Source organism: Elephas maximus, chromosome 15 (assembly GCF_024166365.1).
Source record: "Elephas maximus indicus isolate mEleMax1 chromosome 15, mEleMax1 primary haplotype, whole genome shotgun sequence".
Taxonomy (NCBI): domain Eukaryota; kingdom Metazoa; phylum Chordata; class Mammalia; order Proboscidea; family Elephantidae; genus Elephas; species Elephas maximus.
In genome coordinates this window covers 2,224,941-2,365,202 of record NC_064833.1, presented here as the reverse complement: position 1 = coordinate 2,365,202, position 140,262 = coordinate 2,224,941, and the positions used below count along the sequence as shown (strand labels likewise).

At 60.3% G+C, this 140,262-nt stretch overlaps 2 protein-coding genes across 4 annotated transcripts; both read left to right on the top strand.

Annotated features, from left to right (window-relative positions):
- The first annotated feature begins 19,367 nt into the window (after positions 1-19,367).
- On the top strand, positions 19,368-110,805 carry ADGRB1 (adhesion G protein-coupled receptor B1). 3 transcript variants are annotated; one of them, XM_049854096.1, is made up of 32 exons: positions 19,368-19,453; positions 34,926-35,917; positions 47,360-47,521; positions 48,602-48,712; positions 49,047-49,211; positions 49,338-49,502; positions 49,850-50,014; positions 50,382-50,546; positions 50,763-50,864; positions 52,659-52,765; positions 53,024-53,218; positions 53,579-53,647; positions 54,294-54,402; positions 56,047-56,190; positions 56,832-56,907; positions 57,075-57,177; positions 58,847-58,890; positions 78,438-78,579; positions 85,071-85,174; positions 86,925-87,027; positions 88,063-88,213; positions 89,095-89,164; positions 90,426-90,492; positions 91,813-91,898; positions 94,021-94,119; positions 99,591-99,762; positions 104,236-104,331; positions 106,328-106,382; positions 107,205-107,905; positions 108,946-108,981; positions 109,192-109,296; positions 110,100-110,805. In XM_049854096.1, the coding sequence occupies exons 2-32, from the start codon at positions 35,152-35,154 to the stop codon at positions 110,295-110,297; spliced, it is 4,833 nt and encodes a 1,610-aa protein (XP_049710053.1). In that variant the 5' UTR covers positions 19,368-19,453; positions 34,926-35,151; the 3' UTR covers positions 110,298-110,805. The 3 variants fall into 3 exon arrangements, with proteins under 3 accessions (XP_049710053.1, XP_049710055.1, XP_049710054.1); XM_049854098.1 differs by lacking the exon at positions 94,021-94,119 and having other exon boundaries at positions 106,328-106,367; XM_049854097.1 differs by lacking the exon at positions 94,021-94,119.
- A 19,760-nt stretch (positions 110,806-130,565) lies between these two features.
- LOC126059078 (basic proline-rich protein-like) lies at positions 130,566-132,122 on the top strand. Its single transcript, XM_049854613.1, has one exon. It carries the CDS (start codon positions 130,566-130,568, stop codon positions 132,120-132,122), a length of 1,557 nt encoding a protein of 518 aa, XP_049710570.1.
- The last annotated feature ends 8,140 nt before the right edge of the window (positions 132,123-140,262 follow it).

Sequence of the window (140,262 nt, the reverse complement as noted above, 5' to 3'; positions counted from 1 at the left end):
GGGGACTGGTTTGGATCTGAGCCCTTCTGGGGTAGGGGGCCAGGGCTCAAGAGCCTCGTCTCACCATGGCTTCATGTGTAACAGTCAAAATGGGTTGTGCTAATTAATTAAACAACACTTCGGCTCCCCACCTGGCCAGTGAGTGAGAATGGCCCCCATGGGTCGAGGGCGCGGGATCTGGGGCGAGGCAATGAGGGCAGGAGGCAGTGGTGGGGGCGGGGGGCCAGGCTTGCTGGGTGGGGCAGGGGTGCGAGGACCCGGCCCTCTCTGCCAGCCATGTGGACACTTGCAAAGCTTCCTTGTCCCCTCCAGCCCGTGAATGCCAAGACGCCAGGTAGGGCACAGGCCACAGGGACCCTCTGCCCTTCTGCACGGACTGGCCACTCCCTTCACTCCACGGCAAGCGAACCGCCTCCCCTTCTGCAGAACCGGGCAGTAATGCCGCCGGCCAGACAGTCTTCCATGGGGTCTTCTCCATCCAGCCTGCCTGCCTCTCCCGCCCAGAGCAACCAGAGCGATTCCTTGACTTCAACATTTTGTCTGATCGTCTCTGCCCCTCACTGCTGCCTGACCTGGTCCAAGCCTTGCCTTCTCCACCAGGCTGTGAACTGGCCACAGGTAGGACAGTGCCCTATCATCCCCAAGTCCATGGGGCCTGGCACGGGGGCGGCTCTGCTTGGTTACAGGGCCCTGACTGCCAAGGTCAGGCCCTGCATGGGGTGGCTTAGCCTCTGCTTCCCTCCTAACCGTCCAAACCCTCCCCAGGGAGCAGGTGTCTATGGCAGGACCTGCCGGCGGTCCCCATTGCCCAATGCCCCTGTAGCTGGGTAAGGAGCTGCCAGAATAACGACTTCACTTCCCAGGTTCCCAAGGAGCTAGGTGACCAAGCTCTGATCAAGGGGACCTGTGGGAAGTAATGTGTGCAACTTCCAGGAAGTTCCCTTAAAGAGCAGGCCGGCCCTTCTTCTCTCCTTCTTCCTGCTAACCAAATAGCAATGTGACAGGTAGAGCTCAAGCAGCCACCTTAGACCATGAGGTACAAGACATGTGATGAGGATGGACTGTGCGAGGTGCAAGCAAGGCCTGAGATGCTGAAGTCACTCTGCCCCCATGAAGGAAGTTATCCTGAAGACAAAGCTAACATGTGAAGATGAGGCCAAGCAAGGAGAGTCATAGAAGAGCTGAGCTGGAACCCTGATGGCACTGGACCTGAAACTCACAATAAAAAAAAACAAAAAAACAAACCCGTTGCTGTTGAATCGATTCCAACTCATAGTGACCCTATATGACAAAGTAGAACTGTCCCATAGGGTTTCCAAGGAATAGCTGGTGGATTCGAACTGCCAATTTTTTGGTTAGCAGCCATAGCTCTTAACTACTGTGCCACCAGGGCTCTGAAACCCTCAACAGCCCTGGACTTTACATTTACATTACACAATCCATTCCCTGCACAGTTTAAGCTGCTTGAGTTGGGTTTTCCGTTACAGGTACTGAAAGCTTCTCAAAAGATGCTGTGGGGAAAACTTGTGCTAAGACACAGGTGTGTGGCTCAGGCTCCTGTAGAGTGAGGGTCCTGAGGAAGGAAAGAAGCCCGAGGCTACAGGGAAGGCTTCCTGGAGGAGGCACACAGGAGGGGAGGAGAGTAAGTGTATGCCATGCAGTGGGGCAAGAACACAATGCTGGGACCTGGGCATGGTGCCAGGCACTTTCTCAGGTGGTATGGAGGTGTCCCTGGACAGAGCCGGCACAGGGCCGAGAACCAGGAAGCCCTAGTGGCCAAGCCCAGGGCACTTTGCCAGCCTCTAGTTGGCCCAATTTAAATTTCTCAGGTAGCACTTCACACCTTCCTTGGAAGTGTGAAAAGCACAGCATGACCTTTATATAAGGCACAAGGTTTATTTATCACGTACCCAGATTCCCCAGGGCAGAGATATGCCGCTCCTCCTCCCTCCAGGCACATGCATGCATTGCACATGTACACATGCACACACACGTGCATGCATCTACATAGTGTGCAAAACACATGCACATGCACATGTACACATGAGGACTGTGCAACTGTGTGCTGCGTGCATGCCATGTGTATACATCATTGCACAAGGGCACCCCATTGTACACACATCTGCATGCCATGTGTACACGTCATTGCACATGTGCACCCCGTTGTACACACATCTGCATGCCATGGGTATATGGGCACATACTCATGCCCACATACACGTGGTACATGTATATGTACATTTAGATGCATGGGGTGCAAACCCATGTGCACAGTACACACCTGGGGTTCACCTACACATGCATATGAATGTGTTGCAGAGTAGAACTGCTCCATGGGGTTTTCAAGGCTGTGTCTTTTCAGAAGCAGACAGCCAGAACTGTCTTCCAAGGTACCTCTAGGTGGGTTCAAACTTAAGGTTAGCAGTCCAGGACTTAATTGATTGCTCCACCAAGGGACTCCAAGTGTACACAGAGGGTGTATAAATGTGCATATCTGTGTATGCACATAAGCTGTGTGTGCATATGTGTACCCCAAGTGTATATGTTGAGTGCATGTATACACACACGGTTGCATGTTCATGTACACATGCACATATACACGTGGGGTGCACGCACAGTGCACCTGAATGTGTACAAACAGGGTGCACTCCTATGCACATGTATGTCTATGCAGGAGACAGTTGTATATGTGAATATAAACATGGTCACACATACACACAGAGTGCACACAAGTACACGTATGTGGAGCACAAGCACGTGTACAGAGTGAACGCACATGCACATGCGTGTAGACACAGGAGGTGCGTGCCTGCACACACGGAGGTACATGCCAGTCCACCCTGCCCTCCCTACAGATCCGGGGGGACTGACACATTGAAGGTAGGCACACGTTAGGACCCGGGGGACACTGACCAACACCACTGGGGAGGGGGTGCCCCCACCTGTGACGACTGAGGAGTTCAGGGCATCTCTGAAGGGAGGGAGGGTTGAGCTGTGGCCAGCGCTGGGGGCTGGCGATTCAGCAGTTGGTGCAGCTTCTCTCGCCGCCTGGACCAGAACTCAGACCACCAGGGAGACCGTCACCCTTTGCTCTCCATCTGCAAAATGGGGACAAGCCTCCTCACAGGACCCTCACAAAGCAGAACGGCACGCCACAAGGAGTGAGGCCCACATGGCACACCCTTCCTCGGAGCGCCAGCCTGCCTCGCCTGTGCTCTGGGACCATACCTTCTGGCCACTCCTTGAGTTCTGAGGCTCGGCTCCTGCAGGCATGGAGGTTCGTATGTCTGTCCCAGGTGAGTGAGGATTTAGAGGGTCCTGGGAGCCTATCGGCACCCTCCATTCTCATCCTGGGAGCCGAAAGGGACCCCGACGTGTCCCCCCCTTACCCCCTCCAGGCCGAGCAGACATGCACCCTCTCCCTCAGTGAAGCTGAGATTGGGGTCGGGCCAGGGGTCCAGGCCAGGAGCTGTATCGGGGTGGTGGGCGTGATGTCCTGCAGAGGCCGTGGTGAGAGGTGGGAAGAAGCCCTCTCTAAGGGACCCGCTCACTGGCCTCTGTCCTGCTAATTGTCCTCCGTGGTCTGACCCAGGGCCACATGGGTGGGAGAAGTCCCGGTGTCTTTTTCTCCTTTTTTTTTTTTTTTTTTTTTTTCTGTGAAGCCACCTTATCAGGGTTTGGGAGACAGATGTTCTTCACGCCCCCCAAATCCAGGGCCACCAGGTCATTGGCAGCTGCAGGCATGAAGGAGGTCAGCCCAGGCGGGACGAGTTACACAAGCCGCAGCCCTGTTGGTGACCCACATCTGCTGGCCACAGCTCCAGCCCTGCAGAGAGCACACCTGGGGTGTGATGCTGGTGTGGGTGTGTGCGTGGGCCAGGGTGCAGGCTGAGACTGCCACCTCCTTACACACACACACCCTGTCCCCATAGGTGCCCTTGGTGGTATGCCCTAGCCTCCCTCTTCCTCTCCTGGCCCCATCTAAGAAGCTGGGCTCAGGGCTGTGAACCAGGCCATGGGCAGGAGCCAGAATGCACAGCCCCTTACCCCAGGCCCCCCAGGGACCTGGACACAGTTCAAGGTCTTCCTGGTGATCCTTACCTCCTTCACCTTTACTCGGTCAGCCCCACCCTGTCACTGCCCCAGGTAGCCTGGTCCCTGAGTCTGCACCATACTCTCCCACCCCTGGCCTTGGATTCTTCCCCACCTGGGGACACTGACCACACATGTGACCTTGAAGGCCACAGAGGCGCAGGGTTGCTGTGGCAGGTGCCCACAGCCCCACAACTTTTCGGGTTAGAGCGGAGACTTGAACCTGCCCTCACAGCAGGTGTGCCCACTCATCCCATAGCTTTGTGCTCCCGACACCCCCCACCCACTGCAACCACCTGCCCACCCTCAATGTCTTCCTTTCTCTTTATTGCGGTAAAATACGTTGTTGGGTGCTGTAGAGTCAGTTCTGACTCATGGTGACCCCATGAGTGCAGAGTAGAACTGGGCTCCATCGGGGTTTTTCAAGGCCTGATTTTTCAGAAGTAGATCATCAAGTCTTTCTTCTGAGGCACGTCTGGGTAGCCTCGGACCTCCAACCTTTCAGATAGTAGTTGAGCGCTTAGCCATTTGCACCCCCAGGAATTCCCGGTGGCAAGATACACACAACGTAAATTTGCCACTTTTAACTGTTTTCAAGTTGGCCATGTTGTGCAGGGCATCACCACTGTCTAGTTCCAGAACTTTCTCATCACCCATCATGCCCCTTACACACTGACTCTCTGTTGTCCCCTCTCCCCAGCCCACAAAAACCAAAAAAAAAAAAAAAAAAAACCGTTGCCATCAAGTCAATTCTGACTCGTAGAGACCCTATAGGACAGAGTAGAACTGCCCCATAGGGTTTCCAAGGAGCAGCTCGTGTATTTGAACTGCCGACCTTTTGGTTAGCAGCTGAGCTCTTTACCGCTGTGCCACAGCAGCCCACAGTGACCACGCATCTGCTTTCTGTCACTATGCACTTGGCAGCTCTCGACATTCCATGTAAGCGGGGCAGCACAGCACTGGTCCTCTCACCATCTTCTTAACAGGACCCATCAGCTGACCCATTTCCTTGCCACCACAGTTGCCATATTTCTGAACCCCATCTTTGCTGCCTGGACCCTGCATCCCTGTCACCGGCAGGAGGACCACCACCGTCAATGCCCCCACCAGCTCCAGCACCTCCGCCATCACTGTTTCACCAATACCACCATCTTTGTTTCCATTACCACCAGCCATCACAACTGGCACCACACAGAATGGCGTATTTCTCATGGCCAGCTCTACATTGATCAGACACCAGCCACACCTGTGAAACATTGTCATCCCCATGGCTGCACTCATCGTCAACGTCACCTGGGTCCTTCAGAGGTGTCCTGTGACGACATCAACCACGCCCACTCTGGGGGGTGGCAAGGGGCCAGACACTGCGCCCAGTACTGGGGAGGCACCCACAGCAACAGGCTCCATACCATCCTCCTGCAGCCCCCCACCCAGGGCCCAGTCCCACAGGCCTGGATGTGCCCAGAGCGGCGTGGTCTCTGCTGGCCTCCCTCCCAGCCCCTGCTGGCCTGGGCTGAAGCCCTGGCCCCGCTCCGCTCCCGCTGTCCCCCCAGCTGCCTCCCTCAGTGAGCGCTAATGGAGTCCTCCTGGCCTGCCCAGCTGGGGCTTTGTTGCCTGCTTGTTTATTTCTTCCTTTTTGCTTCTAACCCATTTTCCTCCCCTCCAAACTGGCGCGGCATGGGAATTCGCAGTTCACCCTCCTGGCTCCCATTCCGGCAGGCTCTCCTCTCTGCTTCCCTAATTATCTAATTTGTAATATTTAATTTCCCCTCCCTTTCTTCTCCCTCCCAACACTCCCACTGGTCAAAATAAATATGTGTTTTAAATTTTGAGGCGCCTAGTTTGATCTGGCAGGCAGCGTTCTGCCATTCATCTGTACTAGCCTCACCCATGTCACCTTGCAGGCCACCAGGCACATGGTCCCCCGTGTCCCGCCCACAGGCAGGGCTGGGGAAAGGGCTCAGGTTGCAGCCCCAGGCCAGCTAGGTCAGCGGACAGGGTGCCTCTGGCCACAGCAGGTCCCCTTCCTGAAGACAACACAAGACCGGGTGCTATGGATTGAATGGTGTCGCCCCAAAAATACGTGTGGAAGTCTGGCCCCTGTATCTGAGGAAGTGACCCTGTTTGGAAACAGGACTTTTCTTTTGTTATGTTAATGAGGCCATACTGGAGTAGGCTGGGTCCCAAACCTAACCTCTTCTGAGTATACCTTATAAAAAGAGCAGACCAGCCACTGAGACAAACGGGAAGACAGACTCCAGGGGACGCCCAGGGCTACCCTCGCCTAGAGCTCATGCCCTCATTTGGACTTGAGCCCCAGAACCAAGACAACACCTTCCTGTTCTTTAAAGCCGCCCGCTGTGGCATGTCTGTAACAGCAGCACTGGAGACTCAGGGCACACACACCGCAAGCCCTCGGAGGTTCCTGGCCCTGAGCGTGAGGACAGGACCATAGGGTACCTCAGCAGCCTCACCGCTCCTCTCCAGGGCCTGGGTCAGTGCCTAGGGAGTGATGATGTCTCTCAGGCCACACCGTGCCAGTCCCTAGCCCCCTTTGCTGGGCTTGGGCAACAGTGTGGACTCCCCCTCCGATGTTCTCAGACCATCATCTCCATCCCAGAGATCTGGGGGGTTCCCCCCAAGACCACACTCCTCTGTAGAGTTCTCCTGGAGGCCACACCCCTCTGCGGGATCCTCACCGGAGGCCAGGCCACCTGCGGAATCCTTCCTGGAGGCCACGCCCCTCTACAGTTCCTCCCCAGGCCATGCCCCTCCTTGGTTGCCCACAGAACATGCCCCTAAGGGGTGAAACCGGCCCATCTGTGTCACCATCCTTGCACCTATCCTGGGCCTCCAGCCCCTGTACTCCCCTGCCTACCAGGCTCCAGGCCCTGAGCACTACCTTCACACAGGGCTGGAGAGTTGACAGGTGAGGGGCTGCACCTTGCCTGTCACCTGCCCAGCTTGGGGACAAGGGTACCAAAAGGAACGGGAAGTAGGAGCCCAGCCTGTGTGTGCTGGCCAGGCCTGGCTCTGAGGGGGCTGGGGACACATCCAGGGAGACTTCAGGACCCATACTCCTGAAGACCTGTGGGACCCATCCCCACTGGCCTGCGGGTCAGCAAATCTCTTCACTGTAAGTGAAGCCTCTCATGACCTGTTTGCTGGTTCATTCATTCACTTGGTCATCCATGCATTCATTTATTCCAAATGTGTCTGGCCAAGTGAGAGGTGCTCTGGCCCGTTCAGAAGTAAGATGTGTGAGAAGATGGGATTCCCCGTGCTGGGGAGCCCCAGTGTGCTGGGAGCTGGGGAGAGCCCCCACACACGGTTCTATTCTGGCTGGTGCTCGTGCCCCAAACTCGACTACACCCAGACCAGGACCCACTGCAGGGGCCTCCGGGCAGCCGCCCGCAGGTCTCTGCCAGCCCTTTCCACTGACCAGTTCCAGCTCACCCGCCCTCCTCCATTTCCTCTCAGCTTCCAAGGCCACCAGGAGTACCTGAGGACCGGGGAGTGTACAAGCTCAAGGTTGTACAAGGTTGGGTGGCATGGGTCAGGGATCCCTGCAGGGGCTCAGGGTGGCTTTTGAGGCCCTGTGGGGTTGTTTACACACATATGTGAGTGTATGAGTGAGTGGTGACTGCATTTTTGTGTGCTGGTTTGTGTGTGTACACATGCATGCACTCCCCAGGGCTGAGACCATGTGGTGTTCACAGCCCAGCCGTGAACCTGGGACAGACCGAGGCCCTGAGGCCCTGCAGAGCTGAGCTCAGCTCCCTGGGCCAGGCTCTGAGGTAAGGCAGGGAGGAGCAGAAGGAGAGGCCTGCCTGGTCTGGGAGGTAGTGGGTGTAGGGGTAGGGATGAAGGCTACAGAGAGAGGGAGGGCCTTGGGGGGGTAAGGGATCTGCTCCCTTGTCTGGCTATCACCCCCACCGTCTGGACTCAGTCATGTATCACTCATCAAACAGTGGCCAAGCCAAGCAGACCCTGGGCCCAGCCCTATTCTGGGGGCTGGGATAGGTGCAAAAATAAGGATGTCTAGGCCCCATCACCCTAGCCTGTGGGAGAGACAGACAGTGCAGACAGCAGTGGGTGGCCTGGGAGAGAGGCGTGAGTAGAATGTGGGGGAACACTGCGGAGAAGGCTCCCCCCAATCTCCCAGCTCCAGGCTGAAGAAGGAGATGTGGACTAACAAAAGGCAGAGCGAGATAGGCATTAAGTAAACCAGTCTCTGGCTCTAGAATTATTGAGGAATGAGCCAGACAGGTTCCTATTCTTGGGTTGCTGAAGCATCCAAACCAGGCAGGTCCATTCCCTTCAACATCATCAAAATCACCATCGCCATTACCATCCCCAGCAGCACCACCACCACCGTCATCACCACCATCGCCACCACCATCACCGCCACCGTCATCACCACCACCGTCATCACCACCATCGCCACCACCATCACCACCACCGTCGCCACCACCATCACCACCATCGCCACCTCCATCAGCACCACCACCGTCACCACCACCGTCATCACCACCATTGCCACCACCATCACCACCATCGTCATCACCACCATCGCCACCACCATCACCACCACCATCATCACCACCACAACCATCACCACCACCATCATCACCACCACAACCATCACCACCACCACCATCACCACCACCACCATCACCACCATCGCCACCACCATCACCACCACCATCATCACCACAACCATCACCACCACAACCATCACCACCACCACCATCACTACCACCGTCATCACCACCATCGCCACCACCATCACCACCACCGTCATCACCACCATCGCCACCACCATCACCACCACCGTCATCACCACCACCGTCATCACCACCATCGCCACCTCCATCAGCACCACCACCGTCACCACCACCGTCATCACCACCATTGCCACCACCATCGCCACCACCATCACCACCACCATCATCACCACCACAACCATCACCACCACCATCATCACCACCACAACCATCACCACCACCACCATCACCACCACCACCATCACCACCATCGCCACCACCATCACCACCACCATCATCACCACAACCATCACCACCACAACCATCACCATCACCACCATCACTACCACCGTCATCACCACCATCGCCACCACCATCACCACCACCACAACCATCACCACCACCACCATCACTACCACCGTCATCACCACCATCGCCACCACCATCACCACCACCGTCATCACCACCATCGCCACCACCATCACCACCACCGTCATCACCACCACCGTCATCACCACCATCGCCACCACCATCACCACCACCATCATCACCACCACAACCATCACCACCACCACCATCACCACCACAACCATCACCACCACCATCGCCACCACTGTCACCACCACCATCACCGCCACCATCATCACCACCATCGCCACCACCATCACCACCACCACAACCGTCACCACCACCATCACCACCATCGCCACCACCACCACCACCACCATCGCCACCATCACCATCACCACCACCGTCATCACCACCATCATCATCTTCCATTATTAGGTTCTGGACAAAGGACTGTAATCAAGTTGGAGGCAACGAGCTATACGGCAAAGCCTACTAGGCAGGTTCGCTTAAAAGAGTGCAAATGGATTTGCAAGTCCCAGATCTTGTTGGGCTACTTCTTTGTCATCTGACCTTGTACAGTTGACTTGTTGTCTCTGAGCCTCAGTCTCCCTGCCTTTAAGAGGGGAGCCATCCTTACTGTCCTCTACTTTTCACTGTTGTTTTGAAAGGGAAATAATGTGAACTCTTTGAAAGTGGGATGTGCCTTGCACAAAAAAATGTCCTGCCTTATTGTCATCATGTGAAGTCCATTCCCAGTAGTGGCCGCCTCAGGCCCCCTCCCAGCAACCACACGCTTGCCAGGTCTTGGGAGGGCCTGTAGTTCCAGGAACGAGCCCTAGGAGCTGGAAGATTGATTCCCCCTTTGACTGGAATGCAAACAATATGCAGATGAACATGCAAATGGCCTGGCTCCTTTGGGAGATCCCAGCCTGGTCCTCTGGGGTGGGCTGTCCTACCTGTGGCTCAGAGCTGGAGGTGGGGGGATGAGGGACAAGGATCAGAGAAGGGAGAAAAGAGCTTTGAAACATTGCGATTGATTGAAGACTAACGGGCCGTCCTGTTCACTAGGTGTCTGTTCCACCAAGTATCAACAGGTCTTTGCAGAGGTGAGAGCGTCCCTTCATTGTCACTAATGCTGCATGCTCCCCACCATCTCCTGGCCCTTCGCCTCCCCTCACCATCGTCTAACTTTCCCTGAGGCACTCCAGGCCAATAGGAGAGGCAGCTGACCACCCCATGGTCCCCACTTCCCTAGGCCAAGTGTTTCAATACACAGAGTGCTATGGGTCATCTTCACCCCAGGGAAGATGTGGTCCAGGGGTTCTTTAAGAGAGTGTCACGGTTGGGAGGGTGAGAGGGAGAGGATGTCCCAAACAGCGGGTCCAGCAAGAACAAGGCATAGGAGGCCAGAAAGTAGCTGCCAGGTGGGCGGGATGGCCAGGCAGTGCTGGGGAAGATGGCAGGAGGCATGGCCAGGGACCAGGACCTGCCTCTTGAGCCAGAGAAGGGCTGTGCTTCATTGGGAGGCAATGGGGAGCCAGGGAAGGCTTCCAAGCCCAGCAGTATGAGGCCATGTTGCCCTTCAGAAAGCCCTCTCCAGCCAGGGTGGAGGGCGGGCTGGAGGGAAAGAAGATGTGCCCACCATGACACCCCTGAGGAAGCACCCCAACCTTCTTAGGGCCCCCTCCCTTGGGCTACAGCAAGTCCTGTGGGCTGGATAAGACAATGTGCACACATGCACATGTACACACACACTCACATGCGTGCACACTCATACAGATATGCACACTTATATGCACACGTTCACACACTCACGTATACACACATGTTCACACACTCATATACACACGTACACACACTGAAGTGCACAGACACACATGCACACGTTCACACACTCACGTATACACACATGTTCACACACTCATGTACACACATACACAGAGCGAAGTGCACACACACACATGCACACGTTCACACACTCACGTATACACACATGTTCACACACTCACGTACACACATACAGTGAAGTGCACACACACACGCACACGTTCACACACTCACATATACACACATGTTCACACACTCATGTACACACGTACACACAGTGAAGTGCACACACACACATGCACACATACACTTATACACACTCACACACACATGCTCACATGCACTCTAACAAGCACAACACAGGTGTACAACAGCTCACACACTGTGGATGTTTCCCGGTCAGGGCCTGTGCCGCAGGGTGGTAGAGGATCACCGTCATACAGGGACCCAGAGGTCCAGCCCCCTCAGTGGCTGTACCCTTGCCAAGCAGTTGGCCGCGTGACCCACTTCAGGCCAATGACACTCAAGAGGAAGACTCTGAGTGCAGAGACCAGTGTGTGACCAGGGATCAGGACTCTGTCTCTGAGGACAGGGTCCGGCCCATGAATGTGACAAGGACTGGAGTTCGTGCTTCTGAAGTGCCTAGTGCAGTTCATGGAGCAGGGCGGTGGCTGCACAGAACAGTTCCCCCTTATTCCCTACCTTTCCCTGACCCCCTCAAAGAACAAGTCCACAGCTCTGGTTCCAGTCTGGTCAGGGCTGCAGGCTTTGGTCAGTCCAGGTCCCTGGTTGTGCGACCTTGGGCCAGTCGCAGCCCCTCTCTGAGCCCTGTTTTCCCAGGGATGGCATGGGGCTGCGCGTGCCCTGCCTGCTGCAGGTGGGGTAAAGTCATTGTGGCCAGCACCGGGTTGCAGGAGCCTCATGGGCCCCAAGGACCCCAGTTCCAGGGAGCCCCCAGCCCCCAGGAGCCCCTCAGGCACACGGGGGCCTGGCAGATTCTCCTGTGATACTCCCTGACCTGCATTCCTTTGACAAGGCCAGGCCCCGGGGGGGTGTTAGGAAAACCCGCAGATTGCTCCCGCTTCTCACATGAAGAGCTGTGAGAACCAGTGGCTGGAAATAGCCTGAAAGTACACCCCAGCCAGCTCTCCTCCCCCAGTGGGCAGGGTGGCCCAGGGAGGCTCCTGGGGAGCGTGCAGCCTTTTCTATTACACAGCTCGCCAGGCCAGCCTCCTCCGTCACCCAAAAAACTCAGAAGGTCATTCTGCAGGGCTGAGAGCCCAGGGCAGTGCCTCCTCAGCCCTGCTGCCCAGGTCCCAGGAGTGGAAGGCAGCTCAGACCTTGGACACCAGAGAAACTTATGGAAGCCCTTGGTCTGGAACCCCCAGCAAGTGCTGAACTGTGTTCCTCCCCTTTATCCTGGTGGCAGTAAGCGTGTATCCTAGCAGACAGGGACCTGCTGTGTGGGATGCCCCTACCCAGCCCCACAGGGGCAGATGCGGGGTCAGCAGAATCCAAGGTAGGGCTGGTCACTGCCCAACCTGCCCGCCAATCACTCAGGCCCCCTGCTCCACCCTGGCCCCTTCCCTGCTCTGTCCTGGCCCCATCCGTCTCCCAGCATGCTGGGGTTCACCCTTAAGAGGCAAGTCTGGCTCGTGGGTGCCCAGGCCCCAGATACCCCCATGGGCTCTGGCGCCATCCACAGGAAGCCAGCCACCCACCTGAATTTTGGGGTCTTCAATCCTTCCAGGCTGGATGTCCCCCAAAGTGAGGATGTCAATCTGGGATGTGAGGTGACTGCCCCAGGATTTCTGGACAGGCAGGGCTGGCGTTCTCCAGGGCCATACACAGAGGGGATGACAATGGAACTGATAGAGAGCCTTGGCCGAGGCTACAGCAGGAAGGCTTAATGCCAGGTATAGAGAAGAACTAACGGGCAAGGGTGTAATAAGCCGGAACGGAAAGAGGATGTCTTCCTTCGATCTCCTGCCCTGCCAGGGGGCTGGGGAGATCTCTTCTCGCCCAGCCAGTCCACAGCCTCCTGCAGGGGTGGGTGGTGGTGGGTGGACCAGTGGCTGGAGTGGGACACAATGAGGGTATCACAGTGGGTCACAGGAAGCTCATTCCGTAGCACTGGGTGGGGTCAGGGAGCTCGTGGCATGGGGGCCAGAACCAGTACGAGGGCATGGGTGGCCGAACCTCCGTCTGCCACTGTCACACCTGCCCCACCCAGTGGGGCCAGGAGCAGGGCCTGTCCTGTGGGCTGGGCTGAGTCAGTGTCAGCAGGCAGGCTGAGCCGGGAGCAGGGCCTGGGCAGGGTGGATTGGCAGAAGTGAATGAGCGAAAAGGTCGGGCTCTGAGCTGGGGCAGCAGTCTCAGCGGTGACACTGCTTTGTGCCAGGCCCATCTATTTACTCACGTGACCCTTGCAAAGGCTTCGCAGGCAGGCATCACTTGTTCCCATTTGACAGAGGCTGCAGGTAAGGCCCAGAAGGGTCGAGGACCTGCCTGAGCTCACATAGCTGGGAAATGGTGGAGGCGGGACACCACCCTTACCATCCGGCGGTGGCAGCAGCAGCAACATCGCTCTGCCCAGAAGTGTCCCCGTGCCCTTGCTGGAGCCAGCGACGTGAAGAGGTGGAGCGTGCTGGGTGTCTCACCTGGCCTGTGGCTGGCCTGGAGACCACAGAACATGTGCTCTGTAGAGTCAGGTTAAGACATGCCTGGGGCACCTTCGGCCGCAACATTCCACGTGGCGGGACCAGACCCTGGCTGGAAGGCCCATCCAGAGCTCCACTCTCCACTGCAGCAGCCACCAGCCACCAGCCACACGTGACATTTAAATTTCAGTTAATTAGAATTAAATCCAACGTAAAGTTCAGTTCCTCAGCCCTGTAACCACAGTTCAAGGGCTTGCGAGCCACATGTGGCCAGGGGCTCCTGCATCAAACAGCACAGACTTGGTGCTCCGCTGGTCTTGCAGACACTCTATTGAACTACCAAACCAAGCCCATTGCCATGAACTCGATTCCGACTCATAGCAACCTATAGGCCAGAGTAGAACTGCCCCATAGGGTTTCCAAGGAGCACCTGTTGGATCTGAACTGCCAACGTTTTGGTTAGCAACTGTAGCTCTTAACAACTTCGCCACCAGGGTTTCCATTGGACAGCACCCCAATGACTCCAAGGGTTATTTCTCAGAAGCCAAAGGCAAAAGGAGAAACCCTCGTGGCAGAGTGGTTAAAGGACTTGGCTGCTAATTGAAGGGTTGGCAGTTTGAACCCGCCAGCCACTCCTGAGGCGAAAACTGTGGCAGTCTGCTTCTGGAAAGATTGCAGCCTTGGAAACCCTATGGGGCAGCTCTACTCTGTTCTTCAGGGTTGCTGTGAACCAGAATCCACTCGACAGAAATGGATTTGGTTTTGGGAAGGACAAAGGCTACCTTACTCAGAGTAGAACTGGGTCCTTTAGCCCACGGGGCCATGCCTGAGTTGCCGCCACTTGTCCAGACCTGGGCAGGTGCAAGTTGACGGTCAGTGAGGCCCTTGAAACCTCACAGACTCAAAGCTGACAGAGTATCTGCCCAGAACCATCGTGTGCTCCCGTCATCCTGAGCCCTGGGCAGCCCTGGGGGCAGGGCCCTTAGTGGAGCTCTGGTCACTGTCCCCTCTAGACTGAGGGGCCAGGAAGGGTCCCCGAGTGCATGACTGTGCCAATGGTGGGCAGAGACACAGGCACCAACAATGAGCCTGGGATGCAGGAAGGGATTGTGTCAGCCAGCGAGGACATCGGGGGAGGCTTCCTGGAGGAGGCGCTGTCTGGGCCTCGCCCTGAGAACCTCATGGTTAGCAGGAGAGAGCTCCTCGGGGGGCCTCTGCCACATCCTCGGCAGTTCCCTCCTCTTTCCCTTCCCTCCTCCCAGGCACTTTTACAGCCTACTCTGGCAGGATGAGCCAGGGGAGTGTGGGAATGGGGCAAGCGGAGCAGAGGGCTGAGCTGGCCCAGGGCGGGGCTAAGTGCTGACACGCCTCCACCCTGTATGTCCTGACTGGGAGGCTAATTGTGGCATGTCGCAACCACAGTTAATTACCGTTCATGTGAATCAGCTAATTACCCACCGTTCTCAGCCCCTCCCACCCTCTGCCGCTGACTGGCAAAGTTCACCTAGTGGCTGGAGAGGACCCCGGGAGCCTTGCTACCTTCTTCCTACCCACCCCACGTGACCTGAGGTCACATGCCTTGTGGGTCCCTGAAGGCAAGGAGGGAGGCTGTGAGCCTGAGTCAGGGAGTAGGTTCTAGACTGCCCTCTGGGTCCCCATGTGAACTCAAACAACCCTGAGTCTTCATGTCCTCTGAGGACTTTGAGGTGAGCTTCCTGCTGCCCCACCCTGGGCCCTCCCACAGGAATGCAATTGAGCCCCATATCTAGGCCCCATCACTGCTCCTCCAGGCCCTATCCCTCAGGAATGACTTAGAGTCTCCACTCAGCTTTGGGACCAAAGGCCTGGATGTATAAAACTGTGATGGGGTCAGGCTCAGACTGTGACCAGGGTCAGGGCTCAGCCTGTGGCCAAGATCAGGGCTCAGCATGTGACCAGGATCAGGGCTCAGCCTATGACCAAGATCAAGGCTCAGCCTGTGACTGGGATCAGGGCTCCACCTGTGACCAGGGTCAGGGCTCAGCGTGTGACCAGAGTCAGGGCTCAGCCTGTGACCAGGATTAGGCCTCAGTCTATGACCAGGGTCAGGGCTCAGCCTGTGACCAGGATTAGGCCTTGGCCTGTGACCAAGGTTGAGGCTCAGCCTGTGACCAGGGTCAGGACTGAGCCTGTGACCAGGATCAGGGCTCAGCCCATGACCTGGGTCAGTGGTCAATGAGTTCAGTGTCATCAGGGGTCATGGCTGAGCCTATGACCATGGTCGGAGGTTGGCTATGGCTAAACACTTTGTTTAGAAGGTGCCAAAGGTCATGATGTCCAGGTCCACACTACAAAGGGTCAGCTGTCTCTGAGACTAGGTGAAGAGGTCCTCGGACCTATGTCCTGCTGGATAGGGCTGGCCCAGCAGAAAACCACATGGAGGCCACCCTGGGTTTCTTCAGGCTGTGACCAGGCCCCCAGAAGGAACCTGATTTGGGTGTGCAATGGTGCAGTGGTGAGAGTCAGGGGTTCGGGCAGTTCTGGGGGAGAGGTGCTGGATATAAGTTGGGTACGAATCCTGTGAAAACTGGTCACTGGCTTAGAGGTCTAGAATTCTGCAGTTATCTGGGCTGGAGGAAACTTTCAAAACCATTAAGTCAAGGTCCTCAGTAACAATAGGGAAACTGAGGCTGTGGGAAGGACAGGGTGGCAGAATCCCCAAATCCAGGTGGGTCTTCTGGCCGAGCTGACTTCTACCTCCTTGGGGGATGGGGGTAGGTGAGGTGAAGCTCTTCTGCTCTTGGGGGGCGGGGGAACTACACAGATTCAGGGTGTGGAAGTGGGGTACAGGGGCAATTTTCTAAAAGGGGCCAGTCTTAGGCCAAGGGCAAAGGCCCAGCCCTCGGAGAGGCCCCAGTTTGAGAAGGGAGACCGCCTTGCCCTGAAGGCCTAGGCCAGGTGGCTTGGGGGTGGCCAAAGTGACCAACCAGAGCCCGCTGCTACCCTCCCCCACCAGCGCGAAGGGGAGTTGGCGACACAGCCGCTGAAATCCTGACTCAGAGCTGCCTCCCTGAGCGGCTGCCTCTTGGCCTAATATCAGAGGCCCCCTGGTGGCCACAGGCCGCTGGTGCAGTGTGGAGGCGGGAGCAAGGGCAGCTGCAAGGAGGGAGGAAGCGAGAGGGCTGAGGCCCACCCTGGGCAGAGCGGGGCGGGCAGCTCAGCGGCGGGTCCTCAGAGGCAGCACGGGGGCAGTGTGTCAAAGGCTGAAGGAAGAGGCCCCTTTACTAGGAGGGCGAGGGAGGGCTGGGGCTGCCCAGGAGGCTGGACTGGGGAAGGGGGCTCTCCCCTGCCATACCTGTGTGCTCCCAGGTCTGCGTCTTCTCAGGACACTGCTCTGGCCTTGGGGATGGGTGCCAAGGGGTGCCCATGTAGACTGGCTGAAGCAGGGCTTAGTCTGGGGAGTGCCTGGGCCTCAGTGGACTTGAGCCGCTCTCCTGCCCTGGCGACTGGTGCCGGTGATGGAGGTGCCAGCAGGGACCAGTGTTGCTCTTGATGGTGACCATGATAGTGATGGAGGCAGCATTGGCTGGGGGTTATGGTGACGGTCGAAGGGACAGTGTGGGGTGGGCGCTTACATCCAGATTGAGAGTGGTGACAGTGATTGTGAATTAATGTTGTTGGTGACGGTGATGATACCCTGATGGTGACTCCTGCTGAGCTGTTGAGAAAAGCAGACACCTGAACCTAATGCTGGGCTTGGGCAGCAAAGCCATCAGTGGCCCACTTAAGATGACAAGTGTGTAAAGTACTGGGTATTAAGGCAGAGCCAAAGAAGATCTTGCATTCAGAGTGGACCACAAGTTGTGAAAAGGCAGCGGGGTTGGGGGGGGGGGTGGGATGGGAGGCAGAAGCATCCTAGCATAGAAAGACTCTGAGTAATTTCCTTGGGGCCATTCCTCCAAGACTCTGGTTTTCATTCTACAGAGGCGCCCTTGGAGTACCTGGCCAAAAGTCTCAAGAGAAGAGGGACTATGGCAGATGGAGCCATTAAATGGGCACAACTCCATCAGCTTATGGGAGACAAATCCAAATAGGGGGCTGGGATGTCCCCGCAGTCTCCAAGGCAAAGGAGGATTGATGGAGGATGAGCATGGCGATTGATGGGGACAGCCACACAGGGTCAGTGGTGGGCTAGGCCTCACCTTCAAAGCCATCTCCTTGTCCATCCCCCCCCCCCCCAGCATCTCTCAGAATAAGTGTCTCCATGAGGAGGAAAGACAGGGCAAAACCAGCCTGGGCAGTTCGAGTCAGTCCTTCACATCCCCACCAACCTCTGATCTTAATGGGGTCCAGAGTCTGTGCTGCTGACTCCATCTCCTGCCCATCATCTGTTCGGCCTTCCCTCCAAGCTGCTCACTCACTCGCTCATCCATCGACCTCTGCATCACCCTTCCATCTGTACAGTCCACCCATCTACTCAGCCCTCCACTCATATGCCAGGGTATCCATTCACCCATCCACCTGTCTGTGCCTCCTTCCATCTTAACCCTCCTGCCCACCCAGCCCCTCATCCATCTCCCCAAAGGCCCACCTACTCATCCACTTACCCACCCACCCATCTTGTCCATCCACACCCACCTTCTTCCTCCATCCAACCAACCCCATCCTTCTACCCACCTCCCATCTTTCCATCCATCCCACCCACCCACCTCACCATCCACACCAATGTTGCCTATGCACAGCCCCTTCCTTCCTTCCTTCCTTCCTTCCTTCCTTCCTTCCTTCCTTCCTTCCTTCCTTCCTTCCTTCCTTCCTTCCTTCCTTCCTTCCTTCCTTCCTTCCTTCCTTCCTTCCTTCCTTCCTTCCTTCCTTCCTTCCTTCCTTCCTTCCTTCCTTCCATCCATCCATCCATCCATCCATCCATCCATCCATCCATCCATCCATCCAGCAGCCACTCCCCAGCTCCTAGATGCGATGGAGCACAGAGACCCAAGTCTTGGCCCTCCTGCTGGCTGGGGCAGCAGCGGGCTTTCCTCGGCGTGCGCGCGTGTGTGCATTTTATCTGCCCCCCCCAGCCCGTTATCTCGCGCCCCTCCCCCCGCCCCCGCCCCCTGTTCGCTCTCCCCTCTAATGTGTGATCTGGAAGCTCTATAAGCCTGATGTAATCCGTAATGCAGTCTCTGGCTCCCGATTCGGGATCCAGTTTCAGAGAGCGAGAGATTGGGGAGCGCCGGCAGCCGGGTGGGGGGAGCTCTTGCGCTCTCCTCCTTCTCCTCGGCCTCGGCCTCCTCCTCCTCCTTCCCGCGCCGCCCCGCCCCCGGCTCGGCTCCGCTCGCCCCCCCGCCCCCCAGGAAGGGGAAAAAAGGCGAGAAGAGCGGGGCCGGCGAGAGGAGCGGCGGCGGCCGGAGAGGGAGCGGCGGGCGCAGGGCGGCGGGCGCGACGTTGGCGGCGGCCCCGGGGAGCGAGCGAGCGGCGAGCCGAACACAGGCGGCCGCGCCGCGTCCTGGCCGGCGGGCCCGCGCCCGCATCACCCGCAGTAGGGGCTTCGGAGCCTCCCGGCGCTCGGGGGGCGCCAGTGGGCGGGGGAGGGGAGGACGCTGCGGGCGCCAGGGTGCGCTCCGGGGGCGGCCCGGCCAGGCCCGAGTGGGCCGGGGGCGGCTACGGCAGGGAGCCCCCTCCGGTCGGGCGCCAGGTTCGGCCGCCGGCGACGCAGGCGCCCCGGGGATTTGCAAGTCTCCGGATCAAGTCTCCGCCGGCGGGGCCGCTGCTGCCGGGAAGGTAAGGAGGCTCCAGCGGGCGGGGGCGCGAGGGCGGCCGGGGGCCAGGGGGCGGGAGTCCGGACTTCCGAACTTCGCCGTTTGGGGCTTAGCGGCTCCGCGGTCTGCGCTCGGGGCTCGGGAGTTGGGACCCCCCCCCCCAGTCCCCTGCCTCCTTCGGCGGCTGCGGCGGCCGGTCCCCGCGCGCCTGCAGCCGGTGGGCAGAGGAGGGGGCGACCCTGGGCGTGGGAGAGGCTTCTCAGCGGTCCCCCCCACCACATTCCACCCGTACACAGAGCAGGACCGGGAAGGCGCCCCCCTCCCCATCTTATGCACAGACCAGGGCAAGCTGGGGAAGGCGGTCCCCAACACAAGACCCTGGCAGGGGTCGAGGGGAGCCTCAGATGGGCCCCCCTCAGGCACACTACAGCCGAGCAAGGTAGGGAGAGACACCCCGAGTGTGCCCGCCTTTCCCTAATCACACCAAGAACCCCTCACAGACGTTGTAGACACCCCAAACGTCTTCCCCCCACGCACGGAGCCCCAGGGCAGGCACCAGAAGCCCCCAGAACCCTCTCACCCACAAACGCGGCAGAGGCAGTGGAGACTCCGCCATGCCCGCCTCATCTGGGCGCGGGGCTACCTACCCTAGCTGCTCCACAACCACCACACACGCGCCCTGGCTCCTTCTCCCCGCCTCTTCCTTTCCCACTCGGCCCGACAGGCCGCGCGGATAAGCCGCATCGAACTTTGGGTTGGCCCTGCGCCCTCTCGGGGCGAAGCTGCGGGGCCGGCACTCCCGGGTCGGCGTCCCCACGACTAAGGCCGCCCGACCCTCGGCGGCCACCCCGCGGAGCTGTCTGGAGGAATGAGCGCGGTCCCCGTCCCTCCCGAGAGGCTGGGGACTCGGCCCGGCCGGGCGCCCTCTCCTCTGGTCCCCGCGGCCCCCTGGGCAGAGTGCGCCCTGGCGTCGGGAGGAGCGACGAGCTGAGAATCACAGCGAAGCGAGGCGCCCGAGAGGGCTCGTGGGAGGCTGCGACTCCGAGCCCGGCTCCCTCGGCCGGGCCGCACCGGCCCCTGCAGCCACTTCCGAGGCTGCCCGAAGGGAGCGCCCATCCTGGCACCCGGACTCCGGCCCGCTGGGCACCTTCCCCTGCTCACTTGTAATCTGGGCTTCCAAGTTTCTTGAGCGCGAGCACTCGGGCTGGGAGCCGGAGGAGCCCTCACCCACCTCCCTCCAGCACCAGTCCCTGCAGCCGCTCCCCTCTCGGCCGGCTCCCCACGGGTCGGGGGCGCAGATTCCTTCGCTGCAACTCCAGAGGAGCCGAATGGCGTGAAGGCGTGGGGGGGGGGGTGGCGGGGAGCGGAGCCCTCTACCGGAGCCGTTTGGTGTTTGTGTTGGGGATGGGGCTGGCAGGTCCACGCTCGCGCCCCAGCCTGGGGACCCAAGGAGACCTGGGTGCCCTCCCCACCGACGCAAACACACGCCCCCTCTCGGAGCAGGAGCCGCCGCGGGGAAGACCAGCGGTCGCTTGGCGGGGGTGGGGGGCGGTGGAGCAGGGGCGAGAGTCCCCTTTCTTATCCGGAGGTGGTACTGAGTTCGGGGTTTGGGGAAGCGGCCACCGCGTCTCCCAGAACCCTGGAGCCTTCCGTTCTCTGCGACGCCCGCAGCTGAGGAGGCAGCGATGGAGGGTCGAGGAGGGCGCCGCTCCCTCCGCGGCCCCGGGCGGCCGCCAAAGTCTGCGCCCGGACGCCCGGGTGTCGGCGGGTCCGGCTCTGTGTACCCGAGCAAGGTCAAGGCAGTAAGGAGGGGGTGGGGGCTCCCGGACGCGCCCCGACCGCAGAGGCGGCGGCCTCGGGAGGGGGTGTGAACCGCCAAGGGCTCGGGCGGCCGCGGAGCCAGCCCCGCGCGCCGCCGCCCGCGCCGGTCCCTGGAGGCGGCGGTGCGCGCGTTCCGGACTCCCGGAGCGCCCGGCCCTCGGTCCGCCCTGGCGACTCGCTGGCGGTTTCTCAAGGCGCTGCTTTGCGACTTGTTGCGCCTCGATCTGGGGGCGGGGGGCTGGGCCGGGAGCTCCGAGCCCCGGCTGAGGAGGCCGATCCCGAGGCCCGCGGGAGTGCGACCGGCGTGGCGTGGTGCTTGAGCGAGGAGTTTGCCACCTCCGACCCCGGAGACTGGCGCTTGGCCCTCCGCGGCCCGCGCGGGGACGGGGAGCAGGCGAGGCCGCCACGCTCGCCCCTGGCAGCTCTGCACCGGCCCCTGACGGGGGGGGGGGGGGCGCAGCCAAGTTGCCGAGCCCTCCAAGCCCTGCGTCTCCCCGACTCGGTTGCGGCGTCTGTAAACTGGGGGAGCAGCGTGTGCTCTGGGAAGGCCTTTCGGACCCCACCTTCCCCGAGCGTCTACAGATGCCCGCGGGCCGGGTCTGCAGAAGGCTCGGTCTGCGGCCACCGAGCCGGTCCCTAGGCAGCTCGGCGCCTGCGGACGCACAGCGCGGGCCCGGACAGGCGGGCCTCGGGCAGCCTCCCCGGCACTCGCCCTGCCGGTCCGCCCTGCGCCGTCTCCGGAGCTGGTAGTGCGAGGCCCGGAGCCCGACACCGGGGACGCGCGGGGCTCCAGGCCGCGGCGGCGGCGCGGAGCTGCGGTGGCGGAGGGCGGAGGGGCGGTGCGCTGCCCCGGGCGGCCGAGAGAGGGCGCCCGCGCCGCGCCCGGCCGCCCTCCGCCCCTTCCGTCTCCCCCGCGGCCGCCCCGCCGTCCGGCCCCTCGCGGGCGCCCGCCGCCCCTACTGCTTGCGCACCTCTCCCGCGCACCCTGCCGCCTCGCGTAGGGGGCTGGGGGTGCTTCGCGACTCAGCCGGGCCACCATAATACCTGCCTTCGCCAAAGCTCGGCTCATCCCGATCCGGTGCCCTGGGTACGGCGTTAGGAGCGCGTCTGCACTGGGTGTCCGCCCACGGCGGGTGGCTTGTGTGTGCGGGCATGCAGACTGCCACACGTGTGCGCGGGGCGTGGGTGCGTGTGTCCGTGTGTCCGTGAGTGTGCGTCCTGGCTGTGGCATTTGGTGGCGACCGCGTTTGACCCGCTGGCCGTGCAGACCGTGTGTGGGCCGTGTGCCAGCGATGGGGGCAGAGGAGCTCTAATTGCCACACACCCTCTCACGAAGACCTCAGACCTGGAGGCTTGTGTTACCCCCAGTTCCCCCAGCCAGGTCCTCTAAATCCTCGGTGCTTGTGGCACGGCTGGCTTCAGCTGCTCCATCGGGCAGTGGTGTCTCAGGGTGAACTTGCCGGGCCCCCCAGAAGCCCTGGACGCAGCCCAGGTACACAGTGAAGGCACACGGGCCAATATTTACACACTCACAATGGAGGTGCAGCCTCCAGGTTGCCCAAGTGGGGGAAAGACAAGGAGGAATTGGACGTGGATATTCCTGAGTGGACCCAGCTCAGGATGGGGAGCAGAAGGCAGAGGCCTGCAGAGCCCAGAGGCGGGGTGCCCCCAAGAGGCTTCCAGAAGGAACTGATAGCCAAACTGTAACCCAGGAAGGGGTGGGTGGTGGTCGTAAACAGGGTGAGAAGGTTTTCAGCAGAAATAAAGCCTGTGCAAAGGCCCTGAGGCAGGAGAGAGAGAATTGCTTGAAGAATAGACTGGGGAAGAGGGTGAGTGGCCAGAGAAGGACTTCAGAGGGAAGTGGGGCCAGGCTCAGAGGCCTGTATCACCACCCCGAACCCCCTACACACACATGCACACCTGTGTACTGGGAGCCGTGGGAGGGTTTCAGCCAGGTTTCGTGACTTGGTCTGGACCTGCCTATAGGATGATTGGTGCTCCTGGGAGCAGCAGGGTCATGGGGAGAGCAGCCAGGGGGACAGATACACACTCAGGTGCCCGGGGCTCCCAGGTGTACACAACACACATGCATGTGCACACTTTCATCACAGAATCACCCCACGCCCTGCCACAAACCAAGACCTACACATACACACTTTTCACCGTGCAACATAAACACGCACAGTACAGATACGTGGATTCCTACAAAGAAAAGGAACACACAGGACTCAGAGATGCCTGCTACCCCTACACCCTGCACTCAGCTGTAGGCTCACGTGACACATGCCAACACCAGCAATGCCAACCACAAATGCAAGTGCACACGCTGCTCCATGCCCCTGTGTGCATACCCACATGTCTGCGCAGATATGAACGCCCGGGCACACGCCCAGGGTCACAGACTCAGTTACGTCCGGGAGTATGGCGTCGCACCCAGAACATATGGGCTAGAAGGGCAATAGGAGAGCCCCTGATCCTGCCGGCCCGCATTTCACAGTCAGGAAGAGTGAGTCCTATAGAGGGAAGAGCTTCTCACAGAACTCTGTGTCTGGGCCCACCGCAATTTCCTCCTCTCATGGGGCTAAGGTGTGGATTGGCCTTGAGAGATAAAGTTCATGGCCCGCTGAGGGGGGCCCTTGTGTCCCACTCATCTTTGTTCTCTCTCCCTCCTCTCTCTCCACGTTAACTAATTTTTCTCTGTTGAAAAAGTGAGCAACCATGCGAGCAGTACATAGGGCATTGAACGCAAGGAAGCCTCCTTCCCACCCCAGACTCTGGTCCTCCCACCCTGTGTAACCTTTGTTAATGGTTTCCTGTGGTCCTTCCAGAATGTTCTGTGCCTCCACAAGCTTAAGAGTGTGCTGATCCTGTAAATGGTTTAAGTAAATGGAAGTGTTCTGTATATGTCAGGGGGCACCTGTCTCATCCCCAGTGCCCTCAACAATAGGCTCAGGGTCAGGCTTGTCCAAAGGGGTCCATTCCTGGCCCTGGCTCTGCCAAGACCCCTGTGTCTACTTCTGATTGCCTCCCTCCTTTCTTCTCTGCACAGTGGCTGGGAAGGGCCCCCTTCCCTCAGTCCTGGTGTTCATCATCATCATCATCACCATCATCCGCACCAACCACCGTCACCATCATCATCATTACCACCATCACCACCATCCCCATCACCATCACCATCATCCCCACCACCATCCCCACCACCATCCCCATCACCATCACCATCCCACCATTGCCATGCCCACCATCACCACCATCACCACCACCATCACATCACCATCATCACCACCACCATCACCATCCCACCATTGCCATGCCCACCATCACCACCATCACCACCATCACCATCACCATCCCACCATTGTCATGCCCACCATCACCATCATCACCACCACCACCATCCCCATCACCACCATCCCCACCACCATCCCCACCACCATCACCATCCCACCATTGCCATGCCCACCATCACCACCATCACCACCATCCCCACCACCATCACCATCACCATCCCACCATTGCCATGCCCACCATCACCACCATCACCGTCACCATCATCCCAACCATTGTCACCATCATCACTGTCACCATCCCCACCATCCCCACCACTATCGTCCCCCTACCACCATCACCCCCCACCATAGCCGTTACTCCCTCCCACCATCCCCCCACCTTAGCCATCAGCAGTGTCTTTGGCCCCATTGCCATCCTTGGAGGTGCTGAGAGGTGGGGAGCTCTGGGGGGCTCTGCAGGGGCAATGTGGAGGAGCCCAGATGTGAGGTTGGCCCTGCCCACCCCCACAGGCAGATAGTTGAGTCTCCCTCCCCTTGTGTGTGCAGTGACTTTGGACAAGTCTGTTCTCTGGAAGGAAGGTAGCACTGCAGTGACACGAGGGTCGGGTACTAGCCCAGGAGGGCCTGAGCATCCCGTGTAAATTGTAAAGCACTGCATCCCAGGAGGGGTGGGGCTGAGGTGTCCCCAAAGGCCCCACCTGCCCCAGGTGGGTGAGGCCCTGTCCCTGGAAGAGTGCATTTTGAAAGGACACACAGCCCAGATGGACAGGGATGCTGCTCAGTGCAGGAGAGGGAGCCCCCACCATCCCACCCTGCTCAGGTGGCCTTTCCCACCCACCCGCCTGCCCCACCCTGGGTCCAGGTCTCACAGATGGCTCCAGGGGGCCTGCTGCTGACAATGGCACATTGCAGGTGCACACAGTCCACACCCTCAGCCCACGTACACACACATGTTCCCTCACGTGCATGTGCACACACATGCACACACCCCACGCCCAGAGGTCCCTCACACACACACATGCACACACCCCACGCACAGAGGTCCTTCACACACACACATGCACACACCCCACACACAGAGGTCCCTCACACACACACATGCACACACCCCACACACAGCGGTCCCTCACACACATGCACACACCCCACACACAGCGGTCTCTCACACACACACGCACACACCCCACACACAGCGGTCCCTCACACACACACATGCACACACCCCACACACAGCGGTCCCTCACACACATGCACACACCCCACACACAGCGGTCCCTCACACACATGCACACACCCCACACACAGAGGTCCCTCACACACACATGCACACACCCCACACACAGCGGTCCCTCACACACATGCACACACCCCACACACAGTGGTCCCTCACACACACACGCACACACCCCACACACAGAGGTCCCTCACACACATGCACACACCCCACACACAGAGGTCCCTCACACACATGCACACACCCCACACACAGAGGTCCCTCACACACACATGCACACACCCCACACACAGAGGTCCCTCACACACATGCACACACCCCACACACAGCGGTCCCTCACACACATGCACACACCCCACACACAGAGGTCCCTCACACACACACGCACACACCCCACACACAGCGGTCCCTCACACACATGCACACACCCCACACACAGCGGTCCCTCACACACACACGCACACACCCCACACACAGCGGTCCCTCACACACACACATGCACACACCCCACACACAGCGGTCCCTCACACACATGCACACACCCCACACACAGCGGTCCCTCACACACACACGCACACACCCCACACACAGAGGTCCCTCAAACACACACACGCACACACCCTGGGAGCCCCTCAGTGTTTGGCTGTCCTGCCCGTGAGACCCTGCACCCTGTCTGAGGCCTGGCTTCTGTTGCTGGCTCTGCAGCTCCACACAGTCGCTGCCCAAGGCACAGGTCACCCTCCCGCGCCCAGTGCAGCGCACAGTGGGTGCTCAGGAAGTGACCTGTAGCAGTCTGAGCCTCGAGCCCCACCCACATCCTCTCTGCAGACCCCTCCCTCACCTCCAGACAGAGAGGCCACCCCACACACACACACCTGGGGTCAGTAGGCCTAGGTGGGGCCCATTCCCAGGGTGCAGCCTCTCTGGGGCCTCTGTTCCCGCCTGAGCCATTGGACAGGGAGGGCCTGCCCTGCCTATTGGGGCAAATAAGTGCCAAGTCCTGCCCACCACAATGGGCCTCCCTGTGGAGGTGGGGACAGGGCCTGGGGGAGCTGGGCACCAGGAGACCTGGGCTCCGTGGGGTACGCCTAGACTGGCTCCATAGTTAACCCCATCAACATGCAACCAGGGCAGCCCTGACCTCCTAGAACAGCTCTGGCTGTGACCTTGGCTGTCTGCACTCAGGTGTACACCTGCTGGGCCACCCCTGGGACCTCCAAGCCACCCGCCCCCAGGCCCAGGGCAGGCCTGGAGCTCCTCCAACTGTGCTGTCTTCCCCACCCTCCTGGCGTGACCTTGGCCAAGTGACCTTGGTTGAGCCTTTCTCCCAGGGACCTCAGGAGCACAGATCCTGCATGGGGAGGGGAGGGACACAGGTCCCCCCACCTCAGATGACCACGCTGGGCGCCTGGCTCACTCCAGTGTTGAGCGAGGGACACAAAGAGAACACCGAAGTTCCTCACCCCCAGATCCCAGACACACCCCTCCCTCGTGACCTTGCCACCCCCCTGGAGGGGCTCTGGTGGACCGCCAGGACCTCCCCCAGGCCTCGGCCCCATAGGGCATTCTCAGGGCACAGGGCCCATTGCAGGGGGGTTTGGCAGTGGCGGGGGCAGGGTGAGCAGTTGGCACAGCCTTCTCCTCCCCTCACTCCTGTCCCAGAGCTGGCACTGAGGGGGGCAGGGCCACATTTGATCCTTGCTGGTGGACTCCCCAAGGAGTGATGTGGGGTGCCTTTGGCAGTGGGTGCACACCGGCTGCTACCCACCCCCTGCAGTCAGCTTCCCCCCAGTACAGGTCCCAAGTCTGGCTCTGAACCTGGAGCCCTCCCAGGGTGCCTTTACCCCCAGCCCTGCTGCCCGAGCCCTGGAGGTTCAGAAGGGGCAGGGTGAGGTCCCCTGCCACCTGGGCGTGCCCAGGGTCTGACCCACAGCATACCTTGGCCCCCAGGCGCTGCTTTCTGCCCAAATGTGCCCCACAGGTGCTCCTGCTGTCACTTTCTTCCCTGCTCTTTTGGGGCCTCGACCTCTGACTAGGTGGTCCACAAATCCTCGCCGGGCCTGGCAGGGGGGCAGCTGGTAGGCAGCATCACCATCCAAAGTGCATGCGTGGGAGTACTAGGGCTTTTGTGTGTGCTTGTGTGTGCGTGCCTGTGCTTGTGTGTGTGCATGTGTGTGTGCTTGTGTGCATGGATGTGTGTGCTTGTGTGTGCTTGCATGTGTGCATGGATGTGTGTGCTTGTGTGTGCGTGCGTGTGCTCGTGTGTGCATGCACATGTGTGCTCTGTGTGCATGCATGTGTGTGCATGCATGTGCGTGCATGTGTGTGCATGCATGTGTGCATGCATGTGTGTGCATGCACATGTGTGCGTGCATTGTGCGTGTGTGTGCATGCACGTGTGTGTGCTCGTGTGTGCATGCCTGTGTGTGCTCATGTGTGCATGCATGTGTGTGCTTGTGTGTGCGTGCACGTGTGTGTGCATGGATGTGTATGCCTATGTGTGCGTGCATGTGTGTGTGCTTGCGTGTGTGTGCGTGTGCATGGATGTGTGCTTGTGTGTGCATGCACATGTGTGTGCTCGTGTGTGCGTGCATGTGTGTGCTCGTGTGTGCGTGCATGTGTGTGTGCTTGTGTGTGCTTGTGTGTGCATGCATGTGTGCATGGATGTGTATGCTTGTGTGTGCGTGCATGTGTGTGCTCGTGTGTGCGTGCTTATGTGTGTGCTTGTGTGTGCATGCATGTGTGTGTGCTCGTGCACATGTGGAAGGTGCGAGGGTGTGGATGCAGAAGCTGCGTGTGTGTGTATGTATGCACACACAAGTTGGGGTGCAGGACACCCTGGGAGCTCAAGGGAGGAGGGAACACCCCTTCTCAGGAGCCGTGGTGAGCTCAGGCAGGCTCTCTGGCGCAGCACCTCTGCCCTGCGCCCTAAGAGGTGAGTAGGTGGTGCCCCACGTCAGCAGGAGGAGGGCAGCACAGGTGAGGCCCGCGTACCAAAGGCCAGGCCCTGCAGTGGCTGGGCGCTGGGGTCTTGGATAGGCGGGGGCTGTGGCAGCAGAGGGGGTGGCACAAGGCACCAGGCTTCAAGGGCTTCCAGACAGCTGGCCCCTAACCCTGGGCCTCCACAATGGCTGGGGGTGGGACAGGGTAAGGGGCAACCTAGCCAGTCTCTGGGACTCTCTGGGCCTCAGCTTTCTTGTCTGTGAAGTGGGTAGGAGGATGGCCCTGCCCTCCTGGGTGTCCAGGACTAGATAAGAGCATCCTGGGAGGGGCATGGGGTGGGCAGACATGGCGCAGCATGACCCCACCCCCAGAGGCAGATCCTGAGGCTGGGCACTGCCTCTGCTCCCAGCACCACTGGCTGGCTTCCTTTGAATTCCTCAGGGCAGCCCCCAGGCCCAGGTGACCAGGGAAGGCTAGACTCCCCTGAGCTGGGCCCAGCAAGCGTGGTGAACACGGGGTTCCCACGTCCTGTCTGGTGGCCCAACCCTCACACCTGGGCCTACTCCCAGCTCCGCAGGCGTGCCTCACTTGGCTGCCCACTGTCCCCAGCCCCATCCCCACCTGGTGTGGGTGTAAATGACCCAGGGCTCCTGGTAGGTCCCGCTCAGGGTGCTTTGCCAGTTTTCAGTGGGGCATGGCAGCTGAGTCACCCAGGGGCAGGGGGGCAGTGGGCAGGTAGGCGGCCTCTCCTCACACCCTTGCTCTGCCTGGTGCTTAAGTGGGATCTGTCCCAAAGCCCCGGCCTGGACCAGACCCCCTTGGTTCCACAGGTGGACAATGGTGGCTCTGGGTGGCCAGCCACAGCCCAGGCTGCCCTGCTGGCCCGGGAGGGATCTGTGGGAACCGTGGGGACCCTGAGTGGCGAGGGTGGGCTGGCTGTGGGGGGGCCTCTCCAGGGCTGCTGTCAAGACTGGCCCCGGGCAAGCCTTGGTGCGAGGCGCCCCTGCCCCTCCCCCCGTACAGACTTCCCGGGACACACAGGCGGCACTGTTCAGAAGCCCCGGCGATAACAGAGCTCCTGTTGTGGCTGCTGTCTGGGCCGCCATTGGCAGCCTGGCTGGGTGGGGAGGGGATGCTGGGAGGCTGGGGCCTGGGGTCCAGCCCATCGGTGTGGACAGGGCCTAGGGCGAGGGGGAGTGCTGAGCCCTTGGGGGAAGGGCCAGCATGGACTGAGGCTGGAGAACCACAGAGCCTGAGTAGCCAGCCCAGCTCCTTGGTATATGGTGGGGAAACTGAGGCGCAGAGCTCAAAGGAACACAGGTCTGTTGGTTGCTGGGGCAGGTGCGTGTGCGTGTGTGTGTGCGTATGTGAGCAATGTGGAGAAACTGAGGCACAGAGCTTGATCGGAGCCCAGGTCTTCTGGTCACAGGGCAGCTGTGTATGTGTGTATACGTGTGCACATGTGTGTGTGCACATGTGTGTGCACATACACGTGCATTTGTGTGTGTACCGCTCATCCACAGTCCCAGGATGGTAGGGGGGCTGGCATGGTCCCCATCTGACGGTGACCCTATCTGTGATGTGGACTGCTGTGAGGGTTACTCCAGGGGTCTGTGGGAGACCCAGCCTGGCTCTGGCTTCCAGGCAGCACTCAGTGGATGTCAACCATTGTACCCCTTCCTCTTTGCCCCTGACGCCTAGCTCTCCACCCCATGTGGCAAGCCTTGCTGCCCAGCCTCCCTGTGTCCCCACCTGCCATCACCCCATCTCCTGCCGCCCCTGCTCACAGACCTCCAAGGCCCTGAGCCACGACTCTAGGCTCTGGGTGTCCGCATGGCAGCAGAGCCAGGGAAAGGCACTCTGTCCTCCACAGGGCTGGCCAGCCTTCCCTGTAGCAGGAGGAATGGCGGCTAGACACCAGGAAGAACTTCCAGGCAGCAAGGGCAGTGTGGCTCTGGGAAAACGATGAGGGGGTGCCGTGGGGACTTGAGTGCTAATTGGCAGCCGTCCTTGGAAACCCAAGAGGGGCAGCAGGTGATGGCAGTTGATTGCCTGGGGTGGGCGTGGAGGGGCCAGTGGCCATGCAAGCAGCTTGTGGTTGGAACCAGGGCAGTCACCATGTCCTTGAGAGGCAGAGAGTTGGGGCTTAATTAAGCCGTGGACACTCAACGAGATGAGAAACCAGGAACCAGGCTGGACTCCCCACCCAGCACAAGGAGCCTCTTCCAGCCCAGTGCTGTCAGCTGGGGCCTCGTGGGGTTCCTGTCTCCTGGCAGGGTCTGGGAGAGGTGGGCATGGGCAGTCAGCAGGCCTGGGCTGGCCGTGTGTCAGAGATGAGATACTCCACATCTCTGGCCTTGAGGGCCCCAGGAGCATCCCTTTGGGGGCTGAGGTTGGGTCCAGCCCTGCCGGGGAGATCAAGACACTACGTCAGAAAGCACAGGTTTGGGGAGCTCAGAGTCCCTGGTGTGACCCTCCAGGGACCTCGGCACCCCACCTCACTGTGGGGCCCTGGGTGCAGATGTGGCCAAGGGGAGGGTATGTGCCTGTGGCCCCCAGCTCACTGAAGCCAGAGCCCAGGGTGCCCTCAGGGCATGTGGGACATCCCTACCTGGTCTCCAGCACCTGGGTGAGGTGCTCTTTCTCTGAGGCCCCTGACATGGTGGGCCCCAGGCCTCTGGCCCCACCACTTGGGCTCTCATAAACACACGCACCTTTCGGGCAGGTGTCTTTCTCCCAGTCCTCGTCTCTGGCTGCACAGCCCAGTGAAGGCAGCACTGAGCCCACGCTTGCCTCCTGCCGTGGAACTGTGTGCAAGAGTCCTCTCCATGCATGTGTGTCCACACACACACGCACAGATACACACTCACACCACACTCACACACATACACAGATACACACTCACACCACACACACACAGATACACACACCACACTCACACACACATACACATGCTACATATAAGATACAGTCATACCACACACACAGATAAACACACACCACACACACACAGTTACACACTCACACCACACAGATACACACTCATGCTACACACACACACACACACACCACACTCACACACAGAGACACAGGCTCATACACACACCACACTCACACAGATACACGTTCACAAATCACACTTACACATACATACAGATACATGCTGATACACAAGGCACACACACACATTCAGATACACACCACACATACAGATACACACTCACACACACCACACCCACACAGATACACACTCACACACACCACCCTTGCACACACACTCACACACAAACTCCTGTACTTCTCTGTGCAGCTACCACCCCCTACCTGCCCCTGGCCCAAGCCGGAAGCCTGGCCGGCGGCCCATACTTGGGGCTGACTTCTGGCTTGTCAGCCCCTGCCATGACCGCACGACGTGGGTCTGCTATGCCCCACTTTGGGCCTGGCACGGGGAGGGACAGAAGCCTGAGGAGGTAGGCTTGGTTGTCCTCAGGCCCTTCCTGGGGTGAGGGGGTGGAGCTGGAGGTGCCAGCCAGCCAAGGGCCTCAGAGGCATTATCGCAGCCTCGGCAGAGGGTGCTGGCAGGTATCAACAGGGGTGAGAGGCCACAGCCACTGAAGGCATCTGTGGGCTGCTGGGTGGGCAGGAGTGTGTGGGCAGGTGGTGACGTGAGTGCTCTGCCTGGTGACCCAGCCAGGAGAGGCGGGTAAGGCCAGCTCTACGGTTCTCAAACCTGAGCTAGCGGCCACAGGTTCTGGCACCCAGAACCTTCCCCTGAGCCAGTGTGGGGATCAGTTCAGGTCACAGGTGTTCTTGGTGAAGCCAGGGCACCAGGAAAGGTTCTCAGCCCTATATCCCTCTCACCCGGACTCTCTGGTGGCCTGCAGCAACCCCCTGGAGTCCCAGGGCTCTGAGGAACCCTGTCTGAGAACCCACGGTTGGACACTTCCAGGCTGACTTCTGATCCCTGGAGCCTATTGGAGGCTCGCTTGGAAGTCCCGGGTCCACAGGGCTGTGGCTTTCTGAGCGGCACTGGGCTCTGCTCCAGGCCCCTCCAACCCCTCCTGCCTGCTGGCACCTCCTTCCTCCTGCTGTCCAGGCCACAGACATCCGTCTCACATCCCCTACCCCCATGGCTGCTGGGTCTCTTCTTTTTGCTTCCTTCCCCACCACCCTCGACAGCCCCAGGTGGAGCCCCTGGGGCTGTGGTGGGGGGGTCTTTTTAGGACATCTCTGTTGGAGCCCCAACAGGTGCTCAGGAATGGGGTGACCAGTGGCGATGGTGTTAAGGTCCTGCTGGGCTTTGCAGGGGTTCACCTGGGGCCTCTAGGGGACTAAGAAGAACCCTGCAGGGCTGGGCCCATCTCTGGGGTGGTGGGTAGCTATGACAGCATGGGGCCCCAGGCTGGGATAGGGAGGGGGCAGGGCAGAGCTGTGCCATAGGGGGCGGGGTAGGTGACCACAACCAGTCCTTCCCCTTTCTAAACACCTCCCTCTACATGACTGGGTGGGTGCCAGGGATCGGGGGTCCCTGCTCCAGGCCAGTCCCCTGAGTGTGGGTAGAGGTGGAGAGGGGCGCCTTTAACCAGGCCTGCCCCCAAAAGCTGAGAATTTTGCATTGCAGATTTACTTTCTTTATCCTGCCTTTAAAAATATTTTTAATTCCCTTCTTGGGACCTGAACATTGGCCCTGGGGAGGCCCTGGAGGGCTGGTCTGGCCCCTCCACCCCTGGGCATGCCTCAGCACTGCCCCCCGCCCCCCGCATTCCTTCCCCACTTCCAGCTAAAACCCCCCAGGTCCATCTCTAACCCTCCTGCAGGGAGCAGTGAGGCACCCCGTGTGCAGATGAGGGAAACTGAGGCTCAGGGGCTAGGGTGTGCCCACAGCCACAGGGCCAGGAAGGGTGGGGCCCAAGTCCAGCCTCAGGCATCCGGCTCTGGTCCTGGAAGCCAGGAGAGGCCAGCCCTGGAGGCTGCCTGCAGGCTCCCTGCGTGCCCACGAGGCCCGTGTGGGAAGGACGCCAGGAGGGGACTGCGGAGCAGTGACCGACCTTGTGCCGCCGGCCAGCTGGGCCCAAGCAGCAGGGAGCGGCCGGCTGTGCATGGTCAGCGGGGTGGGCACCTGCACTCGGGGCAGGGCCAGGTGGGGTGGGACAGGCTGCTCGGCCAGGAGCCTTGAGGACGGTGGGGAAACTGAGGTCTGGGGTGGGAGGAACCTGTCAGCGTCCACAGCAGCTGAGAACAAGCTGGAGCCTGGCTCCCTGAGCCCCATGCCAGGAGCTGCCTCCCTCCCCCAGGGCCGAAGGGTGGCCACTGGAGCTGGGAGGTGCTCTGGTGGCACGGGTCTGTGGTCAAGCCAGGACTCCAGTCTGGGCTGTCCTGCCTGCCCACTCCCTGTGACCTTGGTGAGCCCCTTGCCCTCTGAGCCTCTGTCTGCCCCTCAAAGTGGCAATGACAGCGGCCTCTCGAGCAGGGAGGCAGGGGTCAGTGCAGGCCTGAGGGGCGAGCGGATCCCTGCACAGGACATGTGTGGGCAGGCTCAGAGGGCAGTCCTGGCAGGGGCATGCAGGGAAGTGGGCAGTGGAGGGAATACAGTAGGCAAGAGGGGCTGGGGTGAGCAGGGATGGGCGGAGCCAAGGGACCCATGTCAACTGCCAGAAGGGAGCGGAGGCAGGGAAAACAAGGAGGCAGGTTGGGGTGAGGCTCTGTACCCCACCCCAGGCTCTGGGGGTGGGGCTCAGAGAGGGTACTGCAGGGAGGCCAGGGAACGGCCAAAATGACCCACTCTCTTCCTGTCCCACTTGTGGTCATGTTTATGATTCTTCCCAGAAAGGCAGGAGGTGGGGACGGTGAGGGGAAGGGGCAGAAGGGGCAGGGGACCTGGGAGAGGCAAGGGAGACAGAGGCTGAGAGGGGCCCTCCATGTGGCAGGGGGTGGGCAAGGAGGAGGAGCCCTCAGGAGCCATGTTGGATGGGCCACCTGTGGGTAGAGGAGGTCCTCTGTACCTGGGCTAGAACTGTCTCTGCAGCGGATGCACTGGCGGACAGTGGGCAGACAGGTGGCAGACAGCGCCTGGGTCTGGAGGCCCCACCCGCTGGGTAGGGCCTGGGCTGAGCCGCCCTCCTACAGGAGCCCTGTGTGGTGGGTGCTGCCCCGTGTCCCCGAGCCTGCCTGGGGCCTCACACTGCCCGCTGCTCTTTCTCTTCCAGGCTTCGCCGGTGGCCATAGGCGGGCGTCCGGGCCCCCAGCATTAGAAACTGCTCTCCGTGTCATCTGAAGCTGTGCCTGGTCTGCCCTCTGGCCTTCGCCTGGCTTCCTGGCCCTCTGCCCGGTCACCCCGCCCCTGCCCCGCCCGCTGCCAGACCCTGGCATGTCAAGGCCTGGCCAACGCCGGCCTGCCCAGCCCGTGGAACCCCAGTGGCCCCGCGAGCTAGGATGAGGGGCCAGGCCGCCGCCCCAGGCGCCCTGTGGATACTGGCACCGATGCTGCTGCTGCTGGGGTGCCGGGCGCGCGCGGCCACAGGGCTGGACACAGGGCCTGGGCCCGAGCCGTGCGCCACGCTGGTGCAGGGCAAGTTCTTCGGGTACTTCTCGGCGGCCGCTGTGTTCCCCGCCAACGCCTCGCGCTGCTCCTGGACGCTGCGCAATCCGGACCCACGGCGCTACACGCTCTACATGAAGGTGGCCAAGGCTCCCGTGCCCTGTGACGGCCCTGGCCGCGTCCACACCTACCAGTTCGACTCTTTCCTGGAGTCCACACGCACCTACCTAGGCCTGGAGAGTTTCGACGAGGTGCTGCGTCTGTGTGACCCCTCGGCGCCCCTGGCTTTCCTGCAGGCCGGCAAGCAGTTCCTTCAGATACAGAGGCAGCGGCCGCCCCTGGACGGCGTGCCCAGCAGGCCCCCAGGCCCCGGCGATGACTTCTCCGTGGAGTACCTGGTCGTGGGCAACCGCAGCCCCAGCCGGGCTGCCTGCCAGATGCTGTGCCGCTGGCTGGACGCCTGTCTGGCCGGCAGCCGCAGCTCGCACCCCTGTGGCATCATGCAGACCCCCTGTGCCTGCCTGGGTGGGGACGTTGGTCCCCCTGTCGCCGGCCCCCCGGCTCCCCGAGGTGATGTCTGCCTGCAGGACGGTGTGGCCGGCGGCCCTGAGAACTGCCTCACTAGCCTGACCCAGGACCGGGGTGGTGACAGCTCTGCAGGTGAGTGGCTGGCAGTATGTCCAAAGGGGGGCTTTTTAGGCAGGGAGCGACGGGGAGCAAGGGCCTCCCCTTCAGGGCTGCTCTGGCACCAAGGTAGTCGGGGGGGACCAGCTGTGGTGTTTCCTGAATGACTTAATGAACGAACCAACAGTGGCCTGAACTGCAACCAGGCCCACAGAGTTCCAGGCTCAGCTCCAGAGTGCCAGAGGTTTGCGTTCTGGCTGGGGAGTGGGCCTTCCATTTTCTCAGGCAGGATTCTAGTAGACCAGAGGGCCCTCAGTGTCCGGGACCTGGCGGACAGGGTGAGCTGGGCCTATTGAGGTAGCTGGCCATCCAGGCTAGGGGACAGGGTAAGAGGGGCCTATTGAGGTGGCTGACCATCCAGGCTAGGGGACAGGGTGAGAGGGGCCTACTGAGGTGGCTGACCATTCAGGTTAGGGTACAGGGTCAGCAAGGCCTATTGGGGTGGTTAACCACCCAAGCTAGGGGACAGGGTGAGTGGGGCCTATTGGGGTGGTTGACCATCCAGGTTAGGGGACAGGGCGAGTGGGGCCTATTGGGGTGGCTGACCATCCAGGCTAGGGGACAGGGTGAGAGGGGCCTATTGAGGTGGCTGACCATCCAGGCTAGGGGACAGGGTGAGTGAGGCCTATTGGGGTGGCTGACTATCCAGGTTAGGGGACAGGGTCAGCAGGGCCTATGAGGTGGCTGACCATCCAGGTTAGGGGACAGAGTCAGCAGGGCCTACTGGGGTGGCTGACCATCCAGGCCGGGGGCCAGAGTCTGTGGGGCCTATTGAGGTGGCTGACCATGTGGGCCGGGGGCCGGGGGCCATGGGGCCTCGCAGGGTGGGTGACTGGGGCGGGGCAGGGCCTCCATGTAGAAGCGTTATCTGGAGATGAGGTCAGGAGTTGAGATTCTGGCCTTGTTTCTGTGCAGTGGCTGCTGAGTGCTATGGGCGTGCAGACATCTCTGGTGCTGGGGTACAGCTGTAAACCCCCAGCCTGCTGTTGGTGCAGCCTTGGAAGGAGAGAAGGAAGGAGGGACAGAGGGAGAGAAGACACAGTGAACACACAGTCATCTCTGTTGGGTGGCAGGGGAGCAGCCACAGTGGTGGGCCATGATTTTCCTCTGCGGGGGGCTGCCTCAGACCCACCTGGCATTCTAGGAGCAAAGAGGGGTGAGCCCTGTGGACTCGGGGACTTTGCTCCAGGCAGGGGCACAGCCAGGGCAAGGCCTGCAGCTGGAGGGGTCATCAGCCACAGGAAGCAGCTTGGTGGGTGTTCTGCCCCAGGAGGCTGTGGCCAGGCTCAGCCAGGCCTTGTGTGTGTGGAGGGCAAGGCTGGCAGGGCTTGGAGGGGGCGGCGGGCTCTGCGTCCTCTGGGAAGGTGGAGTCCCCTTGCTGACCTCCAGGTCCAAGGCCAGGAGGACCCCCCAGGGTTTGGCCCAAGGGCCTGGGAGGCTGGGACGCCACCAACATGGGGCGGGGGCAGCTTGAGGAGGGAGCTGAGGGTTCCAGATTGCTCTGTGGGGTCTCCTTGCACAGATGGGAGCTGAGCAGGCAAGGCTGCAACGGGGTGAGGCCAGGTTGGGGAGATGAGAGCTGTGGGGGTCCTTGGCCTACCAGGCTGGCAGCCCCGTTGGCACCCAGCGAGTCCATGGACTCCTGCTCAGAATGTCTTCAAAGGCATAAAATGAGCTCCATAGGTTACAGAGGAAACCAGCCAGCCTGGGACATGGCTCTGCTCAGGGGACCTGTGGACCCAGATGAGACCCAGCCAAGCAGTGCGTGTAGCTAGAGAAGGAGGGGGCCTGGGACCCCTGTGTTAGGAGGCAGGGGGCTGTGCCAAGCCCACAGGGACCTGAGGAAGAGGAGGCAGAGTCCCTGGGGGCGGGGGCAGTAGGGGCATCTCCAAAAACCCTGCACTGTGTCAAGGGCTGCTGAACGCCAGGTCGGGGGACTGAGGACTGACCTTCAGGCTGGGCCGCACGAAGGTCACTGTGACCTTGGCAAGGGAAACTTCTCTGAGGGGGACGGAGAGGTGGGGTGGAGGCTGGAGGCTGATGTGGAGGCAATGGACACAGGAACCCAACCCCCCAGCGAGCCTCTGCCCCCTTCTGAGCCTCAGTTCTGTATCTGCAAAATGCTGGCTGCTTGGCAAGGTTGTTCGGTCACGTTGGATACAGTGGGCCTCAGGGACTGACCCCGTCACCCCCAGTCTACGAAAGCTGCTCTTTATAACGTCGGGGGGCAGCACGTATGCCCACGCAGTGGGGGTGCTGGAGGGCTGACTGTGCTGGGTGTGGGAGGAAGGGCTAGTACATGGGTGGCGGGTGGAGGGCGTCCGAGTGTGTGGCCCCACGGGACACTGGTGCTGGGGGAGACCGCTCACTTGGACCCCTGACCTGTGGGCCTGGGCCAGGAGGTGCAGGGTGCTGGCAAACGGAGGCCCCCAGTGGGGCTCCCACATAGAGAAGAGAGGGGTCAGGGGAGGGTTTTAACCGAAGTAACATGCTCTGATGTTGCTCGGGCTGTGTAGCAGACTATGTCAGCTCTGAGGGGACGCTGGGCCAAGGAGTCGGGCAGGGCACAGGGATGGGGCTGACAGACTTGCAGATGGGGAGGGTGGGGCAGAAGGACAGAGACATCTCAACTACTCCTGAGCCTCTAGCCTGGGATGGGGACATCGACCCAGGTGGGGTGGCAGAGGGAGGAGCGGGCTGGGGAGGAGGATCCAGAGGTCAGAGTGGGACTGAGCAAAATGCATGTAGGGCATCCAGATGGGGTGTCATGTGAGCTCAGGGGCCTAGAACACTGGGACAGGGCTGATTGGGGTGATGGGTGCTTGGAGGTGGCACCTGAGCCATGTTGACAAAGCTCCCAGCCTGGGCTCAAACCCCAGCCCAACTCCGTCTCATCCTGTGTCCCCAGACCATCCCCTCAGGCTCCTCATTGTTCAGTGGGAAGAGTAAAAATACCCACTTTCCTAGACTGTCGTGAGGAAGGAGGCTGGGGTGAAGTTGGTTCTAAGCCAAGGCCCAGGGAGTGCTGAAATACCTGTCCGCAGGTGTTGTTAGGAGGGAGCCTCAGGAGGGCTTGGAGAACAAAGAGGCAGATGGAGAAGGGGGGCGTGGAGCGTGGGCTCCAGAGATCTGGGGTGTGCGTGCGTGCAGACCCTGAGAAAGGGGATGTTTGGAGGCGGTGCTCAGGAGGTGGGAAGGTGTGTGTGTGCATGTGTGCACATGTGTGCAAGTGGGTGAGTACTATATTGCACAGGTGTGTGCATATTTGTGCATGCATGCAAATACATGTGTGCATGTGTGCTGTGCATTGTGGGCATATCATGTGTGCAGGTGTGCAAGCATTGCGTGTGTCTGTGTGTGTGTGCCGAGGCTGGGCTCTGCAGGGGCTTCTTCAGAGGTTTTGGCTCAGAGCCACGTAGACTGCACTGCAGAGCCTGGGGTCTCGTGGGGAGAAGGTCTGGAGAAAGCCTGCGATGTGAAGGTGGGGAGCTCTCTGCACGGGCAGCATGGGGTGGACAGGGGTCACCCAGGCCCAGATGCAGAGGTGTGGCGGCCCAGCCCTCTGTGCCTGACTCCAGAAGGCCTGGATGCTTCAGGGACCTTGGGAGTAAGGATGGTCTTAGCGGTAATACAGCGGCCGTTTACTGCCGACTCTGTGCAAGCAGCGTCCACTCGCTAGTTCACTCTTCACGGCAGCCCAAGGGCTTGTCCTCCAGGAGGCACGCGCCTGCCTTAGGGCCTTTGCAGAGGTGGTGCCCTCTGCCTGGACACCTGCAGGCCTGGCCCCCTGGCGCCCTTGCTCACTCGTCACCTTTGTGGTGGCAGGGCCCTGGCATGCTGTGTAAATGGCAGCATTCCCTACCCCAGCTCTCTGCCCCCATGCCCTGTCTTTCTCTCTCCACGGCACATGTCATCCTTGAGCACAGTGTGGCTGCCCTTACCTGCTGTGTCTGCTGCGTGTTGTCTGTCTGTGCCTGCTAGGATAGAAGTGCCACAGCCAGGGTGCTTGCCCCGTTCACTCATGACCCCCAATGCCTAGACCAATACTTGGAACACAGCAACAAATGCCTGTTCAGTTGAACATAGCAGGTACTCAATAAATGCTGGCTGAGTGGAAGGAGGCACAGAGACGTTAAGACGCCTGGCTGAGGTCACGGAGTCCTAAGTGGCAGTTGACAGCAGGGCCGGCTTTTTTTATCACCTAATGTGTGTGTATAGTGTGTATGCGTGCATGTGTGTGCACTCATGTGTATGTGTGATTGTGTTGTGGCTAGGGTGGTGCAAGGACCAGAGAGGTGGAGGACCATTCAGAAGGCGCACAGCTCAGCTGGGTGGCAGAGAATGCCAGAATCTTGTCTGCTGAGATCTGTATCAGGGAGCCCCCAACCTGTGCGTTCAGGGAAGGCTGGGACAGTCGAGTCCCACCATCCCATCCCAAGCAGGCGTGCATGACTGAGCAGGGAGCAGGCAGGCAGCCGCAGCCAGCCTGTGGCCCATTTTCAGTCCCTGCCCCCGCCGGCCTGCCCAAATGCCACATGGCCACATCACGCGCCAGGCGCTGCAAACCCTGGTCAGGCCAGAGCAACTGTCCCCCCCGCCCCCCGCCCCGCTGCCCATCTGACAACCTCTTTCTGGGACCGCCAGACTCCCCCACCTCAGGTCTCTCAGCACATCTCTCTGTCTCTCCCCGGCGGTCTCTGCATTTTCTGCCTCTGGCGAGATGGGCCATTTCTCTCAAGGGTTGTTTTAAATATTCATGTTTTAATTAAACAATTTTATTGCAGAAGCGACACGTGAGGTAATGAAAAAGCAGCGTCCTCGGGGATGGGAGTGAGTGTGTGTGTGTGTGTGTTCCTGTGTGCATGTTTGGGGTATGTGTGTGCACACGTGTGTTCCTGTGTGCATGTGTCTGAGTGTGGGGTATGTGTGTCCCTGTGTGCATGTACGTGTGTGTTTGCTGTGCACACGTGTGTGTGTCCGTATGTGTGTGCATGCCTGCAGTGGGGTGGGGTGTCAGGCTGTGCTGGCACCTGAGTGTGAGAGGCACACGGGATGTGGTGAGGTTTGGACTAGAGGAGCTGGGTCTCTGCAAGACCACCCAGCCAGCAGGTGCCTCCCACCACCCTGTCACCATGCAGCCCCAGACACCCCTGAGACCCCCCCGCATTGAGTGCTGGACCACTACGGGGGTCTTTGGAGACAGTCAGAAATGGGCTGGGGCTTGGCCCAAAGAGCCCCCAACTCATGTGGTCCCCTAGGTGTCTAAAGCCCTCTCTGGGTCTCCAGGGCACAGGGAGTGGGGAGGAGCAGAGTGGAGGGAGGGGGAGCTCCAGGTGGGAAGATGGGGCCACCGCAGAGCTGAGTATCTGGAGTTTGGGGAGCCATGGGGAGACTGTGGGGTGGGACGTGAGGCAGGATCAGGCCTCCACTGCTGGGGACCATTTTGTCATCTCGGCCAGAGCCCACTCCTCTGCCCAAGGGCCGATTTTGGAAAGTTTAGCAAACAAGAAGGCTCTCAGTGCCCAGAAAAGTCGACGCCCATTCCCTATGGAAATAGCCAGACGTCACTGTGAAGATTATAATGTCCCATCGGCCACTCCCCTGGGGCAGCGACGTGCAGGCTGGCCGCTTATGGCCTCTCCTCCCCCCACTATCCATCTGCACACCAGCCGGAGAAGTGACAGCCAGGCAAGGACACGCTGCCCACTGCGGTCGGCCACAGCCCTCTGCCCTGACCTAGAGGCCGGAGCTCAGGCCCCTGCAGAGGTTACCATCCTTGTTCCGGTCCCTAGAAAGGGTGGGAGACCGACACTGGGGCCAGCGGCTGGCAGCCCTGCCACACCATCTTATAGCCGAGGAGCGGGCCTGGGGAGGGGAAGTGACTTGTCCGTGGTCCTTGGCCCACGAGGGTGGAGGCAGGATGGGACCTGAGTGGCCAGAATTGTGGAGCCTGGGCTTGTAAACACCGCACTTTATTTGGGCAGAGAGCACCTCCCTGGCCAAGAAAAGAGGCCTGGGGAAACCACACATTCCGTTCCACCCCTGCCGGCCTGGGCAGGTGTGTCAACTCCCTGAGCCTCGGGCTCCCTTCTGTGAAATGGGGACCGGCAGGACCCGCTTGTAGGGCTTGTGTGAGGCTTACAGGAGGGATCCAGGCTTACAAAGGGGTGGCATTGCTCTCAGAAGCGGGCCCCACCAGCCCAGGCGGTTCCTCTTCCCTCCCAGGGTACCGGAGAAGCTGCTCCCTGAGGCCGGCGGCGCCTGCGCCTCTGCCCCGGGAGCTGCGGCCGCGGGGACGTGGGCGAAGGCAGGACCGCCGGGCCAGGGCTGGGGCAGGCTGAGCTGGGCAGGGGCTCCCCGGGCGCCCCGCGAGGGGCTCTGGTCCAGCCCCCAGGGCAGGACTCAGGATGCTCCAGACCACCCCAACATGGTGGGCTGCGGAGGGGACGACGCAGGGGGTGCCTGGAACTCGGGCCTGGGACCGGGCGGGCCGTGCTGGCGCTCCCCCTGCCCCCCCGCCAGCCCCCGTGCGGCCGACCGGTGGACTAGGGCGCCCTCTGCTGGAGAAGAGGGGAGGCGCACCAGCTCCTCCTCCGGGGATCCCGGAAGCCTAGCAGGAGGGCGGGGCGCCCCCAGAAGGTCCCGTGGAGCCCACCCGCGCCCCCATCCCAGCCGGCGTGGGCGCAGGGACCAGGGAGCCCGTGTCTCCAGGCGGGGGTGCCAGGCGGGCGGGTCGACCAGGAACCCTCTCTCCTGGGTGGCCTGGCTGCCCCGCGGAGCCATTAATTGGCTCCATTCATCCCCTTAATTAGATGGAAATGAGGCTGCTGGACAGAGGGGGCATTGAGTCGGGGAAGAATGGCGGCTTCTTTCCGGGCCTGGAGGGGCAGCCCACCCCCAGGCCTGCCCACTCTCCGCTGCGCCCTCGCAGCCCACCCAGCCCAGCCCACCTCAGCACCCAGCAGTGCCCCTTTGCCCAGCCCTGCCAGGCCCCAGACCCCCATCCTTTGCCCCCGAAGCCTCCCTCCGTCATTTATGCACTCTCTCCACATTTACCCATCGTCAGCTGTGTGTGGGGACACACGTTAAAAATAAAAAATGATCGTAAAAATAAGAGCTACCGTTCCCTGAGTATTCATTAGTGGCTGGAGTGTGGCCAAGGGCAGAATTCACTCTGTGACTGGGATCAGGGCTCAGTATGTGATGAGGAAGAGAGAGGTCAGTCGACCATGGACACCAGGGCTCAGTGTGCAATCAGGGTCAGCAATCAGTACGTCGACTGCGATGAAGGCTCCGTTCACAGCCAGGATCAGGGCTCAGTGTGTGACCAGGGCAGAGCTAGACCTGGGGGCATTCTTGAAGCCACTGGCCTGTGCCTTGGCCTCTCCACCCTGACAGGCCCCCTCCTCTCCTCGCCCCCTCGCCCACATCCTCACCACCTGGGTCACCAAGGTAACCAGCCCCGAAATGGTGGGTGTTTTGGCAGCTGAGCCTAACCTGAGTCTATCCTGAAAGGCTGTGCTCGCTGCAGCAGTTTCCATGGGAACCGAGAAGCATCCTCTGATTAGCCTGGCTTGGACACCCTCTCTCTCCCACCCACTGCCAGCTTACCACGTCACCCAGCCTCCGCGTGGGGGCTGGGCTGGGGCAGGGGTGGGGGGGCAGGCCCGCGCTGGCCTCGTGCCAGCCCTGTGCTCTGCCCCCTCCACTCGCTGGCCCTCTTGGTCCCTGTCTCAGCATTGCGGGTTGGGGTGACATTTGAGGTGAGGTCATGTGCTCAGTCCTGTCTGTGGGGGTGGGCCAAGGCTCTGGTGTCCCATCACCCCTCTCCTGGTCAGCTGTGGATAGCGCCCTCCCTCTCCAAATCCGTCAAATGGGCCGGTTATGGGCTGGCTGGTGGGGGCTCAGTGAGGCAAGGATAAGAAGCAGCAGCAAAGCAGGGCCCATAAATGGGCAACTGTGCTGTTGTCCTGGAGGGGGGGTCCCTGCTCTGCCCAGGGTGGGGTTAATGCAAGTCTGGGCTCCTCAGGCACACACCACCCCCCCCCCACCCGCCCGCCCCTGCTGCTCAGAGGTCGTCATTTGCAATTTAAGACCGGGTGGTATTTTTTTTTGGTATTCAGTGTCCATATGTATCAGAGCCTCACCAGTGCCAGCTCTGGGACAGACCCTCCTAGGGGTCATCTCTCCCCTGGCCCTGGCTGTCTGGACCCCCTCTTTGGGCCTCAGTTTCCTCCACTGTAAATGGGGTGCAAACGTTGCCTCCAGGGTTAGACTGGGATTCAGGGCTCCTGTGTAGGGACACCCGGCACAGAGCCTGCCTCGCTGAGGGTGGTGCTTAGGATGCCCCCACAAGGGGGAGCTTGGCCTAGAGGGGAGGCAGGCAGGAAAGGTACATTTGCATTTAAATAGAGAATTCAGGATTTTCCCCTCTTCCACCTCCACCCCAGAGATTAGTGTCTGCAGCCACGGGTGGTGGTGGTAGTGACCCCTGTGGCCCAGGTTGTGGGGGGGAGTGTGGGACGCCATCCAACAGCCTGGCGTGATTCCCACGCAGCCTCCTCCTGGCTGTGTGAACACATGCACCCTTCCTTGGCCAGCTCAGTCTTCTTGTCTGAAGAATGGGAGCAGTGTGGCCTCCCTTGTGAGGACAGTGAGTGAGTGACCAGGCCTCCACAAGACTGAGGAGGGGTCTCAGAGCCAGCGCCCACCTGCTCAGCCCCACCCCCACCTGGTGACCCTGCAGGCTGCCCTCCCCCTCCACACCTCCACCGCCCGTTCGTGGTTCATGTCCCTGAGCTGGGCTTAGTGGCACCCACCTCAACCAGCAGTGGGTTACAGTGTGTGAGCAGGCTCAGGAGTGGTGACTACCAACGTCTGCACCTGCCCTCCTGCCTGGCCCGTCACCTGAGCGAGTCCGCTGCCCAGCAGCCCGCCCCTTCCACTCACTGTGTCCCATCTTGCCTGCTCCAAGGACAGCGGGCTTGGGCCATTTGCTGTGTGTCCTTGGCTGAGGGGCTCTGCCTCTCCAGGCCCAGGTGGAGGCCAGGTGGCATGGGGAGGGGATCATTGGGAGGGAGGGCTCCATGGGCTGCCCTCGCAGGCAGAAGAGGTTCCACAACAAGCGTGGGGGTGTAGAGGACTCTCCTTCCCACCCAGTCTACCCAGCAGGGAAGACGTGGACCCCCTACCCAGGATTGGCGTGGCTTCCTCAGATGCAGCCTCTCCATTAGCTCCTGGCACCCCCTGCTGGCTGTCTCTAGAACAGATGCAGGGACGATGCGGAGGGATGTTAGCCTGCCTCTCTGGTCTCCCTGGACCTACAGTGCAGGCCCAAATGACAGTGCCACACACACTGCCCTTCCAAGTCCTCCATTGCCAAGGCCCTGGGGGTGTCTCGGTTACCCTCTCTCCTTCTGTCTTGGGACATCCATCAGGCCATTATCCATTTGGAGTCCTGGGTAGTGCGAACTGTTAATGCACTTGGCTGCTAACCGAAAGGTTGGAGGTTCAAGTCCACCCAAGGCATCTCAAAGAAAGGCCTGGTGATCTACTTCTGTAAAAGCAGCCATTGAAAACTGTTTGGAGCACAGTTCTGCTCTGACACACACGGGGTTGCCGTGAGTCGGGGTCGGTGCAAGGGCAACTAGTATTACCCACTCTGCAGGCAAGGGAGGGACCCCAGTGGCGCAGTGGTGAAGTGCAGCTCAGCTGCTAACTGAAAGGTCAGTGGTTCGAACCCACAGCCGATCCTCGGGAGAAGTCTGGTTCGGTAAAGGTTACAGCCTTGGAAACCCTATGGGGCAGTTCTACTCTGTCCTATGAGGGTTTGCTCTGAGCGGGAATTGACTCAAGGGCAGTGGGTTCGGTTTGGTTTGGGTGCAGACGAGGAGGCCAAGGCCTTGACCGTGTGTGGCCTGTGGGTGATGGAGTGGGGCCTTGGATCTGGCCTGGCTTCCAGCTCCTCCCTCTCCACCCTTTTCTCCTGCCTACCCTCTGGGGTCTCCCGAAGTCCTCGTTCTCACCCCCTGCGGTGGGGCTTAGTCCAAGCCACAGATGAGAAGACTGAGGCTCCGAGAGGCACAGACCTTCTGACCTGCCCTTGGCCAGCCTGGTTCTCGGGTAGCCTCCCCTGCCTCCAGCCCTTGGCCACAGTGCCCTCCAGGGGTCCCAGCTCTGGTCTGGAGTCAGTGCAGGCTCTTGGCAGTGCCATCAGCGACCCTTCACCCCCTCATAGGGGTGTATGTCAGTGGTGCCTTCTGCTGAAGGCAGTGAATCCTGGGTGAGGATGACTGTAGTGCGGGCAGGGAGGCCTGGGCACGCGTCACGGCTGCCCCTTCCTGGGGCCCAGCTTGCAGCTCATTGGGCCAATGTCCACCCTGCAGCCCACCCACTGACCAGAGCGGCCCTGCTCTGACTGTCACCACCAAGGCTCTCCAGTACTTCAGGGCACTCCAGGCCCTCCTTACCTCCCAGTGCACTGGGGCACAGACCCTGGGGGCACAGGCTGGGTTGTGGGGGCACAGGTCAGTGAAGGCAGTGGGCACAGCCTAGGGCTGAGGTGCAGAAAGGGGTGGCTGGGGGCAGGGTGGGGCAGACAGGGGCCAGGAGGCCAGGTAGAGACCTTTGACCCCCAACGGGTAATCAGCTCTGCCAGGTCCCCCGGGAGGCCCATCTGGACTCTGATACCAGCTGTGACCCGAGTCGTCCCCTCTCTGGTGTCCCTGTTTGCAGGGATCGTAGGGGAAAGCAGTGCACAGATCAGAGGTGGGAGTGGGGGACCTCCAGGATTGTGAAGGGCAACCCTCCTCTATGTAGATACTGAAGTGGGCTCAGAGGAACGGGGCCTGGGCCAGAGCTGGACTGAGTATTTGGGGAGGGGGGCACAGGGGTCAGATGTCGCACCAAGGGTGGTGGAGGAGGGCAGGGGTCCACTCACCCCATCACTAGGACGCTGCGGGAGTGGGTGGGGGGAATCATTCATTCATTCATTCGTTCGTTCAGCAAACTGGCCCGGGACTCCTGTCCTAGAGCTCTGGGCCTGCTGGGGAGGTCCTGGCACAGGGGTGGGTAGACAGCCTGGAGCACTGTGACCTGAGCACCCAAGAGGGACCCCAAGACCCTCCACGTCCAGACCGTTTTCCCTGGGTACCGCTGTCAGCAGACCCCACCAGGGTGAGGCCAGCCTCCCTGCCACCATCGCTGTCGCAAACCCATCCTGCTCACCCCCGCCCACACTCTGGCCTCCCAGCGGTCCCGCGTGTGTGCCTGGGCGCTGCGCACCCGAGCCCTGCTGGGTAGCCCTCAAAGGTCACTGCTGGCAGACGCGGGCGGCCCGCACACCCACTTCCCGCCCTTGACCGCCCCCTTCTCTCTGCCCCGCCTGCCCCCTGACCCCGCCGTCTGGTCCCCACCCAGGCGGCTGGAAGCTGTGGTCCCTGTGGGGCGAATGCACGCGGGACTGCGGAGGAGGCCTGCAGACGCGGACGCGCACATGCCTGCCCACGCCGGGCGTCCAGGGCGGTGGATGCGAGGGCGTGCTGGAGGAGGGCCGCCTGTGCAACCGCAAGGCCTGCGGCCGTGAGTGCGGGTCCAGCCGGCGGGCAGGGCGGGGGCGGGGCCAGGGGCGGGCGGGTGGGGCGGGGCCAGGGGCGGGGCCAGGGGCGGGGCCAGGGGCGGCCCGGGGGGCAGGGGCGGGCGGGGCCAGGTGAGGGAGCGGCGGAGAGGCGGGGCCGGGGCGGGAGGGGCGGAGGGGCGGGGCCAGTGGCAGAAGGGCGGGGTCAGGGATGGGAGAGGCGGGGCCGGGGCGGGAGGGGCGGAGGGGCGGGGCCAAGTGCGGGAGGTGGGGGGTGGGAAGGGGCCCGCGGAAGGAGGAGCTTGGAGCAGGGCCAGGCGGACGGAGGGGTTAGACACGGGTCAGGTGAGGGGAGGAGGTGAGGCCGTGACAAGGGAGGGCCTGCTTGGGGCTGGAGGGAAGGGGCGGGCAGAGGGCTGCAAGTGCTAGGCCGGGACAGGGAGGGAGTAGGGCTGGGTCTTGAAGGGTGGGGCCCTAGGGAGCGGAGGCAGATAGGGGCGGGGCCTTGTAAGCTCAGGAGAGTCCGGGCCCAGGCCGGGCGGTCGGGCCCGAGGTCGGGGTCTAGAAGGCGGACTGGGACTCGGGCCGGGAGGGACCAGACGGGGCTTTCCTGCCATCGGTGGATTGGGATTTTGGGGGTGCCTCCCTCCGCCTGCCCACTCAGGGAGCCCTGGCCCGGCCGCCCGCCCCAGTCCACCCCGCCTCCAGAACTTATTTCTCTAATAAACTCTAATGACCTCATGCATTTTTTAGCTGCTCCCATAAAGCTAAATCAGGGTGTCATGAAACTGTCACTCCTCGGCGTGTTTTCCCGTGATGAACTTTCCCGGGGGGAACGGTGCGGAGGGGAGGGCAGCAGCCATTCACAGCAGGAAGTGGGGCAGGGCTGGAGAGCAGGACAGACAGGAGGGGACCCATGGTGACCAGAGGGTCGGAGGCAGGCTGGGGCGCCCATCTATCAATGGGCTGGGGGGGCCCCTGCTGCTGGTTAGCCCACCCCGCTCCGGCCAAGGACTAGGGGGACCAGGGCAGTGGGACGGGCAATGACAGGCGGCTGGGAGTCGCTGACTGCACCCCTCCTGCAGCCGCGGGGCGCACCAGTTCACGGAGCCAGTCCCTGCGGTCCACGGACGCCCGGCGGCGGGAGGAGCTGGGGGACGAGCTGCAGCAGTTTGGGTTCCCATCGCCTCAGACAGGTGAGCTTGGGGTGCGGGGCGGGGCTGGCACCTCCACACTGCGTTGTGACACCGAGTGGAGAAGGGTTGGGGTTTAGGGGAGTAGGGCCGTGAGCAAACACTATAAATTAGTAATTGTTGCTATTGATGAGTAATAACCTTAGCGATTAACCATAATTAGACTAACTTCTCAGGTGCCAAGTGAAGGCTGGGACCCAGGGACCCAGGGACCGCACGGGCCCTGCCTCCGGGGCCGGCTCCCGGCCTTACGGGGTCTGCGCCCAGCCCTAGCCCTCCACGGCGCCTCTGACGCGCCGGGTGGTGCCGGTCGGTGATGCTGGGTTTGGGCTCGCAGGTGACCCCGCGGCCGAGGAGTGGTCCCCCTGGAGTGTGTGCTCCAGCACGTGTGGCGAGGGCTGGCAGACCCGCACGCGCTTCTGCGTGTCCTCCTCCTACAGCACCCAGTGCAGCGGGCCCCTGCGGGAGCAGCGCCAGTGCAACAACTCGGCTGTGTGTCCAGGTGGGCGCGGGGGTGGGCGGGGCCGGATGAGGGACGGGGCCAGCCGGGGGCGGGGCCAGGTGAGGGGAGGGGCCTGGAAGGAAGCGTGGGGACAGCCGGCTGACAGAAGGACCCACCCCTTCTCAGTGCACGGTGCCTGGGACGAGTGGTCCCCCTGGAGCCTGTGTTCCAGCACCTGTGGCCGCGGATTCCGGGACCGCACGCGCACCTGCAGACCCCCCCAGTTTGGAGGCAACCCCTGTGAGGGCCCTGAGAAGCAAACCAAGTTCTGCAACATCGCCCTGTGCCCTGGTAGGTGAGAGGGAGGGCGGGGAAGGGGGAGATCACCACCACCCCCAGACCCACCTACCAGGCCCTGGAGCCTGGAATCTCAGACTGCACCCAGGCTGGGGCTTGGGGTGTGACCCTGGGGGTGTTCTCTCCAACGTCCCACCTGGATGTAGAGCTGCGTACACCCCCATACCAGGCTGGCTGTTGTCGTGGTGGTTCTCCAGGAGTGTCCACGCCTGGGCCCTAGGCTGGATGGTGGTGCGCTGGCCCTGGGGGTGTTCACGCCCACGTGCCAGGCTGGATGTTAGCACGCTAGCTCTGTGGTGTTCACGCCGGCTTCCTGCCCCTTCCTCCCCTGGGCCGGGCAGTGGACGGAAACTGGAACGAGTGGTCAAGCTGGAGCACCTGCTCCGCCAGCTGCTCCCAGGGCCGGCAACAGCGCACGCGCGAGTGCAATGGGCCTTCATACGGGGGCGCCGAGTGCCAGGGCCACTGGGTGGAGACGCGAGACTGCTTCCTGCAGCAGTGCCCAGGTCAGCGCACCTCCGGCCTGTGGGGACCAGCGTTGGGGGGAGGCTTGGCTCTGCATGTCTGGGGCCTGCCCGTGTCCTCACGTCCGTGAATCATGGGCTCCTGTGTCTGTGTCCCCATCTCTGGGTCTTGGGCCCCCAGTGCCTCTGTGTTCCCATCGCCTGTGTTTCTCCACTCTGGGGTCTCAGTGTCCATGTTCCTGCCTTTCTGGTCCCTCCCTGGGTGTCCATGTCCCCATGGCTCAGTCTCTGCACTCCTGTGTCTCAATGTCCCCCTCCCTGTGTTTGTTTTCTGGGCCCCGCTATTTGTGGCTCCTGGAACCTGGCTCCTCGTCTCTGCCCGTGCCCCATGCCTGGCCGTCCCCCACAGTGGACGGGAAGTGGCAGGCCTGGGCGGCATGGGGCAGCTGTAGCACCACATGCGGGGGCGGCTCACAGCGCCGTGAGCGCGCCTGCTTGGGGCCCTTCTTCGGGGGAGCAGCCTGCCAGGGCCCACAGGAGGAGTACCGGCAGTGCAGCGCCCAACGGTGTCCCGGTGAGCGCCCACTCCCCACCTCGGCTAGGGGTGGGACACCTGGGCCCCAGCATTGGGCTGAGGCCGTGGGTGGTCTCGGGCTCATTTCTGCTGGGATAAACTGCCCTGGTCGCCTAGCTTCCCTGAGGGGCTCGACCCCTCACCCTGGCCTTCCTGAGCCAGCCTGGCTCACGTCCTAAAGCCCCAGCCCCACTCACCGTGTCTGGCACTCTACAGAGCCCCACGAGATCTGTGACGAGGACAACTTTGGTGCCGTAATGTGGAAGGAGACACCAGCAGGGGAGGTGGCCGCTGTCCGGTGTCCCCGAAATGCCACAGGTGAGGCCCACAGCACAGGTGAGGTGTCGGGGGCTGCTGACCCTCCTCACAGAGAGGTATGTGAGGTACCCACTTTGTGAGGTCACTGAGATGTCCCTACAGACCCCTGCCGTTCAAAGGGCTGCTGCATGGCTGGCACAGACGCCTGTGTGCCCTGGAGCAAGCCGCAGGCCCGAGCCCAGCAGAACTTGTGGGAGCACAGCGGCCCCTGAGGCCTGACCTCTCACCAAGAGCCAGCACCCACCATGTCCCCAGCAGGTGGCCACCATCACTAGCTCATTGTCAGACAGGAAGCTGAGGTTTGGAAGGGTCACACACTCACCTGGGCTTCCCCAGCCATCATGGCGAAGTCACTCTGACCCTGGCAACCCTGATCCCTCAGCCCCTGTGTAGTGAAGCAGAGTAGGGGGTGGGGAAGGCAGAGAGTGTCTGGCCAGAAGGGCCCCTGTTATTGGAGACGTTGCAGTAGGTGGGAGACTGAGAGCCCAGCTCTGGACCCTGCTTGCTGTATGCTGTTCAGAACTGACTTCACCTCTCTGAGCCTCCGTTTTCTCCTCTGTAAATCGAGGGCTGTTGTGGGGAAGCCATGGCATAGGCCTCGGTAGGGACAGCAGGGCTTGGCCACCATTTGGCTGTGTGTTCCCAGCTGTTCCGTATTTGTTAGGTACCGGCCAGTCAGTTCTGACCCATAGCAATCCTATGTACAACAGAACGAGATACCGCCTGGTCCTGCGCCATGTTCACAGTTGTGCTTGAGCCCATTGTTGCAGGCACTGTGTCAATCCATCTTGTTGAGGGTCTTCCTCTTTTTCGCTGATCCTCTCCTTTACCAAGCAAGATGTCCTCCTCCAGGGACTGGTTCCTCCTATTTCCAGCTACCCGCCCCCTTTTTCATTTATAAAATACCACCAGTTCTTGATACTGAAGAACCAAATCCATTGCCGTCCAGTCGATTCCAACTCACAGCAACCGCGTTGGACAGGATAGAGCTGTCCCACGGGGGTTCCAAGGAGCGGCTGGTGAATTCAAACTGCTGACCTTTGGTTAGCAGCCGGATACTTAACCACGGCACCACCTGCTACAAATTAAGACAGGCAAACAAAGGAAATCAAAGCCTCTGTGGTCCTGCCCTTCTAGGTGGTGGGACCACCCGGGCAACTTGCCGCTGTGTGGCACCTGCTGTTTGTTGTGGGGTGTTTTTTTTTTCTTTATTAATTCATACTGACATGTGGTGGTATCACCAACCATTCTCCTTAACGTGCCGGGAATGTTCCCTGTGCCCCTATCGCCTGGCCCTTGCCCAGGCGCATCCCTGCCTGCCCTGTGCTTCCTGCTGGGCGATAGGGTTGTGGAGTGCTCCTGTGGTGGCTGAACACCGAGTCCCCTGACCTTTTCTGGGAGTGAAGCCTGGGGCAGCTTGCCTGCTCTGAGCTGCTGACCTGGCTCAGACCGCCCCAGGGTCACCCACAGGATGCCTGCAGGTGGGAAGGTGCCGCCCTTGTAGGTGAGGCCCCTGGAGCTCTGCGGAGAGGCCGGGCTGAAGTCCGCACCTGGCAGCACTCGATGTGCACGCTGTCAGGTCCCAGTGGCTGGGCTCCTGACAGGGCCCCAGTGCCTGGCCCAGCGTGGCTTGCAGCAGCTGCCCAGAAACATGTGGGGTGAAGGAAAATGGGGGAGGCCTGGCCCATGACTGCCCCACTCCCGGCAGTGAGTCGGCAGGGGGGAATTCTTCCTGGGAAGGGGAGGGTGGGGATGAGCTGACCCGGCTGCCGCCTGCCCCCCGCCCCCTGTCAGGCCTCATTCTGCGACGCTGTGAGCTGGACGAGGAAGGCATCGCCTACTGGGAGTCCCCCACTTACATCCGCTGCGTCTCTATCGACTACCGAAACATCCAGATGATGGTGAGTGGGGCCCCAGGGGTCCCCAGCCCCCATATCACCCCAGGGCCCTGCTTCTTCCATCTTCCATCATCGGGAGCAGCCTGTGGCCCTCAGGAGCTCAGACCCAGTGGCACACCCTTTGGACATGAATAGCCCTGGCTCCCATTGGTGCTGCAGAGGCATCTCTGAGTGTGGGGTCCCTGTTGCCTGGACTCCTCAGTCCCTGCCTTGACGTGTCCTGTGGGGCTGATCGAAACCAACCCTTTCCTGCCTCCCCAGACCCGGGAGCACCTGGCGAAGGCTCAGCGTGGGCTGCCAGGGGAAGGGGTCTCAGAGGTCATCCAGACGCTGGTGGAGATTTCCCAGGACGGGGCCAGCTACAGCGGGGACCTGCTCTCCACCATTGACGTCCTAAGGAACATGACAGAGATCTTCCGGAGGGCCTACTACAGCCCCACCCCTGGGGATGTGCAGGTGGGATCCCAGGGGGGTCCGGGTAGAGGGGTGCCTGGGCTCCCCAACCCCAGCCTGAGACTGAGGCCTGACCCTGGTCAAATCAGAAACCTGATCCTGATCACATGCTGAGTCCTGGCCCTGGTCATACACTGAGCCCTGATCCTGGTTACACAGTAAGCCCTGATTTTGGTCACACACAGACCTGACTTGGTCACACAGTGTATCCCTGATCTTAGTTACAGTGAGCCCTGACATGAGCCATGTGCTGAGCCCTGAATCTGGTCACAGCCTGAGCTCAGAGCCTAGTTACACAGTAGGCCCTGATCTGGGTGCCTTACTCTCACCTCACTGGCCCTTCTTCCTCTTCTCTCTTTCCAGAACTTTGTGCAGATTATCAGCAACCTGCTGCTGGAGGAGAACCGGGACAAGTGGGAGGAGGCCCGGCTGGTACGGACCATACGCAGAGGCCCTTGTGGTCGTCAGAGGTTGGGGCGGCCTGCCATGCCCTGTGCATGGCCCGGCCGTCTGACCTCCAAGAAGCCCGCAGCCTCCTGAGTCTCGGTTTCCTCCTCCCTTGATGATGGTGCCTTGTCTGTGGGTGCTGGTGAGGATTGTAGGAAAAGAGGCTGACACCGTGGGGCATTCTGAGGAAGCCCGCCCGCGGTGGTCTTTCTGACCTGGAAAAATGTGAGGTCAGTCTGGGAGGAAGGGAGGCTGACCGCTCCTCCAGACCAGAAAGGCCACCACGGGTGGGCTTCCTCAGTGTGTGCCACACCTGCCACCACCTGTTATCTGCAAGGTGCAACTGCTTCCTCTGCCCCAAGGAGCTGGGGCACAGCAGACCCCTGGGCCTCAGTTTTCCCATCCACGGAATGGGGGTGGACACTCAAAGATCACCAGCTCTGCTCCCGAAGTCAGGCCCCAGGGCTTTGCAGTGCTAGAAAGTGACCCGCAGGGCCAAGAAGGGAACAGTGGAAGGCAGGAGGCTGGAGGGGCAGGGGAAGGACAGGTGTGTCCCTGCTGGAGTGCAGGTGGCTTCAACAACATCTCCCTGCTGCCTCGGGGACTCCCTGACCACGCCTCTGCTCTCCAGGTGGGCCCCAACGCCAAGGAGCTGTTCCGGCTGGTGGAGGACTTCGTCGATGTCATCGGCTTTCGCATGAAGGACCTTCGAGACGCGTACCAGGTGACAGACAACCTGGGTAAGCCCACCCCTTGCTCTGTTGTCCACTCTCCCCTGCCTGGACAGGGCCCTTCTTGCCTCAGTTTCTTCATTTATACAAAGTAAGGGGAACAGAACCCTCCGGGAGGGTTTCCACAGTTTACTCTGTTCAAGCTACCAACCCCGAGTCTGCTGACAGTGGTCTGACCTAAGGCCTGGGGGCAGGTCAGCAGGAGGTGTCTCAGACCCTGACGAGGCAGAGACCTTGAACCCAGGGTCAGATCCAGGAACCCCACTCCACAGCCAGCCCTCTTGCACTCCCCCAGGGACGAGGGGCTCACTCCTCCCTGTCGCCCTCTCTGCTCTTGGAGATTTGAAGGCCAGGACTGAGCATCCGTCCACTGTCGGCCTTTGAAGCATGGGTCTCAGAGCTCAGCAGGCCCAGCCCTCCCCTCACAGGTGGGGAGCCTCAGGCCCAGAGAGGGACAGGCACTATCCAGAGGTCATGCAGCAGGTAGGGCCAGCAACACTGGCTCGGTGCTGCCTTTCCTCCCCTTCCACACCTGGCCTGTTTCCAGGCAAGGTGCAGATGGCCCAGAGAAGGGAGGCTTTGTGCAGCCGCATGGTGGGTCCAGGAAGTCCCTGGGTGGCTGGCTCCCAGGGTGTTGGCACAGCCTATGCCTCCTGCAGGCCACACGCAGACATGGCTGCAGTCCCTGCTGCCCCCCACCCCAAGAGCCACAGGCGGCCTGGGCTCCTCCCAGTCCCTGTTCATTCTGCACCTGGTCCATGCATGGTATCTGCTGCTCAACCCTTTCCTGGGCCTCTGCCTCGTCCCCTGAGACCCCAAGGACCTGTCAGTAAAATGCCTCACAGCCCAGCCTCATCCCCCACGGCCCCTTCTTCTTCCTGTTCTCTCTCCCCAGAACCCCACCTCCTGCAGCCCACTTGCGGGAGGGGGCTGGCTTTCCTCCTGCAGCCCTGCGACCCCTGCTGGGGGCGATGCCAAGGGGTGGAGTAATAGGAAGCTGGCCCCTCCCAAGGTGGCCAGGGCGCCCTCTTTGAATAAGGATGATGAAGGGCATTCGAAGGGCAGAGGCTGACCGGGGCTGGTCCTTCAGGAGACCTGCAGCTGGGCCTGGGTTAGCTGAGGTTTTTCAGGGGGCCAGACCCCAGGGACAGGGCCCCACAGGGAGTGGTCTGGAGGGAAGGCAGCGGGAATCTCTTGTCGAGGCCTGCTTCTTCCCAGACGCTATCCTTGAGACTGCCCAGGCCTGGGCCCTCTCAGGGCTAGGAGGGCCTCAGAGCCTCCCGTCCAGGCCCAAGGCCCAGCTCTCTGGGAGCTCTGACCAGACTCTCCCCAGCCCATGCCTGCTTCCCCTGTGCTGTCCCTGTTCGTGGCCTCACAGCCTCGGGGACAGCACCTGCCCTGGGAGTGGGGACCCTGTTTAGGGGCCAGTGTGGTAGGGGGAGAGGGGTCCAAGCCAGGGGCCAAGGCTGGGCTGCCGGCAGAGGCTGGGGCATCACCAAGGCCCTGGGTCTTTGGGGGAGCTGGCGCCAACTCCCACACCCCTCTGAGCCGTGTGCACCTGTGTGGCCGTGCTCCACCTCCAGGTCTGCCCCTCCAGCTCTTCATCGTGTTTCTCTGTCTGTCTGTCCGTCTACTGCCCCTCACCCACCCCAGTCCTCAGCATCCACAAGCTCCCAGCCAGCAGGGCCATGGACATCAGCTTCCCCATGAAGGGCTGGCGGGCCACGGGTGACTGGGCCAAGGTGCCTGAGGACAGGGTCACTGTCTCCAAGAGCGTCTTCTCCACAGGGCTGGCAGGTAGGAGCTCTGCTCATGGGTGGGAGGGATGGCAGGTGGGGTTCTGGCTGTGGGGGAGAGGACTGGCAGGTGGGGGCTCCAGCCACGGTGGGAGGACTGACAGATGGGGGCTCCTGCCATGGGGGAAGGGTGGCAGATGAGGTTCCCTTTGAACCTGGCTATCCCTCTAGAGCCAGGGTGTCGCCCTTTTCTTCTCTGTGTACATCTCTGAATCCCCCCCAAGTAGGGCCTTTTTGGGCCAGCCCATGCAGTGTCAGCCTGCAGCCCCACGTTAGCAGGCCCCCAGGCAATCTTTGCTGAATGGGCGAAGGGACCGCCTCATTGCAGGGGGGGAAACTGAGGCCCAGGGAGAGACAGGGACTAGCCTAGACCTACAGCAAGTGGCTTGGCTGCTGGATGAGAAGCCATGGCCTGCAGGCACCCTGGGCCGCCACCTGAACTTCTGACCACAGAGCAGCATCTCTGGTGTGGGGTGAGCTGCCCACTCTCAAGGGAACGGCACACAAGGCCCGCCCCCTCCAGCCCCTCGCCTTACACAAGGGCCAGCAGTGGACAGCCAGTGCGGGTCAGAGGGAGTCCAAGTAGGGTCAGCATGGGTCCAGGTGGGCAGTGGTGGGAGGAGCTGACTGTCTTTCTTTCAGAGGCTGACGACTCATCCGTGTTCGTGGTGGGCACTGTACTCTACCGTAACCTAGGCAGCTTCCTGGCCCTGCAGAGGTGGGCACCGTGGCTGGTGGGTGGCCTTGGTCCTTGGGAGGGGCACCTAGAGGAGCTGGGGTGCCTGCACATGGAGGGCAAGGCACGCTGGGTGCAGGGGCCCAGGTGGGCGTCCAGAAGCGCCTGGGGGAAAACTCCCTGACAGGCTCTGCCCCCCCCATCCACAGGAACACGACCGTCCTCAACTCCAAGGTCATCTCAGTGACCGTGAAGCCCCCCCCTCGCTCGCTGCTCACGCCCTTGGAGATCGAGTTTGCACACATGTACAATGTGAGTGTTCAGTGTGTGCGCACGTGTGTGTGTGTGCATGCACACACATGTACACGCCACACATGCCTGCACACAGCACATACACCTGCACACGCCTGCTCACAGCACACATGCCTGCTCACGGCACACATGCCTGCTCATGGCGTACACACATGCACATGGCGTACACACATGCACATGGCACACGTGCCTGCACATGGTGAACATGCCTGCACATGGCGTGTGCGCACACACACACACACGCACACATGTGAGCATGCTCTGTTGGTCCAGGTATGCTCACCATGCTTGGGCATTAACTTCTCAGCTCTCACATTAGCCCTGCGAGAAAGCTGCTCATCCCTGATCATAGGTGGGGAAACTGAGGCCCACAGAGGCGCCAGAACTGCCCAGGGTCACACAGAGGTCAACGTAGGAAAGGAAACCCACCTGCCACCTGAGCTCTAACCTCGGCTCTGGCCCACTGGTCCTGCGGGGAGAAGTCTACCCCTCCACAGAAACGGAGTCTGCCGTCCACTCTCCTGGGCCTGACACTTGGCCTCACTCCACCAGCTGCCGGGCCCCTGGGAGACCCCCCTCTCTCCTGGCTCCTGGGGGGCCGCTGAGGCTTGAAGGGGGTGGGATGCCGTGTTGGAGCCCCCAGAGCAGACGGCTTGACCGTGCAGGGCTCCTGGGTCCTAGCACCGAGGGCATCCTCCCAGCACCCTCCTGGACAGGCCAGGTTCCAGGCCACCATGTGACACCCCTCTCCCCAGCCCTACCTCCCTGGGTCAGGTTAGCACGTGGGCCCAGGTGGCTCTGAGGTGGCAGCTGTGACTCAGTGGGCCTGTGTTTGGCATCCTTGCCCCCCAAGGTCAGCTCTTGCTGCCTCCCCAGACCCTGCTTTGTGAGGCTGCCCACTGGGTGTCAGAGGGGCAGGGGTTGCCTGAGAGCAAATCACCTGGGATACTCGTACCCCAGCCAGGGCCGTGGGTAGCCATGGAAGAGCCCAGCTCTGCCCTTTCCACTGTGTGACCCTGGATGGGGCACTCACCCTACTGTGCCCTTCCTGGCACACCCCCTCATCAGCAGGAGCAGGTGGGGCTGGTGAGGGAAGACTCACTGGCCCACACCCCCTCATGCTCAGAGCAGGTGCCCACAGACCTTGCTGCTGCTGCCTTATTGCCCCATACTTGGGCCCAGCGGGGCACGGGGTAAGTGTTGGCAAAGACCCCAGACCTCCTGCAGGCCACCCTCTCAGACACAGCTAGTACAACCATGGGGCATCTGATCAGGACAAGGTGCTTCCTGTAGCCTCGGGGCCACCTGGGGCCCTCCTCCATCTCCCCACTTTGTGTTCAGCAGGGAGGGCCTTGGGTTTAAATGGCTTCAGTGACCACTGTGGCTCTGCCATCATGTGGGGAAAAGCTGGTTCAGAGAGAGGACAGGACCTGCCCAGGCCTCCCAGCAGCTGAGGAGTGTGGATCAAGCTACAGCCGGGAAACCCAGGCCTACCCTGAGCCTTGGTTTCCTGCTTGTAAAACTTTGGTAGCTTATGACAGGGATCCTCAGGTCTCTTGGACATAGGCAGAGCGCCCAACACACCAGGCAGCATCTCTGGCCCCGCTTGGACTGCAGGGGCCGTCAAGCCACAGTGGCCCTGACCCCCACTCCCCTCTTTTCCTTCCAGGGCACCACCAACCAGACCTGCATCCTGTGGGACGAGACGGACGTGTGAGTTCACTGCTTTGGGGCTTCAGGGAGGCTGACCCGCGGGAGGGAGTACAGGCTTTGGTTTCGTGCGCTGTCCCCCATGTGTTTGAGCACTCGCATTGCCCTTCGCTGCCCACGTTTGGGCCTGAGGCAGCCTAGAGTCCACCATCCTCGCCTCCCACCCCCTCCTGCGGATGTCCACAGCTCAGGGCAGAAGAGGGGGTATGGGGCAGAGACCGCCCCATGTCCCCCACCAAAGCAGGCAGCATCCTGGTGTTTTGGAGGAGCTGGCCTTGCCACAGCAGGTGGGCAGCAGGGGCTGTGATCGAGACTGGGCGAAACTGATGAGAGGTGGGCTCTGGGACCCAATAGTCACTGCACGGGTTCTCGTTAAGCACAGTGGAGACAATCTGGGTGGGGTTCTCAGCCTCCAGAGGCCTTGTGAGCAAGGGTCCATGCAGTGGTGGGGGCTGTGATGGGGACTGTCCCCCAGCTGCAGCAGAGCGAAGGGGCGAGTGGGGAGGGCCTTCAGCATAGGCAGAAGGAAGAGACTGTCCAAAGGCCAAGAGTGTGAGGGCCCCAGAGGTGAGGAGGTCGGGATTCCAGGCGGCAGTCTGCCACAGGCCAGGGGGCGTGATGGGGACAAAGCCTCCACCCCACGGGCTCTGGACCCCATGGGGTTTGGTGTGCATGGGGAGGGTGGGATCAAGGAGCTGGTGTCATCGTCACTCCCCTCACTGCCCTGGCACTGTCCTGGGTGGTCAGGGAGGGCTTCCCTGAGTGGCTGACACTGGAAGAAGACAAGTGTGCCCAGCAGAGAAGTGAAGAAGGGGCTTCAGGCCAAAGGCACAGTGTGAGCAAAAGTGTGTGTGTTGGAAGGTACAGGGAGGCATGTGAGATGCGGCCAGGAAGGGCAGGGGGCCAGGGTAAGGCAAGGGTGCAGGGTATGCAGAGGGTAGACAATGAGGGATCATGGGGCCAATTTGTGGAGTGTCAGGAGCTGTTGGGGATGAGAATGTCATTCATCCACCCCTCCCTTTACCCATCATCCATCCATCCATTCATCCATCTACCATCCATCCCTCCCTCCCTCCCTCCCTCCCTCCCTCCCTCCTTCCCTCCATCCATCCATCCACCATCCATCCACCATCCATCCATCCATCCATCCATCCATCCATCCATCCATCCATCCATCCATCCATCCATCCATCCATCCATCCATCCATCCATCCATCCACCATCCACCATCCATTTATCTATCCATCTATCCATCCATCATCCATCTATCCATCTATCCATCCACCGTCCATCTGTCCATTCACCATCCATCTGTCCATCCACCATCCATCTATCCATCCACCATTCACCATCCACCATCCATCTATCCGTTCACCATCCATCCATCCACCATCCATCCATCCACTATCCATCTATCCTTCCACCATCCATCTACCCATCCATCACCCATCTATCCATCCACCATCCATCTACCCATCCACCATTCACCATCCACCATCCATCTATCCATTCACCATCCATCCATCCACCACCCATCTATCCATCCATCCACCATCCATCCATCCACCATTCATCCATCCACCATCCATCCATCCACCATTCATCCATCCATCCATCCACCCACCATTCATCCATCCATCCATCCATTCACCATCTATCTATCCATCCGTCCACCATCCACCATCCATCCTTCCACCATCTGTCCATCCATCCGTCCATCCATCCATCCATCCATTCACCATCTATCCATTCATCCACCATCCATCTATCCACCATCTCTCCACCCATTCTCTATCCATCCATCCATCCACCATCCATCCACCACCCATCTATCCAACCTCTATCCATCCACCATCCATCCATCCATCCACCACCCATCTATCCATATTCTATCCATCCATCCATCTACCCTCTATCCATCCATCCATCCATCCTCTATCCACCCATCCGTCCACCCACCACATGATTTCTGAGCACTGACAAGGCTCTGCTGTAGGAGGTTCTGGCCCTCAGGGACCCCCTCCAGTGGGGAGTGGCAATAAAGCAGAAAGAAATAGCGTGACAGTGTCGGGTTTTGCCATGAGCCACAAGCAGGGCTAGCAAGGCCCAGTGGCAGATGGGGTGAGGTGCTTTTCAGATCATTCATAGAAGCCTTTCTGAGGAGGTGTCGTTTGAGTAGAGGCCTGACAATCCCAGCACTGAGCACATGATGTTGGGGACAAGCGTCTTGGCAGAGGTAACAGCCAGCGCAAAGACCTTGAGGTGGGAGTGTGCAGGGTTGCGCCTCATGACTTCACTCCCCTGAACAGCAGACCCCATGGGCCCTTCCTGCCCAGATCTGGGCTGTGTGGATGGGATCGGGGTCAGGGCCTGTACTGGGGAGAGGTGAGGTGGATCCCGCAGCTGGGAAACAGGCTCTCTGGCTTTGGTGGTGTTGGTTGATTTTCTTTGGGTTTTGCAAGTGGCACAAGATCTTTGTACAAATGGGAAACCAGGAAAAAATGGGGAGTATAAGGCAAGAACAAAAGCCCCTTCATGCTTACAACAACTCAAGCCAGCCCTGCAGACATGTGTGGCATCTCAGCTGCCCGAAATGTCAGCACAGGGTCTTCCCCACACCCAGGACCCCCCCTTCCCGGGCTATTCAAAGGCCGCCTGCAGCTCCTAGGGGGTAGCCCCTGCTGGTGCCACTTCCCCCCACCCCCTGCCAAGCCCGTTTCCTACCAAGGTGTGTCCCAGCACAGCCGGTGTCTCTGAATGCACAGCGTCATCATGTTTCTGGTTATTCCCGTGGAATCAAGTTCCCGAGGGTTTTAGGCTCCTGACACTAAGTGGCTTTCCAAAAAGGTATGACACATGTCTCTTACGTGCCCCACCCACGGCAGCAGGCTGTGAGGGATCTGGCTGCTCAGGCTGTGGCCCAGGAAGTTATGCTGTGTGGGCCCTGGGGCTGTGACTGTGGGTGACCCCTGCCCCAGCCTCAGCTGTCAGTCTCTGGCCAGGAGTCTGCTTCTGGGAAGGAGTTGGGGAGGGGTAACAAGCGCGCTGGGTCAGGCCGGCAGGGCTCCGTGTCAGCCAGGGTTTGTCCACCCTTCCTCTCTCAGGCCCACCAGGCCTCAGGTGCGGGGGTGGAAGCCCCGTGTGGGCAGACAGGGATGTGGGGCCTGGGGCTCAGGGCAGCGAGGATTAGAGGGATGTTGCCAGCAGCCATTCCTGTGACCAAGATGAACCCTGGGGGCATTTCACACGTGTTCCCATGTTTGATCCTCCATGCCACCCTGAGAGCTGGCTGACATGTTCTCTGTGAGGCCCCCAGAGAGGCGGGGATCCAGCTGAAAGCTCCCAGCTGGTGGTGTCTGTGGCTGAGGCCAAGTAGGGCAGCCTGGGGTTTGAGGGCAGGGCGAGAGGCTGACGGGGGCAGCACGGGCTTTGACACCCTTCCTCCACCCCTCGCCTTCCCTCTGCTCTGTGTCCAATGGCCCGTCCTTCAAAGTGTTGGGGGCAGCTCCTTACTCTATGAATCTGCTCAAAAATACAAAAAAAAAGAAAACTTATGGTGCCCCCATGTGTGTTGGAGTGGAACTGCTTCGTAGGGTTTTCAGTGGCTGATTTTCAGATCCCCATGTCTTTCTCCCAAGGCGCCTCTGAGTGGACTCAAACCCCCAGCTTTTTGGTTAGCAGCTGAGTGTGTTCACTGTTTGCACCACCAGGGACTCCGTGCATTGACTCGGAGTGGCCAATTCCATGTTTCCCAGTTGACCCGTCACAGGGCCGCAGAGCAGGGCCTGTGGTCTGCTTCCACCAGTGTGCAGGGGTAGCAGTCTGTGCTGATGTGAGCCAATGAGAAAGGGTCCTGTGAACCCACGTGTCCGTGGGGGAATTGCGCGTGTGGGGGGAGGTTTGAGAGTAAGAGCCATCAGTCACCATCAAATGAGAAATAGTGATCTCTTAGCTCCATGACTTTGATCTGCAAGTGAACCATGATTGCACCCTCATCCTAGTCAGACACTGATCCCTGATCCTGGTCATACTCAGCCCTGATCCTGGTGTCACGCTGAGCCCTGATTCCAATCACACACTAAACCCCAACCCAGGACACACTGAGCCCAACGCTGATCACACAGTGAATCCTAATCTTGGTCACTTACTCAGCGTGATCCAGGTGTCACGTTGAGCCCTGGTTCTGATGTCACACAATCCTGATCCTAGTCACACACTGAGCCCTGATCCTGTGTCTCAGCTGGGATGGCTGTGCATGTTCACTCGTCATTATTCATGCCATATGCTTGCAGGGTGGCCTTCTCTTTCAGCCACATGTGACACTCGACCACATGACACAGTCACTCTTGGAAAGAATGAGTCAGAGACTCCCACCCACCACTGCAGACCCTTCAGCCTGCTCCCCACATTGTACGCACACACTTGCATGCATGGGCTCAACGCCCACACTGAGACATCTGCTAGTGCTCTGTAAACACTGTCAGCTCTCTGCAGGCCCCTCATCCCAGCCACCAGTCACAGGACCAAATCCTACCCTCTCTGGCCCAGATACAGCAGGCCACCCAGCCCTGCACCCTGGCCTGGCATCATGGCTCAAGGACCCCCTCCCTCCCTAGACCAGCCTGATCAGTGGCACTGAGACTGCTTGAAAAGGCAAAGGAGGATTGCAGAGTTCCCAAATGTTCACACCATCAGGGGTTACAAATACCTTAGCGCATCCTGTACCATACCTCAGCCAGGTGTATCTCCACCTGCTGAGGGGGCTGTGGTGGCCTGTCAGTCACATCTGTACCCCTTGAACCAAGCACTGCCTGGGTGAGGACATTCATGGTTGTAAGTGTGGAAATGAATGATGGATGCAGGGTGCAGGATTAAGTGGTGGATGAGTGGGTGGGTGGATAATCCATGGCCCTGGTTGAAAAGATAGGTGTGTGGATGAGTGGATGATGGGTGGATGAGCGGATGATGGATTGATGGGTGGATATGTGGATGATGGATGGATGGATGATGGATGGATGGGTGGATGGATGATGGATGGATGGGTGGATGAGTGGATGATGGATAGATGGGTGGATGAGTGGATGATGGATGGATGGGTGGATGAGTGGATGATGGATGGGTGGATTGATGATGGATGGATGTGTGAATGATGGATGGATGGGTGGATGAGCGGATGATGGATGGATGGGTGGATATGTGGATGATGGACGGATGGATGAGTGGATGATGGATGGATGGGTGGATGATGGAAGGATGGGTGGATGAGTGGATGATGGATGGATGGATGATGGATGGATGAGTGGATGATGGATGGATGGGTGGATGGATGGATGGATGAGTGGATGATGGATGGATGGGTGGATGGATGGATGGATGGATGGATGGATGGATGGATGGATGGATGGACGTGTGGTTGATGGATATATGGGTGGATGAGTGGATGAGGGATGGATGGATGTGTGGATGATGGATGGATGGTTGGATGAGTGGATGATGGATAGATGGGTGGATGGATGGATGGATGTGTGGATAATGGATGGATGGGTGGATGTGTGGATGATGGATGGATGGACGTGTGGATGATGAATGGATGATGGATGGATGGATGGTTGGATGAGTGGATGATGGATAGATGGGTGGATGGATGGATGAATGTGTGGATAATGGATGGATGGGTGGATGGGTGGATGGATGGATGATGGATGGATGGATGGATGATGGATGGATGGATGGATGATGGATGGATGGATGGATGTGTGATGATGGATGGATGGCCGTGTGGGTGATGGATGGATGTGTGGATGATGGATGGATGGACGTGTGGATGATGGATGGATGATGGATGGATGGACGTGTGGTTGATGGATATATGGGTGGATGAGTGGATGATGGATGGATGGATGTGTGGATGATGGATGGATGGTTGGATGAGTGGATGATGGATAGATGGGTGGATGGATGGATGGATGGATGTGTGGTAATGGATGGATGGGTGGATGTGTGGATGATGGATGGATGGACGTGTGGTTGATGGATGGATGGTTGGATGAGTGGATGATGAATGGATGGGTGGATGGATGGATGGATGTGTGGATAATGGATGGATGGGTGGATGTGTGGATGATGGATGGATGGGTGGATGTGTGGATGATGGATGGATGGGTGGATGGATGGATGGATGGGTGGATGGATGGATGGATGATGGATGGATGGGTGGATGAGTGGATGATGGATGGATGTTTGGATGATGGATGGATGGACGTGTGGATGATGGATGGATGGATGGATGTGTGGATGAGCGGATGATGGATGGATGGATGAGCAGATGATGGATGGATGGATGCATGTGTGGATGATGGGTGGATGGGTGAATGAGAGGATGATGAATGGATGGATGCATGTGTGGATGATGGGTGGGTGGATGGACGTGTGGATGATGGATGGATGGATGGATGAACGTGTGGATGATGGATGGACGTGTGGGTAATGGATGGATGGATGGACGGACGGATGGACGGATGGATGGATGTGTGGATGAGCATATGATGGGTGGATGGATGGATGTGTGGATGATGGATGGATGGATGGACGTGTGGATGATGGATGGATGGATGTGTGGATGAGCGGATGATGGATGGATGGATGGATATGTGGATGATGGATGGATGGGTGGATGTGTGGATGATGGATGTGTGGATGATGGATGGATGGATGGATGAGCGGATAATGGATGGATGAGTGGATGATGGATGGATGGGTGGATGTGTGGATGATGAATGGATGGATGGATGAGCGGACAATGGATGGATGGATGAGTAGATGATGGATGGGTGGGTGGATGGACGTGTGGATGATGGATGGATGGATGTGTGGATGATGGATGGATATGTGGATAACGGATGGATGGATGGATGTGTGGATGATGGACAACAGGTAGATGATGGGTGAACAACTGAATGGGTGGGATATCACTCTTCCAGGGCTGCTGAAACAAATTACCACCCAGCAGGTAGCTTTGAATAACAGAAATTTATTTTACCACCATTATGGAGACTAAAAGTCTAAATTCAGGATGTGAACCAGGCTATGCTCTCTCTAAAACCTCTAGAGGAGGATCCTTCCTTGTCAGTTTCAGCTTCTGGTGGCCCCCAGCATTCCTTGGCTTGGATGCATCACTCCAGTCTCTGCCTCTGCTGTCACATAACATTCTCTTCCCTGTGTGTTTATCTGGCTATGTCTCTTCTCCTCTTATTATAAGGACACCAGTCATACGGGATTATGGTCCAGCCTACTCCCCTGTGATCTCATGGTTACTTAACTAATTACATCTCCAAAGACCTGGTTTCCAAACAAGGTCAAGTCACAGCTACTGAGTCAGGACTTCAACATGTCTTGTGGAGGAACACAGTTCAACCTGTAACAGAAGGATAGATGGGTAAGTGGATGTGTAGGTGGATTGTGCATGGGAGGGTGAGTAGATGGCTAGAGATGAGTGGATAGATAGAAGAGTGATCAGGTAAAAAGAGGGAAAAGGTGGGAGACTGGTTAGAAGGATGGATGGGTTGAGGTGAATGGATGGGGAGGCAGATGAGTGGATGGATGGATGGACGGAGGATGGACGGCAGGTGGATGGATGGATGGATGGACGGACGGGCGGACGGACGGACGGACGGACGGACGGACGGACGGATGGATGGATGGATGGACAGTGATGGATGGAGATGGATGGAGAGAGGATGGTGGATGGATGAATGGATGGATGGACAAATGGATGGGTGGATGGATGGATGGATGGATGGACGGACGGACGGACGGACGGACGGACGGATGGATGGATGGATGGATGGATGGACAGTGATGGATGGAGATGGATGGAGAGAGGATGGTGGATGGATGAATGGATGGATGGACAAATGGATGGGTGGATGGATGGATGGATGGAGGATGGATGGCAGGTGGATGGATGGATGAATGGATGGATAGATGGATGGAGCATGGATGGATGGATGGATGGATGGATGGATGGATGAATACTGGTGAAGAAACAGATGCAGTGGTTGATGATGGGGTTGCTGAAGGCCAGAAACACACGCTGGGAGTTAAGCTCCGTGTCTTTCACACATACAAAAAAAAAAAAGCCTAGCTCATAGCAACCCTATAGGACAGAGTAGAAGGGCCCCATAGGGTTTCCTGAGAGCATGTGGTGGATTCGAACTGCCAGCCTTTTGGTTAGCAGCTGAACTCTTAACTACTGCACCACCAGGGCTCTTCTTTCGCACATGGAAGGTTGCAAAATGCAGTGTTTTTGAATTCTTTGTATTAAATAACCTGTAGTTGGCCTGGAGTATGAAAGTTAGAGCTGGCAGGATCCTTGTGGGTCACCTGCTCTTCCCTCACTTGAAAAGTGGTATAGCTGGGGTGAGCGGGCAGGTGGTCCAGTATAAAGCCAGGGCACAGGGCTACCACCCTCCCTGCAGGTGTTCCTTCTGCTACAGCAACATTTTCTCCAGTGTGTGACCCCAGGCTCCAGACCTACAAGGGCCCCGGGAAGGGCAGGGTCCCTGCCTGTCAAGTCATGTGCCCCCAGTCCACGTATGCACCAAGTGCAAAGGCCCTGAGAAGTCCTGCAGCAGGCTCTTATTTGCCTGGTGAGTGTCCCCTAACTAGCTGGCTCTCAGCACCCATACTCAGCCCCACAGGGTCCTCTTCTGGACCTGTGTCAGCAGAGCAGACCAGACTGCCCAGTGCAGGGTACAGTGTGTAAAGAGACATGCCGCACACTCCCTCAGACCCCAACCTGAAACCTGACCCCTGCCAGGACCTTCAGGTGTGCCTTGCTTTACTCTCACCAAGCTTCTCCATGTGGTGATCTCTACTAGCTTATTTTACAGCCAAGGATACTGAGGCCCAGAGAACTCCGACAAGCCCAGGATTCCCCAGTGCATCACTGCAGTTTAGGCTGTACCTGGCTCATGCTGACCCCTGGCCCCGGATACACAGAGAGCCCAGGCAAGTGGGAGGGAGGCTCAGGACCCAGGTCTGACCCCTCCCTGGGGTCCTTGCCCACGTGCAGTCCTGGTCCCTTTAAGAGCCTCGTCCCCTCCCTCACCCCTGCACCAGTTTCCTAGGAGAGGGCAGTGAGGGGGAAGGCCGGCCGAGGAGGGCAAACGGAAGGGAGACTTGGCAAGATCCCCAGGTTGCTGTCAGCAGGCCGGTTCCCAGCCTGATTTCCCCACACTGGCTGGCCTTCCTAATGGGGGAAAGCGGGGGGGGGGCGGGGGGCGGGGGGTACGGGGAGGGGGAAGACACCATGGGAAAGGGGGATGAGAGGAGGGGGTAGGGGCCAGCCCCACACAGAAGCCTCTTTGGTGCCTGTAAGGGCCTGGGACCTCACACCAGTGAGTCAGCGAGTGGGAAGGAGGGCCCAGGAGTTCCTGTGGTCATTCTGCTCCCCAGCCTTTCTGGGGGCTGGGAGCTGGGAGCTGGGAAAGGGGAGGAGGCCAGCCCCCCCCAGTTTGTGTCCCTCATCCTATCTTCTGCCCGCCTCCCCCACCCCAGCTTCTGCCCTCTTCCCCTACCCCAGCTTCTCCCCTCCTCCCCCACGCCAGCTTCTCCCCTCCTCCCCACAGCCCTGGACTCAGCCCCCTGTGGACCCCCTCCTGGCCTTCTGTTCCCTTACCCTAAAAGTGGCTTCCAAGGCCAGGCCTGCTGGCCGCCCACAGGCTGTGGGGCTGGAGGGAGCCTTCAGGTGGCGAGGTCAGGGTGGTCTGAGTGTGAGTGGCCATGAATGTCTCCCTGCCCCTTCTGGGCCCCACCCCTCCCCAGACCTACCCCCCAGTGCTGGGCCCCACCTGCTTGCAGTCCCTAGCACCTGGCTGGTCAGTGTAGACCACATGTCCTCTTCCAGGGGCCTCCCATCTTACCTGCTTCCCCAGGCTCTGATACCAACTTGAGCGACCCTGGTCCCTGTCTGCCCCTCAGCGGAACCCCAGCCCCCTGAGGGAGGACCGGGTGTTGTCAGCTTAGTCCAGGACCAGAAGCTGTTTGTTTAGAGAATGAGCAAAAGCCATTTGAAGGTGGCCCATCCTGGGAGGGCCACTGACCCTCTGGGTACTGGACTCCTTCATTCACCCACTCGGCTCACTCATTCATTCCCTGAGCATACCTTTTCTGTCTGACCAGGGCAACAGGGCCTGCCCTCAGGGGCCTCCCACACCTACCATCCAGAAACTCCCACCCCACCCAGCAGGACCCCCACCAGGGACACCTCACCCTGGTGAGCCTACTCTCTGTATGGGGTTAGAGAGGGCCAGGACAGCGTGCTGGGGGCTCAGAATCTGCCCGCGTGTCACAGATTCACCCACGCTGGGGTGCAGGCTTGGGCCCACGTGTCCTGAGGGCGGGGCTCTGCAGGATTCTATGGCTGGGTCAGTGGGACCGGGCAGCCCCTTCCTCCAGCTCAGGGATTCTGGCTCTGGCCATGCTGGGTGTCCTGCCTGTACAGGGGACAGGATGAGTGCCCCCCACTACAGGGCCATGTCATCAGTAGAGACAGTGTCTGCCCTCTTCCCAGTCCTGGAGGTACTGCCAGCCACACCAGGCAATGCCATGGCCACTGCAGATAGTGGCCTAGTGCTGGGGGGCGTGCTGGTGCAGGTGGGGGCGTGACAGACATTAGTGTTGGGGACAGCGTGCCCGTGCAGTATGGGGCTGGGCCTGTGACAAGGAGCCTCGGGCGGCTGTGTGGAGCTGTCCTGTACCTGCTCTGTGCCATCCTACCCCTCTCCTGTAGCTGTCTGACCTGTTCTGCAGCATCACACTTTGGCCTGCAGGTGTGTGTTGCGGGTCCCTGTGAGTGTGGGTCTCTGCCTGCAGGTGGGGCTGCAAGGCCTAGGGTGAGTGCTGTCTCCATGGAGACATGTGGGTGGGGGATTCGGGGATCCCTGATCTCACCAGGTGGAGGTGGGGCGAGGCGGCTTGGGTAGGGGAGGTTAGGCCTCCACGTCTCCCCTCGGCATGGTCAGAGGGTTGGAGGCTTGGCAGGAGGCGGTGTCAGCACTGCCTGGCTTGGGGCTGTGGGTACAGCCACTGGGAGGCTCCCCCCCACAGCAGCTTATTACTGTTTATTGTCACTGTCCCATCCGCCAGCACTTTACCACTCACCCTGCAACCACTCCCACTGTCAGCACTCCCACTACCTCTCTGCCCAACCCTACCCGAAGTAGCCCCCACTGGCCACGAGGGATGAGCAGGAATCCATAGCCAGGAGGGGAGTAGAGACCCCACCCCCAGGCCCAAAGCCCAGCATGCATGAAGGCCCAGAGTAGAGGGGGCTTGGGGGGCAGGGGACAAGTGGTTCATCGAGAGTCTGAGTCAGGAGGCAGAGAGCCAGAGGGCTGAAGGGGCGGGCACTCAGGCCTGGGGGCCTCGTCTACTCCCCTTGCCCAAACCCCCACTCATTTCTAGGACTAGAAAGGGATGAGCTCCCAGGCCTTGGGGATGACTAGGCAGAGGCAGAACTGGAGTGGGATGTGGAAGAAGAGAGCTGATGCTGCCTGGGTACCTGCCCTGTGCCAGGCCCTTCTGTCGAGTGCTTACCCTGTGCCCTGCCCCTGTCCTGTCCAGACTGGCCCAGCCCTGACAAGAGGCCTGAAGGTCAGGGTGGTGGCGATGCTTGCCAGGGTTAGACCTGGCTGAAGTGACCTTGCAGTGCCCTTCTGGAAGGAGATAATGGTGGTGTTGATGGTAGTGGTGGTGGTGGTAGTGATGGTGGTGATGTTGATGGTGGTGGTGGTGATGTAGTGTTGATGATGCTGATGGTAATGGTGGTGGTGGTTGCGATGGTGATCATGTTGATGACATTAATGATGTTGATGATATGGGTGATGGTGTTGGTGGTGGTGGCAATGTTGATGGTGGTGCCGGTGGTGGTGATGGTGGTGTTGATGGTGGTGGTGGTGGTATTCATGGCATTCATGGTGATATTGATGATGAAGGTGGTATCGGTGTTGACGATGTTGATGGTGCCGGTGGTGGTGATGGTGTTGTTGATGGTGGTGGCAATATTGATGGTGGTGGTGGTGTTCATGGCATTCATGGTGACATTGATGATGAAGGTCGTATCGGTGTTGGTGATGTCGATGGTGATGGTGGTGGTGATGGTGGTGATGATGGTGATGGTGATGATGGTAATGCTGCTGATGGTGGTGGTGGCAATCATGTTGATGATGTTAATGATGTTGATAATATGAGTGGTGGTGTTGATGGTGGCGGTGGTGATGGCAGTGGTGGTGGTGATAATGGTGCTGGTGTTGGTGGTATTGATAATGATGGTGGTGGTGTTGATAATGGTGGCGGTGGTGGTGGTGATGTTGATGGCAGTGGTAGTGTTGATGGCAGGGTGGTGTTGATGGTAGTGATGGTGATGCTGATGATGGTGGCGGTGGTGTTAATGGTGGTGGTGCTGATGGTAGTATTGATAATGACGGTGGTGGTGGTGATGTTGATGGCAGTGGTGGTGTTGGTGGCGGTGGTATTGATGGTGATGATGGTGGTGGTGATGGTAATGTTGATGATGGTGGTAGTGGTGGTAATGATGGTGGTGGTGATGATGGTAATGTTGATGATCATAGCGGTGGTGGTGGTGATGTTGATGACGGTGGTGGTGGTGCTGGTGGTGGCGATGGTAATGATGATGGTGGTATTGATGGTGGTATTGATGATGGTGGTGATTGTTATGGATTGAATTGTGTCCCCCCCAAAATGTGTGTCAAGTTGGCTAGGCCATGATTCCCAGTATTGTGTGATTTTGTCCTCTGGTGTGATTTTCCTATGTGTTGTAAATTCTACCTCTATGATGTTAATGAGGCAGGATTAGAGGCAGTTATGTTAATGAGGCAGGACTCAATCTACAAGATTAGACTGTATCCTGAGTCAATCTCTTTTGAGATGTAAAACAGAGAAGTGAGCAGAGAGACAGAGGGATCTTATACCACAAAGGAAGCAGTGCCAGGAGCAGAGTGAGTGTGTCCTTTGGACCCGAAGCTCCTGGACTGAGAAGCTCCTAGTCCAGGGCAAGCTTGATGACAAGGATCTTCCCCAACAACTGACAGAGAAAGAAAGCCTTCTCCTAGACCTGACACCTGATTTGGACTTCTAGCCTCCTAAGCTGTGAGAGAATAAATTTCTTTTTGTTAAAGCCATCCACCTGTGGTATTTCTGTCATGGCAGCACTAGGTAACTGGTGGTGGTGATCATGTTGGTGATGTTCATGATGTTGGTGGTATGGGTGGCGGTGTCATGATGGTGTTGATGATGGTGGTAATGCTGGCGGTGGCAATGATGTTATAGGTGTTGGTGGTAGTGACGGCTTCAATGATAGTTATGAGGACGGAAGCTGTGGTGACAGTTAAGGTGGTGTTGGTGATAGGCTCATCTCTTAGGGGAATTTGCAGCCCACCCCTCACCCTAGGGAACCAGGGCCCACCCCCTTGGCACATGAAGGAGCCAAAGAGCACAGACACGACCAGACGCCAGCCAGGGTGGGTGGGAGAATCGTATCGGAGAGCAGAGGGAAGGGTGCCTGAGTCCTCACATTCTGGTGGGGTTTTGGGGAAGTCAGACTGGGCTGGCCTTGAAGGGTGGTGGTGAGGATTTGGACTTGCTGAAGCCAGGGGAGTTCACTTGAGAGGGCTGGAGGTGCCCACAGGGTGGGCACAGGGCAGGCCAACAAGGTGCTTGCTGATGAGTAACCATGCCAACCCTTCACCCTCCAGTGGGTGCCAGTGGCTGGAGGGTGAGGGGTAGGGAAAAGGCAAGCAGTCGGCCCCCCAACTGGCAGGGGCAGGTGACAGGCCATGGGCCCTCCGGGGCAGGGGGGAGTCTTCCTGGGAGGTGTTAGCAGGTGGAGTGGGGCCTGGAGAACCCCAGATTCTACCCTTGACGGCCGCCTTGCAGGATGGGGAGCCCAGCACCCTGCCCTCTCCAGGAGCCGCGGTCTGCCTGGCAGGCTGCACTGGGCCCTTGTGCCCCTTGCCCAGGTGGGTGGGGAGTCAGACGAAGAGCCGCCTGGCCCTGGGGAGGGCCAGGTTTCCAGCTGGGGTCTGCCCTGCACGGGAAGCCCTGACTCAGGGCACAGTGGCGCCGACAGGAACAAGGAGATAGGCATCTTGGCTCGGTGGGGAACATGAGCTGCCCCAATGCCCTGGCCCATCAGTGCTGGGGGAGGCTCCCAGGGTGGCCCCACAGGCAGGACACAGGCCCAAGGAGGCAGGTCTAACCTGGCAGCTGGAACTCAACAAGACTCAGGCCAGGCAGGTGTCTGAATCCCAGGTTCCACGGGTCACCAAAACCAAGGTCCTCACAGGGCCAGAGGCACTGTACCCCGGGCTGGGAGGGGTGACCCGATGGGGGAAGCAGACACGGGCCTGCCCTTTGGGGTTCAGAGTGGCCACTCGGAGGGCCAGCAGAGACAAGGAAGCTCTGTGGGTGAGATGGGGGGGTACATGGAGAGGGCCAGGGGGACTTCCCAGAGGAGGCAGTCGTTAAGGGGAGCCCTGAAGGACGAGGCTGAATCAGCCAGGGAGCAGGAGGACATCAGGTTAGAAGGACTGGCTAGGACCGGGCGCAGAGGCAGGAGAGCGTGTGTATCGTGGTCACCAGTGTTCTGTCTGGGCCAGTGTTTGCAGGACACCAGGCAGTGTTCACAGGAGGGTGGTGGGAAGCCCAGTAATCTGGGCAGGCTCCCTGGAAGAGGCTGTGCTCTACAGCTAAGAAGCTGGTAGGTGCTGTGGGAGGTGGGCACTTCCAGTGGGGTGGAGCTGTAAGCAAATGCAGGGAGGCTGGTTAAGCGGGGCTTGCACCTGAAATGGTGATGGGGCAGGGATTGGAGGCAGGAAAGAAGGATCTTGAAGGCCAGGCAGAGACATTTTGAAGGGCTCCCCAAAGCCCACTCCCTGCCCAGCATCCGAAGTCCTCCATTGTGCCCACTTGAGGCTTTTCTTTCTGCAGTGTGGGAAGAATTCTTGTGAGTCATTCACACTTGAGTATGAATTAGTCCATCATCTCCCAGGGGACCCTGACAGCACACAGTTTCATAATAGCAACTGCCTCCTGGGCCCGCAGGCCTCATGAATGCAGAGGAGGCCTGGCTCAGTGAGGGCACATGGCGGGCACCCTCTGTGCTACTGCCTCTTTTGAGCCTAGGCCTCAGTGTCTCCATGAACAGCATACAGGGTGAAGGTTGGTCCCCATTACCCAGGGCAGGCAGCTTGAGCTCAAGGGAAAGGCAGGGCCAGACCTTGACCCAGTGTGGAGTCAGGCGTGGATGAGCTCAGATGTTGAGCAGAAAGGACAGGAAATTGTCCCTTGGGTTTGGTGACACAGAGGTCATTGGTGACCTTAGCAGAAGTGGAGTGGCTGGAGTCCCTGTGGTGGGGGTGACTGATGACCTGCAGAGGGTGAGGAGTGGCTGGACCTGTTGGAGAGCCCCTGTCTGATAGGGGAGGCACAGCCCTGCCCTGGGAGCCCCTGTCTGATGGAGGAGTCCTGCCCTGGGAGCCCCTGCCTGATGGGGGAGGCACAGCCCTGCCCTGGGAGCCCCTGTCTGGTGGCAGAGGCACAGCCCTGCCCTGGGACCCCCTGTCTGATGGAGAAGCTCTGCCCTGGGAGCCCAGTGCGTGCTCAGGCAGGGAGGGCTCCTGCTCCAGCCCTGGCCCCTCTGCCCTTTTGAGTTCTGGGAGGAGTCACTGCCCCAAATCCTTGCAGGAGCAGGTGTCACTGACCCAGATTCCTCAGGCATGGGACCAAGTGGGGGGCCTGGCTCCATGGCCCAGATAGTCCAAGTTTCTGTAGCTTAGATGAGAGGTGGCAAATGGTCTCCCACGTGTGGCAGCAGCACCGTGTGCAAGAACTGTGTGCAAGGGAATGGCCTGCCCATGTTGCCGAGATGGGAGCAGGTGCAGCATCCTGCAGCAGGAAGGGTTTCAGTTAGCCTTGGGGAAGAACTTCCAACCTTGTGACTCAGGGCCTGAGTATACGAGGATGCTCTCTGCAGGTCTTGTTTATAGGAAGAGGGCTGGTGGTTCCCTGAGCTTCCCCAGGCAAGGTACGCCTGAAATGCAAACAGAGGCCTGGGTCAGGGCCACTCGTTCACCTGCTCTGCTAAAGACCAGGCTTGGCCAAGGTCAAGTGCACCTGGGCAAGCCTCTGCCGATCAAGTTCTTCCCCTGGCTTGGGATGGGGTTCAAGGCATGCCACCTGTCTTCTCTGGGCCTCTAGCTGGTCTTCGAAGGTCACTTGCAGGTCTGGTATTCAGTCTAGTGGTTCAGCTGCTGTAGGCCTGGAGAGGAGGGGTATACAGGAAGTTCTGGTCCTCCTGCTGTCTTGCTGTGTGGCTCTGGACAATCGCACTACCTCTCTGATTCTTAGTTTATTTACAAGATAGACCAGAAGCTTAGCTTAAAGGTTAAAAGACCAAGTGCACAGAAAGGCCTGAGCACACCACGGAAGCGGCTGTTAGTGAGGAGCAGGGGAGAGGGGAGAGGGACCCTGTGCCAGGAGGACGCTGGCGTGGGGTCAGGTTCGAGCTCTGGGTGAGGTCTGGTGGATGTCTTACCAGCAACTACCACCTTCTAGGCCACCAGCCCGAGCAGCTGGTTTTGTGGACCAGGAAGGGATCTCCCTGTGCCCCCCACAGCATGGAGAGGCCTAAGGTGGCAAGAACAGACCCTGGACTGGCCCCTCAGCAGAGTGGGCAGAGGCCCTTTGCCCTGGCACGCCTCCAGGAGATAAGCTAATTAGTGGCCACGGCAGGGCCAGGCCCCTTCAACTCGGCTGGCGTGCTCCCAGGAGGGGCGGGCAGCAGTTGGCCTGGCGCCCTGTGGACTGGCCAGTGGGCCTGGGAACATGCCAGAATGCTGGCCCCAGCCAGCCTGGCTCCCCCACCTCAGGCCTCAGGAGTGATGCCCCCCGCCACCCTGCATCCTCCCGGCAACCTTTGGGCTGGCAAGAGACCTCGTTTCCGGGTCCCACACTTGGAAGAGGAGGCCGGGACTGGAGGCAGAGCGGGATTTGACCAGGGCTGGCGGGGCACTCCACCCCCCCCCGGAGAGAAGCCTCATGCAGACACCTCCTTGGATGCGCTGCATATCGGTTTCCTCTCCCTGGGCTGCCCTGGCCATTTTGGTGTCTGGTGGCTTGCTAGTACGGGGCACAGCCACCCACTCACCCCTTCCCGGCATGAGGTTGGCACCCCCAGGGCATGGTGGGGGCGGCACCAGCGGAGCTAGAGATGAAGCTGGGCTCCACCACATACACCCTCACGCCCCAGGGCCTCTGTGCCTGGCCTGCCCCCTGGTCGTGGGCACCAGGCTTCTCCCCTGTAAGGGTGCTGGGGAAAGAAAGGAGGTGGGGGGCATGCCTGGTACAGGAGACTGACGCTTGATAATGCAGACCCCCTCCTTGCCCCTCCCTGGGCTTGTGTGCCCACAAGTGGCAGGCCGGGAGAGCGGGAGCCACTTGGTGCAGCCCAGGCCCTGGCCTCATTCCAGTAGCTGGATCAATGCTGTCAGCTGCCCCCTGGGGACGAGTGCCTCAGACCTGGCCCGGCTCTGCTGCCTATGTGATCCAGCACTGCCCTGAGTCCCAGCTCCCTCCTGTGACTGGTTAAGCCTGGAGGCTCTGGGGGAGGCAGAGAGGCTCAGATGGGCCAAGGTACAAGGAATAAAAGAGGCTGAAGCTCTGGGGCTCTTCTGTAGCTCCTGCCTACTTCTGTATTCCTTTTTTTATGGAGAATGAGCTTCAGGGCCTCTAACGCTGGCCTCCTTGGGCTCAGGGCACAATGCTGGGACAAGATGGCTCCCCTCACCTGCACCTCACAGGTGAACTGACAGGCCCAGAGAGGGAAGGGGAGTGCCCTGCAGAGCCTAAGGACTCCTAGGCTGTCCTCCTGCTCTGCCTCTGTGACTTTGGGCATTTCTTGCCCCCCTCAGGCCTCAATTTTCCTCCTCTGAAAAATGAAGGGAGACTGAGGAGGGAAGAACCAACAGGGATTCTGGAGGCCGGGGGGCGGGGTGGGGGGGGAAGCTTGGAAAGTTCTGCAGTGTCATTGGTTGCTAAGAAGGAGGAGGTTGTATAACACCCCACATTCAGTAGCGATGACTTCGGGGCTCTCAGATACTGAGATCTGGGGCGCTGGGTGCGTCAGCCTAGTTTCTCTTCTGAATACCACCCCCCCTTTAGAGAGAAGGAAGCTGAAGGGTGTGGCAGGTAGCTTCCCAAGGTCACACACTCAGAAGGTGCAAGGTGCCAGAACCCAGGTGTCTATCAGAGGTTGTGTGGGTGGGCTGGGAAGAGCACTGCATAGGGAGTCAGCTCAGCCCCCACCCCACCACACACAGGGGCCTCGGAGTTCCATGGCGGGGGGAGGGAGGGGGTAAACCTGCCCTAGGCTGGGAATGATTGAGACTGTAGTATGAAGGCTTAAGGCTAGACTCCTGGAGGACCCTCACTGCAGAGAAGGTGGGAGGAGGTGGAGTCAAAGCCGCTGGGGAGCGGCGTGGTCGTATTCCACCCCCTGTCCCGAGTGAGTTTCAAACTCTCTCTCTACACACACCACAAGCAGGGCGCGAGCTTGTCTCTTTGAGCGGCCTGAAGCCCGTCCACCGGCGCAGACGGGCAGACCCAGGGCCCTTGGGGCAGGACTTGGAGACTGGGCGCCTCCGATGCAAGAGAGTGGGTCCGTGAGGGCTGGAGATTCCAAGTGTCTGGGCAGGGGGCTGCCTTGCAGGGTGGGCGGGTGTGGACCACGAGCCCGAGGAGCAGGGGGAGGCCGGTTAGCCTGCAGTGAATGCCCGGTAGGCCAGAACCTAACAAGCCCTGGACTTAAATGAAAGTGGGCGCAACCGGGGCCTCTAGACAGCAGGACGGGCCTAGCGCAGACCCGCGGTGGAACTTTCTGGCTGCTGGCAGAGAACAGCCTGAGCTGGCCGCCTCCAGGGAAGGCTGTTTCTGTCCCAGGAGATGCGCTGGCGGAGACGGGGAGACACAGCCTGGGGGCGGAGTGGGGGATGGGCCGTCCCAAGGTCACCAGCGCCCGCGCCCCGGTGGTGGGGGCAGGAGAGAGCAGAGCGGCCCCTCACCCCGCTGCGGCGGCACCCCGGCCGCCGCGCCGCACCGGGCCCGCACCCTCCCGGCTCGTGTGCACCCACGCGCCCGCGCTCGGGGCCGCCCCGCCCCCGCCCTCGGCTCCGGGGGGAGTGGGGGGCGATGGGGGCGGGGCCCGGCTCCGGGCCGCGCGCCCCGCCCCCCGCTCCCTCCCGCCCGCGCGCCCGCCAGTCGCTCTCCGGTGGCTGCTCCGGCGGCGCGGCCGGGCGCGGAGGCGCGCGACTCGGGCGGCGATGGGGGCGCCAGGGCCGGACGGGGGCCGAGGTGCGGCGCGCAGGGGCCGGGCCGGGGGGCGGCGAGGGGCCGGCTCGCGTCTCCAGCGCCGCCGCCGCCACTCACGCTGCCGCTTGTCCCCGCGCCCTGTCTCTCCGCCCCGCCCCTCCCAGCCCCTCCCCCTCCGCCCCCCCGCAGCTCGGGCCCTGGTCGTGGCGCGGCTGCCGCACGGTGCCCCTCGACGCCCTCCGGACGCGCTGCCTCTGTGACCGGCTCTCCACCTTCGCCATCTTAGCCCAGCTCAGCGCCGACGCGGTGAGACCCCGCTCGGGTGGACGCGACAAGGGCCCGCCCGTCGGGAGGGCGCAAGGTCGGGCGGGCGGCGGGGGCGGCGGGACGGTGGCCCGAGGCTGGCCGGTGCGCGGAGGGGGCCTGGCTGCGGGGAGAACCCATCCTTCTTTGGAGGGGTCCGTGCGCCCAGCAGCTGCCCATGGCCGGTGGCAGTGGCTGGACCCCCTGGAAAGGGTGGGTGGGAGCTGGCGAAGCAATGCGGAGTTGGGAGACAGGCCCGGGACCCCGCAGAGTGACTGTCAGGTGAATCCCAGGCGCCCCCAGAGAGCCCCACTTTCCTCGGATCTGCAGCCTGGGCCCTTGGAGAGATCTGATCCTCTTTGGGGAGGCTAGGCCCTGAAGCCCTGGGGCCGGGGGACAGCATGTAGGGCCGCCATCCCATCACCTGCTCAACGGCCCTTCGCGGCATGGAAGAGCTGGCCACCTTCCTAAGAGTTCTTCCTCACCCATCCCAAGTGGAGCCTGGTCCAGGGATGGGGTCCCATCCCCAGGTAGGGGCCTCGGAGTGGCAGAGGCTGCTGGGCCTGGTCCAGGTCAGCCACCCTCCCCGGGAAGGCCCCAGCATCTCAGGGGCCTCCTTTTTGTTCATGCGATTCTTGTGGGGGCTGCCAGTTTCCATGGTGACGGCATCAAGGGCCAGCTCACTGCCTGGGGCCCTGGGTGCTGGGCTCAGCCCACTGGGGCTGTGGGCCCCCTTGCCCAGGGCTGAGCTGCCCCCAGCAACCACAGGAAGGCCTGGTCCCTGTGCTGGGCAGGCCTTCACTGGCCTGCGGAGGAGGGAAGGGGCAGGGGTCTTCACTCACTGAGCCCCTCAGCCCAGAGCTGGTGTGGAGTCCACACTGGCAGCAGGTGGGGAGGGCACACTGGGGGGTCGTGGCCACCAGAGTCACAACCACACTGCCCTGGGGGTGTGAGGTGCTTGGCCCTTGTTCCAGGGGGTGGTGCGCAGAAGGCCACTCCAGGCATCTCTAAGGACACTCCCCCTGCACCCTCACCGAGAGGACAGGTCCTGGCCACCCCCCACCTGGCTAAGCCCCAGGAGGCCTGGCGTGGACCATGTGTTCAGCCAGGGGCCCTTGGGTGGGTGAGGGGCTGCCGCTCGGGACTCTCTAAAGCTGAGGGGCTTGGGTGCTGAGAGGGCCTCTCAGGGAATATCAGGTACCCTGAGAAGTGCCTCAGGATGAGGAAACTGAGGCTGTTCCACCAGGAAGAGGCAGACAGAGTACAGCCTCTGCTGCCTCTGCGTCCGGTAAAGGGCTTGAGGCTTTGCGTAGCTGGGGGAGTTGGGGCGCCCCACGCCAGCCTGACCTATCTGTGTCAGCGTTCTCAAAGGCAGGACAAGGCAGCTGAGGCCAAGAAAACGGGCTCACCGTGGCCACAGGGCCACCCGCTAGTGGTGAAACGGAGGGTAGGCCTGGCTCTCTGAACCTTGGCTTCCCTGTCTGTAAGTCTGTAAAAGAGGGTGGTACTTAGCCCTCCCTTCCCCCGTGGCCCCCTCAACGGGGATGGGCTCAGAGCTGGGAGCAGGGATCACCCAGCCCTCAGGGCCCCATGGCCCTCCTCTCCTTTCCTCCTGTCCCTGCCAGCTCCAGCCCCTGTGAGGGGTACCCAGGTGACCCGAGACGCAGAGCAGTTGGGGATGGAGAGGAAAGGGGAGCCACCGAGCACTGACTGCTCATCCATCCCGGTGTGCTGACCCGTCTGAGTGTGGGTGCATAACAGATGGATTCTCAGACAGGCCTGGGGCATCCAGGTTGGAAGGAGAAGCTTGCAGGGGAGGCTCGGGAGCACACAGCAGCCCTCCTCCCTGTTGGGGGTGATTTGCAGAGAAGTCCTCAGGGAGGCGATCTGGAGGGGGCTCTGAGGGGTGAGTAGGAGTTCAGCAGCCAAGCCCTGTGGGGAGGAGTGACACTTATTGCAAGGCGGGCTAGGAGGAGAAGCTGCCAGGAGGTGAGGGCAAGTGGCTGTTGAGGGCCTGGAGAACAGGAAGAAGTGGGGCGCAGGGGCTGCTGGCCGGGCTGGAACTAGGGGCAGAGCTTGATGTTCATCCTGAGGGCAGTGGGGGGCCGTGGTGGAGACTGGAGTGAGGGGTGGCCAGGGGTGAGTGGAGATGGCGTTCTGGAGAGGTCCCAGCAGGTGCGAAGGCAGACCAGGCAGGGAGGAGGCCAGAGGTGAGCAGGGCCTGGCACAAGGAGACCTGGGTGCTGCCTGCCTTGGCCATGTGGGGGCTGGACGGGCGCAGTGGGGTATGACGCAGGCCGGAGCAGCCTGTGGGAGGCGGCTGCGGGGCACCTCAGGGTAGACGGGTGCAGTGGGGGTGTGACGCAGGCCGGAGCAGCCTGTGGGAGGCGGCTGCGGGGCAGCTCAGGGTATGAAGTGGACCTCCAGGACGTGGGTCCAGAGTATGAAGTGGACCTCCAGGACGTGGGTCCAGAGTATGAAGTGGACCTCCAGGACGTGGGTCCAGAGTATGAAGTGGACCTCCAGGACGTGGGTCCAGAGTATGAAGTGGACCTCCAGGACGTGGGTCCAGACAAGGGCCTGAACTGGCAGTTGCCGTGCAGAGCTTTGGAGGATGAAATCTGGGCGGGAGGCACGGAGTGAGGGAAACGAGACCCAGACAGCCCCTCAGGAGCTGGCCACGGCGCCAGGCACGTGGGGTGTAGATCCACTGTGCTGCTGCCTGGCCCACGGCCTCAGGAAGGTTAGGTAATGCTCTGAGTCACACCTGTTTTGGAGCTGTGCTGGGGCCTGAACTAGGTGATGTATTTACAGCCTCGCCGTCTTGTAGTAAACAGCCTGCAGAGAACAGTTGTTATTGTTTCTGTGCTTGGTGAAATCGCTCCTAGCCTGACGGGGTCAGGACTCAGTGAGTGATGGATCAGGGCTCAGCAGGTGGCCAGGATCAGGGCTTAGCAGGTGACCAGGAGCAGGGCTTAGCCCAGGATCAGGGCTCAGCTTGTCACCAGGATCAGGACTCATTGTATGACCAGGATCAGTCAGGCCTCAGCAGGTGACCACGGTCAGAGCTCAGCTTGTCACCAGGATCAGGACTTATTGTGTGACCAGGGTCAGGGCTCAGAGAATTATTGGGATCAAGGATCAGTGTGTAGCCTAGGCCAGGGCTCAGTGTGTGACCAGGGTCAGGGCTCAGTGTGTGATCAGGGTCAGGGGCCAGAGTAAGACAGGAATCAGACTCAGCATGTAGCAGGATCAGGGCTCAACCTGTGACCAAGGTCAAGGCTCAGTGTTACTGGGATCAGGGATCAGTATGTGACTTAGGTTGGTGCTCAGTGTGTGACCAGGGTGAGGATCAGAGTGACCATGGTCAGGACTCAGTATGATCAAGGTCAGGGGCTAGGGTGTACCAGGGTCAAAGCTTAGAGTGCTGCTGGAATCAGGGATAAGTGTGTGACCTGGGTCAGGGCTCAGCATGCGACTAGGGTCAAGGCTCAGAGAGTGGGATCAGGGATCAGTATCTGACCTGGGTTGGGGATCAGAGTGTGACATGGGTCAGGGCTTGGCATGTGACCAGGGTCAGGGGCCAGTGTGTCATCTAGGTCAGGGCTCAGCATGTGACCAGGGTCAGGGCTCATGTGTGGTCAGGATCAGGGGCCAGGGTGAGGTAGGAATCAGGCTCAGCATGTAGGAGGTTGAGGGCTCAACCAGTGACCAAGATCAAGACTCAGAGTGTGACTGGGATCAGAGGTGACTGTTTGACCAGGGTCAGGGCTTAGCGTGTGACCACAGTCAGGGCTCAGATCAGAATGAGGGCTTGGCCTATGACCAGGATCAAGACTCAGAGTGTGGTTGGGATCAGACATAAGTCTTTGACCTGGGTCAGGGCTCAGCCTTTGGCTGGGATCAGGGCTCCGTCTTGTGGGCATCTGGGAGCAGGGATGATATTGACTCCGTGACAGGACAAAGCTGGCATTTTAGGAAGGAAATTAGGCTTTGGGGAGCATAGGGTGTTTAGAGGGTTCAGGAGAAGACAGAGTGGGGGCTCATGCGATACAAACTGACAACAGCCGTGTAAACAATAAACAGCAGTAGCCATGCGATGGGGATGAGTCTCTGGAGAGGATCAGGGAGGTGAGGGGCAGGGAGATGAAGGGCTGGTTGGGGCATCTAAGCTGTGAGGAGAGCCTGCAGTGTGAAGGTCAGGGAAGAGCACTGAGCAGAGCGACCGGCGTGTGCAAAGGTCCTGGGGTGGCTCTGAGCTCAGCAGGGAGCTGGCCTTCTGTGGGAGGCTGGCCTGGTGTGACGTGCTTGGCCTGATGAGGGGCCGGCCTTGCCCTGCAGGTCTCTAGTCCAGCCCTCCTAGCAGTGCCTGGAGTCCCTGGCACCCTGCCCTCTCACACAGCCTGTCTTCTGTCCACATCACCCAAAATCTGCCCACTGGGGCAGTCAGGAGTGAGGGATGAGGAGGAGGAGGGAGCAGGCAGGCAGGTAGGTAGGTGAGCTGGCAGTCGCAGGCTGCCAGGCCTAACGAAGACAGACGGAGGCAGATGGCACACAGGTCAGGGCAGGAGCTGGCCCGGAGCGGGCATGAACCACTTACCCAGCCGCCCGTGACCTGCGTGCATGGCTGGCTGTGGGTTGAGCCCAGTGTCCTTGAGATGGTTGCTGGGGTCATCCTGACCTCTGCCAGCCCTGGACCTCAGTTTCTCCACTGGTAAAACTGCGCAGTGATGGGTTCTGGGGCTCAGCACTCCAGATCCTGCCGGACCTCGCCTGCTGAGGTACTGCCCAGAGCTGAGTGCCCGAGCATGTGGCAGTGTGCCCCCACTTGGCATGCATTACCAGGGCTCACAAGCGTGTTGTAGCCAACTGAGGTGGTGTTTGTGGGCAAGGCTGCTCTCTATCCCACGAAACCCAGTGGCCTGGGGTAATCCAGAGGACCTGCCTGGAGGAGGCGGCTTTAGAGCAAAGCATGGTGGCAGGTTGCAGGGCTTCCATGGATGAAGAGGAGCTGAGTAGCTGGCATCCAGGGCATTCTGCCTGAGCAGATACACTGGGCTTGGTAGGCTCGAGGAGCCAGCTTGGCACTGGGGCAAGAGGGTGGGTTGGGGTGCAAGCCCACGACCACCGATCTCATCTTGACCTGGAGGGGGATTAGGCAGCAGGGGCAGAGGAGGAGAGCCAGGGACATGGTGGGTGTGTGGGAGACGGTGGGCAGGCCATGGGAGGTCCTCACGTAGCAGTGATCCCCTGCTGGTGGGCGCTCAGTGGTCACACTGTGGCATGGGAGCAGAGGTGTAGTGGGTCAGCAGGCGATCGGACCCATGGGGAGGCCTCCTCCCAAGAAAACTAGAGGTCGGCTGACCCCCAGTGCGTCTGCCGGGGGTCAGGGAGTAGGGCGGCCCCCAGGACCTCATTTTATATCTGGGGAACCGAGGCCCAGGACAGGGGAGTCACTGCCTGAGGCCACCCCTCAAATTTAGAGTTGAGCTAGTCATCAGATCAAGAATCAGCTCCGCACCCCTCACCCCAGCCACGCCTGTTTGAACTGGACCCTGGTGCCCACGCGTGCTCCTCTGGCCAGTACCATTGAGTGTGTGCCTGTGCTGGCCATGCCTGGCAAGGTCACAAGGCACAGAGCTTATCAACTGCAGGGCCAGTCACCCCCATCAGTGGGACCCAGGCTGGGACAGGGTGACACCCAGGGGGGCCTGGGAGTCAGTGAGGGTTTCCTGGAGGAGGTGGTGGCAGGAACAGCATGTGTGTGGATGGAAGCACAGCGCAGTGTGGGCGCAGGGTACTGTGGGCACAGCAGAGAGACGGAGAGCCCAGGCCTGGGAGCAGCTGTGTAAAGGCCCCAAGGTGGGGCGGGAGGTGGGGGCAGCCTTGTAGGGGGCTGGCTCAGGGCAGGGGGGCCAAGGCTGACTTTGAGCGGGAGAGGGAGGTGCCTCCATGTCAGACAAGAAGCCAGGGTGGGAGGCACTGGCGGCGGCTGGAGGGCGGAGGGTGTGTGCAGGGGAGACCTGCTGGAGCAGGGGTACAGTGCAGAACTGGCAAGCACTGGGTTAGGGTACCAAGTGAGGGGCTGTGGAAGGAGCAGGTGGGGGTAATCCAAGGTGTAAAGGGGGAGTGGAGTTTGAGATGCTGGTTAGATGAGCTGGAGCTGGGGGGCAGTGTCTTGAGGGGGACAGCAGAGCCTCCACAGAGGGTGGGGCCAGGAAGACAGAGAGGGCCAGCTCTGCCACCATCCCATGGGGGGACCTCGCATGGGGGACCTATCTGTGACATGGGGGTGACCCTTCCCTGGAATGGGTGGGGGTCATTGAGGGGGAGGCTGAGCACTGGCTCAGGGAGGGGGACACGGGAGGGACCAGGAGGGCTGCTGGGCATGGGGGCCGAAGGGAGAGGGGCTGGTTGGGCAGGGGCCCCCAGCCGGCCCAGGGGTCCCTGCCCTCACTTGTGGTCTCCCGTGCCCATGGCGGCTGGACCTGCAGAACATGGAGAAGGCAGCCGTGCCGTCAGTGGCGCTCATCGTGGGCTGCGGCGTGTCTTCGCTCACCCTGCTCATGCTCGTCATCATCTATGTCTCCGTGTGGAGGTGGGTGCCGGCCTGTGGGGTCCCAGCAAAGGGCGGTGGCTCGGGATTGGCCCACTCCCCCGTAGGCTTCCCCTCCGTCGTCATTGCTGCCCCCACTGTCACAGACGGTGCCACCTGCCCGCCACCATCCCCCAGCCCTTCTGTGACCACCTCTTCCCCAGTGTCCTTGCTATCCTCCCGGTCTCTCAGCCGTGCCCCCCCACCAAGCCCCCACCCACACCTGTCCAGGGCTCCTGGTGGTGCTGAGTGACACTGACAAGGTGGGGGCAGACAGATGCAGGGGCAGGTGGACATAGGCCATGCATTCTCCCCCACCAACTAAGTGTGTTGCCTGGTGGGTGCCAGCCCATGCCTACTGCCCAGCAAGCTGAGCCCATGTTGGTGTGCCCACCAGCACCTACACAAGCATACGCTGTGGGGGAGTGGGACACAGTTGCCCTGTCTGACTTTCTGGGCCTAGGGTCACTTGTCAGGGCCCGGGGTCTCTGCCCCACGTGCCCTTCCCCAGGGCTCCCTGTCCACCCGCCAGGGTCTCCAGGAGGCGACCTGCTAGGTGAGGCTGCACCCAGCAGATGTGAGGAAGCAGGCAAGAGGACTCATGTCTAAGCCAGTGAGGAGCTGGCGGGGCGGGGGTGACGGGCACGCTAGCGTGTGTCTGAGTGCCCAGCAGCACGGTATCAGTGTGTGAGGGCACGTCCCTGACTAGGAGCAGGTGCGCACATGTGCTGGCGGGCATCCCATCTCCCTGCCCCGTTTCCCCACGGGACACAATGTGGGTCAGGGAGGTGAGTCCAAGGCCACCCTGCCAGGGCCCCCACCCACCCGGGCCAAGCCGAGACTCCCCTTGTGCCTGGATGGACGTGTTGCCACCACGCCTGGCTGCCCAGCTCTCAGGCAGCACAATGTCAGCCGGTCATCAGAATTGACGGCTGGCAGCTCCCCGAGGTCGAGCAAGAGGTCGATGTGCCCAGCAAGGGGAGGGGAGGTTTTGCGGGTGCCAATGGCCATGAGCAGCAGGCGCTACTCACCCTCCTGTCCTCCCTGAGGGTCAGCCAACCTGGCCCCGAAATGGCAGCATCAGGGCCCCAGCCACTGGAGCTCTGGAGCCGGGGCAAGGGTACAGCTGGGTGAAAGCCAGGAGCAGGCAGACAGTGAAACGCAGGAACAAGCTGTGTCCAAAGGGTGGAGTGGGAGGGAGAAGACTTTAACGCAAAGGGGGGCCTTTCTAAGGGTGAGCCGTCCCAGCTGGAGGGGACAGCTGGAGGGGACAGCTGCGCCCTCCTTGGTACCTGACTGTGTGCCGTGATTTGGTGTGTGGTGGAGTGGAGGTGATGATGGTGACAAGGGTGGTGGTGGTGGTGATGGTGGCGATAGACGTGTGTTGGCAGGGATGATGACAGTGATGGTGGTGGTAGTGAGGATGATGGTGGTAGCTGTGATGATGGTGGTGATGGGGGTGATGACACTGATGATGATAATGACGTTGGTGATGATTGTAACGGAGGTGAGGGTGGCAGTGGTGGTAATGCGGGTAGGGATGTGGTAGTTGGGATGATGCCGGTGGTGGTGATGGATGTGGGAGGTGGTGACGGCGGGGATGATGACGGTGACAACGGTAGAGGCGATGGCGGTGGTGGCGGTGACTGCAGGGAGGGGCTGGGGCCCTGGTCTTGGTGCTGGCCACAGGCCCCCAGTTCCCACGAAGACGAGGCCTGCGGGGCACTGACCACAGGCCACCGCCCTTGCACAGGTACATCCGCTCAGAGCGGTCGGTCATCCTCATCAACTTCTGCCTGTCCATCGTCTCCTCCAACGCCCTCATCCTCGTCGGGCAGACCCAGACCCGAAACAAGGTAGGCGGCCCTCTGCCGTGGGCACCCCAGCGTCCCCGGTGGGCTGGGTCGGACACCCAGCAGGGGCTGGACCTGGGATTAGTGGGAAGCTCGGACCAGGAGGAGGCTGCGAGAGCCACCGGCGTGGCCTCCAGCACCACTGAAGCAGGCCCCCATCCCCCTGGGCTGGCACAGGCCCCTGACCAAGCAGGGCCATGGGGACGTGAGTCCCGGAGGACTGGCCTCCACTGCTCCCCTCGGGACAAGTACATGTCCTTGGGACTGACTGATGCTTTGCGGGGCCTTTCTCCTGAGCCCCTGGTGGCCAGCTGCCTGCTCTGGCACTGTTACCCCAGGCCCCCGTGTCCATCTCTCCCCTGTTCACCCCCATCAGCCTTTGAATGAAGCAGGACATGACATGGCCCCTCAGCCAGCCCTCCCCAAAGTGCCCCCACCCATGCCCCCTATTGTGGCCCCCAACCCCATCCTGGTCACCCCCTTCCCATCCAGCTCTCCACGGAAGGGCCACTGCTTCTCCAGGGCTCCCACCTGACCCTCCAGGCCACAGGGCTGAAGGCGATGGGAGGGTTGGCAGTTGGATGGTGGGAAGGCTTGGCCATGGGGACTTGGTCCCTGCGTGTGCGGGGGTGGGGGGGCAGGTCGTAGTTGGGGGGGCCGGGCTGTGTCTGAGCTTGCCTGTCACTTGCTGTGTGGCCTTGGGGTGTGACTCTCTCTCTCTGGGCCCCAGTGCCCCATTTACTAAACGGATGGGTTTGAACTGTGTCTTCTAAGTGGGTGCCTAAGCCTGGTGCTGGGGTGGCTGGGGAAGTCGGGGAGGGTGTTATTCCCTGACAGTTTCTGGGCTGTGTTGTGAGACCACCCATCCATGGGGGCCCAGACCACCCCAGGGGGCCTGGACACTTGCCAGCCGATCTCTGGGCTGGTGGGGCCCTGGTGGCTTCCTACTGGGATTCGGCCCGGTTCCACCGCCTCTAGCACTGTGGGTGGGCGTGGGGCTGGAAGCACCCGCCCAGCCCTTGCCCGCCGCCCGCCCAGGTGGTGTGCACGCTGGTGGCCGCCTTCCTGCACTTCTTCTTCCTCTCCTCCTTCTGCTGGGTGCTCACGGAGGCCTGGCAGTCCTACATGGCCGTGACGGGCCGCCTCCGGAACCGCCTCGTCCGCAAGCGCTTCCTGTGCCTGGGCTGGGGTGAGCGGCTGCGGGCGGGCGGGGTGGGCCGCCTCACCCGAGCTGGCTGTCTGTGCTGGCAACTTGTCCCCAGCCCCTCGCAGCCCCTTCCCCTCCCTGTCCTTACCCCCACCCCCAGCCTCCATAGCTTATCCCCGTGGCCTCTCCCCTCCGCACGGCGGGTCTCCAGATAAAGCACAGGACGCTTGTCACATGGGAATGGCAGGTGATCAAGGACTCTTGTTAGTGTAAGTATGTCAGTCTGTCATGCTGTGGTTGCTCACGTGTCGCTGGGATGCTGGAAGCGCTGCCACCGGCATTTCAAATACCAGCAGCATCACCTGTGGTGGACAGGTCTCAGCAGAGCTTCCAGACTCGGACAGACCGGAAGGAAAGGCGTGGTGATCTACTTCTGAAAATCAGCCAATGAAAACTTGATGGATCGTATCAGAGTACCGTCCAATGTAGTGCTGGAGGACGAGCCCACTCGGTTGGACGGCGCCCAGAGTACACAGTGGCCCCAACAGTGGACTTGAGCATGTCGGCGATCGTGGAGACGGTGCAGGGCCAAGCGGCATTTTGTTCTGTCGTGCATAAGGTCCCCACGAGTCAGAGCCGACTCAGCGGCAGCTAACAACACGCCCCATGCAATACCTGGGACAAGCTTCCACTAAAGAATGAGTCCTTATCACCTGAGGTTCACATCTGGCTGGCGGCCACCGTTTTCACTTGCCAAATGAGCACACTACCCCTCTGGTTCTGCGTGTCCTCATCTCACCCACCCTGGTCCCTCTCTCTCACACTCGGTGTCACCTCCTGTTGCGGGGGCTGGGAGGAGGCAGGGGTGGACCAGGGGCTCCAGTGATGGGGGACTAACGCCTTTCTTTCCGACCCTTCTCCAGGGCTCCCTGCGCTGGTCGTGGCCATCTCTGTGGGGTTCACCAAGGCCAGAGGGTACAGCACCATGAACTAGTGAGTCCCCACCCTACACTGCCCCCTCCGGATGTGGCCTGGGGCTGAGGCTTCCACTCCATTTGCCAGCCACCCCATTTCGCAGATGGTAAACCAAGGCTCAGCGGGGTGGGGGTGCCCTCACTGGAGGCTAAGCCACAGCCTCCAGGAGACTGCTCCCTGGAACGGGCCACAGGATTCAGAGAAAAGGGGCTTTGGAGCCATCAGAGTTCTGGCCTCTTGGCCAGGTGGCCATGGATGGATCAGTGAGCCTCTCTGAGCCTCAGTTTCCCACCATGCAGGTGCTGGTGAGATAGCAGACTGGGAGCAGCAGGTGTGCCCCATCCGTGGCTCAACCCCTGGTGGTGGGAGGGTGGGTGGCAGGTGCCCGTTTTCCGACGACATCACTGAGGCCCTGAGGGTCAGCCAGGTCCAGGTCCTAGGGCCTTGATGGCCAAGCCAAGGGACTTATCCTAAAGGTAGCATGTGCTTCTAAAGTGGGGTGGGGGGTGGTGAGGATGCGAGGAGCCGGGATGGGCAGAGGAGCCAGGGAAGGAGGGGACTGAGGCCTGGGGGTGGGGAAGAGAGGGAGCAAAAAGCAGGGGCAGGGACTATAGGAGGCCGAGTGGGAGGAGGGTGGGATGTGGGTGAGGACAGTTACATGAAGCCCCAGTGGGGTGAGTGCTGGGGGGGAGCAGAGCCACAGTCCCCAGAGACGGGAGGAGGGATGCCCGGCCTGCTGGAGCTGAGGGGGTCTGAGGGGATGTCTGGGGGTGTGTTGAAGCGGGGTTCTGAAGGGTGGAGAGGAGTTTGTTAGGCAGCGTGGGGCAGAGACAGCAGCAAGTGCAGCAGGCAGAGGGGTCCTCCCTGGGCTCGGGGGTCCTGCAGGCCACCATGGATGGGGAGCATGGGGCAAGAGGGGCCAGGCCCGGTGGAGGCCATGTGCTGAGGCCGCTGGCCTGGGTTGAGTGGGCAGGCAGAACATGGCATTTGGGATCACGTGGGCAAGGCTACGGACAAGCCTGGGAGGGTCTGAGAGACCTGCAGAGGAACTAGGAGGGGCAGCCTGGGAGGGGGTCTGGAGGAGGAGGCCAGCTGGAGAGGGAGTCTGGAGGAGGGGGCCACCCAGGAAGGGTTACTGGGGGAGGGGCAAGGGTCAGGGCCCTTCATCTTCCTCTGCCCCTCCAGCTCCCCCCTTTCCCTTGAGAAGCCCAGCAATCCAGCATCTACCTGTGGGATGGGGGCTCCCACACTGGGCTCTAACCAGCCAATTGCTCCCCAGCTGCTGGCTCTCCCTGGAAGGGGGACTGCTGTATGCCTTCGTGGGACCTGCGGCTGCTGTAGTCCTGGTAGGACTTGCCCCTTGAGCCCCCACTGGACCCCTAGCCTCTTGGAGCCTCTCGGGCTGGGGACCTGGGGTGACCCTAATTGCAGCACCTACTTCTGACCTGCCCTGGGGTCTCGAGGCCTCCTATTTCGAGGAGCACAGCCCACCTGAGTACTGGGCACCTGCTGTGTACAGCCACCCTGCCAGGAGCCCTGGTGGGTGGATGGGTGGGTGAATGATGGACAGATGGACCAATAGGTGAGTGAAGCAGCAGGGAGCTCGCAGGCTAGACCCGGGGGAGGCGTGTCCCCCCCAAGCCCATCAGAGCCAGGACTTCTTGTCCCTGCCCCAAGCCCATCAGAGCCAGGGCTTCTTGTCTCTGGGAGTGTGCTGGCTGGGCAGGGTGGCCACCATTACCTCCCCTACTTGCTCTGTGGGTTTTCCCTCTGCTTTTTCCCACCCAACCCTCGTGGCATAGTGGTTAAGTGCTACAGCTGGTAACCAAAAGGTCAGCAGTTCGAATCCACCAGGCGCTCCTTGCAAACTCTGTGGGGCAGTTTTACTCTGTCCTCTAGTCGAATCGATTCAACAGCAATGGCTTTGTTTTTTTTGGCTTGGTTTCCCACCCATTTGTTTGGTGGGGAAGGCAGACAGCCCCGTGGGGCCCTGACCGGGTTCTTGTCCCCAGTGCAGATGGGCGGGGGAGCCACTGAGGACAGGGCAGAGGGACCGGAGATCCTAGACCTCTCTCCCTGCCCCTACTCCCGGGACACTCATCTACTGCCCAGTTGTGAATTCCTGTGCTGCAAGAGGCTTCTCCAAGCAGGGCCACTGCCTCGAGGGGCGCCCTGTGGTCAGCCCAGCACAGAGGAGGTGACCGTGCTGGTGGGACAGCATCTGGTGCCCGGCCTCCCTCCCTGGCCAGCACCCAGCCTCGGGGGCCTGCGCCTTTATTCCTCGAAGGCGCCTCAGCTGGAGAGGCCCATGCAGCGCATGCTAATGTCCACCTCCCCCAGCGTCGGTGCCGTTGTGAGGGCAGGTGCTGCCCAGTGGACGGTGGATGCGTGGTGCATCGAGAGGGTGGGGGCTGGTCCCACCTGGCTGGACCTTCCCTCAAAGGGGGACGTGCAGGCCTGAGTCAGGGTGGCCTGCAGCCCAGGACAGACGCCCCGCCCCCAGGCAGGCCGGCAAACCTCCACGTGGGTGTCAGGACCTCCTGTCACTGCTCAGCCCATTTGGGTCACGAAGAACCCCATGGACAGTCCTTGGGGCCCAGGGCCGGGGGGGGAGGGGCTCGGCAGGGAGGGACACTGTGGGTGACAGCTGCCCCTGTGCCTGGCAGGTGAACATGGTCATCGGGATCCTGGTGTTCAACAGGCTTGTGTCCAAGGATGGCATCACCGACAAGAAGCTGAAGGAGCGGGCAGGGTAGGGCAGGCAGCCATGCTACCCCAAGTGGAAACGAACCCAGGCCTACCTCTGTGCCGTAGGGTGGGGAACCTGAGGCACAAAGCACAGCGAGCGTCGAGGCTCACAGCCAGCCCTTGCCTCTCTCTGGGCCTCAGTTTCCCCACATGACCCGTGACAGATCCTCAGAGATGGCTTGCCTGCTCCCGGAGGCTCTGCCCTTGCCAGGGGCCATGGGGCGGGAGTCTCCTGACCCGAGGCTGGAGCTGGGTTTCCTAGTGTGCCTTCCTCCACTGCGAGGTTTGCCATCAGCGGCGGTATCCCAGGCAAGAAAGAACCCCATCGGCCCCGTGGGGCCGTGACTGTGGAGTCCTTGTACTGTGTCACCCGGGGCAAGGCCACCCCCTATCTTGGTGATGGACTTAGGCTGTCCTGTGGGGCCTTCACCCTGGGGCAGAGAGGGCAGGGCCAGATGGGCTCAGTGCCTCCGCCACATGGGGACATGTGCTGAGAGAGGGCGGTGCCCTGGGAAAGTCACATAGGGCTGTGGGGCACCAGAGAACCGGGTGGGGCGTGCTTGGGGCTGGCTGCCTCTTGAGTCCACCCCCAGGGGACAGCCCAAGGCCACTCAGGCAGGAAGGGGAGGCTGCAGGGTGGGCCCCTCTCTGTCCTGCCCTGCCCATCAGGGCCCTCCTCCACCTCTCCTGCTGTTGCTCTGGCTTTGTGCCTTTGTCCATCAGGCCTGGCTGGTGTCCTCGCTGGGGTCTCCACCCCACCCCCACCCCTCTGTGCCTGTCGTTCTTGTGGTCTCTCTCTCTCTCTCTCTTTCTCTGACCTCTCCCCTTCTCCCCATGAACCAAAGCTTCAGGAAACCTTCCCCTTGGATCCCTGGTAGGTTCCAGCCAAGCTGGCCTGGGGGGCGTGGCACGGCCCTGAAGGACCCCACGCTGGCCTAGATCTGAGTCCCCGGTCTGAGGCTCCTGGTCTGGGAAGTGGGCATGGGCAGGTGCCTATAAGGCCTGTCCACTTGACAGCCTAGCTCTGCCCCACACCACCAGGGCCCCCAGGACACACTGTGACCCACCCACACTGCACACGGTGTGTGCCTCCCCGTTGTAGCTACGCAGTGACTGGCGGGGGCCGTAACTGGGCCCTGACCCTATCCTTTGCTTGGTTTGCCCCTGCAGTGGCCCTCCGAGCAGGCTGTCAGCATCCCCCACTTTAAAGCCCAGCAGGCAGTTTAGAGAGGTTGGGTTGCTGGTGGCAGGGGTATCCGAGCTTGGGCCAGGCAGGCTCTAGAGCCCCCTCATGTACTTCTGGGTCCTGCTTGCTGTCGCTGGGTGGCCCCTTACCAGGGTGTGTGCAGTGGCCAAGGGCTCAGCCTGGTGGATGCTGCCAGACACACCCAGACTTGCCTCTGGGCTGAACCCCAACTCCCCCCACACAGAAAAGGAAGCACAGAACACATGGGTCTGTGTATGCTCACAAGCACACACATGCACATTCCATATACACATTTATACACGTAGACATTTGTACACATGTACGTTAGCACAGAGACACACATGCACACCCACGTGTGTGCACATGGGCACACATGCTGACACAAACACAAGTACACACGTGCACACCCACACAGACGTGCGGGGGCCACTGCCCAGGCCAGCTCACAGACAAGAGCTTACAGGACCCACCTCCCCGCCGCCCCCCCGCGGGGGGCCTGGCCACCTGAACCCTCGAGCACAAGGGCAGCACGGGGCCGGAGCAGGTGGCCTGGCTCCGGGGATTTGCACAGACGAGCCTCCCGCAGACCACAGACAGCGTTCCACCACTCTGGGCAGACACACGGCGCTCGTGCCCCACGTCCGGCGGGCACGCTCGGCTCCAGCGCAGACAGCCCCCAGCCCTCTGTGCTCATCAGGTGCATACAGAGCCTCAGGGTCCCCACCCGGCCCCCGCTGGGTGAGGGCTGACGGCGCTCAGAAGCCCCCGCTGGGTGAGGGCTGATGGCTCTCAGAAGGAAGCTGCCCCTGGGCCCTGGGCTGGACTCCGTGTGGTTGGTTTTGCTCTTTTGTCTTGACGTCCCCCAGTTTCCACGAGAACAGTGTTTGCTTTTGTTTCAGCCTTTTAATTTCACTTGCAGTCCGCTGCCCGAGCCCCCCCTTGGGCGCACCCTCAAATGTGCCAGGTGTGGAATTATCTCTGCCACCGACGCCAGCGCCGACGCCACCAGTAACGCCATGTTAGTGCCTCCGCACCTCACCCCCTGCCGCCCAGCTCCTGCCTCTTCCTCAGTTAGAGTCTGCTCGTTTGCTGTGAACTTTTTCTCTCGTTTCTTCCGTTCCTCTCATCCACTCTGGGCCTCCCGGGCAGCCCCTGCCCAGCCTCCCAACCCCTGCCCGGCCTCCCAACCCCTGCCCAGCCTCCTAGCCTCTCCCTGGCCTCCCAGCCTCTCCCCTCCACCCCTACGCCCCACAGACTTCTCTCCTTCCTCCCCCAGGGCCTCACGCACAGGACACAGGGGCGGGAAGGGAGTCAGCCAGCTCAGGGCAGCGGCTGGCCTGGTGCAGTGGTCAGCCTGAGGACACTGTCAGCTATGCCTGTGGTATCCGTGACTGAGGTCGGGCTGGGCCATGGCCGGCATGTGGGAGTGATCACATGGGGTGGGGTCAGGGTCAGCTCCGTGTGCACTCCGTGGGGGCTCAGCCGTGTTGCGGTTTGTGGCTGCAGAGTGGTTCTCCCACCACCAGCCCCGTGTGCGGCCTCTCCACCCTCGTGCCGGGAAGTCAATGTGTTCGCCTCTGCAGACCCTCAGGTGGGGAGATGCCTGGCGGGGCTGCTCCTGTGAGACCCTCTACCAAGGCCACCTCCATGTGGGGTGAAGCCAGGCACAGGAGTGGGAGGGGCCCAGGCATGGGTGAGTGGATGAGTGTGCGTGAGCATGTGTGCAAGTGTGTTACGTTTGTGTGCGAATGTGTATACGTATGGGGTGCAAGTGTGTTGTGTGTGCAAATGTGTATAAGTATGTGAGTGTGCAAGTGTGTTGTGTGGGGGGGTGTTAGTGAACGTCTGGGAGTGAGTGTGAGTGTGCAAGTGTGTTATGTGTGGGGGTGAGTGAAGTCTGAGCTTGTGAAGTGTGTTGGGGGAGTGAGTGAGTGGGGGAAGTCGCGCCCCAGGATGCAGAGCCAGTGGCAGTCAGCCCCCACCTGGCTAACATGCTGGGCACAGGCAGGTGAGGTATAAGGCTTGGTCTGGAGGGGCGTGGCTAAGGTGGGGTAGGGGCCAGTGGGAGTGTCTGGGCTTCCCAGCCCTGGGGACACCTTGTACCATGCCCAGCCCCCACCTCAGCCCAAGCCCATGGCTATGCCTAGACTCTCCTGGGTCCACTCCCCAAGGCGTCACTGTGGCCGGTGCCCTGAGCCACAAAGAGGCAGTGTTCCTGGGTGGAGATAAGGCACCTTTCAGGCACAGGGGTCAGCCCGGTTGGTTAGCTGGACACCTTGGTGGGGGAGTAGGCTGGAGGAGTCAGCCAGGGCCAGTGAGAGTCCTTGAGTGCCCATCCAAGAGCGGGGTCTGTGCCTCTGTGCCAGGGTCCCAACAGGCCAGCAACCACCTGGTTCCACCTCAGCCCAGGTCATTGCAGTTCAGATGGCCCTCCTTTTTTCCCCTGCCAATCCTGGGGGTTGGGGCACCTATTGCCCTGAGTTCGGGATGCAGTGCTTGGTCTTGCCATCTGTCCTGGGGGGACACCGACCCACTCAGGGCACATGGCATCAGGCCATGAGTCCTGTGGCTGTGCTTAGGCCCTCTTCTCCCACACCTGGGGCTCCAGGATCCTTTGAGGACAGGTCTCCATGGGGTGTGAATAGGGGACCAGGGCAGGCCTCCATGGAGTGTGGGACCAGGGCAGGTGGATGGGGGACCAGGGCAGGTCTCCATGGAGTGTGGATGGGGGACCAGGGCAGGTCTCCATGGGGTGTGGATGGGGGACCAGGGCGGATGGGGGACCAGGGCAGGTCTCCATGGGGTGTGGATGGGGGACCAGGGCAGGTGTCCGTGGGATGTGGATGGGGGACTGGGGCAGGTCTCTGCAGGTGTGGATGGGGGACTGGGGCAGGTCTCTGCAGGTGTGGATGGGGGACCAGGGCAGGTCTCTGGGGTGTCCTGAGCCTTGCTGGCCAGGCGCCTTCCGGTCAGGACACCTGAGCCTTGGCGTCCCTCCATGCAGCTCCTGCTGAACTGCTTCAGAAGCTTCGGGTCCACCAAAGGGATCTGAGTCACCTATGGCCCCAGACCCAGGTGTCTGCCGGCAGCAGGAGCAGTTGGGCTCAGACATCGAGGGGGGAAGGGGCAGAAGATGACTGTCGGTGGGAGGAGACGTGATGAGGAAGGTGGGAGCACTGGTGGGGTCAGGGGGCCCAGCGGGAGGACAGCGCTGGTTCCATTGCAGAGTGCCCTCTTTGGGAGGGATGAGGGCTCACCTGCCCCGTTCGCATGGTGGAGAAACTGAGGCCCAGAGCAGGAAGGCACTGGTTCAGAACACCGTGATCAACCCCTTGGTGTATGAATATTCACAGGGAGTCATGCCAGTCCCCCACCACTTTGCAGGGTGAGGACAAGCTGCCTGCCCCGCGGAGCAAGGCAGAGCTTTCCCAGGGTGCCCCAGCCTATACCCACCCTTCCTCTCCCACCCTGAACACTGTGGTGGCCCTGGGTGGGCAGCAGAGGCCTGGGGGCCTGGAGGGGCTTCGACTCTGGGCTACCGGCAGTGCTTCCACTCCAGGAGGCAATGGGGAGGGGGTGAGGAGAGGCAGGCAGTGCCCAGGGGAGGGGTGGGAACTTTAGGGCAACTTGGGCCCCTGGGGGAGCCATGGGGGGCAGGCCCTGGAGATCCCCCTTGGGGCACTCTAAAACGGTGGGAGCAGTAGTAGTGAGGGAGCCCTGGTGGTGCAGTGGTTAGGAGCTTGGCTTTTAACCAAAAGGTGGCCAGTTCAGATCCACCAGCCGCTCCTTGTAAGCCCTGTGGGGCAGTTCTCCTCTGCCCTCTCAGGCCGCCATGAGTTGGAACCAACTGTACGGCAGTGGGTTATGGGTAGTAGCAGGTACCTGTCTGACTTCAGGGGAGATAATAATGAGAATCACTGTCAGCACAGAACCGATGGTGACTATGAGGCAAAGGTCAGACATACCTCTTACCAGCTCTGACACAAGCCATCCCTCCCGCGGCTCTCTACTTCTCTCCTGGGTTCCGTAACCCATTGCAGTGGCCGCACAGAACTCACAGGCGATCCTTCCGGTTAAGTGTGAAAGTAACAGGCTACAACTCAGGACCGGGATCAGGAAGCACACAGACCAACTGTCCCTTCTCCAGAGCAGGACAGCTCCCTTATTAGCTTCTTTCGACTGCGCAGGCCTCCTCTAGGTCCCCTGAGGATGGGCTCCTCAGCCTTACCACCTGTCTCCACCAGCTCTGCCGCGGGGCCCCTCCCAGACCTCTCACTGTCTCCAGGGTTAGAGTCCTGGGCCAGTGTTGGAGCTCCTTTACCATGTGCCTTGCCCCCTCTCTTTCTCTCTCTGCTTCTGCTGCTGCATCGTTTCTTCCTGCTTTTTGTCTGACAAACCTCAGCGGGTTGGCTGCATTTATACACAAACTCTACGTCCATTTCAAGGCATGGCCATCCCACCAGGGCCACAGCTGACCAGTCGTCTAACCCCCTCTCCGTAGGCCACAGATGCTTCCTTTGCAGAGGAGGCTCTAGTCACTTCATCTGCGTAGTCCATTGACCGATCCCTGCAAGGTGCATCCCAACCACAGGGCACACTGCAGCCCAAGATCAGACAAAAATGTCAAACCAAGCTGTTTACAGTTTACCCAGGAAATGTCAATCCACCTGGACAAAAGTAACCAAACCCGTGGGGTAGAAAACTAGGGCAGAGGTAACTTCTCAGGGCTTAGGGGGAAAAATCTCTCAAGAGGATTTTCCAAAGAACCCAGGCAAAAGGCCACATACAGGAACGCACTTCACCACAGGCCTATGGAGCTGCGGTTGACACTGCCTGACGCGGAGCCTGCCTGATCCCTGGTCCTGGCCTGGGGGCACAGCCTGCCTGGTCCTGGGTTGGGAGCACAGCCTGCCTGATCCTGGGTCCTGGACTGGGGGCACAGCCTGCCTGGTCCTGGGCTGGCGTCACAGACTGCCTGGTCCTGGGTCCTGGGCTGGGGGTGTGGAGCCACTCCAGGAGTACATAGCTGTAAGAGGAGGGGTCTGGGACTGGGGGGAGCCTGTAGTTGGAGATGAAGGGGGAGGAGGAACTGCTCAGGAGGCGGGGTGGCCAGCTGTGCCTGGCCAAGAGGTCAGACAGGACTGAGGTGTCCCCCGGGGTGGGCCCTTGGGGTCCCACACACCGGGCAGGAGGTCAGAGGAGCTGAATGTGCCCTCCAGCCTTGGGAGCCTGTCCTGGCCAGACCCTAGGTCCTCCTAACCCTTGTGTCCAGCTCCTCCTTGGTGCCTCTGGCCCTGTCCCCCAACCCAGGCTCCCATCCTCTTCCCTCTACCCCTGCCAGCCTCATCCTTTGGGGTGGGTGGAGGGGGACAGGAGATCCTGGTGCCAACACCCACCCCAGCTGTAACAGTGACTCCAGCAGCCCCTTGGGGCTCCTGCAGATAGTCACCCCACCACCATGGCCCAGGGTCCCCAGGCCACGGAGTGGTGGGGACCAGGGTCAGGGCTGTTTGCTGACTGCCAGGGGTGGCACAAGCCCTGCTGTGTGGGCAGGGTCATCGTGCTGGTGCTGGGAGGGGCGGCCTGCATAGGGTGAACCTGCCACAGGGCACCCCTGAGGGCTCCTTGGAGGAGGGGGGCAGGTTGAGGGGTGGAGGCAGCCCCTCCTTCTCCCGCAGCCCTGGGTGCCACAAGGCAGGGGGCTTGGGAGGGACTGGGCAGAACAGGGCCCGCGATGAGGAGGGAACCTGTCCTCTCACCTTTTCTGTGTTTCCGTGTCTCCGTCCTTGGCCCCCTCCCTGCCCACCCTTGTCTGGCTATCTGTCTGTTGTCTTTCTTGGGCTCTGCCTATCTTTCTCTCTTCTTCCAGAGCCAGTGCTCAGAGGCCTGGCCCTGCACCCTTCCTGAGGCCACCTTGGACCGCAGCTTGGGCCTGGACCCCTTGCTTGGGGGTCTGAGGGGAGTCTGATCTGGGACCACCTGTGCCTCCTCTCCTTCCCTGTTCCTCCTGGACAGTCAGGAAATGGGGTGTCCCCCCAGGGCCTCCCTGTCCAGGACCCCCCATTCCGAGCCCTTGAGCTGGCAGGGATGCACAGAGGACCCCTCCCCAGGAGAGGAGGCAGCAAGACTGGAAATGAGGGGGGCTCAGGAGAGACAGCGAGGGGTAAGGTCAGGACCGAGAGCGGGGCGAGTGTGGGTGAGGAGTCCAGAGAGAGGGTCCAGACCCCGTGGATGGAGGACAGGGGAGGGCAGCTGGAGAGAGCTGGGGAGCGGAGCCATCAGGGAAGCATTAAAGACAGGTACAGAGAGGCTCAGATCCTGGAGCAGAGGACCCCGTGGGGAACCCAAGAGAGATGACCTGGGTCCAGCACATGGGCTGACTCCCATCCTCCATGGAGGCCCTGGGCAGTGGGTCCAGGTGGTGTCCTATCTCGGTGGGGATGGCAGGCTGGTCTTGATGCCCGCCACTGCTCGCCCATCCGTCCACAGGGCCTCGCTCTGGAGCTCCTGCGTGGTGCTGCCGCTGCTGGCGCTGACCTGGATGTCAGCCGTCCTTGCTGTCACAGACCGCCGCTCCGCCCTCTTCCAGATCCTCTTCGCCGTCTTTGACTCGCTGGAGGGCTTTGTCATTGTCATGGTGCACTGCATCCTGCGCAGAGAGGTGGGCCTGTGGGGCGCCTGGGGGGCAGCGGGGCGCCTGGGGGGCTGGGCCTGCAGTACGCCTGGGGGGTCAGTGGGATGCCTGGCCGGGCAGCGGGACGCCTGGGGGAGCAGTGGGACGCCTTGGGGACCAGGCCTACAAGACACCTAGGGGGCAACGGGGCGCCTGGGGGGCAGTGGGGCACCCAGGGAGCCGGGCCTGCAGTACACCTGGGGGGCATTGGGATGCCTTGGGGGCCAGGCCTACGGGATGCCTGGGGGGGGCAGCAGGGCACCTGGGGGGACACCAGGATGCCTGGGGGGCCAGGCCTGCAGGACGCCTGGGGAGGCAATGGGGCACCTGGAGGGCAGCGGGATGCCTGGGGGGCAGTGGGATGCCCGGGGAACTGGGCCTGCAGGACACCTGAGGGGGCAGTGGGACGCCTGGGGGGCAGCGGGATACCTGGAGGGGCAGCAGGACGCCTGGGGGGATGGGCCTGCAGGACACCTGAGGGGGCAGCGGGACATCTGGGGGGCAGTGGGACACCTGGGGCAGCCAGATGCCTGGAGGGGCAGCGGGACACCTGGGGGGGCTGGGCCTTCAGGACACCTGGGAGGCAGCGGGACACCTGGGGGCCAGCACGCACGCGTTCATTCAGTAGGCATCCATCCAGCATCACAACCCTGGAAGGCTGGAGCAAGTCTGCTTGGACTCACATTCAAGGCCACGCCCAGCATGTCAGGTGCCAAAAGCCTGACTCACAGCAGCCCCACGTGTGTCAGCAGAACTCCAGAGGGTTTCCAGTGGCTAAGTTCTTGGGAGTAGGTTGCCAGGCCTTTCTTTCCAGGCGCCTCTGGGTGGACTCAAACCTCCAACCTTTTGGTTAGCAGACTGTTTGCACCACCCATGACTCCTCTCCACGTGCTCCTCGTTCCTGAATAGGACGCTTCTCCCAAGGTGGCCTGGGGCTAAGCGGCTGTCTAGACAGGCCTGGCTTCTGCCCTCCTTGGGACCAGGGAGATGAGAGCCGCCAGCAGGTGTGAACCTGGGCAGATTCCTCACAGCAGCTGAGACTCTGCTTCTGGCATTTTCTGGACCTCTCCAGGGGTGTCCAGAGAGGGTTTTCACCAAACAACGCCCCAACGACCTGCTGGCTAGTAGCGGTTATTGAGGTTATTGAGGGGATGCGTCCCAATCTTAGGGGGGAGATGTGAGCTAGCTGCATCCTGATGTCAGTGGAATGGGCTCTCTCCTGCAAAACCGTGTGGAGCAGTGTCTTAATCTGGGTTCTCTAGGGGTGCAAAACTAGTGAGACTTACTTATAAACGTAGAGATTTACCTGAGGAATGGGCTCATGCAATTGTGGAGACTGCTAAGTCCCAAATCTGTGGGTCAGGCGGCAAGCTGATGTCCCAGGAACCAGAGGTCAGGTGACAAGAAGCGCGCAGGGTGGAGAGAGCAAGCCTTGCCGGAACATCCATTTATATGCTGGAGGCAGGCCACAGCCCCAAAGAAACTCCTCCTTCAACTGATCGGCTGATCACATCAGGTCACAACATGGAAGGTGATTACATTGTATTATATTATGGAAGATCACCCACTCTGGTGTCTGCCAAACCACTGAGAGTCACAGCCTAGACGTGTGACATGTAACGGTAACCATCACAAGCAGTGAAGGGGCAGCACGGGGTCCCCAGCAGGGGCACAGGACACCATGTTGAGGGATCAGAAGTCTCGGAGCGGAGCAGACCGTGGTTTGAACACCTGCATTTCCCTCCGCCTCTTCCTGGGGCCCCGTGGAGAGATGATATGGGGAAGCAGCCCCACCCAGAAGCCTCGCACCCGCAGCCGCACCGCCTGCAAACGTCCAGCCACTCACTAGGGCCCACGACCAGTGCTGAGGCTTGAGGAGAGCCTCCGACGTGGAAGATAGAACTTGGGAGAGCAGAGACCACCCAGGAAAAAGAACAGTCTCATCAGCCCCTGTGAGAAGATGCTCACGCCCCTGACGGGCACACATGTGCCCCATAAAGTAGGCCCCGTCCTGCCCCATTCTATGGACAGGAACTCCAGCCCAGCACCCCTTGGCCACCGCACAGGATCTCACCCCTGGGGCCATGCTCGTAGCCACCGCCGCCTGGCTTCTGTGTGAAATGAGACTGGCAGGACAAAAAGAGAGTATTTAGAAATTTTAAACATGCAAGCAGAAAATGGAAAGCCCAGTATAAGGGTAAAGTAGAGGCTGTCTCTCACAGGAGAGAAAATACGGAAAGTTGGAGAGAAGGAAAGGTCTTTTTAAAACAATTACAAGGTGAATTCAGAAGGCCCAACTGACTGATAGGCGGAGGTGCAGAAGGCAGCAGGAAGGGAGAACTTGGAAAAACGAAGCAGGGCAGGGCCCAGGCGGAGGGTGGGAGTGTGTGCACTCAAAGTGGAGACCCCCACAAAGGCATATTGTCGGGAGACCCCAGGACACGAGTGGGGACACAGAGAAAACCTGTGCGCCCCCACGTTCTGGCCGAGCGCCCTTGGAGCCCCTCGTGTGGGTGTCCTGCTGCAGGAGATGTCACAGTGGGTCGGGGGAAAGGAGCTTGCTGCCTGGGCGGGGGGAGGCTGCAAGCCTGTCCAGGTCCTCCATGCTTGGCAGCGGGGGCTGCAGGGGGGACGTGCTGGGAAGACAGATGGTGGGGACAGGCAGAGGCTGGATGTTTCTGCTGGTGGATGCCAACAAAGCTTGGGTCTCGAGGGGGAGCAGAATGGGGTGAGGCTTGCCCGGGTGGAGAGGGCCTGGGAGGGGATGGGGGCCTTGGGGGCCCCAGCTCTTCTCGATGCCAGCAGAGAAAGTGCTCTCCCATCTGCATCTCCTGGGATCCTTGCCTGCCTTCAAATGGGCACACAGTAGGTGCTTAATAAATGTGGGCCAGGTGACCAGTGAGCAAGAGGATGGGAGGGAGGCCCAAGGACTTGGCTGGGCCGTAGTTCTGAGGCCAGAAGGCCCTGGCTTCAAGCCCTGGCCCTGCTCTTCTGGCTGTGTGGCCTCAGGCAGGTCTCTTGCTCTCTCTGGGCCCAATGTTCCCATCTGCATGAGATGGACAGACGGCAGCCGAACCCCAGCAGGGTCTAAAGCGCCGCGACTGGAGAGAGTGGGTTGGGGTGTGGGCCTGTGAAAGTCCAGGCAGTGTGTGCCTGGGACCCCGCACGTCTCTTCCCACCTCCCCCACCTCCAGGAAGCCCCCACCCTGTACATTCACAGCCCCCGACCTTTGTGTCTTGGCTCTGCCCATTGCTGCCCCCAGAGGGTCAACTCGTGAGGCCGGCCCTCCCCCGGGGTCTGCGGCAGCCTCACCCTTGATGTCTGTGGTGGGTGGATGGAGGGCCGGCCGCTGGCCTCTCAGGTCTGACCTCAGACCCACTGAACAGTGTCCTCCGGATACTTTTCTCCACCTCCTTCATGGCTGACAAGCGTGCTGAGACAGCAGGTCCTAGAGTGGTCGATCCTAGAGTGGGTCGAATTGTGTCCCACAAAAGATACATCATAACCCCCAGAGCTTGTGAATGTGGCCTCGTTTGGAAAAAGGGTCTTTGCAGATGTGATTAAACGAAGGGTCTGGAGATGAGGTCGAAATCACAGATGGCCTGGGGCTCCCTGGGCAGCACAGATAGGTAAGTTCTTGACTACTAGGCTGGTGAACGGTGGCGCTTCCAGCCCAGCCGGAGGCACCTTGGAGGACAGGCCCGGCGATCTGCTTCCAGTTTTCCTCTGACATGTGGGGTCGCCGGGAGCCAGAATCCACTCAGTGGCCACTCACAGCAACACATTCGGCACAAAGAAATCAACAACCAAATCATAGGCGTCCTTGTCAGAGAAAGGCAGATTCCAGAGAGACAGAGGCCACGTGAAGACGGGCCAACTGCCCAGGACTGCCGGCAAGCTGCAGGAGCCGGCAGAGGCCGGACAGACTCCCTCAGAGCGGCAGAGGCCGGACAGACTCCCTCAGAGCTGCAGAGGCCGGACAGACTCCCTCAGAGCTGCAGAGGCCGGACAGACTCCCTCAGAGCTGCAGAGGCCGGACAGACTCCCTCAGAGCTGCAGAAGGAACCAGCCCTGCCCACATCTGGAATTCAGACTTCTGTCATCCAGAACTTTCAGAGGATAGGTTTCTGTTTCAAGCCCATTTGTAGTCAGGTGCTTCCGCCGCTCTCAGCCGCACAGACCCCATCCGTGAGTGCGCTGCCTGCCACCATGGTGTGAGGAGCTTGCGCCCCCGCCCCCAGTGCGGTGCCCTCCCAGTGGACACGCATCCCACATGGCCCCGTGGATGCTGGGAGGCGGGGCTGTCCTCAGCTAACAGGGTCCAGACCTCAGCTGCAGGCCGGGCTCTGCGGCCATGTCACCGGCCCGGCTCTTGGGAAAGGCCTGTAGCACTGCAGGGCCACACAGGGCGCCAGAGAGGACATTCAGGAGAGACACTGACCACCGTGCTTCCCCTCCAGGTCCAGGATGCCGTGAAATGCCGAGTGGTGGACCGCCAGGAGGAGGGCCATGGGGACTCGGGAGGCTCCTTCCAGAACGGCCATGCCCAACTCATGGTAGGACCCGGGCCCAGGGAGCAGGTCCCCCAACCCAGTGCTGCCCCTCACCAGGGGCTTTCAGGTCCTCACTGCGCTCAGAGCTGCCCGAGGCCCCAAGAGCCCTGATAGAGGAGCCCTGGGCCCAGTTTGGAGTTGGGGAAACTGAGGCTCAACAGGGTGAAATTCCTCATCCAGAGTTTCAGGCTGGGAAGGGGCCAAGTTGGCAAGTGTGGGCAGGTGCTGGCACCTGGCAGTGCCCCCGGCCACACAGCAGCCCTCTGGCATCCCAGCTCCCCACAGCCCCTCCATCTCAGTCAAGGAAAGAACTGGCCTCCACAGCCTCCTACCCAGGTGGGCCAGCCCTCAGTTGTGCACCCCACACACCAAATGGCTGCCCCTGGTGCTTGGCCCTCACTCAGGGTCTGCTCCCTTCCCGCTGACTCCTCACCTGGCCCCTCTGGCGACCACCCCTCTCAGTAACCCCCTCTTCTGACCTATTCGGTGTCCTTTCTGCGTCTCTGCCCCCTGCAGCCTGAGCCTGCTCCCCTTCTTGCTCTACCCACTCTCCCTAAAGTGGGCTCACCCCCGCTTAGGCTCCCCAGGCACCAGCTCCCCCCTACCTCCCCCACCCCACCAGTCACCACGTCCACCCCTAGCCTGGGCCCCAAGGGTCCCCACCCCAGTGGCAGCAGCCCCCTCCCTCACTGGCCCCACTCCCAGGCCATGGGAGGTGGCCAGACCTCCACTGGCCTTGTCTGGAGCCAGCTCCCTCGGTGTTCTGTGCCTGAGCCACACTGGGCCAACTCCTCGTCCCCCTAACACCACGTACACAGTCTACCTTCCCAGCCCACCATGAAGGTGTTGCTGCAACGTCACTGCCTCCAGGGAGCTCTCCCTGACTCCTGCCCAGTGGGGCCGCCCATTCAGGCCCTGGCAGCCCCAGGTGGCTACATGTGGTTCTTTATCTCAGTCCACATTGTCTGCTGGCCCTGACAACTGTCTGGGCTCCAGAACGTCTGTTTGACGTGGTGCTTGGCCCCACCTCGGCCGCTGTGGTCACAGGCAGGGGCTCACCGGATGCCAGTGTCCACTTTGGGGTGAGGGCAGGGCCCAGTGGTGAGTGGAGGCTGGGTTCTGGCTTACCACACAGCGTCCAGCCAGGCCTGTAACCCCTCTGGGCCTCGGTTTCTCCCTCCAAAATGGAGAAGGTTCCACAGGCCTCAGCAGAGAGGTTTTGCACCCGAGGCTCTCCTAGGCCTGACTTCTGACCTCCAGGCAGATTCCCTTTCCAAAGACCCTGTGCTTACGGGGAAGCAGCTTCCGGATCTGAGATGAAGGACCCGGCTGTTCCCTGGAGCCCCCAGCCCAGCCAGGCAGAGCTCCCCGACAGCAGGCTGAGCCTGTCTTGGAGGAGCAGCTGGGCCGGCCCAGGCACTGGGGTCTGCGTCCAAGCCTGCCTGCTTCTCCCTGGTACCTCCACATTCCCTGGAGAATGGGGTCACGGTGACCCCAGGGATGTGGTGATGGTGGCATATGGCAGGCCCTCCAGACTCACATATTGCCGGTTGGTGGCTTGGTGGCAGGTGGCCCTGGCGTGGTGCCCGCTGTCTGCCCTGCTGCATGGGAGGGACCTGGAGGTGGGGCAGAGTCTTTGTACTTGAGGCCAGGGGGCCAGGGCTCAAAGCTGGAGCACTGCCAGGCCTGGGACACCTCTACTTTCCAACCAACCCACAAGCCGCTTGGAGGCAGCACACACACATGCACACACATGCACATCCACACACACAGGCACACGTACATGCATACTCGGGCACGAGGCACGGGACGTATGCATGGAGCCCAGGTCCCGCCCAGACACACAGGAGCACACAGGCACAGCTGCCCACGTGAACACCCCGGCACTCACACACGTGTAGCCTCTTACACTCACGAGTGTGCGTCCACACACACCCCTCCAAGTGGGGGGCCTCCAGCTACAGCACCCCCCACCTCACTGCCCTTCTCTATCTTGCAGACTGACTTCGAGAAGGACGTGGATCTGGCCTGTAGATCAGGTGAGCGCCTGACAGGTGAGAGTGACAGGTGGCTCTCACTGGGCCTACCTGCTTGTCTTTTCTCTGTGTCTGTCCATCCGTCTGTCCTCATCCCACCCCGTGTCCCACATCCACCTGGACCGAGGGGACTCTGCCTGGGAGCCCCGGTCTGAGGGGCAGATACAAGGCAGCCTTGGCACCCACGCCTCCCCTGGGGCCTGGGCCTTCACCGCCGTCCCCCCACAGGCTGGGTCCGAGGGCGTGAGCAGACGAAGCCTCTGGAACACTGTCCTGAGCTCAGGCTGGACAGGTGCAGGGCATCCCGGCTTATGTGGCGTTCTTAGAACTCCCTGCCCCAGTCCCACCCTCCCGTCCTCCACCGTGCCCCCTTGAGGAGCATGGTGCCCCAGCCCTGGGAAGTGCCCAGGGACACTTCCAGTCCACCCCACCCCGACCCTGCCTGCTCTGCTCAAGGCCCAGGCGTTGTATTGTCTCCATTTCTTCATCTCATTCCCAGCGATCACAGGGTGGGGGGACTGGGCTTTCAGACTGGGGGGATGTCAGTGGGAGCAGGAGGACCCACCACTGAGCCCCCGGCTGATGCTGAGCCTCCTGGTAGCAAGTGCAAAAAGGGAATTAGATGCCCAATAAAAAAAGAGCCCCCCCCCCCGCCCAGTGAGAGGCACCCCCCGTCGCAGCTTTGTTTGGGGAGACAGGCACCCAGCTGCCAGACCACCAGTAGTGGCACCAAGCAGGACTTGGGGGTCCCCAGGAGGTGGCAGCACAGGGCCAGGATGGGACTGATGCATCAGGGACCATCTCTGGCCGGAGGCTGACCCTGCCCATGTCCCTTCACAGTGCTGAACAAGGACATCGCAGCCTGCCGCACAGCCACCATCACCGGCACACTCAAGCGGCCATCCGTGCCTGCTGAGGAGGAGAAGCTGAAGCTAGTCCACGTGCAGGCACCACCCTCCAACTTCAACAGCCTCCCGGCCAACGTGTCCAAGCTGCACCTGCACGGCTCGCCGCGCTACCCTGGCGGTGGGGGGCCTCTGCCCGACTTCCCCAACCACTCACTGACCCTCAAGAAGGACAAGGCTGCAAAGGCCTCCTTCATTGGTGATGGGGACATCTTCAAGAAGCTGGACTCGGAGCTGAGCCGGGCCCAGGAGAAGGCTCTGGATACGAGCTATGTGATCTTGCCCACGGCCACAGCCACGCTGCGGCCCAAGGCCAAGGAGGAGCCCAAGTATAGCATCAACATTGACCAGATGCCCCAGACCCGGCTCATCCACCTCAACATGGCACCCGATGCCGGCTTCTCCTCCCGCAGCCCACCCACCCGCGAGCCACCAGAGGCGCCCCCTGCCCAGCCCCCACCACCCCCACCCCCGCCACCCCCACCACCCCAGCAGCCTCTGCCCCCGCCGCCCACCCTGGAGCCCGTGCCCCCCAGCCTGGGAGAGCCAGCAGAGCCAGCGGCCCACCCAGGACCCAGCACAGGCACCATGACCAAGAATGAGAATATCTCCACCTTGTCTGTGAGCTCCCTGGAGGTGAGGGTGCCAGCAGGCAGGGACAGCCATGCAGGTGCCTCCACTTGGTGGGCCGGGGGTGGGCAGTGCCAGGTGAGCTACCAGCCAGGGGCAGGGAGACCTGAGCCCAGGACGCTTGGCCCTTGTCCACTTGTCCAGGCCATCCACCCCACCTGGGGCCACCTGGCTTCCTCCAGCTGGTGAGGCTCTGGTGCAAGAGGGAGACTGAGCCTGCGGGGCCTGTCGGGACCCGATGGCTGCTGCACAGCCCAAGTTCTGCCCCAGTAGCATCAGTCCCCAATTTGCTCCCCCAGGCCTTGCTGGCCCCTCTCTTGACGGGAAGCTCACTTGGTGCCCCCCCCCCCCCCCCCCGTGTAACCTGGGCCATCCTCGCATTTCAAAGGGGCTGAGGGGCCCCAGCCTGGACCAGCAGAACAGACTACCTGCTGTTCTGGGGTGGGGGGCCTGAAGCCTGGAGTTGACCCTCGCTTGGCTCAGCCAGTAGGGCGGAGGGGCTCAGGGGTAGCACAGGCAGTGTTCTTGTGGGGCCTGTCCCTTCCTGGGGCCTGCTCCCACCCTCTGGCTCCATGTAGCAGGGCCCAGGCCAGGCCTTGAGTTCAGGTGTCCCTGGCCTGCCCAGGCTGGAGGACAGGGGTTCCAGGGTGGGCAGCGGGGGCAGAGGGCTGACACCCAGTGATACGCAGGTGTTGCTCCAGGTAAGGGGTGGCCCTAGGCATGGGCCTGAGCTGGGAGGGGGCTTCCTCAGCCAGGGAGAAGAGAGCCCCCCCAGGGGCATGGCCCTGCAGCTCAAGCCCACCGCCAGCAGTCACTGTCATCTGGGGCCTCTGTTCTTCAGCCCCCATGGCCCCACCTCTTACCCATCCCAGAGCCCCACAGCTCGTTCCAGGGCCTCCTGGGGGGCACTGAGGACCACATTTGGAAGCGAGCCCCTGGGCAGCTGGGTCCCCTGGGTCCTGTGCTGGTACCCTGAAGGCGGGCGAGGGCGTGTGGTCTTGGGGCTCTGGGGAGTGGATGGCAAACGCGCGCCCCCTTCTCCACAGCGGCGGAAATCGCGGTACGCAGAACTGGACTTTGAGGTGTGTCCTGGGGCCCGTGCGCGCAGCGCCCCTTGGGCAGGGGGGCAGAGGCGGGCCGCTCGGCTCCCTGGGAGCCCGTCTCGGGCGGCAGACTCAGCGGTGGGGGCTGGGGGCTGGGGGCTGGGTGACGCCCGCGTCCCAGGGGCGGCAGACGGGGCGGGCGGGGCCCCCGGCCCCTCCCCCAGCAGTCGCTGTCCCTCCTCCCTGCAGAAAATCATGCACACCCGGAAGCGGCATCAGGACATGTTCCAGGACCTGAACCGGAAATTGCAGCACGCAGAGAAGGACAAGGAGGTGTTGGGCCCAGACAGCAAGGTGGGCGGGGGCGGGGCAAGGAGGTGGGCGGGTAGCCGGGGTGGGCGGGGGCAAGGAGGTGGGTGGCACAAGGAGGTGGCGGGGCGGTAAGCGAGGTGGGCGGGGCGGGTCGCCAGGGTGGGCGGGGACGGAGGTGGGCGGGTAGCCGGGGTGGGCGGGGCAAGGAGGTGGCGGGGCGGGCCTGGGCTGCGGGCGGGAAGGAGGGGGCGAGCCTTCGGCCCAGTCACCTTCCCCGTTCTTCCTTCGGCCCCACCTCCCCCTGCCTCCACTATTTCACTCTGCCCCGGCCCAGCTGATGCTAGGGACACGCGGAGGTGTCTGTCCCAGGCCCTCTCTGGAAGGGCGGGCGGCCGCGTAAATGCCCACGGCCGCGGTGGGGCGCCGGGGCTGCGGAGCCAGGTCGGGGCTGCAGCCAGAAGGGGACCGCTGAGCTGGTCCGGGGCTGCGCAGTCCCTGCCCGGACCTGACTGCTCACCTGTTCTTCCTCCTCACCTCTGTGTTGGGGTCTCTCCCTGGCCCTTGCTATCTTCCTCCTGCTCCTCTCCCTCCCTCCTGCCCCCTACTGTCTGCTTTCGTTCACCTCTCCCCCCGCCCCTGGCTCTCGCCCCCTCTCTGCTCCCACTTCTTTCTCTGCTCCCTCCTCGTCCCCCTCCGTGCCCCCTCCCTGCCCCCTCTCCTTCTCCCCCTCCCTGCCTCCTCTTCATGTCTCCCCGCCCCTCTCCTCCATCCCCATCCCCTCTTCTCCTCCCCCCTCCTCTCCCCGTGCCCCCACTTCTCCCGAATGCCCCTCCACTGGCAAGCAGCCGGAGAAGCAGCAGACCCCTAACAAGAGGCCCTGGGAGAGCCTTCGGAAGGCGCACGGGACGCCAGCCTGGGTGAAGAAGGAGCTGGAGCCGCTGCCGCCTTCGCCGCTGGAGCTACGCAGCGTGGAGTGGGAGAAGACGGGGGCCACCATCCCACTGGTGGGTCAGGACATCATCGACCTGCAGACCGAGGTCTGAGGGCGGCCAGCACCGGCCACCGGAGGGATGCTGCTCTGCCCGCTCTGAGGACGGGCACAGACACGCTCGGCGGGCCCGGCCCACAGGGCCCGGGGCGCTCGGACGCCAGCCAGGCTCCGGCCAGGTGCAGGGACCAGAGCCGGGCGAGGACAGGAGGCGGCCCGGCGGCGGTGGCACGGGGCTCCAGAGGCCGGAGGTGCCTCAGACTCTATCCCCCTCGGGCGAGCCCCGGGGGTGGGCGGCGGTGCGGACAGTGGACAGGCCTGGTGTGGCCAGCGTCCCCAGGTGCCCGCCGAGCTGCCGCTTCAGAGGACCAGTCTGCTTGGCCTGGCCAGCCTGGCTCCGTTTTTTAGACACCCCCCCCCCCGCGGGAAGCAGCCAGCCCCCACACCCTTCCAGGGCCCTGGGCCCCCCCAGACCCAGGCCGAGAGCACAGCCCTGTCACCCGTACGGCCCCAGGGGCAGGACTCAAAGCCCACTCCAGGAGGAGCCGGGGTGGGGCATCTATTTTTCTCTCCTTTTCTTTTCTTCAATAAAAAGAATTAAAAACTCAGGTCCTCTCTTGGTGTGGCCTTTCTCCGTGCAAACCCGGGCCTCAGCCCACCCAGCTGCTGGCCTGAGCCCTGCAGACCACCCTCTGGCCTCCCGCCCTGAGAGTGTGAGAGAGTGGGGAGGCCCGGTGGGCATGTCAGCAGTTCGCGATGATGCTGGGAACATTCTGGAAGCCTCCAGTGCCGGCCGCCCCCTGCGCCCCTTTCCCAGACCATTAGAGGAAGCGCACTTGACTTCCGTTGCGGTGGTGGCTGAGTCACGTGCAGGAGGGGACAAAGTCAACAAATGGTGTTTTTCTAAAAATCCAAAACATTAAAAAGGATACAGAGGGAGGGCCAGGGCAGACATCCCGGGCCTGGGGCTCCCACCTCCAGCCTGGATCTGGGAAGATGCAGCCTAGCTGTCTTCTTCCGGGGCCCTGCCCCACCCTCCTGTCATGGCTTTCAGCACCACTACGCACAGCCCTCACCCAACCACTTCCATCCCCCCACCCCTACTGCCACCACCCCAATCCTGGGCAGGGAAGATAATGAGGCAGGCGGGCTTAGAGGCCTGTAGTCCTGGGTCCCAGGACACCCCCTGTCCACCACTAGGGTGCTTTCTGACCCTGGGCCTCGGTGCTTACTTCTGGCCACAGGCGTGGAGGGTGCTGGAGAGACCACCCATGGAACAGGTGTAAAGGCCCCACAGCCACCCCTTCTGTGTCCAGTGGGTAGTGGAGAGATGCCAGGCCCTGCCCTTCTGTGTGCACACCCCATCCCCATCCACCTCTCGACCCTCTCGGCCTCTGCCCGTTTCTGAGCCCCGCTGTAAAGACCGCACATCCTGCAGCAGGCGCCGGCTCCCGTCTCTTCCCCGTGTGTCCAGCAGGGGGCAGTCTGAGCCTCCAAAGGGAGTCTGACCATACAGCTGCGAGGCTGGGCAGGGTGGAGGGGACAGGTTAGCTGAGTCCTCTGCCTCAAACTGAGCTCCCCACCCTGTGGCAATCCCAGAACAAGGAGGTAACACTGAACAGCGTGGACATCCCTGAGCAGTGATGGGCTGAGCATCTGGGTGGACCCATGCTGGGCCCCTCCTTAAACCACAAACCCCAGTGAGAGGTGGGCCAGGGATGCTGTGCACAGAGGCCATCAGCCTCAAGAGAGGAGGTGTGCAGGGCTGGGCACTGGGGCTCCAAGCACCCTGAGATCATGCCCCCCACCCCCAAGATTCAAACTGAAAACAATGTCCTGCCAAGCCATAAAGGAGGAAGTCTGCCTGGCCCAGGTGGCCACAGTGGAGTGTCTGTCCTGTCACTGTACTGGTTCAGCTCCTGTGGGTGGCTGTAGTGCCCAGATGGTCCTAGCAGCAGGTGAGGATGATGAAGATGCTTGGATGCTGCCTCCTGTGTGAGTGACCACAAGTGACCTTGAGTAACCACAGATGGCCACAGTGACGCCAGTGAGTGTGAGGGACCATGAGTGACTCCAAGTGACCACCAGTGACCATGGGGACACACAAGTGACTGTGGCTGCCTGCAAGTGACCACAAGTCATGAGAGAACACCAGTGACCACAGGTGACTCTGATTGGCCATGATTGTGAGTGACCACGCTAAGTGGGTGGATGGTGGGTGAGTGGACAACAAAAAGGGAGGAGAGCGTGTCCACTGCAGCCACCAAGAAGACCATGCAAAGCCCTCCCTGGTTCTCAGCACGCAACAGGAGCTCAGCAACCAGCACGTGGTGACAGGGTGCTGCCCCTGAGCCACCATTCTCAACTCTTCGAAAAGCCAAAAAAAAAAGTTTGTGAGATTTCACAGCAAAACAGACCAAAAATGAGGCTTGTTATAGTCTATTTGATCCACTTCATGTACAAGTTCATCAGTGGTGGTGACGACAACGACAGCGATGGTGGTGGGGACGGTGATTTTGCTGCTGGTGATGGTGGTTGTAAGGGTGGAAGGGAGATCTCACCTGTGGCTATGAGTGCATTTTATTACGGCCCCTCTGGGATGTTAGAGGAGATATCACATATGCACGGTACGGAAATCAGGGAGATTCTGAATTCCAAACCCATCTGGCCCCAAGGGCTACAGACAGGGTCTGTGGGCCGTGGCCCCATCCCCAACATCTGGGCTCTTACTGAAGGGACCTGGGAGGGCACCTGGGAACAGGTGGTCAAGGTGGAGAAAACCATGAGGCCCCGCTCCTCTCTTAGTGAAGCAGCACAAGGCAGGGGGCAGGATCCGCAGAGCTGGGCTAACCCTGAGGGCTCTCCACTGTTCTTAGGGAATGCCCTGGAGCAAGTTCTAGCCCAGCTCCCCCACCTCCGTTCTCTCCCACTCAGCACCACTTGTGGCAGAAGGAACTGAAAGGAAAAAAAATCTTGATGGACTCAAGCTACACACTCAAGAAGTGCAAGGGGAACAACTCAGAACAGTGTAAATAGGTGTGACCAGGGTCGGGACTGAGGGTGTGACCAGGGTCGGGGCTCAGGGTGTGACCAGGGTCGGGACTGAGGGTGTGACCAGGGTCGGGGCTCAGGGTGTGACCAGGGTCGGGACTGAGGGTGTGACCAGTGTCGGGGCTCAGGGTGTGACCAGGGTCGGGGCTCGGGGTGTGACCAGGGTCGGGGCTCGGGGTGTGACCAGGGTCGGGGCTCGGGGTGTGACCAGGGTCGGGGCTCGGGGTGTGACCAGGGTTGGGGCTCAGGGTGTGTGATAGTTAGCATTACGTGTTAACTTGGCTATGCCATGATTCCCTGTGTTGTGTTGTTGTCCTCCACTTTGTGATCTGTTGTAATTTTCCTCCATTTTGTGTTATTACGTAATTGTCCTCTATTTTATGTATATGTGTTGTAATCCTAATCTCTATATGTTAATGGGAGCCTTGGTGGTGCAGTGGTTAAGAGCTCTTCTGCTAACTAAAAGGTCATAAATTTGAATCCACCAGCTGTCCCTTGGAAAACCAAAGGGGCAGTTCTACTCTGTCCTATAAGGTCTCTATGAGTAGGAATTGACTCAAAGGCAATGGGTTTTTAATATGTTACTGAGACAGGTTTAGTGTGGAGTATATCTTGAGTCACACCCTTACTGGCGTTTCTTTGGGGGTGTGACTTGTATCCAGTGTACATACGGATGCCCTGGCAAGGCTCTCCTTTGCTCTGGGCCCTTCATCCAGCTCATCACCATCTGACCTCCAGTTCTTGGATCTTGAGCTTGTCGTCTGACCTACAGATTTTGGGATTCACCAGCTTCCTCGCCCCCTGAGCCAACAGCCTACCGTCTGACCTGGGTTCGTTAGCCCTGCAGCCACACGAGCTAGGAGAAGTCCCAAGCCTGAGGCCTGATCCACAGATTGGGGACTTGCCAGCTTCCACCCCCATGTAAGCCATTTCCTTGAAATAAATCTCTATAGATACACTTCACTGGTTTTTCTTCTCCAGAGAATCCAGCCTAAGACAGTGTGTGATCAGGGTCAGAGCGCTAAGGGTCAGGGCTCAGCCTGTGACCGGATCAGGGCTCAGTGTGTGACCAGTGTCAGGGTCAGTGTGTGCCAAGGGTCAGAACTCAGCCTGTGATCAGGATCAGGACTCAGCATGTGACCAGGGTCAGGGCACAGCATGTGACTGGGATCTGGGATCAGTGCGTGACCATAGTCAGGGCTCAGCCTGTGACCAGGATCAGGGCTCAACTCAGCATGTGACCAGGTCAGAACACAGGATGTGGCTGGGATCAGGACTCAGTGTGTGACCAGGGTCAGGGTGCAGTGTGTGTCCAGAATCCAGTTTCTCCTCCATCCCAACCTCCCTCTGAGAAGGCAGTGTTTTTACTGGAGGAGCCCACATCTCCCACTTCCTGCCTCAGATCCCATGCTCACAGCTGTTCCCTACTCTGTGAAGGCCTGGTACTATGACTCATCACAGAAGTCCTGTCTGCTCTCTGGCTGTCAGTACAGAAAGTCCCCCAAAGGTGGCCCCACAATATTCATCAGAACCCTTGGGCCTCCCAAGGCTTGCCCTCAGCCAATGCACTCACCTTCTTGCAGTAAGCCCTGTGCTGGGCAGTGCTGGGGACGGGGGCCATGGCACACACAAAACTAGCACAAGTCCTCTCCCCAGGGCTCCACAGATCCCTGTGTTTCCCAGCTGTTCAGAGTGATGCACTGCGGACGCTGGACAAGGCAGGGATCAGGGTCCTTGTCAACAGATGAGCAGACCGAGACTCAGCATGGCTAAGTGATGCCGTGTGCAGTTTCCCCTGGAGCCCAGCTTTCCCGGTTCCAAATTCAGGGAACCACCCCACATTGGGTAGGTCTCCCAAGGTCAGCAGCAGTACCTCCATCTGCTCCTGCCTCCACCAGAGGCCACCCTGCACTGTGGAGCCCAGAGTTGACCCAGCCACCAGGAAGGTCCTCCCAGGCCTGTGTTCCCCTCAGTTGTCCTGGCATCCTTGTACAAGCACCACCCTCTTAGACAACCTGTCTCCACTGAGGCCAAGACCACCTCTGCTTGCCTTCGTCAGCACCACCCCGGGGAGGTGTGGGGCTGAGGAAGGTGGGGTCACTGTGATGGGCAGGAACGCCAAAGACAGTGACAATGGTTTCGTGGGTGGAGGTGGAGATCTTGGTGGTGGTGATGATGACAGTAATGGTGGTGGGGACAATGATTTTGGTGTTTAAGATGACAGCCACCATGACCTGCGTTCCTGGTGATGGTAGTTGTGGGGTTGGAAAGGAGGATATTACCAGCTCATCCTGTTTCACTGCTTCCACAGAATGGAAGTATCTGAAGGGTGGATGGAAGGAAGGAAGGAAAGGAAGGAAGGAAGGAAGGAGGGAAGGAGGGAAGGAGGGAAGGAGGGAAGGAGGGAGGGAGGGAAGGAGGGAGGGAGGGAGGGAGGGAGGGAGGGAAGGAGGAAGGGAGGGAGGAAGGGAGGAGGGAAGGGAGGAGGGAAGGGAGGGAGGGAGGAAAGAAGGAAGGAGGGAGGGAGGAAAGGAAGGAAGGAGGAAAGGGAGGAAAGGAAGGAAGGATGGAAGGAAGGAAGGAGGGAGGGAGAGAGGGAAGGGAGGAAGGAAGGGAGGGAAGGAAGGGAGGAAGGAAGGAAGGGAGGGAAGGAGGGAGGGAGGACAGACAAGAGACAAGGACATAGACTAGCATCTGAGTCACCAGGGCTGGAGCGGGCCTGAGTGGCGGCCGCCCAGGTGCATCTCCTGGGCACCGCACCTGGAATACTGAGAAAGCTGCTCCTAATTTGACTTCCATTTGCTCGTTGCCCTTTTGTCAGGACTCCAACAGTGCCCAAGGGGAGGGAGGCCTAGAAGGGCCCCACCTCCTGCTGGGATCGGCCATGCCTCTGGGCCGGCTACAGGCCCCTTCACAGCCAGCTCTCTCCCTCCCTGCCCCAATCCAGCTCAAATGAACTTACCATCGGGAAGTCCTTCCTGGAGTCTCACCCAAAGCCTTGCGCTGCAGGAAGGGAGGCTTCTGCTCCCTCCCGAGGACCTACTGGATCCTTCTAGTTTCCCTCGAGGTGACGTTCCTTTCCCCCAGGCCCTGCTTCCCACAGTGGCTTTTCTTCGGAGAGAAGCAGACCACCGTGTGCTTTATGCTTGTTCCAGAACCTTCTGCTGGCCAGGACTGCCCCTCCCAGCCCAGCTCCACCCACCTCCAATTCACTGTCCTCTCCTCCTGAGCTGGGCTGGGGCACTTGGGACCTGGAGGGCGGCCACCTCCTGAGGCCTCTACCTGGGGCTTCCTGCGCGTGGGTGACAGGGCTGCTGGTGTCCAACTCAAAGAGCCCAAGAACGCCCACCAGGCCTGCCCCACCTCTCTGACCCCTCTGCTGGCCTTCCCACTGCCCCCTCCCACAGATGTGAAACCTCTGGCCCAGGCCTGCCGTCCCTCGGAAGCTTCTGGGCTCCAAGTCACTGTCATGAGGAGCCTGTACTCCAGCTCCTGGTGGGGTGCCAAGGACCCCTCCAGCTGCCCCTCAGACCTGAAGTGCAGGTGACAGATGGGGGTCACACAGCCCCACCACGGCCTGCTCTGCCATCCACTTCCAGTGGCTGGGACCCCCCCTGCAGGATGGGAGTCCCCACAGTCCCTTCCCTACAGACCTGTGGGGATGGTGCTCCTGGCCCCCTGCAGGTCCCTTCCCAGGGTGTCCCTGCATGGTGACCCCCATCCACTGGGGCTTATTGTGCCTCTGGCTGGGTCTGCTGCAGGCACCCACAGCCCCCATTCGGCCTGGGCAGGGGTCCAAGGGAGGGTGAGAGCTGCTGGTGGGTGGGGAGGGAGGCCTGCACCAGTCACAGCCCCTGACCCCACCCCTGGCTGTGCCTTGGCTGCCTGCCTGTGACCCTGGGCAAGCCCCTCCCACCTTGGGCCTCGGTTTCCCCACTGGTGCCACGGGGGCAGGTCAGGGGCTTTCTGCGCGTACCCTTCCAGTGCTTTCCAATGTCTGGAGGCTGCAGAGAGCGGTGGGCTCCCCGAGTATTTTTTAGGCCCTAAAAATAACCGGGAGGGGAGGACATGTGTCTAAATAGCTCTTGAGTGTGCCAGTCACCCACCCTGCTCAGAGCGAGCGGAAAGACTTCCAAATAAGGCCTTGCGGAGCCGGAAGCCAGCCCTACAGTCAGCGCTCACGTCAGCCAGGGCTCCAGAACCTTCCTTTGCTGCCTGCCTGCCCAGGCTGGGGGGCTGCACCAAGGGCCTCCCCCAGAGGGAGGGGGGGTACGCCGGGGGTTCCTTGGAGGCCGGGTGCAGGTCGGGGTCCTGGGAAGTCCGGATCACTCTAGATGCCTGGGTCTGGCTGGGAAAGCAGCTCTCGGCAGGAAGAGCATGGGGTCTCAGTACTCACAATTATGGAGCCTTAGCATTTACTAGTCTAGAAACTTTTAAATAAGTTTAGCTTTATGGACTGTTAGAACAAATCAGACCCCTCCCCCCAGATCTCAGAAGACACCCATCCCAATACACCCCTGGTGGGGCTTGCTGAGGAGGACAGGTTGAGGTCCAAGCCCTGGGCCTCCCAGTATGGTAGGGACCCCGACTGGATGCCCCCACATGGCCGCAGAGCAGGGACCCCAACTGTGTGACCCCCATCACTGCTGCAGGGCAGGGAGCATCCTGTGTGCTGTGGGTGAGCCCAGCTGTCCCCGGCTGCTACGGACGTGTTGCTGGGCTCAGTATGGTTCTCTGGGAACACCATATGGCCCCCAGAAAGGGAGGCGGCATCAGGCGACAGTCAGAAGGCAGCCCAGCATCAGCTCCTGCCCCCTCTCAGTCACTGGGAGTCCCTGGGGAGGCAGGTGGTGGGTGGGGGTGGCCCGCAGTGGGGTGGGATGCTGGGGACTTTGGGGGGCCTTCCCTCACTGGGCTCTGCTGGCCCAAGGGTTTTCACCTGCACCAGCCACGCCCCACCTCTCCACACCCCCCAGTCCCTTTAGAGGCCCAGGAACCGCTCCCCCCCCCCATTTAGGGGGACAGGCAGCTGAGGGACTTCAGCCCAGCCCTGAGCTCCCAGGACAAGTCCCGGTGGGCCCAGCTGTGCAGGCACAGAGGAGGGAGGTGGCTCCTAAGAGGGGCTGCTTGGTGATGGAGAGGAGAGGGACACGGCCGGGTGAGGCCCCCGGGGCAGCTGCTGTGGGACCAGAGTTGCGGAGCAGTGGCCTGGCCCTTCCCTCCTCGCTTCCTGGAGGAAGGCAGGTGGGCGGCCGTGGGATAGGCCAGGCACTCCAGGTGGGGCGGGGAGGACAGTTAAGTAGCTGTGTGCCTGGGGCTCCCTTTTCTCCGTAAGGAGAGCTTCTATCTTTTCTCTCCTGACTTGCTCCGCCATGTTTACCTTGTGTCAGGTTCCTGTATGTGTAGATCTGCCTGCAAGCTGTCAGTGCTGTTCTTGAACTGTTGCCACTTTTCAAGTTTACTACCATGGCTTTACACAACGTCCTCAAGTCTGGTTAGATTCTATCAGTTGTTGTTTGATATATTTTCAAGCTTTTTTTTTTTTTTGCTATTTATGTGTTCAGTATATCTTTTCCCATCCTTTCATTTTCAAAAAAGATACATGTAGTAAACTTAACTAAGCTCTTTGATCACCCTTGCTCCCTGTACCATTTTGAGAAATCCCCTACATGTCTTTATTATTTGAATGCTTCTTCCAAAAATATGTTCAATGGGATCTTTGCATGGCAAAGCTTGTGGGGCTTTCTATGCCTAGTTAGAGCTTAAGTACACCCTCACATCTGAAGGTCAGTTACGTTTGGATATAAATTTCTAAGTTCATAGTTGTTTCCTTCAGTATTTAAAAAAATATTGCTGTCTTATATCCACAGTTGCTGTCGAGATGTCTGATATCCATCTGATTCTTGTTCCTTTTACTGTAAGGAATTTGCCTTTTCTTCCTGGATTCTTTTAGATACATATATATATATATATATTTTGTTATAATGGGTGTGATGGTTAACATTGTGCATCAACTTGGCTGGGCCGTGATTCTCCATGGTTTGGCAGTTATGACGTAGTTTGGTAGTTATGTAATGCTGTAGTCATCCCCCATTTTATGATCTGATATATATAAAACCAAACCTTTTGCTGTAGAGTCGATTCTGATTCATAGCAACCCTATAGGACTGAATAGAACTGCCCTGTAGAGTTTCCAAGGAGCACCTGGTGGATTCAAACTGCTGACCTTTTGGTTAGCAGCTGTAGCACTTAGCCACTGTACCACCAGTGTTTCCATATCTATGTGTGAAAACCCTGGTGGTGTAGTGGTTAAGTGCTATGGCATATATATGTATAGAGAGAGAGAGAGAGAGAGGGATGTTCTGGCAAAGCTTGCTCGCTCTGGATCCTGCACCCAGCTCATCATCATCTGACTTCCAGTTCTTGGGACTTGAGTCAGCAGCCTGCTGTGCTGCCTGCTGATCGTGAGATTGATCAGCCTCTGCAGCCTGTGAGCCACTGCCTGTCATTTAACCTGCCGACCCTGGATTCATCAGCCTCCAGAGCCCATGAGCCTACCAATCATGGGTTTGTCAGCCCCTGCAGCTAAGTGAGTCAGGAGAAGCCTCCAGCCTGATGCCTGACCCATGGACTTGGGACTTGCCAGCCTCTACAACCACGTAAGCCATTTCCTTGAGATAAATCTCTCTCTCTCGCTGGTTTTGCATCTCTAGAGAACCCAGCCTAAGACAATGGCTTACATGTCTTGTTTTGTTTGTTTGTTAATCTTTCCTCTTTGGTACTCTTAAACTCATTCAATCTGAGACCTTTTGTACTTTTTTAAATTCTAGGAAATTTATTTCAATTTTCATTGGTCCTCTGTATCTTAGTTTTTCTTTACATGTCCTCTCTATCCTTCCCTGCTGCCTTCTGGAAGATTCTCTCAACCTGACCTTCCAGCTCACTAATTTGTTTTTCAGCCAACCCCATGTACTATTTACTCTGTTTATTGTATTCTTTATTTCAATTACAGTATTTTTCATACCAAATACTTCTTCTTGCTTCTTTTTTGATAAATTCTTATTTTATATGCTCATGTCTTCGCTTTTTTCTCCTTAGGCATATTTTAAAATGCTTATTTGAAATTCTCAGTCCATCCATGCCAACAATTCTGTTTCACATAGTACGTGCTGTTATTTTGAGGGAGTGGTACTCCTCAGATGGGCCCTGGGTGGTGCAAGCAGTTAATGTGCTCAGCTACTAGTCGAAAGCTGGAGGTTCAAGTCCACCCAGAGGCACCTCGAAAGAAAGACCTGATGACCTACCTCTGAAAACCTTATGGTGCACAGTTCTGCTCTGACATACAAAGGGTCACCATGAGTTGGAATTGACTCGATGGCAACTGGTTTGGTTTGGCTTTATGCTCCTCAGATGTCTAATTGTTTGGGTGTATCAGGTATTTTTTTTGGTACAGTAGGAAGGGCTGAGTACAGATCTCAATCTTTTACCCTGGTGTGTTTAAGAAGGTCAAAGATGAGCCTCAGGGTGGGGATCTCCGAGCACCCCAGAACTAGTGTTGTCCATTCCCTTCTGCTGACCAGGGTTTCACCTTCAAACACTTAGGGGGAGGCAGCACTGGGAGGATGCTGTCTCCTTAGTTGGTGTCTTAGTCATCTAGTATCGCTGTAACAGAAATGCCAGAAGTAGGTGACTTTAACAACAGAATTTTATCTTCTCACACTTGAGGAGGCTAGAAGTCCAAATTCAGCGTGCCACTCATCTGTCCGTTTGTCATACCAAGGTGGCTTGCATGTTGCTGTGATGCTGGAAGCTATGCCACTGGTACTTCAAATATCAGTAGAGTCACCCATGGTGGACAGGTTTCAGCAGAGCTTCCAGACTAAGACAGACCAGGAAGAAGGACCTGGCAGTCTACTTCAGAAAAAACTGGCCAGTGAAAGCCTTATGAATAACAGCGGAACATTGTCTGATATAGGACTGGAAGATGAACCCCTCAGGTTGGGGCTCCAGCATACCAATGATTGTCAGGATAGTACAGGATAGGGTCACATTACCTCCCATTTCTCCCTGTCTGCACCTATGATCTCATGGGGAGTTCCTTATAAGTTGACTGAAGAAGAGAAAACCCGTGCCTGGTTTACAGATGGTTCTGTGCGATATGCAGACACCACTCGCAAGTGGACAGCAGCAGCACTACAGCCCCGTTCTGGGACCTCCCTGAAGGACAGTGGTGGAAGGAAACCCTCCCAATGGGCAGGACTTAGAGCAGTGCACCTGGTTGTTCACTTTGCTTAGAAGGAGAAATGGCAAGATGTGCAATTGTAGCCAGTGGTTTGGCTAGATGGTCAGGGCCTTGGAAAGAGCATGATTGGAAAATTGGAGACAAGGAGGTATGGGGAAGAGGTATGTGGATAGATCTCTCTCAATGGGCCAAAGTACTGAAGATATTTCTGTCCTACGTGAATGCAACCTCAGCAGAGGAAGATTTTAACAATTGAGTGGATAGGATGACCTGTTCAGTGGAAATCAGTCATACTCTTTCCCCAGCCACTCCTATCATTGTTCAATAGGCTCATGAACAAAGAAGCCATGGAGGCAGGGACAGAGGTCATGCATGGGCTCAGCAACACGGACTTCCACACACCAAGGCTGACTTGGCTACAGCCACTGCTGAGTGCCCAATCTGCCAGCAGCAGAGACCAACACTGAGTTCCCAATATGGCACCATCCCTTGAGGTGATCAGTCAGCAACCTGGTGGCAAGTTGGTTACACTGGACAACTTCCATCATAGAAAGGAGAGCAATTTGTTTTTACCGGAAAAGACACTTACTGTGGATATGGTTTTGCCTTCTCTGCACACAATACTTCTACCAAAACTATCATCCGTGGACTTACAGAATGCCTGATCCACCACCGTGGTATCCCACATAGCATTGCCTTGGATCAAGGGACTCACTTCACAGCAAATGAAGTGTGGCAATGGGTCCACGCTCAAGGAATTCACTGGTCTTACCATGTTCCCCAACATCCTGAAGTAGCTGGTTTGATAGAATGATGGAATGGCCTTCTAAAGACACAATTACGGCACCAGCTAGGTGGCAATACCTTGCAGGGTGGAGGCAATGTTCTCCACGGGGCTGTATATGCTCTAGCATCTAGTATGTGGTGCTGTATCTCCCATAGCCAGGATTAATGGATCCAGGAATCAAGAGGTGGAAATGGGTGTGGCACCAGTCACTACTACCCCTAGTGACCCAGTCAAAAGATTTTTGCTTCTTGTCCCCATGACCTTATGCTTTGTGGGTCTAGAGGTCTTAGTTCCAAAGGGAAGAATGGTCCATCTTGGAGACACATCACTGATTCCACTGAACTGGAAGTTAAGAATGCCACCTGGCCACTCTGGGCTCCTTACACCTCTGGATCAGCAGGCAAAGAAGGGAGTGACCACATTGGCTGGTGTGATTTATCCTGCTTACCAAGAGGAAATTGGATTGATACTACATAATGGAGATAAAGAAGAGTATGTCTGGAACGCAGGAGATGTCTTAGGGCGTCTCTTAGTACTACCCTGTCCTGTGATTAAAGTCAATGGAAAACTACAGCAACCCAATTCCGACATGACTACTAATGGCCAAAACCCTTCAGGAATGAAGGTTTGGGTCACCCCATCAGGCTAAGAACCACAACCAGCTGAGGTGCTTGTTGAGGACAAAGGGAATACGTAGAGTGATGAAAGAAGGTACGTTCTAAACACCAGCTACGACCACCTGACCGGTTGCAGAAATGAGGACTGTAATTGTTATGAGTATTTTGCTTTGTATGTGTGCAACAAATATTTTTGTTTTTTTTTCAATTATAAAATATAAGATGTAAACAGGGCTAGTACATTTTTGGTTGTGTTCATTGTATCATGTTAGGCGCAAGTATGACTTTATAATTGTCTTTATCCAGAGATTACGTATGGTCTAAAGGGATGTGTGCAGGTGCCAAGCTGACGAGGGGTGGACTGTGATGGTTAAGGTTGTGTGTCAACTTGGTTGGACCATGATTCTCAGTGGTTTGGCAGTTGTTTGATGTTATCACTTCCATGATGAGATTTGATATAATGTGATCACCTCCATGATGGGATTTGCTGTGCGTAGCCAATCAGTTGCAAGGGAGTTTCCTTGGGTGTGTGGCCTGCATTGAACATGAGTGGACATTCTGGCAAGACTCACGGGCTTTTGCTTGCTCTGGATCCTGCAGCTCGCTCTGGTTCTTGGGACTTGAGCTAGCAGTTTACCTTCAGTCTTGCCTGCCAATCTTGGGATTCGTCAATCTTCACAGCCTTGAGCAAGAGCCCTGCTCTTTGACCTGTTGATCCCGGGTTCACCAGCCTCTGCAGATACATGAATCAGGAGAGGCCTCCATTCTGACCCATGAACTTGAGATGTTCCAGCCTCTACAACTGTGTGAGCCATTTCCTTGATATAAATCTCTCTGCATAAAAGATGCATTGCATTGGGCAAATCAGCTGCAAAAGACCTCTTTAAAGTGTTGAAAAGCAAAGATGTCACCTTGAAAATTAAGGTGTTTTCAATCACCTCATATGAATGTGAAAGCAGGCCAATTGATAAGGAAGGTCGCAGAAGAGTTGATGCCTTTGAATTGTGGTGTTGGTGAAGAATATTGAATATACCATGGACTGCCAGAAAAACAAACAAGTCTGTCTTGGAAGAAGTACAACCAGAATGCTCCTTAGAAGCAAGGATGGCAGGACTACTTCTTGAACATGTTGTCAGGAGGGACCAGTCCCTGGAGGACATCATGGTTGGTAAAGTGAAGGGTCAGCGAAAAAGAGGAAGACCCTCAACAAGATGGATCGACACAGTGGCTGCAACAATGAGCTCAAGCGTAATGACAGTTGTGAGGATGGCACAGGACTGGGCAGTCTTTCTTTCTGTTGTGCATAGGGTCGCTATGAGTCGGAACAGCTTAACAGCACCTAACAACATCAAATATATATGTATGTATGTGTATATGTATACATATATATACACACATACACATATATACATATATATAAATTTATATGCAGCTCTACTCTGTCCTATAGGGTCGCTATAAGTAGGAATCGACTTGACAGCACTGGGTTTGGTTTTTTTGTTTGGTATATGCTTTACTGGTTTTGCTTCTCTAAAGAACCTAGCCTAAGACACCCTCCAAAGCTCAAACCCTGACCAGGCCCCTGACATGACCCGTCGCATGTGCCTGGGACACCTGTCTGATGCATGAGAGTCACTCCCCTAAGAGGGCCTGCACTGATGTGTCTGAAGCACCTTCCCCCCATGTCCCTTTGATGCAGGTTTACTGAAGGATGACTGTGTGCTGAGAACCTCTGCAGGGCCTGGGGGCCACGAGAAGTAGGCCGAGATTGCCGTTCACACTCCACTTGATGGAGTTCCAGGTGCTATCACAGGGGCACCTCCTCCTGGCTGGGGAGGCGGGAAGACTCCACAGGGAAGTGAGGGGTGTCTGTGTGGGAACTTGAAAAGTAAAGGAGCAGGCAGTCAGGCTAGTGGGGAGGCAGTGATGGTGTCCAGAAAAGGGAAACAACTCTCAAGAGGCCTGGGGGCAAAGGCTTGGGGAAAAGGCCTGGAAGGTGGCCTGCCAGGGAGACGGAGGGATGGAAGGAAGGAAGGAGAGGAGAGACAAGGCAGAGGCCAGGAGGTGGCCCATCACTGAGGGCCTTGGGCACAGCTGGGAGTTTAAACAGGACCCTGAGGAGGGCAGGCAGGTATGGGATGGTGTGATTTAGATGCTCCCTAGGGGTGGGGTCACTGCAGTCATCTAGGAGACTGGAAGCCCAGGCCAGGGCGTGACCTGTGAAAGATTCTGGAGACATGTGGGAGGAGGGGTCAGGCAGCCTGGTAAGGACTGGGAGGCGCAGGGAAGGGTACCCAAGACAATGAGGCTCTGGGCAGGGCAGTGGTGGGCAGACCCAGCACCCACAGGTCAGTCCTCACTCTCGCCAGCCTGGTAGACCACCCATTGGACGCTCCCAAGGACCCACGTTAGGTGGGTAAGGGACTTTCGATCACACTGCCAGTCTGAGTGCAGAGGGGAGCCCTGCCCCGGCCTCACCAGATGCACACAGGAGGGATGTGGCTGGAAGTGCCGGAGAGCCACAGGGAAATGGTTAACATTTAATAGTCAAAAAACGGGATCAACCACAATGTCAACAGGAAGCTAAAGGATCTCAGCCTGGGACTCAGGTCACACGCTGGGACAGCTCCGAGAAGTCCTCCAGAAAGTTCAGGTAGAACTTGCGGCTCACGGAATCCTGGTCCTGTCTTAGCATCTCCAGGTCTGCAGCAGAGACCCGGGTCCCACTGCGGCCGCTCAGAGGGAGGTCCCCGTGAAGGAGCCACCACCTTCCTTGGGGAGCTTGGTCTGTGGGGGCACAGTCCTGCCCCGGGAGTCCCATGTGTGGGGGGTGTTGGGGGAAGACCTACCCAGGGAACCCATATGAAGGGTTTCGGGACACAGTCCTGCCCTGGGAGCCCCATGTGAAGGGAAGATGACATCCTGCCCTCAGGAGAGGCTGTTCTACCGGAGACACACAGCCCTGGGCAGCACTGTCCTCCAGGGTCAGGAACAGGGAGCCAGCCCTCTCTGGGCCCAGGCCTGGGTGCCCATGGTGGGTCCACTTACGGTTCCAGAGCACAGTCAGGTCGTCTTTCTTCAGGTTCAAGCAGAGGTCCGTAAAGTAATCCCGCAGCATCCCTTCTGGGCAGTTAGCAGGGAGGTGGGCCGGGGCAAGGGAGGGGCCCCAGGACTCACTGGGGAGCCAGTGTCCCTCCCAGGGCAGACCCCAGGGGCATGGCCAGCTCAGCAGTAGGACATGGGTCTGGGAGACTTGGGCTCTGTGCCTAGCCTACCCATGAACTTCATGGCCGCCAGCTTCATGGTTCTGTAGGGGCTGCCCAGGTACGGGGAGGCCTGCCTCAGGAACAGGTGGTAGCTGCCGAAGTTGCTCTCCACCTGGGGGAGGAGACAGCAGCTGTGGCCAGGCCCTGCCCCCAGGCTCCCTGACCTCCAGGGAGGGGCTGGCAGAGCAGGGCAGCCCCCTCTGGTCCCCACCTGCGGCCCTCACGCTCACATTGAGGTCATGCTTGCCCTGAGGGGCTGTGACTATCTGGGGTCAACCGGGACCCTTCCCAGATTATCCTGAATGTCCCTCGGGAACTGCCCCACTCTCCACCCTATTATTCCTGTCCACCACCTGGCTACACAGCAACCAGACCACAGCCAGGTGCACAGGCCCCTCAGAGCCACTGGGTCCTGGGGGATGTCGCCAGGGCTACTGGGAGAGGCGCCTCTGGGGCTCTGCAGGGAAGTCCTGGGCCAGCCGTCTGCTCTGGGACAGGGCGGCCTCTCCACCTGGGGTGTGCTTCGAAGGTGAAACGTGCACCCACCACTTCTAAGAAGTGAGGGGAGGGATGGGGACCCCCTTCCCGGTGGGAGGGTAGATAGCCATAGCTAAGGAGGACAGAGCAGAGAGGGGAGTGCCCCGAGGGCCTGGAGATGGTGACCATGGGGGCCGCTGGGGCAGAGCTCCACTGGGTATGACTGTCCAGGGAGGACAGGCCCTCCCAGAGGCAACACAGAAAACCAGCCTGAGCGGCACCTACAGACCCTGCGGGCTGACCCCACACACCATCCCATGCCGGGCACCTAGAGATGGCGGGGGTGAGCTGGTGCTTCAAGAACTCCCTGGGCTCAGCGCCCCACCCCCATCTCCTACGGGAGGGGAGAGGCAGCTTCTCACCACGTAGATAAAGATGTCATTCTGGGCTCCTGGGCCACGGCCCCAGGCCAGCTTGGTGAACAGCTCCTTCCGAAACTCCCACTTGAGCAGGACAGTGCAGCGCAGGAAGGTGAACTTGGCCTTCTGCAGGTACAGAGCAGATGCTGCGCCCAGGGGTCCCTGCCTGCCCCTGCCCCACAGCCACTCCCACTCCCCGCAGACCCAAGGGCAGCAGGGGCCTGGGCCTTCTGGGCTGAGCCTGCGCACCCTGCACCGTGGCCAACCTCGGCTAAGGAGGCTGCATGCATCTGGTGGGGGCTGCACCCCCAAGGAAGGGGTGACCCAGGGGGTCTTTCCTCCCAGCACGAAGGCACCTTGCTCTAACGCACACAAAGGCTCCGGAGAGGCCTCCTTCCCAACCCCTGGGAGCATCCAAGGAAGGGCAGACCCCCTCCCTCCCAGCACCCAGCAGCCTCAGCCCGTGCCTGCCACCCTGCCCCCTCCCTGTCCGCTGACTTGGGCGTGGGGAGCTGTCCCTCCTGCATCCGTATCCTCAGCTGCATCCTGAGTCTGGCCCTGCCTGGGGCTGACCCTCGAGACTCCTCCCCGGTACCTCCATGAGGCTCACTGGGGTGGAGGGTGTGCCACCGCCCTGGTCGTGAATGGGCAGACCCGATCCTCACCTTCCTGCCTTTGCCCACCTGCTCAGGCTGCTTATCCGAGGACACTGTGGCTTTGGAGTCCCTATCAGGGGCCTGCCTCCTCCAGGCAGCCTCCTGGCTACCCCAGCCCTCTCTGCCGAGGGTATCCGCTGTGCCACTCAGCCTCCCACTTGGCTCCATCCCTGCCTTATTAATCTCCCTCTAGTTGGCTCATTCACTCATTCATTCACGTGATGCAGCCACGTGCTCACGAGGCAGCTGCCCTGTGCCAGCTCCATGTCTGTGGAGCTCCCCATAGTCCGTGGGGCCACCAGCATCGGGCCCAGCAGGATCCTGGCTTCGATGGATCCAGGACCCGGCAGAAAGGAGAAGTGGGGCTGAGAGAAGCCAACTTTTAAGAAGAAACAGAATTCTAGGGAAGTTCCCTGAGCACTCAAGGAGGGAGGGGCCGGGGTCTAGGAAGAGAGATAAGGAGTCCTGAGCAACCAGCTCAGCAGTCACAGGGACACCCTGGAGGGAGGGGCTGCGGTACCTCTGTGCTCTATGCCAGGAAGAGACTGAGGCCCTGCCTTTGGGGGCCAAGGACTTGGGCCATCTGGACAGGCCACTGGGGCCAAAGGTGCAGGGGGTGAGGATGGAGGAGGGGTCTGTCCAAAGAGTGGGCGCCTGGGCCAGTGGAAACAGACTGCTCCAGCCTGTGGACGGTGGAGCCAGGAGGGCTTCCCTGGGGAGGGGGCATTGGGACAGGGTCTCAAGGGAGCAGCTGGTGTTCCCTTCACAGAAGTGAGCCCGGCCGTGCCAGAAGAGGCCTGTATGCAGTGGCTCGTAGCTCTGGGGCTCCCATGTGGAGCCTTTGCAGGAACTCAACACTGTGCCCTCACTGGGGCCGGGCCCCTGGCAGGCAGGCAGATTCTAGGCCAAGGCTGTAGTGGGGGCCTCCTTGTACTAGGCACAGCGGAGGCAGGAGACACCAAGTATCAGGCTTGAGGCCAACTTTATGGGGTCAGGGGAGAGCCTGGACATAGGCAGAGGCTAGGGAGCCACCACCCTGGATGGGGTGGGGTCCTCTCCATGTGGCCAAAGTGGCCACCCCCAATGAGTCCTCCTGGGAGCCCGGCCCCACAAGCAGACGGGTCTTCCCTGATCCTCTTGCTGCCCTGGACCACTCACCGCCACCACCTGGGGGCAGGGGTCAGCCAGGTGGAAGAGCAGAGGCACCATGGCCTGGAAGGCGAGGTCCTTGAGCGACTGCTCGTACTTCCTGCAGCCGCTGCAGACGATGTCTCCGAACAGGAAGATGGCTCCCCCTCGCACCTCTTCCCTGTCCTGCTGCGAGAGCCAGCCAGCACCAGGGAGCCCCTTCAGCCCAGATACACCATAACCCCGTCACCACAGGGCCTCGCACCCTTCCAGCTGCCACCTGCCTCCTGCCAAGTGACTCGGAGGGGCAGCCCTCTTCTGCTCTGGGCCCGACCCAGCTGACACCCCAGCCCACACTCTCCATCTTCCTGGCCTGGGCTTCTCTTCTCCACTGCCCCCTGCCTCCCCGTCACTGTCCTGCCCTGCACCTGGGTCTGCCTCTCTGCCTGGGGCCTCTCCTCTGTGTTCTCCCAGAGGCCCCTTCCCATTATTTCCCCTGTGACATCCCCGCTCAGAGGCTGACCTTGGGGCCAGATCGCCAGTACCTCCCTCTGTGTGTGACTCAGTTTCACCTTTCGTGAGAAGGTTAATAATACTGTCTTTGTCCCCGGGTCATGGTGAGCATCAGGGCAGCACCTAGCACAGTCCCTGGCAATGGTCAGGCTCCACCTGCCGTCTCCTCCCCACCAGGAAGGACACCCCAGGCAGCGGATCACCTTTGACTCCCCCGTCGCCCAATCAATCCCAGAGGCCCACCTGCCTTGATAGCATGCTCCCCGCTCTCCACCTGCATATCCCAGCCGCTGCCTCCATCTAAGCCCTCAAGGCTCCTTACCCCTTAACCTGATTTATTCAAACCCCCCGGAAACCATTCTCCTTGCCCCCGTGCCTGCTACCCTCAGTCCATCGTCCAGATGGCTGCCCAAAACAAACCGCGCTGGGCCCCTGTCTCCCCACCCCAGCTGGTCTTCCCAGCTTCGAGGCTTCCCCAGGCCCGCTGTCCCCAGAGTGGGGACTGTCCCTGGGGTGGGGAGTGCATGGGACACTCGGTTTTGGAAGGGCAGGGCCCGGGTTTGCCCAACGCATCCAAGATCAGACACGTTGACAAGCAGGGGTGTGGGGGAGCCTTCCTTCCGGGGGGGCGTGGGGGAGCCTTCCTTTCCGGGGGGGCGTGGGGGAGCCTCCCTTCCCTGGGGGGGTGGGGGAGTCCACCTTCCCGAGGGGGCGTGGGGGAGTCTACCTTCCGGGGGGGTCGTGGGGGAGCCTTCCTTCCCTGGGGGTGTGGGGAGCCTTCCTTATGGGGGGCGTGGGGGAGTCTACCTTCCGGGGGGGGGTGGGGGAGCCTTCCTTCCCGGAGGGGCGTGGGAGTTGGGCAGAGGGGTTGCGAGAGGACTTCCTCTATTGGGGGACCCCCTCCGTTCCTGGGTGGAACCTCTCTTCCCAGGGCGCACGTGTTCCTAGCCGAGGGGAACCCCTAGAGGACTTTACCCACAAGCCCCGCCGGGCAGCAGAGGCTTCTCTGATTGGTGGGCTGGTGCGGACCCTCGCAGGCGCGCCGGCCTTCAGGGGGCGCCGTGGGCCCCGTGGCCGCAGGGCCTGGAGCAGGGGCGGGGCGGGGCGGGGCGGGGCAGGGCGGGGCGGGCGGAGGCGACCCCCTCCCCACGCTGTCCCTGGTCCCCCATGTCGCCCTCCCCGCGCGGTCACCGGCCCCCAGGTCACCATCCCCACGTGGTCACCGGCCCCCCACGTCACCCTCCCCGCGTGGTCACCGGCCCCCCACGTCACCCTCCGCGCGCCGTCACTGTCCTCCACTTCACCCTGCTCACGCGGTCACCGGCCCCCACGTCACCCTCCCCACGCGGTCACCAGCCCCCACGTCACCCTCCCGGCGTGGTCACCGGCCCCCCCACGTCACCCTCCCGGCCTGGTCACCGGCCCCCCACGTCACCCTCCCGGCATGGTCACCGGCCCCCCACGTCACCCTCCGCGCGCCGTGACTGTCCCCCACTTCACCCTGCTCACGCGGTCACCGGCCCCCACGTCACCCTCCCCACGCGGTCACCAGCCCCCACGTCACCATCCCCACGCAGTCACCGACCCCCCACGTCACCCTCCCGGCGTGGTCACCGGCCCCCCACGTCACCCTCCCGGCGTGGTCACCGGCCCCCCACGTCACCCTCCCGGCGTGGTCACCGGCCCCCCCACGTCACCCTCCCGGCGTGGTCACCGGCCCCCCACGTCACCCTCCCGGCGTGGTCACCGACCCCCCACGTCACCCTCCCGGCGTGGTCACCGGCCCCCCACGTCACCCTCCGCGCGCCGTCACTGTCCCCCACTTCACCCTGCTCACGCGGTCACCGGCCCCCACGTCACCCTCCCCGCGCGGTCACCGGCCCCCACGTCACCCTCCCCACCCCACGCCGTCACCGGCCCCCACGTCACCCTCCCCATGAGGTCACCCTCCCCACGCAGTCACCGGCCCCCACCTCGCCCTCCCCACGTGGTCACCGGCCCCCACATCACCATCCCCAAGTGTTCACAGGCCCCTCACGTCACCCTCCCCACGCGGTCACCAGCCCCCACGTCACCGTCCCCACGCAGTCACCGACCCCCCACGTCACCCTCCGTGCGCGGTCACCGTCCCCCACTTCACCCTGCCCACGCGGTCACCGGCCCCCACGTCACCCTCCCCGTGCAGTCACTGGCCCCCACGTCACCCTCCCCGCGCGGTCACCGGCCCCCACGTCACCCTCCCCACGAGGTCACCGGCCCCCACCTCCCCTCCCCACATGGTCACCAGCCCCCCACGTCATCCTCCCCGTGCGGTCACTGGCCCCCACTTCACCCTCCCCATGCGGTCACTGGCCCCCACGTCACCCTCCCCATGAGGTCACCCTCCCCACGCAGTCACCGGCCCCCACCTCACCCTCCCCACGTGGTCACCGGCCCCCACGTCACCATCCCCAAGTGGTCACAGGCCCCTCACGTCACCCTCCCCACGCGGTCACCAGCCCCCACGTCACCGTCCCCACGTGGCCACCGGCCCCCTTGTCATCCCTCTGCCGGCGACCGGGCCTCACTCACATCCTCAAACAGGAGCAGCAGGTGCTGGGCGATCCTGAGGCTGAGGGCACCACCGCCTTGGGGGCCCAGGCAGTGCAGGACTTCGCCCAGGGTCTGCATCAGGCCCCAGGGGTCTCGGGGCTCGGGCTTCAGCAGGCTGTCCAGCAGCGCTGACAGCTGGCTCTGCAGCAGGCTCACCTGGGGACACGCGGAGCCTCCTGGCCTGGCGCCCCACCGCGCCCCACGCAGTCTTGCGCTCCCGTCAGCAGGCGTCACCCCATCACCTGAATGCCCTTCCCCAGGTTTCTGGTGGAGCCAGGCATCACCTTTCCCAGAAGCTTTCCGGAGGGGGTGAGGCCTCCTCTGATCCCAGCGCCCCCCTATCCCCCCTGCCAGGTGAGCACCTCTTGGGGAGGACGCTCTATCTGCCCATCTCCAGTCCAGAGTGGGCACTGGGTGAGGGTGCCAGTGGGATGAGGGGTGGGAGATGGAGTCCCTGGGTGAGGCTGGTCTCCATGCCCACTTCCTGCCTGCCTTTCAGGCTGGACAGGGCAGATAATAAGACTAGGGTGGTTTATCTGGGAGAAGTGAAGACCCTGGGGCCCCAGTCCCCAGTTCACTGAGGCCTTGGGAAGGTAACAGACAGGTTCTGACCCAAAGGGAGTCAGAGAAAGAACTTCCCTGCTCTCTGAACTCCACAGTGAGGTGAATCCCCACGCTGGGTGGAGCACGAACCTGGGACCCACAGCTTACTGTCACCTAAGGGATGCCTACCAGGAGAGGAGGTCAAAGCCAGGGGCCTCAGTGCTCCCTTCAGCTCAGGAATTCTAGAATCCCCAGCCCTGTGCCCTGCGGCAGGGCCCCCAACGCCCCCACTGCCCCCAGGTCCGGCTTGCTGCCCATCCCCATGGCGCCCCGTGGCAGAGGCCAGTTTTCCCTCCTCTCACCTTCTCAGGGTGCATCAGGATACTGCTGAGGCCCTTCAGGCTCATGGCCCGCACCAGCTGGCTGGGGTTGTTGAGGCCCAGGCTCAGGAAGCTGTCCATGGTCTTCCGAGATGCGTACAGGGCGAGCTCGCGGTTGTTGAGGAGCTGTGTGGGTTGACACAGTCAGCCCTCCCGGCCCCGGCCGGCAGTCCTGTAACTGAATTACAGCTACCAGGGGAAATCAGTCTGTACCCTCAGCGTGAGGTAGTGGGGCTAGACATAAGGACGGGCTTCCAGATGGCAGGCAGATCTGACACGGAAGGCGGAAGTTAGGGTGCTGTGACAGATGAGGAAAGGGGCCCTGGTAGCACAGTGGTCTAACTACTAGCTCAGCTCCGCTGGTAACCGAGAGTGGGTGGTTGGAACCCATAAGCTGCTCCTGGAGAGGAAGGTGTGGCAGTCTGCTGTTGTCAAGATTGTAGCCTTGGAAAGCCTACGGGGCAGCTCTGCTCTGTCCAGGTTTTATGGAGAACGCGAGTCCAGTTCTCTGATCTTTCCTCCTTGGGGATCTGAGGGCACTGGTAAGGGGTGGGGGTGGGGTGTGGACCTACCTCTGTGATGATGAGGATGGCCACCACGTTGTCCCGCTCCTCAGGACTCTTCAGGGAGATGATGGCCTGCCCCAGGACAGCCCTGACCTCACAGTCATAGTGGGCCATGGCCCTGTGGGCAGAAGGGGCAGGCGGGGGGCTCTGAAGCTCCATCTTTAGGCCAGGCAGGGCCAGGGGTGCCAAGGCTCCATGCTGAAGGCCTTGCTTGCTTGGGGGACTGACCCCACCAGGGGCACCGGAGGCTGGCTTTCATGCTCACCTGGCCAGGAGGGTCACACCCTCGGTGTAGGAGTCCTGGTGCTCGAAGCGCTCCCAGCCCCCCAGCAGCTTGACGTAGGCGAATACCTCCCAGTAGTTGGTGGTCCAGAAGAGCCCCTTCAGCGCCTCCAGGCACGTCCTAGACGCAGGGGGGTGGGCAGGAGAGGGGTTGTGGTCCCCCCGGGGTGGCACGGCAGCCTGTCCATCCCCAGCTGCTCTCTCCAGTGCCTTCTGGGCTCCACTGCCCAGGACCCTCACTCCCGACGCTGCTGGCTGCTCTGCCCCACAACCTCTGCCCTGCGCCACAAGCCCCCTGCCCCCATCTCTTCATTTCTGGATCTCAGTGCTTAGGCTGATGCCCACAGGGGCAGGTGGGGGTCCTGGGATGGCGGCCCACCTCGAGGGGCTGAGGGGCTGCAGGTCCAGGGTGTCCTCCACGTAGTCCGAGATGCCCTCCACACAGCCCAGCTCAAAAAGGTAGTGGAGCTGAGTGAGCAGGCCCAGGAGGATGCCGGCGAAGGCCCAGCGCACTGTGGGCTTGTACTCAGGCATGTACAGCAGCTCGTAGATAGTGCTCAGGGCCTGGAGGACAGGGCAGACAGGGAGGACGCCACACAGCTTCCCTCAGTCCCTGCGCATGGCAGGCGGGGAGCTCTGCTCAGCCCTGCAGTGAGCACCGGCTGCAGGGGACCCGCCTGGGGGAACCCCTTCTCTGGCCTTTGACTTCTCCCAGCTCTCCTCCTGCCCCCCACCCCTGCCTCCCTGCTCCCCACCCCATCTCTCTGCTCCCACCCCTGCCTCCTTGCCCCCTACCTGTGTCCCTGCCCCCCACCCCTGTGTCCCTGCCCCCACCCTTGCCTCCCTGCCCCCTGCCCCTGCCTCCCTTGCTCAGCCCCACTCCTGGCCTCTCTGGGGCCTGTTGTCCATCTGGCCCTCAGCGATCCCTCTCTGGGCCCTTTCCACCCATGTGGTAAGGTCCTCCCCAGACCCCCACCCTTGGTGAAGGGTCAGTGGCTGGGGCCTGTGACAGGTGGCTGATGACTTAGGTAATTTGATGGGGGTCTGACGTGGCCCTGGTGGGGAGCAGGCACTGAGCTGGACTTCATGTGAAGAAGTACGAAGCCCTGCCTTTTAGGGTTATGGTCATCACCCCACAAGTAGTTGTCACACTGTGACAAGGGCTGCGAAGACCAGGTATGGGGTGGCAGTGTTGGGGGTCACTGGGCCCGAGCAGGGACAGGGCTGGGGTGGCTGAGCCGGCCTCTCACCAGCAAGGAGACTAGCTGGGTGTGGTGGTTGGGCCTGACCAGCTCACAGGCAGGCCGCAGCCTCATCTTCACGTACAGCACGGTCACCACCTTGCGGGCCAGCATGTTGTTGATGCCCAGGGCCTTCCACATGGTCAGGACCTGCCTGGGGGAAACAGGGGGTCCGGTGCTGCCAGCTGCTGGCCACCTAGCTGAAGAACCTGCTGGGTGGCAGACGCCCACCTGCTGGGCTTGTTACTTGCAGAGATGCCCAAGTCCCTCAGGCTGGTGAGCTTTTGGGCTGTGCTGGGGCCCAGGGGCTGTGCTCTGCTCTCCCTAGCCCGTCTCCTCACTATTGGCGGGGGGAGCTGGTGGGCAGTGTCCCTGAGGGATGTGTGGTTGTGTGGTGCCAACCGGCCTCTTTTGTGAGGGAGGGGCTTGAGCACCTCCAACCTGCAGTGTCCCCTGAGATTCTCATGGTCCCTCAGCCTGGAACCTAGGGGGTCCTGGGACTCTGCATTGCTAGCAAGCCCCTCAAGTGGAGTCTGAAGTTCTGCACCCACAGAACACAGACAGGAAGCCTCACAGGAGCCTGGGTTCTGAGCAGCCGGTCGGCAGTGGTTTGGGGAGCCCGTCCAGAGGTCAGCTTCTTGAGTAAGTCTTCCCCGCTCCCTGGACCTCTATGGGGGCACTGCCTGCCCTGGTTTCCGAGTCCAGGAGGGAGGCTTGTTTGTTCCCGGTTCCCAGAGGTGTTGTGCGGACTAGGGGGCCGACAAGGGGCAGAAGCTGCACACTGGGTGTGGGGCCTCAGGACGGCCAGGCTCTGGGACCCACCTGTCGGTGGGCGGGCTCAGGGACAGGATCACCTCGACTGTCTCCTGAGTGTGCTGGGTCCCCAGGGCTGTCACAGCCTTGGTCATGGCCAGCTGCACGTCCCTGAAGATGATGGCTGGGAGCTCCTGGAACAGGCCCTGCAGGATCTCAGCCACCTACAGGGCAGGCGGTCTCAGACCGGTCTAGTCTGGCTGGGCCCACTTCCAGGAGGTCATCTGGGATACTGGGCCCAGACCAGGCTGTGTGAACTCCTACAACCAGAGCCTTCACTTGGGAAGGGCTACAGTGAGCACAGTGCGGGGCGGGGGACAGGCCAGTGAGTGTGGGGTGAGTGGGGGATAGGCCACAGTGAGCAAGGTGCAGAGTGGGGGTTAGGCCACAGTGAGCGAGGTGCAGAGTAGGGGACAGGCCACAGTGAGCGAAGCGTGGAATGGGGGACAGGCCACAGTGAGCACAGTGCCAGGCAGGGGACAGGCCGCAGTGAGTGACGTGCAGGACGGGGGACAGGCCAGTGAGCGTGGGGCGGGGTGGGGGACAGGCTGCAGTGAGTGAGGTACAGGGCGGGGGACAGTCTGACCCATCGAGCAGGTTCCTCACTCTCCTCCCCTGTTTGCCAGAGGAGAAAGGGCCCATTCTTCCCACAAGAGAGCCTGGGTCAGTCCAGCCTGGCGCTGGGGGACTGGTAGTGGTCTGGGGTCCGGGGCTTCAAATTAAGTTGGCAGGGTCTGACTGGGGGCTGTTAAACCCCACAGTGGAGGTGATCTCTCTCTGTCTCTGTCTGTCTTTCTTGTGCTGGGTGTGACTGGGCAGTGTTTAGCTCCAGTCACCTCTGGCCCTGCCTTGGACCCTGGAGGGGAGCCAGGCCAGGGTGATGGCAGAACAGGAGGGGGTGGACCTGGGACCCTCAGGTTCCCACGGAGGCTCAGCCCCATCCTGCGGCTGAAGGCAGGAGCACCTTCTGCTCATGGCCAGAGATGTCTTCATGCTCCCCGTCTCTGGCAGGGCTGGTGAGGTTTTTAGGTTCTCTACAAAGAGGCCCGGTGCTCACGTGCCCCCCGTGCTTCCCCCCACAGGACCCCCACTGCAGTGGAGCAGAGGGCTGGGGCAGCCACCCACCTGCTCAGGCTTGATGCCGGGGTCCTCAAAGATGATGAAGAGCAGCTCAGAGGCCAGGTCGGAGCACAGGTGGTCGGAGCTGCACAGTCCGTGAAGGAGCGTGAGCACCAGCTGGGTGTGCTGGGCCACCGTCAGGTTCTCCTCTAAGGCCTGTGCGGGGCCGAGGGGACCCCATGGTCGACAGAGCCGGCAACAGCGGGGCGAGGGAAACCCTGTGGTCGGCAGAGCTGGGGAACGGAGGGGCTAAGGGGGACCCCATGGTCGGCAGAGTGGGGGAAGGGGCGGCAGAACAAGGGTCGGGAACCCTTGTGCACCGACTCGCAGGAACTGTGCAGTCCCAGCTTGGCTCCAACAGGCTGTGGGTGCCCCCTAGACCCCTTGCCAGGTGGTGTGGTGGTGCCCAGCAACCAGAATGGGGCTGCCCCAGGTTCCGTTTTCTGGACCCCACCCCACTGACTCCCAGAGCCCAGCCCAGTCCCTGCCTTGCCGGCTCCTCGCCCCTCCCCTTCCCTATCTCAGGCTCTGCTTGGTGGGGGGACCACTTGAGACAACAGGGGCGCAGGCCAGGGCCCCCACTGCACACAGGTGTTGCTGGCCCCTGTCACAGCCTGTCCCCAGAGCAGGCTAGGTCTCCAGCTTAAGTGACCGTTGCCTGAAAAATGGGGAAACTGAGGCACGGGACCTACCCAAGGCCCCCAACCACTTAGGGGCAGAGCTTGGAATCGAACCCAGTTCCTGGGCTCCCAGTCTGGGGTGGGGGGAGGGTAGAGCCTGAGCAGGAACTACATGGGGGAGAGAGCAGTAGGGGGGACCCGAGTAGGGTAGCCACCACCCAGCCCACCTGGCACCAAGGGGACTGTCCCCGCTGGCCACATTGAGGGGAGCTACAGAGGCACAGGGCCCAGCGGGAGGCTCTGAGGACAGGCCCTGAGTCCACAGTTCTGAGCAGGCCAGGTCTGTTGGGGGCTAAGGGGCGGGGCAGGTGCCTCCCCTGGCTCTGGCCACCCTGTCCCTTGGACTAGCCACATGGGCCTCCGCTGCCCCATCTGTAAAGTGGGCTGGGGAGGTGAGTAGCCTGGTGATGCCGGTGTGCTGTTGGGCCTCACCTTCACCAGGTTGTAGAGCTTGATCTCCCACTCTCTGTGGTCCTTTGCTTCAAAGCTTTTCAGTTTATTCAAGTAAATGGATTCCGCTGCTGGCCCTGCCAGAGATGCCGGGAGGGCTGCCTCGGCTAGGAAGGGGCCTCCCTGCCCACATCACCACCCCTACTCTCGGCTGGCCCTGCCCCCTACAGCTCACCACCCTGCTGTGAATGGGAGCCCCGGCCCTGCCCCCCACAGCTTACCCCTCTGCTGGGGTGGGGGTGCTGGCCCTTCCCCCGACAGCTCACCCCTCTGCTGGACCAGCAGCTGCAGCAGGAAGTAGACAGAGTGTTGGGAGTGGTACTGGGTGTCCTCGTCCTTGTCCCTCCACAGCAGGGTCAGCAGACCTATTTGGTGGCCCAGCATGGAGGGCGTGGTAGGCACCTGAAGGGCAGGGTAGGGCAGGCCGGCTGTGAGCACCCCAGGCCTGGCTTCTGGCATTCCTTCTGCTTTCCCAGCAGACCCCTGCCCCACTACCACCACTTTCTGGCTCTCTCAGACTCTTCCTAGGAGGCACATGGCACAGGCTCAGCATCTGAAAAGGAAAGCCATTCCCTCTCTGAGCTGGCCTTCTGCACCTGTGACACGAGGCAGAAGCAGGGCCCACTCCATACGTGAAGCGCACATGACAGGGCCAGGCACTGAGTAGGTGCACAGTCAGTGATGCTTGCTCCTGTTGTGTGTTCTTCCAGCACCCTTGGCTTTTCACCAGAGCAGCCGCCCCTCCAGTGTCACGCAGCAGGCCCCAGCCTTCGAAGCCTGCAGCGGCAGGGAGAGCCACCCAGCTGCCTGGACTGGGCCACAGCCACCTGCGCTGGCTTTTCTATTCTCTGGCCCTAGCGGCATTCCAATGGATACAGAATTCAACACGTGATTGTTTAGAAACCGCAGAAGTTTAAAACTATAAGTAACGGTGTCTTCCTCCCCTGTCTAATCTCGTCTCAGGCTCTGGATTGTGGAGTCTGGGCTGTACACTTCCGAACACTCCTCCACGCTCATAGATACTTTGTCATCATTGTTAGGTGCCATTAAGTTGCCTCTGGTTCATGGCGACCTTAGGTATAACAGAACAAAATGCTGCCCAGAACTGTGCCATCCTCACCGTTGTTGGTATGACTTGAGCCCACTGTTGAGTCTAGTGTGTCGGTGTATCTCATTGAGAGTTTTGCTCATTTTGGCCGACCCTCTACTTTACTTCATAGGGTTGCTATGAGTTGGAATCGACTCGACGGCAATGGATTTGTTTTTTTTGTTTTTTTCCTACTTTACCAAACATGATGTTCTTTCCTGACGATGTGTCCAAAGTAAGCAAGACAGAGTCTCACCGTCTTGCTACTAAGGAGCATTCTGGTTGTATTCTTCCAAGACCTAATTCACAGTCCATATTTAAATTTCATCACTTATCCCAATCATTTGATAGATGTATACATAGACAGACAGACAGATAGATAGATAGACAGGCAGGTAGATAAACCAAAAAAACCAAACCCAGGGCCGTTGAGTCGATTCCGACTCATAGCAACCCTATAGGACAGAGTAGAACTGTCCCATAGAGCTTCCAAGGAGCACCTGGCGGATTTGAACTGCCAACCCTTTGGTTAGCAGCCATAGCACTTAACCACTACGCCACCAAGGCTTCCAACAGATAGACAGATAGATTTTTTTTTTCCTGGTTCAAGATCATGGGTCACGTTTAATCTTCTTTAATTTGAAATTGTTCTTTAGCTTTTGTCTTTGTCTACCATGACATTTAAAAAAAATTCAGACAAATTATCAAGTTATTAGGGCCTGTCTGCTGTTTCCCATGACTGTACTCAGGCCAGGCAGGATGCGACGCTGTGTCCTTCTGACTATCAGGAGGCATGTGGTGTCCAGTATTGATGACGTTCCCTGGTCGCTTGCTCAAGGTGGTGTCTTTCAAGTCTTCCCACATACAGATACTATTTTGCCTTTCGTAATTAATTAGAAGTTTGTGGGGAGATGGTAGATCTATTGAATTACATCTTTGGTTGGCAGTTCGAATCCACCAGGCCCTCCTTAGAAACCCTATGGGGCAGTTCTACTCTGTCCTATAGGGTTGCTACGAGTCAGAATCTACTCGATGGCAACGATTTTGGTTTGGTTTTGGTTTTCTTCCAGCTTTCACCCCAGTTTCAGCATCCACTGGTGACCTTCTCTAA

Bases quoted from the DNA above. Each gene is read 5' to 3' on its own strand.
- ADGRB1 (XM_049854096.1), top strand. From the start codon at position 35,152: ATGAGGGGCCAGGCCGCCGCCCCAGGCGCCCTGTGGATACTGGCACCG. The intron at 50,865-52,658 runs GTGAGGCCCACA...GCCCCCTGTCAG, and splicing joins GTGTCCCCGAAATGCCACAG to GCCTCATTCTGCGACGCTGT. The intron at 56,908-57,074 runs GTGGGCACCGTG...CCCCATCCACAG, and splicing joins AGCTTCCTGGCCCTGCAGAG to GAACACGACCGTCCTCAACT.
- LOC126059078 (XM_049854613.1), top strand. From the start codon at position 130,566: ATGTCGCCCTCCCCGCGCGGTCACCGGCCCCCAGGTCACCATCCCCAC.